Source organism: Rhinolophus hipposideros (genome assembly GCF_964194185.1).
Source record: "Rhinolophus hipposideros genome assembly, chromosome: 26".
Classification (NCBI taxonomy): domain Eukaryota; kingdom Metazoa; phylum Chordata; class Mammalia; order Chiroptera; family Rhinolophidae; genus Rhinolophus; species Rhinolophus hipposideros.
In genome coordinates this window covers 14143763-14246373 of record NC_138072.1, presented here as the reverse complement: position 1 = coordinate 14246373, position 102611 = coordinate 14143763, and the positions used below count along the sequence as shown (strand labels likewise).

Below are 102611 nucleotides of genomic sequence, written 5' to 3'. Positions count from 1 at the left end.
GATTTCGCACTGGCAGTTCGCTTGCTGCGCTTGTGGTGTGGTCCTTTTTCAGAGGTGGAAAGCAGCTCCTTCATCCCAGAGCATTCTGTGAAGCTGCCGCAGAGAGATTTGTCTGCAACTTCCCCTTGGGGTGCACCTCAGAACACTGCTTTTAGACAGGCCCCCGAATGGAGTCCAGCGGCAGCCTGGCCCCTGGTACGTGCGTAGTGTGTGCTCTATGTGTCGGGTAGTCACACCGAAAGCCTACGAGATGCATTGTCTCGCCCTCCAGAAACCGTGTCTTCTCACTGCTGAGATCTGAATATCAGAAATGGCGTGTCTTCCCCTATTGGGCTGGTTTTATTACACTCCAATGTCAGCAGGTAGCTTAAGGATTTCATGTTTCCTAAAGTGCTGTCATTGCCCTTTAAATTCTGTTTCAACTCAAAAGATTTGGAATTGGGCTTGTTTTGTTAAGGAATGGTGTTCCCCCCACTTCTTCAGGCAGGGCCTTTCCCATTGTGATTCATTTGGTGGTAATAGCTGGTGTAGTGTGAGGTCTGGCCCAGGGATAGCACCCCACTCGCCCCCTCACTTCTACCATTTAACCACTGCCTGGAAGATTAGACAGCTGCCTCTATTTGCCCATTTTTCTGGCTTAAAGAGAGCAGGGTGTTTTCTCATTGTTTACTAGTCTCTAATCTAGGTTATAAGAAGAGATTACTCATTTGGAAAAGTTAACCAGGAAGTGTGGCCTGTCAGCATTTTCCTCTTTGGTGACTTGGCCCTTGTGCAGAAAAGGTTGCCCCCCTCACCAGACTAGTGGGCAGTGCTAGTAATGGGGACCCCTGGATGTCAGCCTTGTGTGCCAGGGGGCCTCAGTGCCACCGTCATGGCCTGCACAGCCCTACTTCTGATCAAAGGACTAATTTCCCAGCAAAGGAAGTCAGCAGTGGGCTCATCCCTGTGAATTAAGTGGTTTTGCCACACCTACCACCCAGATGTGACCTAATTGAAAGGTGGAGTGGCTGCTAATGGCTCATACCTTGCAGGGATGCCATTTGATCTTACAGGGTCCAGCATATGCCTTAAATCAGTGTAGGTATGTCACCCTCCCCAGAGCCCCAGTGTGTGTAGGGAGCCCCTTTCTCTCCCACCACATCTACTACCCACTCAGAACCTTTGCTGCCCATCCCCGAGCTCTGCTGGTTTGGGGGTCTGAGGCCCTGAGGGAGAAATGTTTCCCCTAGGGGACAACGGTTCCACTGCATCGGAAGATGAGGCCACTACCTTCCTTAAAGGCCACCCACTCTGTCCCCCACAAGCAGAGGTGGTTACTGTACCAGCCAGAGGGACGTTACCGAGGGGGAGATTGGAGCGCTGCCAGGGAGGCGAGGACGAGGTCGGCGACCAGGGGAGTCTCAGGAGCACCTCACATCCACAGCAGAGGTTAGTGGGTATCCGCAGCCAAAGCAGGGCGAGGACTGGTGAGGATTCAGACCCTCAGGAAGGAAGGCTCGCAGTGTTTCACCAGTGAAGGACCACAGCCGCTCAAGTTCTAAGCACAGGAGAAATACGGAGAGGAGGTGAAGAAGGCAGTTAAGGCAACGACTGGTTTTGTAACCATCTGTGGAAACAGGACTGAAACAACCAGTTAGCGGGTCATAGACACCGTGGCCTAACTTGGGCCCGAGTCTAGGGTTTGTGGTGATGGGTTAGAAAGGTTATAAACATAAAACTAGACTCTTGTTATGGAGTGTCTATAAATATGTAGATTACATTTGAACCCCAAATTCCTCACTGCATATAGTACAATGAATTCTGAACGCAGGGATACTGTTGCACCCCTCTGGAGAACCAGTGATGGGCTCAGCTTGGCGGAAGCTGAGGTCAGGCCCTGTATTCCCGGGGTATTTGACCTGGGGCTCCCACCTGGCCGGCCCTCTCATCCAAGCCTCTTTGACTGCAGAAAGATGAATGAAGCCACATAAATCCCTGAAATCTTGGTACTTAACCTCTAAGTTCTGAGAATGAGTGCTCGTCCCTGAAAAGTACTTAGCACGGTTCCTGACCTTGATGTGTGCTCGTTATTCAGCCATTGCTGAAATCCCAGAGAATGGTTTTGCTGGGGGAGGAGTCCAAACAGGAAGCCCCAGGTAACAGGAGAAACCAGGTACCAGGAAAAAGAAAACCCTGTGCTTAGGGAGCTGTTGGACAGTCGGGAGGAAGAGTCCATGGCCATACAGGTGACCTTCGGCCTTTTCACCCTGTGAAACCTGACCACGACACTGGCCTTCCCGCTGTGTGGCCTCACCCTCGCATTCTTCCCCGACATCCTTAACTGGATGAGAATCCTTAGCCTTCACGGAAGGGACCAGACTCTCCCAATACTATTGCCCCCCCCCCAAGGCCCAGCCCCACTTCCAAGCAGGCCTGCTGAGGCTTAGAATAGCCCAGCTGCTGTCTCAGCAGATGGCCAGGCTAATTTTAGCCATGTGGTGCTCACCCAGGGACCAGGCTGGGCTTTTTCCTTTTGAATAAGCCAGTGTGCAGTTTGGGTTTGGAGCCAATAACAAAGCTTTTGTGTTGTGATCTAAGTGTCTGCCTAGCCCTTCACGGGCATTCCAGAAATACAATTTTTAAAGAATTCTGTTGGAACCAACAAGACCCCACACTGTAGGGCCAGCAGGCAGTAAGGCCAGTGGGGTCCTGGGAAGGAGCCAGGAGACAATGTTGATAGAGGGCCATGAGAAGCAGGTGGTGACACTAGCTCCTTTCTTGCTCTCCCTGATAACAGGCAGGTGGCCGGTCCTCAGGATTCTGGGTACTCTAACCTCTCATTGCCCTTTGTCAACATGAATGAAGAGAGCCAGCCCCTTCGCTTCCCACTTCACCCTCTGACCACTTCTGGTGGGTGGGCTGCCACTTGATCCTGTGAAGGGACCCATCAGGAAGGACTTCACCACAGGTGCCGGCAAGAAGTTCCTGACATCCTGGTATGAAGTAGGCAGATGTGGAAACTGAGGCGCAGACAAGTACGAGACGGTCCCAACACAAGTTGGAATCGGGCAGGTTGATCACCTGTGTTTTCCAGCAGGATGTTGCTTACTCATCACCCTGCTCCATGTGGGAAGATTGCCCTTCATCCAAATGATCTCAAAGTGGAGAAGCAGCCTATTAGGGCTGGGAGACCTGTGTTCCAGCCTGCTTTTCCCCCTCTCTTTAAGCTGAGGATGAGTCACTGAAGGAGGTGGAGAACCAGAGAAGACTGAGGAGATCAGACTCTCGTTCCCGGCTTTCTAAGCTGGGTCCTTGACCTCTTAGAAGACGCTTGATGGTTCTCAAAGAATCTTTCAGCTACAAGAAAAGGAAACCCCAATTAGTAACAGCTCCAACAATAAGGACACGTGTGATCTCTTGTCAAGTAGTGGACAGTGGAGGATTGGTTAATTCAGCTCGATATTTCTCTTGGCCTTCCCTTCAAGTTGGGAGCTGGACTCCTAGAGTCAACATCGTAAGGCAAGAAAGAAGGAGAGACTTGCCCCCTCATCCTTCTCTTTGTACCAGAAAGAAACACTTTTCTCCATTGCTCCTGGTAGACCAATCTCATTGGCCAGGGGACACATGCTGGTGCCCCAGCTGCAAGGTTGGACATGGAATATCTGGTATTTTAGCCTGTTTAGGGAGAGGTGGGCTCTACCAAGGACCGAGGGTGGTGGCTGCATGCATAGCACTCCCTGGGAAGCATATGCAGAAGTTCAGGCACAGGCACACTGTTTTCTGGCCAGTGGGTCCACAGAAGCCATCAGATTCCCGGCGGTCCCTCAGTGCAAAGACTTTCAGAACCACAGTTGTAGAGAATCACTAAAGTTCCCTCAGCCCCTCTATCACTGTGATTTTTGTGAATACCATGTTTCTCCAAAAATAAGACCTAGCCATACAATCAGCTGTAATGCGACTTTTGGAGCAAAAATTAATATAAGACCCAATATTATGTTATATAAGGCCTGGTCTTACAGTAAAATAAGACCGGGTCTTATATTAATCTTTGCTCCAAAAGATGCATTACAGGGCCGGCCCGGTGGCGCAGGCGGTTAGAGCTCTGTGCTCCTAACTCCAAAGGCTGCCGGTTCGATTCCCACATGGGCCAGTGGGCTCAAAAAAAAAAAAAAAAAAAAAAAAACCAAAAGATGCATTACAGCTTGTCCAGGTAGGTCTTATTTTTGGGGAAACACGATAAAGAAAGATATGAATCATCACAGAAATAGAAACAATTCCCAGAATAGTTTCGATGGTGGTGCTTAGTGCGAATGTCGCACAGGCTTCAATGACACCCCTCAGGTCATTGTCAGACAGCCCTGGAACAGCCAAGCTCTTCCTCCTCAGCTTGGCTTTTGCTGTGAACCCCAGTGTCCTTGCCCTGCTTGTCTGGAGTTGAAATCCTTTGCCCGATTGGTTACCGCATTCCAGTCATACTGGTGGTGCTTCCATTCCTTCTTGGGGTGGTGCCCAGAACAGCTCCAGCTGGCTGTGACAATCTCTAAGGAGATCTCCCAGCGCTACAGCCTGGTCTCAGGCACCTCCCACATTATCCCCCGTGCAGGGACCATCTCCAGACAAGCCCTGGCTTGTGGTAACAACTGAAGAGACACATCTAACATCCCCGCCAAACGAATGTATGCTTGACAAAACACCTCTTGATGACATTATGTTAAACAAGCACAACTTGTGATCAAAACCATTTATGTTTCTTCCCCCTGCCCTTTTAAGATTGTTCAGTGAGGGCATCTGTCTCCTGCCACTGGAAGAAAATTCTGCAGGCAGGCCCTGTGATTCCTCCTCTATAAAAGACACTCATGGTCGCACCCTACAGTGACGAAGATTCGAACAGAGTTTCAACTCAGCAATTGGAATGCCCCGTGCAAGATAACAGTCAAATCTCTGAACCTGATTTACTATTACCACATCTCCCTGCCTGCCTGCTTCCCGCCCTCCCTCGGCTCAGTTGGGCCTGCTTTAGGCTGGAGACCTGCAGTGGGAAAGGGACACAGTTGCTATTTCTCAACCTCTCCTCTTCCTGAGTTTCTAGCCAATTTCAGGGCCCCAGAGAGGTGAAGGGGGGCAAAGGCTGGAGAATGGGAAGGGTCTCCCTTGCTCTCGCACCTGATTAATCTGGCTCTGGCCAGTATGTGTCACTGGCTCTTTCTTAGGGTGCTTTCTTCAGCTTTTCAGGGTGTCCCTAGTAGACCCTTCAAACATGGCAGGTGTATGTCTGTTTTGATCACCTGTGCAGGTCTTAGCACTCAGGCATTCACTTCCAATTTGCTGCCGCCAAACTTCCCCACCCCACGGGCAATACCCTGCACAGGACCCAAGATAACCCCTCGCTGCACACCCCCTGGTCACCCACCTATCCCTTGCCCTGACCTTTCTAAAAGCATGGCCATTCCCAGTGCAGTCTCCTGCCAAGCGGTCAGTCCTGTGTCTTTCCCAGGTGCGGGACAGACCTTGGCCCTCCATGCCCCCAGCTGAGGGGTTACAAAGAAATCCTTCAAGGAGACAAGCCGTCCACTGCCCCTTCGTAGCTGAAGGGGATGGGCTCCTGGCACAGCTGTTTTCTGAGATAACCTCACAAAACACCCTCTTTCCACACACTCACCCCCTTTTCCACCCCCGAGCTGGCTGAGGGTTCTAAGGGTCAGAGAACATGTCTCAGACTGTTTCCTTTCCGCACACTATTTTGAACTGTCCATCAGACCCCGGGTACCCTCAGCCCAAAACAGAAGGCACTGTCACCAGGCACATGGGCACCTATGGATGGCTTTTTGCTGCCGCCTCCTCCCCAAGACCGTCATCTGCTGCCCACTCAGCCATTTTAGCACAGGCAAAGGCTGGTCCTCTCCCTCAGAGGGAAGAAGGCTGCACGGCAGGCCTGACCAAGGGGCTCGGCCAGCACAGTGGGAAGCCCAGGATGGAGACCCCAGCAAAACCCCCTTTCACACTATAAATCCCAGGTCCTAAGTGAAGTCTGAGAAGGCTGACTTAACCTCCAGGACCGCCCCCTTTAGGGTGCTGCCTGTCCAGTTAACCGACCGGCCCTTTTCTGTGCTTTCACGCTTGGTCACGAATGGTGTCCGCTGTTCAGGAGCAGTGGGTGACCCCCACTGTAAGGACACCGAGGTTTGATTTCCCATGTGTGAGAGACCAGTGAGTGGTGTGTGGTATCTGCTCCCTGAGGAGCTGGCTCATTGTTTGTTTTCCACAGTGCGTCCATGCCACAAACTCTGCCCACTTCCATCCTGAGAGGGCCTGAGAAGGGAGGCCCCACTGCCAGACAGATGCCATTTGGCCAGAACCTCCCATTAAAACCCAGATCTTTGAGGAAGTGGACGGCGGTTCCTGAGCCTGACTGCTTGTTCCAAAGGTGATCAAAGGGGCAGCAAGGAGTAAAATCGGCAGCATTTCCAGGCCAGGAAAAAAACCTGGACCCTGTTTTAAACACCCTTCGCTGCGTTGGTATTTTGCCCCAAGTGCTCAGAGGAAGCATTCCAAGGGCAGCTAACCAAGTATATTAATTTTTTCCCTTTGGTCCATCAAAGCACTGGATTGAGAAAGCCATTTTATATCCAGATGCCTGTAAACACTTCCCACTCCGGTTTGAAAACAAAATCATTATCAAGAAATGATTTTGTAGAAAGTCTTGAAAAATGTCCAGGTGAAAAGTTTAAATACATTCTGTTCTTTCTTATTCCAAGCAACCCTCTTGGAACCACCATCTTGGAAATTATTCATATTTACTAGAAAGCAAATAAATTAATGGACTGAACTAATTAAGGTGGCAGGGAATCGGTGAATGAATCTGAGTGCCTCTCTTACCCGGGCTGTCCTTTGTGTTCTCTGTCTAGACACTAAGAACGAACTTGACTTGCAAGATCAACTGTCCTACTTGGATTATGTCTCCCAGGGAGAGAGGTCTCGAAACTGCAGCCAGTCTTCCTCTTGAAATGGAGTCTCAAACCCCCAATCCGTAAATGACAGTGGCACAGCACCTCCCTGTTGCTTGAGGATGAAATACAGTAACACAGTAAGTTGCAAAGACTTTGGGTTGAAAACCCAGAAGGAGGTAAGGAACGATAGAGTGTGCAAGCAGGGGCTTGAACTATGACAGGGGTGGAATCCTGAGGGTTTGGTTTTGTTGTTTTGTCAGTTTTTCCGTGTCCTTGCAGATTTCCTTATCATAGTTTATTAGATTATACCTGTTGGAGCAGGAAGGGACTTTCGGCGTATTTAACATAGAGGTTGCATGGAGGGGCTCTGGAATCTGAAACCTCAACGTTTTTTATTATTAAATGTATTGGGGTGACATTGGTTAATACTGTATTTCCCTGAAAATAAGACCTAGCCGGACCATCAGCTCTAATGCGTCTTTTGGAGCAAAAATTAACATAAGACCCGGTATTACATTACATTATTTTATCTTATATTTCATTGTTATGTTATAAAGACCCAGTCTTATATTAAAATAAGACTGGGTCTTATATTAATTTTTGCTCCAAAAGACACATTAGAGCTGATGGTCTGGCTAGGTCTTATTTTTGGGGAAACATGGTACGTTATATAAGTTTCAAGTGTACAATTCTGTAATACATATTCCGTGTATTGTATTGTGTGTTCACCACCCAAAGTCTAGTCTTCTTTGGTCACCATATATTTGACCCCTTTTATCCTCTTCATCTTCCTCCACCTTCCCCTCTGGTAACCACCCTTCTGTTGTCGGTGTCTATGTGATTGTTTGTCTTGTTTGTTCATTTGTTGTTTTACATCCCACATATGAGTGAAATCATATGGCTCTTGTCCTTTTTCATGTGACTTATTTCACTTAGCATGATACTCTCAAGATCCATCCACATTGTTACAAATACAAATGATAGTATTTTATCTTACGCCTGAGTAGTATTCCATTGTGTATACATACCATATCTTCTTTATTCAATCATCCATCGAAGGCCGCTTAGGTTGTTTCCATGTCTTGACTACTGTGAATAATGCTGCGATGAACATTGGGGTACACATATCTTTACAAATAAATGTTTTCAAATTTTTCTTCTGGGTAGCTACCTAGAAGAGGGATTGTTGGGTCATGTGGTCGTTTTATTCTTAATTTTTTGAGGAACCTCCATACTGTTTTCCTTAGTGGCTGTACCAATTTATATTCCTACCAGGAGTGTACATGTGAAACCTCAACTTTGAATGTGTAAAATTGTGTTGTGTGTGGATGTGGTGGTTTTGAAACGTGTCTGCAAATTCTTTGCTAATTTTCCCCTTGAATAGTGGAAGCTGGTTCCTCTCCCATTCAGTGTCGGCTGTATTTTAGCAAAAAGGTCATCAAAAGCATTGTGTTTCCTCCTTGCCCTCTTTCTTAGACTGTTCACTCTGGAAGAAATGTGAGGATATGAACAGCCCTCACCAAATACATGAGCGAGCCACCTCCGGAGGGGCTCCTCCAAACGCGCTCAGGCCTTGGGATCAGGGGTTCTCACCCTCGCACGAGTAACATTTGGGGCTGGATGATTTTTGTTGTGGGGGGGTCTATCTGCCCTATGCACTGTAGGAGATTTAACAGCATCTCTGGCCTCTGCTCACTAGATGCCAATATCACATACATCCCTTAAATGACAATCAAAAATGACTCCAGACATTGCTAAATGTCCCTGGGGGGCAGAGTCACCCCCAGTTGCATTAGATGACTGAAGCCCTGGTCGACATCTTGACTTTAACTTCATGAAGCAGAACCACCCAGCTAAACTGCTTCTAAATTCCTGACCCACAGAAACTGTGAGATACACTAAGCTCTTTGGGGGCATGGGGGTGGGGTTATTATGTAGCAATACATAATCAATTCAATGGGTATGTGAACTTTTCAGAGGAAAAGAGGGGTCCTTACCTTTCTTCAAGGTCTCAGGGGACACCCCACCCTAAAAGGTTGGATCTAGTCCAACCTCCCGACCAATGTAAAAATCCTTTCCACAGCATCCATGAGTGTTGGTCAGTTACTGGCAATATTCAGGAAGTGTTGGTTTGGCCATTTCCAGTAATTCTACTTTGTAAGGTCACTGCTAAACAGAACAATTTGACATATACGGGGCCAAAATCTGCCTGAGCTCCACTTATGTGGCTGGTGGCCTGTGTTTTTTTCAGATTTCCTTCCTAGCTCCTCAATCCCTGTCAAAGTTTATGAGTGGTCTCTGCTGGTGGATCCCGTGTGTGTGCAAGGTGTCAGATACTGCCAATTTCTCATCCTTCCTCTCCAGATCCTCTGAGGTTATGGATGTGCTTCATCCATAATTTCTTCCTGTCCCTCCGTTCCCTTGACTGCAGTGATGTTTATGATTTCCTTCATCAAGTCAGAAGACTCCCATTAATCCTTACCTCCCTGTTTATCTTCCTTTTCTGGACTGCTTGCTTCCTTGAAGGCCCCTTTAGTCTGTTGCAATCCAACATGATACTTTTCCTTTGCAACCTTGAGACAAGTCTAGCCCTATTACTTCTAAAGCAGGCCATTGTGGGTTAGAACTACTTGCCAGAAACTAAATAGAGGCAGAAAGTAAGGCTGTAGAGGAATGAACCTCACCCTTGGCAGAACTTATTCAACCAAGGAGCATGCAAAGGATATTCACTGGCTGAGAGCTTATGCAGTAGAAGACTCGTGCTCATTGGCCAAGGGTACACAGCAGTCTGCCTCACTAGCTCTCATTGGCTGAGAGCTTATGCAGTAGCAGGCCCTTGCTTATGGCCTTAGTCCCCTGTAGGCTCAGGCTCCACAGCATGGCCTGCTCTCATAGGTTAAAAATGCATACATAGGCCGGCCTGGTGGCTCAGGTGGTTAGAGCTCCATGCTCCTAACTCCGAAGGCTGCCGGTTCGATTCCCACATGGGCCAGTGGGCTCTCAAAAAAAAAAAAAAAAAAAAAATGCATACATAGTACTCTTAGAACAGAGGAAAGAAAGTTATTAATAAAGTACTGTGAAGAATTGTGTTGGTTCTGTTTTTAAAGAAAAAGGTTTCTAAGGATAAATAATTTTATCACTGAATGAGTGCTATGCAGGATGGCATATAAGGGTATGCATGTGTATTCACCCTCCTAGTTAGAAAATGGACTAACTGAATTAAAAGCATTTGTCTCCTCAAAAGGCATAAAAATTTATTCGAATAATAGAACTTTTATTTCTGTTTTAAAATATTTCTATTAAAATATAGCCAATATACACTATTATATTAGTTTCAGGTGTACACCATAGTTATTCAACATTTATATACCTAAAGAAGTGATCACCGTAAGTCCAGCCACCATCTGACACCGTACCACGCTATCACAATATTATTGATTATATTCCCCATGCTTTGTTTTATACCTGGAAATTTAGACCTTTTATTCCCCTTCCCCTTTCCCTTTCCCCCCATTTTTAAATTTATCAATTACAGTTAACATTCAATATTATTTTATATTAATTTCAGGTGTACAGCACAGTGGTTAGACATTTATCGAATTTAAGAAGTGACCCCCCGCCACACTAGTCTAATACCCACCTGGCACTATACATAGTTATTACCATATTATTGACTATATTCCCTATGCTTTACTTTACATCCCCATGACTATTTTGTAACTACCAATTTGTAGTTTTTTTAACTTTTATTTATTTTAAGTGTGTTTTTCCAGGACCCATCAGCTCTAAGTCAAGTGGCTGTTTCAATCTAGTTGTGGAGGGCACAGCTCACAGTGGCCCATGTGGGGATCAAACCAGCAACCTTGTTGTTAAGAGCACCATGCTCTAACCAACTGAGCTAACCAATGGCGCCCCTACCCCCAATTTGTACTTTTTAATCCCTTCACCTTTTCCACCCTGCCCCCAAGCCCCCTCCATCACCCCAACAAATCTAGTGCCCATCTCACACCATACAGCTATTATAATATGATCGACTGTATTCCTTATGCTATACCCTACATCCCCATGACTACTTTGCAACAACAAATATGTACTTCTTAATCCCTTCCTCTTTTTTCACCCACACCCCCAACACCCCTCCCATCTGGCAACCTTCAAAATGTTTTCAAAATGTTTGGCCATCCTGGATAATCTTGATAAACTATCAAAGGCAGTTGGTATGGTTACCTGTGTGTTTCCCTCTTTTAAACGGAGGTCCTATTTATCATTGTATTCGTCAGGCCTCCTCGTACAATTAGTGAGATTGTATTAACACACTGTCCAAGGATGTCCACCACCGGGGTCAATGAGGGCTGAAGTCCAGCCCACTCTTCCCCAGTCCAGCTCTGTGCCTTGGGGTCATAGCCTCCCAATGGAGGTGTATTTTTTCTGTTTTATCTGACCTGTAACTTTTTCTCATTCCCTAGCAGTGTCCTTTGAGTTCTCATTTCCTGAGCATTATGGGAGCCCAATAAATGTTGGTTGGAAGAGGAAAGGAATCAATGAAAGAATGAATGGATATACTTTGCTTTCAATGGCAATGAATGGGTGAGGTAGACGCTATTTTTTTGCCAGACCAACAATCATTCCCCTGCTTCCTGGCCCCTTTTTTTTTCTGGTATCCACCACTCCCCTACTTCTCCCCACCCCTACCCCCACTCAGGGTAAATCCTGCAGAGTCTAAGTCAGTAGTTCTCAATATTGGCTACACATTAGAATCACCTATAGAGACTTAAACAAAAAATCCCTATGCCCAGCACACATCCCAGACCAATTCCCCAGGTGATTCCATATGCATGTGGCACCTGATTGGTAACCTGATACCGCCGGTCTAACTGCCGGTGGTCCCATTCCCCTTGCTGGCACATATGTTAGGAAAGAGCCCGAGAAACATGAGGAAAAGTCTGCTGAGGGCTTTTGGAAAAGAAGTCTTCACTGATAAGAAGTAGAAGAGGTGGTTCCTTCCACTGGGCATCGTGGTGTCTGGCTGTGTAGACAAGCTGTGACCTTCAGACACCATAAGAGGAGCTCTTTCAAGGACAGGTTGATGTGCTGAGGAAGGCAGGTGAGGAGAGAGAAGGGACCCAGGTTCCTGATCACCTCCCCAAACTCCACAAACACCTGCCTGAAGCCACCTTCTTCCAAGAGTCTCATTACCTGGGACAATACCATTTCTTTATTGTTCCAGGCCATTTCTTTATTGTTTCAAGTCATTCCTGTTACTTAGAAAGATATCATAAGGACTTGTAAAAGATTTTCCTTATTGGAGGGAAATTTCAGTGACTCTGTGTGTGTGTGTGTGTGTGTGTGTGTGTGTGTGTGTTCCCGCAAAGAAACAGCAACATGTAGAGTACATACAATAGAATCTGAGGGCAAAGGAGAAGAGGTGCATAAAAAGCCAAGAGTTAAATATAGACAAAAATCCATATACATAGTTTGGGAGGAAATTATGCTTTATAAGAGGAATTATAATGATACAGGAAGGAATTAAGAGGAAGTGCTAAAGAACTTGGAGAAGTTAAAACTGCTGATGACTAATAGAGATGTAATATGGCTTGCTGAGCACAAAGGCCCAGGGGAAGGATTAGAATTAAATAACTGAGGTCGTAGGAGAAAGAACAAGTTCCAGGACTGTGCGCGTGGCAGCCTGGGAATGCACAAATAGTAGCTGTCAGATACCTGCTCTGTTTGCTGAGGCAGGTGACACAATAAGTCCAAGAACATTTGCAACCAAAGTACAAGGTTTGCTCTCAAAAAACAATTGGAGAGCACTCTGTCCTGCATATCAGATGCACATAATGAATATTCAACTAGCAAATTAGCTGAATGGGGAAGCCAATTGTTGGGTTAGGACTATTGTGTCTTTGGAGCATGGAGAATGGAAAATCGGCCCAGTTGCTTGAGTGATTCTGGAAGGGACCATGAAATACAGGAGTTGGGTCTTGAAATTTACAGAGGATTTATTTGTGCACAGAAAGTGTAAGAGACTTAATGACATCATGGTGGGTGAATTCTCAGTGATAAATCCCCAGCAGTTGATTCAGGCCAACTAATTCCTGTTAGTGTTCCAGAGACAAGTACGTTATCGACCATCAATGCAATAGAATTTGGTATATGACTAAGTGTGTTTAATTTGAAAAATGCAAAGTGTTCTACTCAAACCAAATCACGTATGAGCTTGAGAGTGACTAATATAATCCCTGTGCCATCTTTTCCATGTTAGCAGTTTTCATATTTTTTAATTAATAAGTGGGCACCATGTAGGAGCTTAACTGAAGACCTCTGTGAGAAATTGGAGTTGTCACAATCACTCTGTAATGAGCAGAAACTGCCTGACAGCCACTGGCTAGCTGTGTGACCCAGGGAAGTTTCTTAAACTCTTGTAACATCAGCAAAGTGAGGAAAATAATGTGTCTCATTCAAAAAGTGTGAGGATTAACTGAGAAAAATGTAGGTAGTATTAACAAATGACTGCTTTGTAGTTGGTATTGTGTAAATCTGTTAACTACTCATTATTAGATAAATGCAAAATAACAATTGCCACAGGCTTGTAAAACAGTCTAAGTCCTAAATTCAAGCAGGCCAGAAAAAAAACCACAAATAATAATCTAATAACCAAAGGTAACTACTATTAACATTTTTGGTATATTTCTTTCTAATCTTTTTTCTATTTAAGATGTTTTGGTTGTAAACCTACTATATGTACAATTTTGCAATTTACTTTTCTGGAAGGAATGTGTTAAAATCCACTACCTTTAAATTATAATATCCTTTCAGGTTTATCCAGGTACGGTCTCCTGAGCTCTTTCTTGTTTATAATGCTTTTGGTTTCATGGAAATGCCCATGTTTTGGGGACTCTGAAGTGTCGGTCTGCCTCGGGCACAGATGCCCTTTATCCTGTTCTCTGATTCTTAAGAGCAGCAGGTATCATGTGACCCAACTTTATACTGTCAGCTCCCAGCAAGTAAGTGCCTGACATCAGGACAGGACTGAGGAAATGGTGACTGACTGACTGAATGAATGAATGAATGAATGAATGAGTTAATAGGGATGTAGGTTGCTTGAAGCTCATTAAAAACTAAGGAGACCATTTTAAAATCAGCCAGCTTTGCTCTGAAATAGGTTCTCTCTCTCTCCCCCCACCATTGTTGCTTATGCATATGTGGCAAAACAGAATCATGTCCAGATGATGACATTCATTTTTACACAACTTTGACTCTTTTTCCCAAAATTGGACATTTTGGGTACTAACCAGGTAAAAACTAGAGATCAAAAGGCCTGATTTGGCCTCTTCGGCTCAGCACTGACGAGCCGTGGCATTTCGTATCCCTTTCCCTGAGGCTGCAGTGCACGTCCCACCTGCACCGATTAGCTAAATCATCCTTTAAAACCCAGCTCAGGCATCATTCCATCCAGAAGCTTTTCCGGATCCCAGGTACACCCCCTCCCCTGCACAGTCCCCGTTGCCTCTGACGTTTGTCACATTCTGCCTGTTTGCTTATATCTCCGTCACTGGACTGAAAACCTCTGGCAGGCAGGGACTTTTCCACTGTCAGTGCCTTGTACTTAGTTGACGCTCAACAAATGTCCCGTGAATGAAAATGGATGTGATCTTTCTGAGCCTCCCTTGCTTCATCTGTGCAGTGGTGAGAATAATGAGAATAATGAGGTGATGGATGGAAGTGTACTTAATGTAAAGTGTGAATTGGCTCGTGAAATATGAAAGCTGTTACATATTGCCAGCATCCCCGGGATCCAAAATGACTGTCCTCCCCTCAGTAGTATTTATTGAGTGGGCAAGAGTGGCAGGCAGTTACCTGAAACAGATGAGACCACAGACGAGGCTTGTATGTTGAATAATACAATCAGCCACCATTCACAGTAGGTAGAAGGCAGGTACTGTGTGAAATGCCTTAAGTATCTTATTTTTCTACTTTCATTATGATCCAGTGAGGTGGGTTAAATTATAATTATGATTTAGCGTAAGGAAACTAGGCACGTAGAGGTACAGTCACATGTCCAAGGTGACTGGTATTTTGTTCCATTGATGGCCCCCAATGAACCATGCTTCCCGATACGTATGGTCCCTTCATCCTGCAGCTAAGTTGACCTGTAGCTCAATTTAACCAGTAGAATGTGGCAGAAGTGATCACTGGGCCGTTTGCAGGCCTGAACCTCAAGAAGCCAGGTAGCTTCTGCTTTTGTGTTCTTGGAAGCCCTGAGGCACCACGTGAGAAATTTGGCTCCTCTGCTGGAGAGGTCAGGTGGGAGGTTACCTGGAGGAGCAGAGCCCCTAAGCCTGCATGGAGAAAGAGAGAAGGGGGTCTCATAATTTGAGAATCAAATGTGTCCCAATTTTACTTATTTCTACTGGAAAGATCCACGTAAAAGCCTCAGCACTGAATTACAAAGAAACACTCATGGAAGATCATCTTTTTACTATGTCAATAAACTGAGACTGACTGGCTTATCTGCTGCTCTGAAAGCAGGGGTATCTACCTTGGCTACATTGAATAATGGATATGGTCACTATTTATTCAAGGATGAATATGATTACCGAAAAGTAAAATAGAGATCTGACACATTTTGAAAAAGGTAATCTCAAAGAAAACCAGGTTGTGTTTACATGAGTTGTCTTTTTTGTTTTATTCACTAATCAAGTGTTTAAAAAAGATGAGTACTAAAAAGCCCAAGGAAGGAAGGCCGATATCAACAGAGCATGTTAAGATCTGAAATGTTAAGATTTTAATTATTGAGCGGACTTCTGTTTCCAGCCATGACAGTAACAGCCGTCAGGCATGCTGTCTGGCTATAAGGAAATTGAGCAAAACATAGGACACAAATGTTCTTAGACTTTGTAAAACTGTGATCCTTGAGAAAAGAAAGGGATTAAATGAGCACCAGGACACCTAGGCTTTCTGCCTGGAGATACTTCCCAGATAACGATGGTGAGCCAAGAGAGAACCTAAGCAGAGTGGCAGTTTCACTGAGCTGATTTCACTGAGCTGACTGGTGTCAGGAGGTATGGGAGGCTGGAGTTGGTAAGGCAGAGTAACAGAGAGAAAGGAGCCCAGAGAAACAGCACAAGAAATTGACATAGGGATCCCTTTGACTCATGCTGAAGACTAAGGTGTGTGAATCTGCACACCGCAGGTGAAACTCTACAAAGCGAGGCAAAAAATAGCCATGGGGAAATGTAAGATGGACAATGCCCAGAGCTCACCCTGTGTGGAAAGATGTTTGAGTTCTGTAGTTAGTCCATCCATGCTGCTGTAACAAAATACCATAGACCCGTGGCTTACAAAGAGCAGAAATTAAGTTTTCACAGTTCTGGAAGCTGAGAAGTCCAACATCAAGGTGCCAGCAGATTTGGTGTCTGGCGAAGGCCTGCTTCCTGGTTCATAGATGGCTGTCTCCTCTCTGTATTCTCACATGGTGGAACGGGCAAAGGAGCTCTCGGGTCTCCTTTATTAGAGCAGCAATCCCATTCATGATGGCTCCACCTCCAAACACCATCACACTGCGGATTCATTTCAACATTAGAATCTGGGGCAGACAAACATTCAGACTATGGTAAGTTCTAACCAATCAGAGAAAACGAAATAACAAAGAGGTATAGAATAAGCAGCAGAGAAGGAAAAAATGGAATCCTAAAAAAGTAATCAAAAGAAGGTAACAAAAAAGAAAACAAAAACAAATAGAATAGATGAGACCAATAGAAAACAACAAACAAATGGCAGACTAAAATTCAACCATGCTGGCAATTATGTTAAATATAAATGATTTAAACATTTCAGCGAAAGGCAAAGATTGTCAGGTGGATTAAAAAAGCAAGACCAAACTATATGCTGTCTAAAGAAATGTACTTTAAAGACACAGACAGATTAAGAATAAATGGATGAGAAGATGATATACAATAGTCTCCCCCTATCCACAGCTCTGTTTTCTGCAGTTTCAGTTACCTGTGGTCAATCGTGGTCTGAAAATATTAAATGGAAAATTCTAGAAATAAACAATTTAAAAGTTTTAAGTTATCCGTTGTTCTGAGTAGCATAAAATCTTGTGCCGTCCTGCCCCATCCTTCCTGGGATGTGAATCATCCCTTTGTCCAGTGTAAGACTCTCAGTAACCATGTGGGTTGTTACCTGATCAACTCATTTTACTTCAGAATGACCCCAAAGGGCAAGAGTAGTGATGCTGGCAGTGTGGGTATTCCACAGAGAAGCCATAAAGTGCTTTATTTTACTTTAAGTGAAAATGTATGTCTGTATAGGGAATAAAAAAACATAGTATGTATAGGGTTTAATACTATCTGCAGTTTCAGGCCTCCACTGGGGGTCTTCAAATGTATCTTGAAAAAAAAACAGATAAGAGGGGGCTGCTACTGTACTATGCAAACACTAATAATAAGCAATCTAAATTAATATCAGACAAAGTAAACTTCAGAAGGAGGAATAGTACCAGAGATACCGAAAAAAACATTTCATCGTCAGAAAGGGGGCAATTCATCAAAAAGAGTCCTAAGAATGTGCATACCTAATAATAGAGTCAACTTACAGGAAGCAAAAACTGACAGAACTGAAAAGAGAAATAGGCATATCCACAATTACAAGTGCAAATTTCAACAATCCTCTCTCAGTAATTGGTAGAACAGGTAGAAAGAAAATCAACAGACAGAGATTTGAACATTATCAATCATGTTGACCTAGTTGATATTACAGGGCACTGCATCCAACAATTGCAAAATACACATTCATTTCAAGTGCAAAAGTAACACACACCAAGATAATCCATATCCTGGGTATAAAGTAAGTCTCACATTTAAAAGGACTAAAACATTATAAGACTATGTTCTTTGACCACAAAAGAATCCAAAAATCAATACCACTCCACACTTATCGGAATGGCAAAAAAAAAAAAGCCATGAAACTGATAATACCATAATACCACGTACTGACAAAGATTCTGAGCAACTGGAAATCTCATTCATTGCTGGTAGGAATGTCAAATGTCACAATCAGGTTGGAAAATGATTTGGGAGGTTATTATAAAGTTAAAAATGCACTTACCGTATGACCCAGACATTTCACTCCTAGGTATTTAACCAAGAGAAATGAACGTGCATGACCCCAAAAAGACTTGTACACACATGTTCATGGTAGCTTTATTCATAATACCCCCAAGCTGGAAACAATCCACATGTGCCTCTACCAGCAAGTAGATAAGCAAACTGTGGTATGTTCACACATTGACATACTACTCAACAGTAAAAAGGAGCAAACTACTGATATATGCAACACGGGGATGAATTCCAAAAACATTGCTAAGCTAAAGAATCCAGACCCCCAAAAAGTACATATACTTATATATGAATCTTTCTGTACAAAGTTCTAGAACACATAGAACTACTACAAAGTGACAGAAAGCAGATCAGTGGTTGCCTAGCACTGAGAGAGGGTGGGACGGATTGCAGAGAACGACAGAAACTTTTTGGTGATGAAAATGTTGTGTATCTTGAATGTGGTGACGTATACACAGAGGTCAAAATTCATCCAACTGTACGCTTAAAATGGTGCCTTTTACTATGTATAACTTTGACCTCATAAAGTTGATTTTTTTTAAGTGTCAAGATGTTATATATTTAACACTTGTGCACTTTACTAAATATATGTTATGTTTCAACTGAAAAGATCTTGAAATTGATTGTGGTACAACTATTTGTAGAAATTAAAGGCCAACATTCATCCACGATCCCACCCCCTAAGTAAACTAAAGGTGTTCTCACTTTCCTCTTTGCCTCCCAGCCTTGGCACATACGTAGCTGAGTTTAACTACAGCAGGAAATATAGGTTAGTGAGGCCTCATGTTGCAAATGACCCCAGGGCAGGAATGCAGCCAGGCCTCAAGAAGGGGAGAAATGGAAGAGACCTGGGAACACTGCTGGGGCTTTCTCCCTCTCCTCTGTCCAAGCCTCCTGTGTGTCCACCCCTTTCTCTTCTTGTGGACTGGGTTTTTTCCTGCTTTTGCTAACCACAGGACAGAAAACAGGCAGAGGAAAAAGACAATTTTTTACCTGATTGTGCAGCCACTTGAAAAGTGACTAAATCCAGTCGTTTGGATCCCATTCCACAATCTCTACAGGAGAGACTCATTGATGTAGCTTCCTATCCTTGAACCCATCAACTGTGGCAAAGTGTGAGAAAGAAAATCTTGGGTAGGCTCCAGAGGAGACACGTCTGAAGCACCGCAGCCGTTGTTTGGTTCTCGGTGTCTAATACAGACGTGGAACCCTGGGCTGCAGCCGGGCCAAGAATATTTAGGACAGGACAGACTCATGTTAACATGCCTGAAATGAATACTGACAACTTTGATGAACAATGGATTTAGTTTCTGGCGGGGAAGTGTATGCTTATTGATGAAAATAACAATAAAATTGGACCTAGAACCAAAACGAATTATCAGTTGAATGACAACATTGAGAAAAAGACTATTGCATCGAACCTTAAGTGTCATCTTACTCAGCAAATAAGCTACTACTACAGCAGAGGTGAGAGGCTAAAATTTCCTTTCTGGGTTGTTTGACCAATACTTGTAGTTATCCATTCGGTCTTCTAGAAGAACTTGCAGAACATAATGCAACTGGCGTAGGAAGGGCAGCACAGAGGCTTTTAAAATCTGAGTTAGAAATTCCCATGGAACAGGTTTCCCCAAAAGACGTTATTTAACATAAATTGACTACAAGGCTCAGTCTGATGATATTTGGGGTGAACATGAAATTGACTACATTGCGTTTGTAAGGAAGACTGTAACTTCAGACCCAGATCCGGGTGACATGAAGAACTATTGTTGACACGGCAAAGGAAAAACTAGAACTGAGAAAAGCGGGCAGTGATGAAAACAAGATAATGTCATGGTTTAAAATGACTGCACAGACTTTTCCCTTTACATGGTGAGGTAACTTTATTTTAATCAAGTTGTTGAACATGAAAAAACACAAATGTTGAAGGGATGGCTGAATGATTTTACAAGTACTGAAAAACTTGTCCATGTTTGTGAAAAGCAAATCCGAGATGTAACATACTTTTGATCTTCAGTGATGGTACTAATCTTCACCATCACCGGCCCCCGACCTCCAGGATTTGACTCTGTTTGTTATTTGTGTTTTGTGGGAGGAGGCAAAGGGAAGTTTCACAGGCTTCTACTTACTCTTTTAAGCTTCCCCACGACACTAGCTTTCATCCCACAGGCCAAGAACCAAAGAGGGACCTTACTCCAACTGCCAAGTTCTACCCTCAGAGCCTGGAGAGATGCCCACCAAGTCCGTCGTCCAACTGTACCAACTATAAGCCAGACTTCAATCAGAAATCCATTTATTACGTCTTACCTCCACCCCTACACCCCAACTTTAGAGGGTTTTTTTGATGACTTCAGGCCTATGACTATAAATGTTAACTCAGATCGTGTGTTCAATAGTCCTTAAAATGTCTAGATGTTACCCTTTCTTCAGTGTACAGTCACCTGAATAAATAGCTCCCTTGGAGGAATGACTAGGATCTTTACCGTGTACAATTGTCACAGTGTTGCAACCTTCCTCCTTGGGGCCCGGCCATCTCCTTAATCAATGTATGCCACATGGATACATTTGTTACCATTGATGAACCTACAGTGACACATCATTGTCACTCTGAATCCATAGTTTACATTAGGGTCCACTCAGCACAGAACAGTGTTTTACGGGCAAAGGACACATAGTAGTAACAACAGGAGCAACAAAGGGGGTTAGAGACCTCAGGCACAGGCTTCTTTGTCCTCTCACTGCTGGATTGCACAGGATGGATGCACTTTGTCTCCAGGTTTCAAACAATCACTGGCCTCTGTACCAAGAAGTTCAAAATTGACTTATGGTGGGGATCTCTTCGAGTGAGCTGATCATGTCGGCATATTGCAGCTCCATGACAAGCCTTAATTGTTGAAATCCCCAAGCGTCCACCAAAGCAATAATTATTCAACAATGCTGACAAGCTGGTATATTCTGCCCTCCAAACAATCCACAGACCAAATGGTCACAGAACATCATTTACTATCTTCTATAGCATTGGCTGAGGGTCACCTCCATGCTCCAGGCAGCTCTGTAGGTAAGAATGCAGCCCATCCAGATCGTGTCATGCAGGCGCCTCAGAGCAAGATTGTCCTTCATAGGAGACTCATGCTGGGTGGGAATGGCCTGGCTCTCGCAGCTCTGCCATGCTCAGGTATTATCTAGAAGCATCTTGGGGAGAGCATGGTGTGGACATGAATGCTATGGCAGATTTTAGGGTGTGGCAGTTGGAGGCCGTCAGCCATCTATGCTCCCCACAGCTGGAGACCTGAGAGGCATATATTCCTCCATAGCTACCCAAACCCATGTCAGGAAAAGTTTTCAAAAGCTGCCCCCAACTCTTGTGTGGCCCCCATTTATCGCTCTAGTCTTAACTCTTGCCATATCTTAAACTCTTCAGCCAACCTGAACTAATTCCAGTTCCTGGAATAAAAGTCATATTCTTTCTTACCTCCGGGCCTTTGCACATGACCCTCTGCCAATCACACTACTTTCTTCTTCCACTTCATCTGCCTCATTTCTACTCATTCTTCAGGTCTCAGTTCAGAAACTATTTCCCTGAGAAAACTGTCTTGATCTCTGCCCTCCACCCAAACACACACACACACACACACACACACACACACACACACACACACTCTACACCCCTACAGCATCCTGTCCTCAACCCTGTCTATGGTAGCTCTCATCACACTACTGTAATTGCCTACAGACTTTTTCTATCTTCCTTTAGACCATAAAATCGGTAGGGATATGCACTATGTCACATTGAATTTTGCTGAATGCCTGCCATAGAGTAGGTAAATATTTGCTGACCAACTAGTGGATAATTGCCTATTAAATTGCTTAAAATACTGAAGGTTAAGACAAAGCAAAATCAATGCTTATCCAACCTTACATCTCATGGACACATGCATGTCCCCCATCTTTCTGGGGCCACAAATCCACTGTGTGAAGCCATTGAACTTTCTGGTTTGGGCAGCTCTAATGACAAGGCGTCCTCCTTGGGTAGTTCCCCTAGTTGATGCCTCCAATTCATTTGGGAAATTCTGGAAAATTATTGAGTGTGTTCATGTGTATGGAGAGTATCTCTCTCTCTTTCTCCCTCATATAGGATAATCTATCATCAAACTTTTTCACAGTTTATTACACAAGATATCTGGTGAAAGAGGTTGCTATTATTCCTTAAAAGAAGTGGTGTTCTTCCTTAATTTTGGCTCCGTTTTGCAGACTGACAAAGAGACCTCCATAAATAACCTGGGATACACCAGTAAGTTTTGCCAACATAATGTCTTTAGAGGTCGTGGTTTGGAAATACAACATTTAGTTCCTTCTGGGTACAATTTAGGGAAACAGAATATAGAAAAGAGTGGCAGGGAGCTGGAGTTTCTGTGCACGGATGTGGGCCAGATATTTTACATAAGTGCCCTCATTTAATTCTCAGTACAGCCCTAGGAAATAGGTTTAACGATCCCCTCCTCTGTTTTTTAACCAAATGATAACTTTTACCTGGGTCTCAGGAGAAACAGGTATTTGATTGTTCTCCTAGGGGTTCATCTAAAGAAACAAGATCTGTCAAGAATTCAATTTGCATCTTCCAGTAGCCACTTGGGTCCACAGGAAAAGCAGCTTCTCTTTCTAGCATAGTTTGCAGAATAGTAAGTAGAATGTTTGGCAGAAAAGAGAGTGGAAAGGAAAGCAGTTTGATACTGGTCTTTTGTTTGTAGCTATCCTTTAAAATGACCCAGAAGAGCACTTTGATTTTGCTCTTCATTAGATAAGGATTCTATAAAAAGTGAATAACAAAGATTTTAGATCAAGACAAAAACCCAAAAAGTCTGAAAATAAGATTTTTCTTGTAACTGCTTTATTGAGATATAATTCACACACCATACAGGTCGCCGTTTAAAGTGTACAATTCAATGTTTTTTAATATATGTGCAAAGTTGTGCAGCCATCACCACAATCAGTCAATTTTAGAACATTTCCTTCACTTCAGAAAGAAACCCTGTACACTTTAGCAGTTACTCTCATTTCCTCCCTGCCTCCACCCCACCCACCACCACCAGCCTTAGACTAATCTACTTTCGGACTGTCTGGATAGTCCACTCTGTAAAATGTCCTCAAATTTCATTCGTGTTGTAGCATGTGTCAGAATTTTTCTTTTCTAAGGCTGAATGATATTCCATTGTATGTATGTATATGCCACATTTTGTACATCCATTCACTTTGTTATTTCCACCTCATGATTTTTGTGAATAATCCTGCTATGAACATGAGCATACAAATACCTCACGGCCCTGCTTCTTTTGTATATATACAGGCATACCTCATTTTATCGTGCTTTGCTTATCGTGCTTATTATTTGTGAACATGTATATTCCAAAGGACGTTATCCAGAATGCTAAAAGACAACCTTCAAAATGGGAGAAAATATTTGCAAATCCTATATCTGATAAGGGACTTATATCCAAAATATATAAAGAAGTCTTACAACTTGATAGTAAAAAGGTAAATAATCTAATTCAAAAGTGGGCAAAGTCTCCAAAAAAAGGATATAATAAACTAACAACCACATGAAAAGATGCTCTTATACAATCATGTCATTTTCGATTTGCATCCACAATTCAAGATTTAACAGCCCTGTCATGCGTGTTACCCTTCCATCACAGAGGGAGAAATGGACGCACACAGTGGGCCAGAGTCCTGATTCTATCACCTGGCCAATGTTGTCCCGGAACAAGTTACCAGGTGGTTGGAAGAACCAAGTAAGACAATGATTATAAAACCTCTCTCATAAATATCCAGTAAAGAACCTCACTGAAAATAAGTGCTTTGTAGTCACAGATCTACTAGGATCTGTGCTTTAGGCTTCAGAGTGTGAGAAGATTCATTTAGGTTTTTTGTAGTTTTTTTTTGTTTGTTTTTTTAATTAAAGTTTATTGGGGTGACAATGTTTAATAAAGTTACATAGATTTCAGGTGTACAATTCTGTAATACATCATCTATATGTCACATTGTGTGTTCACCAGCCAGAGTCAGTTCTCTTTCCATCACCATATATTTGGACTCATTTAGGGTTTTTGTTTAAAATGCACATTATCAAGAGGGGCCTAAAAATACTTCTAACAGCAGACCTGCTGTTGAGTGTATGACAACTGCCTTAGGATAAAACTGGGCCTGCTGTGGCCTAATGATGGTGACCATAGGTTACATTCACAACTTTTACTTCTCACTCCCCTAACATACCTTGTGTTTATGTCTATGCTTTCATTTTCAGAGGACTGACCTTTTGTTGAATTTCTCTCCAAATTGATAGTGTCCTACCCTCCATGCTGACAACAGGGATCCGCTTTTTTCATGTTAAGAGGCAGATCAGAATGTGTTCAGATGGCACGGGAGGGGTTAAGTTACCTATGAAAGACGGATTACTTCCTATAACTGAATGTTTAAACCTTTGCCGCTCACATCCTGCTGCACCTCCCATCTCAGCAAATGGCAACACTCATATAACCAAGGCACAATGTTAATGTTACCAGTGGTATTTTCTATTCTTGTAGTAGTGGTAGCAATGGCTAACATTTGAGCCAAAATGTGCGCTAGAAACTACTGTAAGGAGTTTACATCCATCAACTTATTTAATCCTCCAGACAACCCTGTTATTATCTGCATTTTATATGATAAACTGAGGCACATTGAACTAAGAAACAAACTTGCCTGAGATTACCGTGTTTCCCCGAAAATAAGACCTCGCCAGACAATCAGCTCTAATGTGTCTTTTGGAACAAAAATTAATATAAGACCTGGTATTATATAAGACCCGGTCTTATAGTAAAATAAGACTGGGTCTTAAATTAATTTTTGCTCCAAAAAAGGCATTAGAGCCGATTGTCCAGCTAGGTCTTATTTTCGGGAAAACAGGGTATATAACTAGCACCAGAACCCCTACCAAGCCTTGGGGCTCCAGAGACCCCTCCCTTCGCAAGTGTAGACGTCTCCCTCCTCCCCTTGGTCTGCCTCCCCCAACAAGCTTGCTCCTGACCGGTTTCCAGGACTCTCATCTTGTCTCCCAACAATTCATTTCCCACATTTTCCTTCTCCCACACAAATGGAAACGTGCCACCCCCATTATTTCAAACCCAACTGCACTGCTCCTTAGCCTGCGCTGGTCCGTGTACTGCTGCCCTCGTCCCAGTCGGCCACCTTTTCAACTTTTTATTTCTTGGAACTCACCCTCGCTGTGTTTGCATTGCTTCACCATCCCACCTCCCATAAACTCCTGCAGCTCAGAAAAGGGCTGGAGCCCGGAACAGGACATTTGTTAAACGCATCGTCGAAAAGCAACAGTGGTTTCATCCTGGACGGTGCTCCAGACAGGACACGGTGCGACCTTTCCCCAGCCGGTGGTTTCCCGCAGCTTCAGCAAACCTGTTACAGGCTCTGCCATTCTCTCCCAGCGCACGACACGGTCTAGTGCCCGATGGATGCAATCGCGGAGCAAAGCAGCGCAGCTGCCGACCTACATGACTAACTTCATGACCTCTCAAGGTCTCTCCTCCACGGGCCACGCAGCTCCGGTTCTGGCATCGGGGACGGGGGTGTCCTCGACCGGAGCCCCAAGTCCTGGACGGACGAGCGGAGGGGCTGCGGCCTGCGCCCTCCTCCCCGCTCCCTGCGTTCGCGTTCCCGAGAGGGGCGGGATGGCGGCGCCCGGGAAACGTGGGTGGTGGGCCCCGTGAAACGTCAACTTCGAGGAGAGCCGCCCGGGGGACGCGGCCCCGCACCAAGGGCTCGTCTCCCGGCGCCGGGCCCACAGGTGCCAGCTCCCTGCCCCGCCTCGGCCCGCCCGGGCTTCCCTGCCACCCGCCCTCCCTCTCCCCACTGGGAACAAACAGCCTGCAGTGGCCGCAGCTGCAGCGCGAGACGCGCACCGCGCGCCGGGAGCGAGCCCCGGAGGGGCGGGCGGCGCGGGCCGGAGCGGGGCCGGCGGGACTCGGGAGCTCGCGCGCCTCCCCCCGCGCTCCGGCGCCGGGCCTCTCGGAGGGAGCGGCCTTCCCGCGTCCTCCCTCCGGCCGCGCTGGGGGCGGACGGGCGCGGCGCGGCCCCGCGCGGGCCCCCTCCCCGGGCCGGCCGCGGCGGGCGCGGGGCGGCGCGGCGGGCGGCGAGCTCCGCATTCGAACCTCCCTCGCAAAGACGGTCTCCGCCCCACAATGCACCGCGGCGGGCAGCCTTTGAAAAAGCGGCGCGGCTCGTTCAAGATGGCGGAGCTCGACCAGTTGCCTGACGAGAGTGAGTAGCACCTCCAAGCACCCCCCGCCTCTTCCCGCCGGCCGCCTGCGCCCGGGCGGCCCCGACCGGGCCGGGCGGCCGTGCCCTCCGCTCGGCAAGGGGGCGGACTGCCAGCCCCGCCGTGGGCCCCCGGTGCTCCCAGCCCGGGGTCGCCGCCGCGTCGCCGCCTTTGTTATGGTGTCGGTGTGTTGGGTTCTGGGGCTGTGGGAGCGCCGGGGCCGGAAACCGAAAGCGCGGGGGCCCTCCCGGCCGATCCGGGCCGGGCCGAGGCAGCGCCGGAGGGGCCCGCCCGCCACGCTCGCCGCGCGGCTTATGTAACTCGCGCGTCCGGCCGGGGCACCCGCGCTGGGGGGCCACGGGGGTCGCGGCGCCGCGGGCCGCCCCCGCCTCCGGTCTCGGTCTTCGCGGTTCCTGCCCCCCCGGGTGTCCGCCCCTGGAAGTGTTTCCGTGTCACAGCGTGGCCCCTTCCCCCGGGACCACAGGTGGCCGTGGCCCTTCCCGGGGACAGTCCAGGCGTGGGGACCCAGCTGGCCCCGGCCCACCGCTGTCCTTCTGTGCGAATGCGTCGTGAGACCCCCGGGGGCCCGGCCCGGCTGCGACAGTCCCCGCAGGCTCGCGCGGGGCTCGGCCCGGGGTGCTCGCCCCCCACCCCCGTGCATTGGCCCTGGAACCGCGTGTCCTCGCCCCGCCATCCACGACCCGCGTGTTTCCCTGGACGGCGGCGGGAGCGCGGCGGGACTCAGTGCTGCCGTGGGGACAGCGTTGTCCCGCGCGCGTGAAAAGGCACGTTGCGCCCAGGTCCCGAGCCGCACTCGCCGTCCGTGTCCCGCTGTGTCGTTCCTGAGAGTTCAGGGTGACAGGAACGAGGGGCTCCATCATCACCGTCACACCGATGGGTCCAAGAGGCAGACGGACACTGGCAGAACTGACGGCCAAGAGGCAAAGGGACACTTTCCAAAACGACGGCCACCTCTGTTTTCTCCGTGGGGTTCTAGACTGTCCCTGTGCCAGTCAAGTTACAAGGACAGCGCGAGCGGCCGGGCTGCCGCGAAGGGTGTTGGAAGAGCTGGCCTTTCAGCTTCGCCCCAGGCCGGCGAGCGCCCGGCTCCAGCAGGACTTTCCCCGGGAGGGAAATGGTCCAGTCCGCCTCCTCCACTTGGGTAGGAGTAGCCTCCGGGCGGCTGTGGACCTCGTCCCAGGGGCCACAGTGGCTGAGACACTGCATTTTCAATTTTATTTCATTTGCGTTCATTTAAATTTAAATAGTCACGTGTGTGGCCAGTGGCTCTTGGTTTGGACAGGGCACATCTGTCCGTACCCTCTCCGGGCATCTTACTGTTCCCTGCCTGCAGAATACAGTTGAGTGGGGTTTACAGTGCTCTCCCATAAGGGTGGACCTACGAAGCACGATGCGCTTGTCGTCTGAAAATCCTTGCTATCGTTACCACGAAGATGGTCTCATCCCCTCTTAGAAGTCACAACCACTGGAACTGTTCCTTTGCTTACGGCGGTCGCTCTGTTGTCATGAGAGGGGTTCCACGTGTCTTTCTTGCAGCTGTCATTGGGAACATTTGCTCGCCATCATTAAACATTTATGGAGGACTTACTAGGGATCTTTGTAGACTTGGGACTCATACGAGGGTTCAAACTGCAGCTACACTCTCAGACTGGGTAACATCGTTCATGGCACTTTGTGACACCTCTGGGATGCGGAGTGGCGTCTCAGCGTGTGGAGGTGTGCGTGTGTGTTTCTGTGGCGTGCGTCTTGTTTAGGTAGATCACAGCTTGTGGAAAGCAGGGATTACCTTACCTGGCTTGTCACAGAATGCCACACATCAGATACACATTGATACATATGGATTTGAATGGAAAGTAAGAGGCATTTTTCACGAAACGGGTACAGTCTTGAAAAGGGAAAGTAATTCCAATTTGATATTGGAAATAACAGTTTGTTTCTTTGCCGATTTTAGTTAAGGGGCTAGCTAATAAATTAGCCAATAGCCAGTATAACGTTATCAATAAGAAAAGCTAACGTTTATTGAGTACTTCAGGTGTGCAGGCTGAAATGCAGGAAGGTTGTGGTTTCGTTGGGGCTACAGTCAGAGAGGCCCCTCGCTATTACAGTAGAAAATTTTACAAAGATATTAGTTTCTCATTCTCCCCGGTGGTGCCCCAGGAGGAGAAGAACTAAAATGACTAAAATCATACAGATAACTGAGTATGGTTATGAAAGAAACAACACTCTACAGAGAGCTAAAATAAGGCTCAAGAGAAAGGCAATAATTAGCAAATCCAGAAGTCTGGAGTTACTCATCAGTACTTATCAGTCTTGGGAGATTGACTCGCTTGTCTGTTTGAAGAGGAGCTTAAGGTCTTCACTGGCTCACAGGAATAGGAAGGTATCTCGGTGTTTTCTGAATGACAGTCTTCCTCTCTGGGGGAGTTCTTTGGGGGAGTCCTGTGGAGACTTAAATGAACAGGTTTGATTAGAGAGAGTCCTAATTGGACGCAGCTATTGACTCCTTGTAGCGTGACAGTGGTTGGAGTGCTCAGAACTGTATATGGTCCCTTCCATTTAGGAGTTACCTGGTCTGCTGGGGACCCCTCTTTCCAGGTGCTTTTTTGTTGTTAAGGAGGGCACAGCTCACAGTGACCCATTGCGGGGATGGAACAGGCAACCTTGGTGTTATTAGCTCCATGCTCTAACCAACTGAGCTAATCAGCCACGCCTAGGTTTTTAATAATACTAGGTTACCTGGTTCTATGGAGCTGTAATGGGTAGAGTGGTCAGCCTGGGGGACGAGCTGATCCCCATATTCCCTGAGTGCCTGTTGAACCTCTCCCAAGTTAATGATATAAGAAATAACAGAATTGAGGTCAGAGTCTACAGGCAGGCGCTCTCTAAATCCCGGGGGCAGTGCAGTCCAGGTAAGCTGCTGGGACAGAGCAGAGTCAGGGTCTCTCCATTCAGAAGCGAATAGGGATTGAGAGTCTGGGTGTAAGGCGATAAAAAAGAATGCATCTTTGAGGTCCAAGGCAGAAAACCAGCTGGAGTCCCCCTGGCACCTGAGTTAGTATGCAATATGGGTTTGGGACCAGCGGGTGAATAGGAACAGTGGCCTCATTAATAATTTTCAAGCCCTGGACTAGACGGCATTCTTCATGTAGCTTCAAAACTGGCAGGATAGGGGCATTAAAAGGGGATTGAAATATATGGTGATGGAAGGAGAACTGACTCTGGGTGGTGAACACACAATGGGATTTATAGACGATGTAATACAGAATTGTACACCTGAAATCTATGTAAATTTACTAACAATTGTCACCCCAATAAATTTAATTAAAAAAAAGGGGGATTGACGGTACTGAAAGTCCATAAGTTATACTTTTTTTTTTTTAATTAATTTTATTGGGGTGACAATTGTTAGTAAATTTACATAGATTTCAGGTGTACAATTCTGTATTACATCGTCTATAAATCCCATTGTGTGCTCACCACCCAGAGTCAGTTCTCCTTCCATCACCATATATTTGATCCCCTTTACCCTCATCACCCACCCCCCACCCCCTTACCTTCTGGTAACCACTAAATTATTGTCTGTGTCTATGAGTTTTTGTTTCTCATTTGTTTGTCTTGTTCTTTTTGGTTTATATACCACATATCAGTGAAATCATAGGGTTCTCTGCTTTTTCTGTCTGACTTATTTCACTTAGCATTATTCTCTCAAGATCCATCCATGTTGTCACAAATGCTCCTATATCATCTTTCCTTAACGCCGAATAGTATTCCATTGTGTATATGTACCACAACTTCTTTATCCATTCATCTATCGAAGGACATTTTGGTTGTTTCCATGTCTTGGCCACCGTAAACAAAGCTGCAATGAACATTGGCGTACACGTGTCTCTATAGAGAAATGCTTTTATATTTTTGGGGTAGATACCCAGGAGAGCGATTGCTGGGTCATATGGTAATTCTATTCGTAATTTCTTGAGGAACCTCCACACTGCCTTCCATAGCGGCTGCACCAGTCTGCATAAGTTATACATTTTTGTATCAGAGGTTGGAGCCCCTTACGAGCTTTAGCCTTGGGGGTACTTACTGTCTCTTGTGGAGGATGTGATGGGATCCTTCAGAAAGACCTCAATGGATTCTGCCTTAAGGGCTCTTCCTGGGATTCCCTGATCCCAAACCTCAGGATTGACGCTGCTTCAGATGTCCTGGGGTACCCCTGAGGGGGTTTCTGAGACAGGAGAACTTCAGAGGGCTAGGAAGGAACTCCGGAAGACCTAACGCAGCCCCTGAAGCCGAGAGTAGATCTCTTCCCAGCAATGGAGTGGGGCAGTTAGACATAACTAAGAATTTATGAGTTACTAAATGTTCACCCCATTGGCAAGAGACAGGCTGAGTAAGAGCCCGGAACCGAGGGGTTTCAGCAGTTCTTCTAACTGAGTGGGTTTCAGAGGAAATAGGTCCAGAGTGAGCAGTCAAGACAGAGTAGGTGGCTCCTGTATCAATCAGAAAATTAACAGGCTTACCTGCCATGTCCAGGGTCACTGCGGTTCCTCCCCTCTGATGATGATGGTCTTCTTGGGAGCCACTGGGAACCTCAGGCCTTGTCAGTCAATCACAGCCATTTGTGGGGAAGGAGTTGGTCCCCTGCTCCTTTCAAAGCAGGGGACAATCTCTCTTCCAGGGCCCTTTTTGTTTGCACAGAGGCACAGCTGTTTTGGAGGATTAGGGCACCCCTTGCTCCAGTGGTCTGGGCTTCCACATTTAAAGCAGGCTCCCTTACCTGGGGTTCCTCTTCTGGGGTTGCCGGGGTGGCCCAGAGGTGGCTTCGGCCTTGGTCCATCTGTAACTGTGGCCAAAAGCCTGGCCTGTCTCTGATCTCGTCTCCGGTCTTGCTGTGCCTCTCTTTCCTCGTTTTCCCTGTTTGAGTTATTAAGGACGTTGAAAGCAATGTCTGTGAGTTAACTAGTAGGGGCTTGGGGTCCCATAGCTGCGGATGTCAGGTGCACACTGGCTAACAAAATGCATCCCTGCTACCCCTGGGTGGTGGGATCTACATTACCGCGTTTCCCCGAAAATAAGACCCAGCCCGACCAGCAGCTCTAATGCGTCTTTTGGAGCAAAAATTAATATAAGACCGGGTCTTAGATAAGACATTAACTTTTGCTCCAAAAGACACATTAGAGCTGCTGGTCCGGCTAGGTCTTATTTTCGGGGAAGCACAGTAGTGTATTTGCGTAGGGCATCCACTAAGCGAGCATGAAAAAGGGCTGGGTTTTCATATGGCTCCTGTGTAACTTCTTTAATCTTATTAAAAGCCTGCTTTAAATGTGGAAGCCCAGACCATTGGAGCAAGGGGTGCCCTAATCCTCCAAAACAGGCTTGTTTGTGCATCTCTTCATCCCCTTCAGGAGGCACAGATCCATGTGGTCTCTGTGATTAGTTCCCTCCTGCCTGATAATTCCAGTTGGGATCTTGAGTGGAAACAGCCATCATTCCCACCAGGTATTGGTTAGGTTGAAATACATATAGGGAGGTGGCACTTGTCCCCAAATACGAGTGTTTTTTCCTCGGGGGTACAGCAATGAGAGAGAATAATATATAAGTCCCTCCAGGTGAAATCAAAACACAGAGCCAAACCTTTAAACTCATCATTGAACTTGCCTGGATCCTTCAAGAACTTTTCTAAATGGTGTTTGCATTGATTAAAGTCTGACATAGAAAAGGGACATGGACCTGGGTGGTTCCGTGATGTCCCTCTGCCACCTCCTAGAGAAGGCACAGAAATTCTCCCAGCGGTTTAGAACTGGGTAGCAGGGGGTAGATGGGCTGGTATGGGGGTGGGGTGGGTGCAGTCTCTGGTGGACTCTCTGGGAGAGAGACCGGTGACTCCAGTGGGTCCGTGGGGTGTTTAGGGCCTGAACTGGGAGTCAGGGCAGAGGAAATCTCTTTCTCTTGATTACTGTCAAGTGGAGGACCAAGGCTTCCATGGCAGTGATCCAGAGTGCAGGCCCCAGTGCTGGGGGTTGTTTCTTAAGCAGATGAGTGCCTGGACACAGAGGACCTCCATCCGCTTTTCCTGTCATCCACAGAGACCCAACTGCAGGCTGGTGTTATAATTTAGGCTTCCATTTCCCATCTTCTAGTTTATACTGGGGCCACTCAGTGTTACAAAAGAAAATAAGCGTTTTCTTTCTAATACTGTTTCGTTTTAAGGTGGCCCAGTTCTGTAGAAGAAACCAAGAGAGGTGTCTCTAGGAACTGAAGAAGTATTACCCATTTCAAGTCCTTGGGAGGTAGCCTGAAAAGGGGTAAAAGAAGGGATTAGGGGTCTCCCGCAGAGCCCGCAAAGTCTGTGACTCTCCTGAAGAGGCTGGCCAAAGTGGGGGAGGTTGGAGTATCTTTGGCTTCTCCCTGCCAGCCTCTGGTTGCCATGGTTATGGCCCGTTGCCGTGGGCCCCTGACTGCCTCTGGCGTCCCAGAGCTTATAGTCCCATCCCAGTGGTTGCTGCCCCAGGAGTTCGGATCCCTGCCTCGGCCTCTGCAAACCAGAGGACAGGGCTACTGTAAAGTTCCCGGGAGCTCCGTAGATTTCATGCCCTAGGATGGGGCATCCAACACAGGGGCAGGCCCCTGTGACCTGGTGTCATTATAGTTCCAGGACCTCTGTGGATCCCATTCCCCTCTGGCCAGAATGGTATTTATGAGTTTCAAATAGGCCAAAGTGGCTAGTGGGGGAAAGGAGACCTCCCGCCCCGTCTTGTGAAGAAAAGCCTCCCTGGTCCAGGAAAGACAATTTCATTGATTCCTTAGGAAACTGAAAGGTGTGGACCTTATGACAGTTAAATGAATGACGGATTAAACAAACCCGTCGTCCAGATTCTCTTTCTTTGGGGTCCCTGGCCTGATGGTGGAAAGGTTGGTACCCTGTCTTAAATATGACCCCGACAGAGACAGCATGAAGGGCAGGTCCTTTCAGAAAGTCGGCAGAAAAGTGAGACAGATTTAATCCTTCACCAGTCGGAGAGAAGAGTAGCAAAGTAAGTGTGATTTTCAGCTACAGAGGCAAAGCGAGGAATCGGTTGGTCGTTCATGACTTACCTGAGATTTACTTGCCTGCCAATAGCGGGATAGGTGCAGGAAAACCAAAACCAATTTGGACAAGAAGCTAAAAGCGCCTGCGCTCAGAAGTGAAGGCAGAGATAAAGTCGCAAGCCCTGGCTCCCTGGATGCCGTACTAATCCTAATACTGAAAGTTACCATAGGAGGGGGTATTGTGTGATTATGGAACCGGGTACCTTGTAGCACGGATATTGTCTTGAGGTTGGCTATTGTCTTGAGGTTGGCGTAGGCACCTCCTGCCAGTCTGCCCCCATCTGTGACCCGCTCATCCTGTCAGGGGAGTCTTCAAGCGGCGAGCGCCCTCCCAGCTCTTAAGCGCTTGACCCATGCCTGCCTGTGCGACTGAAGCCTCCCCGGAGTGGTCTCAGAAACAGAAAGCAAGCAGAGAGCAAAAGTGGCTTGCAGCTTTCTTCGTACTGTGGGAATTCAGTCTAGATGTCGGCGAAGAAGAATCCCTTCCTTCGTGGTTGCCACACATGTTGCTAGAAAACGGTTCTTGGTGTACACAACAGGAAAGAATTCAAGGACATACCGGATAAGCCAAGCAAGCAGATTTAGTAAAAGGATAGGACATTCTTAAGATGGCGAGGGCAGGCAAGCCTGGAGAGGAGCAGCTGCTCCGAAGAACAATGAGACTTGGGAATTCAGTAAAAATGAAGGCACAAAATATTCAAGACTTAGGTAGGGGTGGCATTATACAAGGTTGGACAATTGTTATAAGTTCACGAATTCAACCTGGAAAATGTGCTACACACCTCATTGCAGAATATCCTATGGTCACCTTCGAAGTTCTCCCCTTGGGAAGCTGTGCACCGATGTCAGAGCCTAGGCCACCCTTCAAAGCAACTTTGGAACTCTTTTTCTGGAATGGCCATCAGAGCTGTCATATTACCCTTGATGTCCTGAATGTCATCAAAATGTCTTCTTTTCAATATTTCCTTTATCTTCGGGTAAAGAAAGAAATCACTGGGGGTCAGATCAGGTGAATAGGGAGGGTGTTCCAATATAGTTATTTGTTTCCTGGCTAAAAACTCCCTCGCAGACAGTGCCGTGTGAGCTGGTGCATTGTCGTGATGCAAGAGCCATGGATTGTTGGCGAAAAGTTCAGGTTGTCTAACTTTTTCACGCAACCTCTTCTGCACTTCCAAATAGTAAACTTGGTTAACTATTTGTCCAGTTGAAACGAATTCACAATGAATAATCCTTCTGATATCAAAAAAGGTTAGTGACATCATTGCAACAAGTTCCCGAACTTAATTGTTAGACCTTGTAGGCGGTCCTGGGTGAGTCCTCTCTGACCATTCCTTCCTGTCTGAAGGAGGGATTTTTGTCCTTATTTGGCTCAGTCAGAGCTGTCATGGCGATATAGGGGGTGGAGATTTTCCCTAACTGCAATGCTAATAATCCATTATAATTAGCTAAAATTCACCTGGAGGGGCAAGATGGCGTCCTGGATCTGCCCTCTGCCACCGACATCTACCACTGAAATCTAGTTCTGGCTGGTCTCGTGGCTGCATTTTTTCTTTTCTTTTCTGTTCTTTCTTTCTTTCTTTTTTTTTTTTTTAAATTTTTATTGGGCAACATTGTGTTTTTTCTAGGACCCATCAGCTCTCACGTCAAGTCGTTGTCCTTCAATCCAGTTGCAGGGGGTGCAACCCACCATCCCATGTGGGAATTGAACTGGCAACCTTGTTGTTAAAAGCTAATTGAACTGGCAACCTTGTTGTTAAAAGCTAATTGAACTGGCAACCTTGTTGTTAAAAGCTCGAAGCACACTAACCAACTGAGCCATCCCGCCACCCCACCAGTAGCTCAGAGACAGCTTGTTATCTTCAATCTAGTTGTGGAGGGCGCAGCTCACTGGCCCATGTGGGAATCAAACCGGCAACCCTGTTGTTCAGAGCTGGCGCTCTAACCAACTGAGCCATCAGGCCATCTTGTACTTTTTCTTAAGGACGATTTCATCTCCTCCCTCCTTTGTCTCCCTTTACCTCCTCCTTCCCTTCCTCCCCCTTTCTCCCCATGGCCCTATTCTTTGTGCCTATGGTAACACTATGAGTATAGTTACCATTTTATGTACTTGTTTATTGTGTGTCACCTCCCACTAGGGAGGTCTAGAATAGTGCTATGTCAGGCATTCTGTGAATATTTGTTGAATGAATGAATGAACATACCCAGTTAGAACAGGATTCTAACAATCAAATTCACATGCCTGTAAAATTCATGTTCTTAATTTAATGTTTTTTTTTTGACTGATCAGAGTAATACTGACAGCATGATATAAAATTATCCATGTGCTATGTGCCTTGTACGTATATTAACGCATTTAATCCCCATTTTACAAATGAAGAACCCAGCGGCACAGAGAGGGTAAGTAATTTACTTAAGGTAACACAGCCAGAACATGGCAGAACCAAGATTTAAACACAGCTAGTCTAGACCTGTGCTCTCAACCACCATGCTATACTGTCTTTCAAAAAACATAAAAGGTTAAAAGTGGCAGGTCAGAATCCTCAAGATATAGTTCCTGCCTTCATGGAGCAGGAAAGAATGTCCTTGCTGCTCACACCTCTTCCTTCCGATCTCTGCTCAAATATCACCTTTCAGAGAAGCTAATCATGAACACCTTATAGAAAAGTCATCTTCCCAGCCCCACGCCACATTCCCTACCATTATCCTTTTTTTTTCAGGTAGTGCTTACCATTTGGGGGAGGGGTGTCCTCTCACTAGAATATAAATTCCATGAGAGCAGAGACTTTGGCTGTTTTGCATGCTGTCCTATCCCAAATGCCAAGATCAGGGCCTGGGATGCAGTCGGCATCCCATACGAATGAATGAATGAGTGAGTGAGTGAGTGAGTGAGTGAATGAATGAATGATTACTACTTTTTCTCAGATGAACCATATTTCTCATGGTAGCTGCATGGGTATGTGCCCTGTCTACTACTGCTACTTCCCACTTGTGTTGTATTGTTTGAGGTTTTTTTAGCAAGACTGTAAAGCATCTCTCCCCGACTTCTTCCCCCACAAATTTACTGCCTTTGGTCGTTAAGCTTCAATTTGCCATACAAGAAACTCATAAAGTGTCCTGTTAACCATTCTCCACATCTAGGCAAGCGGGTAGAGTGAAAGCAAGAGTGGCTTTGATGTTGATGGGTTGTCTGTTCTGTAAGCCTCTCTCACTGCCCTGTGGAGGAAAAGTCAATTGAGGTTTAAGTATCTGAGATGCATAGAAATATTTCATAGCTAGAATCGCAGTCCTTTATTTGTTGCTTCTCGTATAAAGTCTCTTGTCCATTTATATGAGTTGTAGATCATTGCTGCTTTTATTAAACACCAAGGAGAATTCATCTTTCTTCACTGACTTTTGTACTAAGTTCATGTTCTTCTTTCTTTATCCCTGAGATCATTCTTTATTTATTGCCTTTTGTGTTTTATGTGATGATATAATGGACTGGCTCCTTGAAGTGCCACACATTTAAAACATGCCACTTAAAAATTTGTCTTTTTTCAGTGCAAGTAACTGACCAACATTAAAACATAAATGGATGTCACAGTAACTGAGATGAGAAGTAGCTGGTTATAAAATAAAACACATTTGAAAATGAGGAATGATAAATAAGAATTTGACAAAAGGAAAAGGAAAAAAGGTGTTCTAAACAGTTTTAAATTTTAAAGAGGGAGATTTGCTCATCTATAATTCTATGAATAATTTCTACTTTGGAGCATAAGAAGGGTTTTTTTCCCTGTTAATTTATTTTATTTTATTGAGATGTAATTGACATACCATTGTATTAGTTTTAGGCGTACAACATAATGATTTGATGTTTGTATATATTGCAAAATTATTACCATGGTAAATCTAGCTAATACCCATCACACAGTTACATTTTTTTCTTATGATGAGAACTTTTTAAGATCTGCTATTTTAGCAACTTTCAGATGTTTAATACAGTATCATTCACAGTAGTCACCATGCTGTACATTACATCCCCAGTATGTTTTTGTCTTATAACTGGATGTTTGTACCTTTTCACCTATTTCCCCCTACCTCAACCCCCCACCTCTGGCAACCACTAATCTGTTCTTTATATCTCAGGGTTTTTTTGGTTTTCTTTTTTTTTTAGATACCACAGATAAGTGAGGGAGCATCCTTATTATTTTTCAAGTGACTTGGACTTCTTTGCAATATACATATGCAATTCAGAAATGTCCAATGTAGTGCTCTCCCTTTCTAATAAAAGTTCTTTTTCTGCTGATTCTCCTACTTCCCTCACCCATAGATCCTATGCTTTATTCACTCCAGGAGCCCAGTGTTTCTCAAAGTGAGCCTTTGGCTTACCTGCAACAGAATTCCCCGAGGATCCTTATTAATCATACAGACTGTGTGTGTATGAGGAGCTTCGTGGTTGTTGCAATATACACCTGAGTTTGTTTTAGTCAATGAACCCCTCCAGCGTCGTGCCCTTCTTGGCTGTTCTGAACTCCCTTTTGCAGCTTGGATCTTTTAAGTGTTGCACATAACCTGCCTGCATTTCAGGCTTTCAAGGGACTTATTGCCTGCTATGACAGTCCCTGGATCATTTCCATTTTCTGTTTTCTCCAAAATTGCTTCTGTTCCTCCTCTTGCTCTTTCCCCCCACATTTTTTTTCTCTTGGAAAGGTCTCCAATTCTCACAAGTTCAGTAAGACTCCCAAATGTCTCTTTCCAGTTCTTCCTTATCTGAATTCTTTTCTATAGCTTGAATTGTCTGCTAGTTATTTCTAATTGCACATCCCACCGTCACTTCAAACTCAACATTGCTAAAACCAAATGGATCACGGGTACTCCCAAACCAAGTTCTTTATCTCTCACTTTGATTATGCAATAATATTGATTTGTTTTATTGCAGGTTCTTCAGCAAAAGCCCTTGTCAGTTTGAAAGGTAAGAATCATAGCATCATTCTTTAGGTATGGCATAAGCTAGAAGTTTAATTTTTTAAATTAATTTGGGTATAGTAGTTTTTTCTCTTTCTAAGTTAAGATTTATTATTGGTTTTCACTGATAATAACTTTAATTAAATATGCTGTTATAGGAGAATTGGTCCTTGGTCTTAGAAATTATTAAATTTTTTCCCTACAATTATTGATTAAAGAGCTTTCTAACTATAACATTCCAGGCAGATCTTACTAGATTTAAAACATTTATGAAACAATTGTGCTAAGCTGTATTTTTGCATAATAGTTTATTTTTATTAACCTTGCCTTTTAAGTAATAAGTCTCTTAAAATAAAAGAATGATAGTAATTTTCTTTCTCTGAGAAAAAAGTTAGACATGTTTCTTGGTCTTGCTATTTCTTTCTGTAAGTACATGAGACCAACCCTCTTAATATAATTTATTTTGAAATTTTACCTCTTCAGCAAGATTCTACTGGGTAAGTAAATTTGGAACCAAGCTAGATTGTCTCAAAGGTTCATTAGTACTTCTAGTTTTTAAAACTACTATATTGTGCTTTGGGTTAGTGATTTACCAAATTAAGTCCTTCTGGCTTGGAAACACTCATCTTCCAGAATTATTCTAATTTCTTTGCCTGCCAAGATCAACCCTATCCCACCTCTTTTCTTTTTTCTTCTCTTCTCTTCTCTTCTCTTTTCTTTTCTTTTCTTTTTTTAAGATTTTATTGGGGAACAGTGTGTTTTTCCAAGGCCCATGAGCTCCAAGTCAAGTCGTTGTCCTTCAATCTAGTTGTGGAGGGCGCAGCTCAGCTCTAAGTCCAGTCGCCGTTTTCAATCTTAGTTGCAGGTGGCACAGCCCACCATCCCATGTGGGAATTGAACCGGCAACCTTGTTGTTAAGAGCTCGCGCTCTAACCAACTGAGCCATCCAGCTGCCCCCCAGCCTCTTATCTTTTGTACGTATTAAAATATATGTCTGAAAAAGCATTTCATTATTTTTTCCCAATATTAAAATAATTTTTCTTTAAAAAAAACATATATAAGTAATGAAATTTCATATGGAAAAAATTAGAAAATACTGATAAGCAACTAGAAAGAAATGAAAATAACTATGTTGGGTATACTCATCCCAGTGTTCTATGTCTCTCGCTATATATAAACATATCCTTTACATAAAAATTAAACTCACCCTTTATTTTCATAATATGTCTAATCACTTGATTGGATCTTTTCTGGTTGCATACAACTCTGAAGATGTTTCTTTGAGTTAAGGAAAACAGAAACTCCACACATTTCACTTTTAGATATCAGGAGTTTTGTATACTGAAGCAGAAAACATTTAGAAATATGCTCTAAATTCAAAGTTAAAAGGAGCTTTTTCCATTGCCCTTCTCTCAATTACATTGTTCTTATGAGCTAGTTCTTGGCAAATTAGAATAGAGGAATCATTAAAAACCAAAAAGAAGGAAGCCACCGTTTTAACAAGAACATTTAATACTTTCAAGATGCATTGCCTTGTCAAATTATGTAGAGTTTGAAAAATAATACAGAAGAGATTTTTTTATTTGTAGTAACCTAAAATTATTATGGTTAAGTGTGTTTTCCATATTGTTAAATATTTCAGGTATATTACTATTATTAAAAAGGCAATGTTCATAGTATGAAATCCTTTGAACTAAGCTTAAATCTCATTAGTAATAATTATTTATTACAGAGGGAAGCTTATCTAACACATGGAATGAAAAGTTCAGTTCTTTACAAAAAACACCTGTTTGGAAAGGCAGGAATACAGCCTCTGCTGTGGAAATGGTAAGGAATTAGTTTTCTTACACTTTAGAATATAGCTATGTTGTCTGTATTGTTGTCATGTGCAGATTCTTAAAGCACAGTAAAAATTTTCCAAGGTTTTTCCCCAATTCCAAACATTTGAGTCCTCAAGTGTCACTGAGCAGTATTTGATCACATTTAGATAAATAATCTGTAGCCTGTGATAATCTGGTCATCGTTAAGCATTTTTAAGTCATTGTAGTTTGTTTAAATAGGCAAAAACAAAACAAACTTCCACAACCCTAAATCGTACTTTTTTTTAGAATGTAAAAAATGTTACATGGCTCTAATTCCCTACGAAAAGATACATAAATAAATGGTAAGATATTAAAATCTTGTGTAGGTCACGGTTACCCTTGCGCATTTAGGGCTGGGAAGTAGAGATGAGCGTGTAGTTGGGATGGCTAATGATTTGGGGGCCTCGGCTCCTCCCATGCCTAGCCAGGTCGCCAGGAGGGTTTAGGGGTCAGTCATGAAACAAGCCTGGATCTGGGAAGACAACAGCGGTCACAGTAGCTTGGGCAGCTGGCATGTGCAGGACTTTCCCCACTCGGGCAGTTCTATCACCATCATTTTCTTCCTCCTCTCTACCAATTGTCAGGGGAGAAAGGACTTCCTGTCGGGACTATGGAGTGTTGAGACTCGCAGTGGGTTTAATTTTAAGGATCCATACCTCTAGCCTTGACTCAGTTGGATGCTGCTCATATGTTGCTAGCCCTCTACACCTACCTCCATTCCAACTAGGCAGGGAGCTCTGTCTTAAATGATGGGAGAAGGATTTGAAAAAGGATGCTATTGAGTACTACTGGGATATTATTTCTGTTATTCTATTAATATTAATGAAGCATCTGAACCTCAGATGGATTGTAAAATTTTTCACATTATAGACACTTTAGTGTGTGATGTACTTTGGGTACTTAAAAATGTTAATTATACGCACATTTATCAAGTATCTTGTATTTTTATTTACAAAAGGAAATTCAGTTAACAATTTCTGACAGCAGATATAGTATAATTGTATATACATTTAGATTTACCCTCCAGAGTGATCTAGGAACTTTGTCCCAGCCCAGCCCTGTGCAACAGATGTATCATGTGTTACACCCACTGGTATTAATTCAAACACCAACATAATGAGAACTGGAATTTCCAGAATTTATTTTCCTGTCCTCACCATTCTAGACTGCCAGTGTAGTAAGGAGACTTGGATTCTAGTTTTAATCATCAGCTAGGTGTTTCATTTATAAATACATCGCGTAAATATGTCTTACTACCTTCTAAATCTGAGATTATTTATACTTGACTTTATGCACTTTGTATTCCCCAAACTTCATCCTTCTATACTGCTGATAATCCAGAGTTAGCTATATTATCTAAGGATAGAATTATATTTTGGAACAGAAATGGGAAGTGTTCAATCTTTTCATTATTTAAAAACTTCTATCATAGCCTTTCAGAAATTCAAAACGAAGTCGACTCTTTTCTGATGAAGATGACAGACAAATAAATACAAGATCACCTAAAAGAAACCAGAGGGTTGCAATGGTTCCACAGGTATGTGTGTGCTAAAATTTTGTTTCATGTGGTAGGAAGTGAGCAGTTGCTCAGAGTAATACAGTTTATTCTGTTACATTTTGAGTAACAAATTCTTTTCTTGAAATCAGTGCTCCAGCTCAGCTTTTATTTTAGTCACCTAGAAAAGGCCATTATTTTATTGATGGACTTTAAACCGGAGTAGAAAGCCAGTCCTCAGTCTTACAAATGCACACTTTTCTTTTAAGCATGAAGATAGTGGACATGAAGCAAATGGATTTGGCAATATGGAATCAGTTTGGAGTTTTGCATGGAAATGAGAGAGGATTCTATTTTATCACTGAGGGAAAGGTGTTGAAGACTTCTTTATCCAGAAGAGGAACATATATAGCCTGAAATCTTATCTCCTCTTTCATTTTTGGCATTTGTTGTTTTTTAAAAAAAAAGTGATAGCAGACATGTAAGAATCAAAGGAATGAGTGAAAAATTGGATAAGGAAACATTAACTTCATGAATAGTGTAATTTTTCTATCAAATTTACTAATTTTGATACAGTTATTACCTACTTTCTTTTCTTTTTTTTCCCAGAAGTGTAATAAGGTTTTCAAGTAAGATGGGACGTGGTAGAAGTGATTTTCTCAACCAGGAATTGGCAACATCAAATAGATTAAAGGCATGATCAGCAATGTGCCCTACCAAGAAAAAAACCCCAAAACCCAAAACTCTTACATTACTGTATGATAATTTCAAATAGTAAAATATGTTCATGTTCTATAAAATAAATAAAAATGTATTTTGAATTTTTTAACATCAAGGATAAATGCACATAAGCATCAAAAATTCAATTTTATAAAATTGGCACAAATACATAATGTGTATTTCTTGACTCCGTAGGTATTGGATACAAAGTTGAATGAATCTAAGAAATAGTTAAGTAACAACTATTTCTTGCATTGACTTTAGAAGAGCTATGATAATTAGGATGATTTGAACGACTTAACTCGGTTTAGATTTTTTAAATTTCCAAGTTTGTATTTTTCTTTTTTTTCAGTTCTTTTTTTCCTCCAACTAATTTTTAGGGAAATTTTCAAATGTGCAGAAAACTCTGATCTTTATGACTATAAAACCATCCAGCCCCAACTCTATCCACCGCCTTCCTCCCCAGACACCTCATCCCTTCTAGGACTATTTGACAAAGTCCTTTCTACTTCTAAGCAATGCAGAGAAAATACAAGACAAACATGTTCTAAAACTTCTTCTGAGTTTTCTATTTTTTAGCCTTAAGATGCCTAGTTCTTTTGATCTCATTTACATGACATGGCTCATTCCCTTACCCTCCTAGTCACAGCCTCTAAATCTGTTGTATTATGTCTGTGTGTTTCTTTAAACAGCACTGTCCAGTAGTGAAATTATAAAAACCGACTTTTATTGAATTCTTAGTATATAGTAGGTCCTTTTCTAAACACTTCGTATGTATTACTTTGATTTAATCTTCAGCAATCCCAGTGAGATAGGTTACTATTATATTATAATATTTCCCGTTTTTCAGATGGTAAAACAGACGTACAGAAAAGTATCTTGCTCAAGATCACAAAGCTGAGAAGCTGATGCTAAAATGGCAGGCATCCTGTTTCCAGAGCCTTGCTTTTTTTGTTTCTTGGTTTTAATAGCTTTATTAAGATATAATTTTAAAAAAGGATATAATTCACATATTATACAGTTGATCTATTTAAAGTGCACAAGTCAATGATTTTAATGTATGCACAGAGTTGAGCGACCACCACCACAACCAATTTTAGAACATTTTTCTCACCACAAAAGAAACTATGTGGCCAGTAGCAGTCACTCCTTTTTCCATGCGTTGAATAAACCCTTAGAAGTGTAATTGCTACAACAAGGGTATTAACATTTAAACTTTGGAAGATACTACCAAAAAAATCTATTCATAAAAGTTAGTAGTTTATATTTCACTAACATTTTGAATATATTTCGCCACACTCTACAAGGAATTTTTAATACAGTTTTATATCCAATGAGCTACCAATACCTTATGTAAAAATCTGGGTCAATTAACTCATTGGAAAGAAAAGTAGCACTTTTTCTGACAATAGTATTTTATAGTAATTTGTTATTTATGCTTAACTCATGGCATACAAAAAAGTGTTTTTACCTTAGAAAGTTAATTTTCTAAGTACAGTGTGGTATCTTAAATGGGATGCTGGGACAGAAAATAACATTAGTGGAAAAACTGATGAAATCCAAATAAAGCCTGTACTTTAGTTAATAGTATTGTACCATGTTAATTTTTTATTTTTGACAAGCGATGGTTATATAAGATGTTAACATTAGGGAAAGCTAGGTGAAGGGCATATGAGAACTCGACTATCTTTACAACTTTTCTATAAATCTACAATTTTTCCAAAGTAAAAAGTGTGTAATAAAAATAAAAAGTTAATCTGACCTCTACTTACCTTCCAGATCTAGTTTCCTCATCTACTGGTAACCACTGTAATTAGCTTGATTATTTTTTTTGACCTTTTTAATACTTCTAAAACTTCATGCATTGATATAAAATATCAGGTATTGTTTAAAATATGTGGTTTTCTTGTTTGTTTTTTGTTTTTTGTTTTTTATTGGGAATACTGCGAGCAGTGTGCCCTTCCAAGACCCATCAGCTCCATGTCAAGCCGTTGTTTTTCAATCTAGTTATGGGGGGTATAGTTCAGCTCCAAGCCAAGCCATTGTTTTCAATCTAGTTATGGAGGGCGCAGCTCACTGGTCCTTGTGGGAATGGAACCGTGGATCTTGGTGTTATGAGCACAGTGCTCCCTAATCACTGAACAAACTGGCTGCCCACCGCTGGCCCAGCTCCGAGCTCAAGCTACTGCTGCTCACTGGGCCATGGGGGACCCAAACCGGCAGCAACCTTCGTGTTAAGAGCTTGCACTCTAACCAACTGAGCCATCCGGCTGCCCCAAAATATGTAGTCTTAAAATTACATTTTTAGTATCATTTTCATGGTATTGTATCATGCATCATTCTGTAATTTGTTTTTTTCACTCAAAAGTCTGTTTTTGAGATCTGGCTGTGCTGATTGATTTAGAGGGTGGGAAGGAGGGAAGGAGGGAGGGAGGGAAGGAAGGAAGATCAGGCTTTAATATTTTGTTTTTTTACTGTTATATAGTATTCAATCTTATTTATAAATAATTTATAATTATAAATTCTCCCACTTATGGGTATTTAAGTGGTTTCTAAGTTTTTACTATTATAAACAATGCTGTAGTGAACATCCCAAGCATGTTCATATAAATTTGCAAATGTCTTTCTAGGATAGATGCCTAAAATGTGGATATGCACATTAAAAATTTTTTAAGTAGTGCCGAATTATTCTCTAAAGAAATTATACTGGTTTATACTCTCTGCCAACAATATATCATACCTATTTTTCCAAATGCTTTCCAACTCAGTATATAACCAAACTTCCAGATTTTTGCTGAATTCATAATAGCATCTGACTTATTTAGTTGACATTTTATCTATGAGTGACTGAGAAATTTTTCATATATGTTTAGAAACTATTTCTTTCCTGTAAACTGTCATTTCCCCATATTCTATTAGTTTGTTGGCCATTTTCTTATTAGTTTGTCAGAAGTTTGTATATATTAAGAATATTTGGGGGCGGCCGGGTGGCTCAGTTGGTTATAGCACAAGCTCTAAACAGCAGGGTTGCCAGTTCGATTCCCACATGGGCCAGTGAGTTGCGCCCTCCACAACTAGATTGAAGAACAACAACTTGGAGCTGATGGGCCTGGAGAAACACACTGTTCTCCAATTAAAAAAAAAAAAAGAATATTATTAGCCTTTTCACTGTTTATGTTGGTTGTGATTTTTTTTTCAGAGTTCATAGTTTGTCTTTTGACTTTGTTTCTGTATTTTTCACCATGGAGGACTGAAAAAATTTTTGAGTCACATGTAACTCTTTTCTTTTTATGGCTTCTTGAACTTATGCTCAGAAAGACCTTCCCTAGTCTAAAGTTTATAGTTTTAGAATTCTCTCGTATTTCCTATTTTGTTTTTTTCAATGTTTAAATCTTTAATCCATCTGGAATTTATTTTGGAGTAAAGAATGAGGTAAGGCTGCAACCTAATTTTTTTCCAGAGGACTACTTTGTTGTCCTGGTAACATTTACTGAGTAATCCATCATTTATACATTGATTTAAAATGCTACCTGCAGCACAAGCTAAATTCCTGTATATATTTGAGTTTATTTCTAGGCCTTTTATCTCTTTATGTCTACTATGTCTCTGTATGTCCTAGTATCAAATTATTTTAATGTGGCTTTATATTGTATTTTAATGTCTGGTAAGACAGTATTCTTTTTTTAGACTTTCCTAAGTATTCTTGCACATTTTTTTCCCCATGTAAACTTCAGATTCAACCTGCCTAGGAAAAAAATCTGGATGGAAGTTTTATTGGTATTTCACTAATATTATAAATTGATTTATGAGGTCAGACATATGTAACATTGAAACTACCTATCCAAGAACTGGTTGCAGTTCCACCTATTCAAGCCTTAGTGTACCTAAGTAGAGTTTGAAATTTTTTTCCATGTCAGTCTTGCACATTTAAGTGTATTCCTAGGTATTTAATACTTAGTTCTTGTCATTTTAGCTGTCATAAACAGGATATTTCTTCAGTTTTATTATATAACCAATTCTCATTTACATACAGAAAAGATAGTGACTTTTAAAAGATACTCATTTTTGTATATCAACTTTGTATTCATCCGCTTTATTAAATTATCTTACTATTTTTAATGGTGATGGTTGACTTCTTGAGTTTTCTGGGGCAGTCATAATGGTAATGCAAATTGTGGCAGTTTTGTCTTCCCCTTAAAAATTTTATTCCTGTTATCTAATTGAATTGGCTAATTCCATCAAAACAATGTTAATAAATAAATAGGGAAAAAATTGTTACAAAATAGTGGTGATAATCAACATCTTTGTCATATTTCTCACTTTAATGAGAATGTTTTTAATATTTTAACATTGAATATGATACTGACTTTTGGATTAGAATAGGGAGAAATGTGTTTTATATATTAAGAAAGTATCCATCTATTTTTATTTTCTTGGCCAGTCTAACTAAAAGTTTGTCAATTTTGTTAATTTTTTCAAAGAACTTGTTTTCATTGATTTTTCTCTATTGTTTTTCTATTTCATTTATTTCTGCTGTTTATTATTTTCTTCTTTCTATTTGCTTTGGGTTTTCTTTGCTTTTTTTTTTTTCTAGTTTTTTAAAGTGGAAGGGTAGGTTATTTATTTGTGATCTTTCTTCTTTTCCAATATAAGCATTCACCCTATAAATTAAGTTTCCCTCCAAGCATTACATTAGCTGTCTCATTTAATTTTTGGCGTGTTGCATTTTCAGGGATTTCCTCTGTTTCTTTTATATTAAGAGTTGTTTTAATGGATATTGAATTTTATCAAATGTCTTTAGCATCAGTGGAAATGATTATATTATTTGTATTGTTTTGATTTATTGATAATGGCAAGTTACATTAATAGTTTTTTAATACTGGACCATCCTTGCATTTTTGACATAAATTCCACTTGGTTGTATTGTATTCTTTTGGTGTTCTGATGGTGTTCATCTGGTAGCTTTCTTTTTTTTAAGCTTTTTAACAATTGAAATATAACACTATATTACTTTTAGGTATACACTATAATTATTTCATATTTGTATATGTTGCAAAATGATCACCACAGTAATTCTAGGTAACATTCGTCACCACAATTACAAAAATATTTTTTCTTATAATGAGAACTTTAAAAAATCTCTCTTAGTAACTTTTAAATATGCAATACAGTATTATTAACTATAGTCACTATGCTGTATATTGCATCCTCATGACTTATTTGTTTTGTAACTGGTTGTTTCTACGTTTTGATCCATGTTGTCCATTCTCCCACCTCCCACCTGTGGCAACCACCAATCGTTCTCTGTATCTGTAAGTTAGGGGTTTTTTGTTTTTTTGTTTTAGATTATATAATACATACTAGTGAGATCATATATAGTATTTGTCTTTCTCTGTCTCATTTATTTCACTTAGCATAATACCTTCAAGGCCCATCCATGTTGTTGTAAGTAGCAAGATTTCATTCTTTTCTATGGCTGAATAATATTGCATTATAAATATATACCATGTTTTCTTTTATTCTTTCATCCATTGATGGACACTTAGGTAGCTTCCATGTCTTGGCTATTGTAAATAATGCTGCAGTGAACATGGGGGAGCAGATATCTTTTTGAGATCCTGATTTTGTTTCTTTCAGATAAATACCAAGAAGTGGAATTACTGGATCATATGGTAGTTCTATTTTTAATTTTATGAGGAACCTCCATAAGTTTTCCATAGTAGCTGTACCAGTTTACCTTCCCACCAATAGTACATAAGGGTTCCCTTTTCTCCACATCCTTCCCAACACTTTACTATTTCTTGTCTTTTTGATAATGGCCATTCCAACAGGTGATCTGATATCTCACTGTGGTTTTGATTTGCATTTCTTTGGAAATTAGTGATGTCAGCATCTTTTCATGTACCTGCTGGCCTTCTGTATGTCTTCTTTGGAAAAATGATTCTCTGCTCATATTTTAATCAGATTGTTTGAGTTTTGCTATTGAGTTGTATGAGTTCTTTATATATTTTGGTTATTAATTCTTTATCAGATATACGATTTGCACGTTTCTTCCATTCTGTAAATCGCCTTTTCATTTTGTTGATGGTTTCCTTTACTGTACAGAAGCTTTTTAGTTTGCTGTAGCCTGACTTGCTAATTTTTGCTTTTGATGATTATGCTTTTGGTGTCAAATCCAAAAAATCATCACCAAGAGCGATGTCAAGGAGCTTACTGCTTATGTTTTCTTCTAGTTTTATGGTTTCAGGTTTTATGGTAAGTCTTAAATCCGTTTTGTTAGTTTTTATGTTTGGTGTAAGACAGTGATCCAGTTTCATTCTTTATATCCTTTTTTGCATTCTTTGTGTCTGTCCAGTTTTCCCAACACCATGTATTGAAGAGACTGTGCTTTCTTCATTGTATATTCTTGGCTCTTTTGTCATAAGTTAATTGACCACATGTGTGGGTTTATATTTGGGATCTCTGTTCCATTCCATTGATCTATGTGTCTGTTTTTGTGCCAGTACCATACTGTTTTTGATTACTACAGCTTTGTAATATATGAGTAATATACATAGTTTGAAATCAGGGAACATGATGCCTCCAGCCTTCTTTATCAGGATTGTTTTGGGTATTTGGGGTCTTTTGTGGTTCCATACAAATTTTAGGATTGTTTGTTCTATTTCTATGAAAAATGCCATTTGAATTTTAATAGGGATTCAATTAAATCTTAGATCAGTTTGGGTAATACGGACATTTTAATAATATTAATTCTTGCAATTTGTGAACACAGAGTATCTTTCCAAGCATTATTAAAATTATTAGAAATGAATGATATTTACTGAGGATTTCTTTTCTTAGGTTGGTGCAAAAGTAATTGCGGTTTTTGCAATTATTTTTAACCTTTTAGACCAATTACTGTTGCACCAACCTAATATTATACTTGGGCAGATTTTATTGTCTATGTTATGTTGTCTTTATAAAAACAGTTGAGAAACCTTTTCTTCTTCTTCAGTGATTTTGGAACATTGTAACAGCATTGGAGCTCTGGTTTGATACAGAATTTACAGGTGAAACCTGGACCTTGCTCACATGTTTTCTCTCGCTCTCTCTGTAACAGCAGAGTTTTTACTGGTCTTTTCTGGCCCAAGAATCCTAGGACTATTTCTCACAAGTATCTTCTTCCTTCCTACCTTAATTGAAATTGTATGTACTGCAGTGGTAGAGGCCAATATTTCACCTCCCTTGTCAGAATGTGTTATGAAACTGGAGACTTTAACTTTGTAAGAATTAATCAGAATGTTTATTTGTCAAATAATAACAAAAAATTCCATGTTGAATATTGTTGAATCTTTTTGAGTACTTAACCATAATCTACCTTTTGACAAGTGTATTCAGGGTTATAGATGCTCATTTTCACTTACTGGAACTAATTAATCTCTGTGTTGTTTTTTTTTATTGTATAGAAATTTACAGCAACAATGTCAACACCAGATAAGAAAGCTTCACAGAAGATTGGTTTTCGATTACGTAACCTACTCAAGCTTCCCAAAGCACATAAATGGTGCATATATGAGTGGTTTTACTCAAATATAGATAAGTATGTATCATGGCTTATGTCACAAATATTACTTGAACCAAAATTTAAGTTTTTCAAATGTTACAAGTTACAACCTTTTCTGTAGGTGTATTTGATCCTATTTTTTCCTAAATTCCTTTTTCTATTCCTCATTCTGGTTTGACCCATTCCCATTTCTCATAGTTTTCTTCCCCTTTCCCTCTTTTGGAGAAGAAATTATTATACATTTTTGTGAATAATGAAAGATAATTTCTGTATTATAATTTACAAAGACTATGGAATGGAGATCTCTAAAACAAGGCACTATTATTTGCAATGAATGAGACTTGTTTTATAAATCTTGAGATTTTTTAAGTGCTGTATAATAATAGAAACAATTGATTCAATAAACTTTAGGAGGGTAGGCTTTCTCTTTGGTGGATACTATTTACACACTTTACTTATACATAAATATTTAAATAGAACATTAAGAGATTTGGATAAGAACTAATTGTTCAACTGAAGTTACTAAGGAAAAATTCCGATTTCTAATCCATCTTAATCTAATTTAATCCATGCCAGTCATTGGTGCTTGCTTTGCTGGCTACTTATCTTTACTTCTGTTCTCTGCTTTCCAAAGCAGTTGCCTACTCTGAAGCTTGTGAATCTCATTAACATTCATAGTTAAGCCCAAGATATTCATGATCATTTATTGCTAAGACTGGTTCCTGGTTGCCCAAACACATGAATAGAATTGTTTTATTTTTGTCCACAGATTTTCCATTGATTTAAGAGAGCTCTAATGTGATCTGAGTTCTTCTGGAATTCCTAAGAATTAACCTAACCCTCTAGAGTCCTCCACTTTTCTTTTTTCAGCTCACAGTGGCCCATACAGGGATCGAACCGGCAACCTTGGTGTTATTAGCACCACGCTTTAACCAACTGAGCTAACCAGCCACCCCTCCACTTTTTCTAAAACTGATTTACTCTCGAAGAGGATTCCTTGTTGATGGATTACCTGTGGGACAGATACTTTGTAGCTAACATTATTTATCCTAACCAGATAACATACCAGTGCCAGGAAAGCCTCCCAGAGGACATACTCCTGGTAGGAGATTTAACAAAAATCAGTGTCTCCTGGACATCTCAAGCACAGACAGTGTTTCCTGAGCAACTTTTGTACATTATTTGTTTCACAAATGCCAAGGATTTAGTTTTAGCACTTTGAATATGTAACTATTGTGTATATGTTTTGGGTAGAAGTGAAAGTTTGGCATTTTGTAATTAGTTTGATATTGAAAATTGGAATGTGTATCTTGAATTTTAGTTTCTTAAGTAACACATTATATATTAACCATTAAAATACCATTTCTATTTTATAGACCACTCTTTGAAGGTGACAATGACTTCTGTGTATGTCTAAAGGAATCTTTTCCTAATTTGAAAACGAGAAAGTTAACAAGAGTAGAATGGGGGAAAATCAGGCGGCTTATGGGAAAACCACGGAGGTAAAAATAATGTTTTTGTTTAAAATAAAATCAGTATAAGTTGGTAGGATCATTACTATATTGATTTTTTTTTATCTTCAAAAGGACTAGCACCAAAACATAACTTTTCAGAATAATTAATTGTGTGTTAAATATATCCTATTAACCAACTTTAATGACTTTTTGATACTTATGCATCTTATAATTAAATGTGCAATTTAATTTTTGTTTACATCAAATGAAGCTTTTGAATATAATTTTGTGTATATATATATACATATATACATATATATATCCCACTATGTTCCAAAAATTATTTAAGAATGCACTAAAAAGTATTTAATGATGCTGTAAGATTATATATACATTCTTATCATCTTTTGTGAAACTTTTTGTCACCTCAGGAGCCTTTCCACAAGTGCATTTCACTTTATTATATAAATAAAGAAATCAAGTGAACCTAGTGTGTTGCTTCCTGAGAATTACTTTTCATGTGAAATGACTTTTCCTCATCCAGTGTTATCCTGCTTTCTAACACATTGCAAACCCTTATATTACTTTTGAGTGGAATCTTGAAATATATTCAAAGAATTAGATCATTAGTTCTCATAATATGTCGGCCTTCCTAGTAAAAGCATGTACAAGATTTTTTTTATTTTAAATGTTGGAAAAATTCAAGGAAGGCCTAGACATATAAAGTGACTTGGATAAGTAGAAATGAAATTTAGTTTTAATGATTTCTGAAGATAGTGATGAAATGTAAGAATAAATTTTAATTGAACTGGTGATATTGTGTTTTATCCCTTGTATTTAAAGGTAAACTTGCTGATGATGTTTTTAATATTTTCTTCATTTACAAGAACAAAATTAAAATGTGATGTGTTAGTGTGTTTCGTACGGGTAATTTATGGTCTTTGGTAATTACTTTGGGTAGTCTGGGGAGTTTTTGCTGTGACTACATGTTAGAGCAAATTGAGCTACACTATTTCTAATTATTTTCCATCACAATGGATATTAGTCACTATTTATTTTACTGTTGTGTTGTAATTCTGCAGTTTGTTTAAGAGTGTCATATTTCTCTCATTAATTTATCCTCGATTATCTTACCATGACATCGCTTAATCTTGTAGTCCTTTACTTCATCAAGGCTAATTAACAGTTCACACCTTTATTTTTAACAAAAGTTTGTATTTTTTCTTTTCTCTGAGGAAGTCCAGGTACAGTACCGATTATTGATATAATAAACTTCTTAAAATATCCTTAAAAAGAAGGATGAAACACCAGGAAGGAACTTAGCAGGAAATGTGCACGATGCAGATGAGAAAGTGCAAAGACAGCATGATCTTGGATAAGAAGACTCAAAATCCTAAATTAATCTGTAAATTAAAATAGTCTTCATAAAAATATCAGTAGGCCTTTTCTTAACTAGATGAACCAATTCTAAAATTCACATTGAAAAGAGGAGAAATCAAGCAAGAAAATCTGAAGAAGCAAAGTAGTGAAGGGAGACTACGTTTATCAGATATTAAAATAGATTATAAAGTGATCATAATTAAAACACTGTGGTCGTGATGCATGAATAGAACGATGAATTAAAAGGGCAAGAAACTCCAGATAGAATCACAGATACCTGTGGGAATTTCGTACGTGATAACAGTGGTTGTATCTCAAATACGTATGAGAGAGGAGGGTTAAATTATTTATGTAGTGGATATGGAGATCACTGTGTAGCAATGTAGAGAAGATAGAAATGATAATGACAGAAAGCAACTTAGTGATTGCTTGGGAAAGGAGAGTGTAGAAGTGGGAGGATTGCAAAGTAGGGCACAGGAAATTTGGGGGGTAATTAATGTCTTCATATGTTCATTATCTTGACTGATGGTTATATGAATATATATTTTGTGGCATGAAACCTATGTTTAAATATCTTTGGTTTGTTGTAGAATTTGAAAATAAAAGTAAGACAGGCCCTAAAGATAAGAGTAGATTCGGTATTCATACTTCAAGGCAAGAAGAATAATTAAAAGTTTATACAGTGGCACGTCTCATCTTTAATATCTCTATTAGTATGCTCCTTGGGTGACAGGGAAAATGTCATGTTCTTCTGAATAGAATATTAAAATTGAACTTTGTCTCTAAGAGAAAACCTGGGATCCAGATGCACTTTTGTCAAAGGATGGTGTCCAAATCCTTCCGCTTTATAGAAAGGAATAATCTAGACTTGCTTGTATATCTTTGAGTCTTGCAATGCCCTGTTTTTAAAAAGCTGTGAAGGTACCTTTGAAAGGACACTTCTAAGAACTCGTTTTTAAATACAGTACTCGAAAGAAGGAGAGGAAAAAAGGGAATAATGAGATAGCTGGTCTGACTTGAAGTGTTTGTGTAGGATAGTTATCAGTTTATATGATTTTTATAATTTATTCTAGATGTTCTTCTGCATTTTTTGAGGAAGAGAGATCAGCATTAAAACAGAAACGGCAGAAAATAAGGCTCTTACAACAAAGGAAAGTTGCGGATCTTACACAATTCAAAGATCTCCCAGATGAAATTCCTTTGCCCCTGGTTATTGGAACCAAAGTTACAGGTAAGTGAAGATGAGCTTGTTAATGTTTTGACTTGTGTTTTTCCACCAAGATAATGTCTATTAGAAAAATGGCTTTTAAATTTAAAAAGCTTAAACTATAGTTCTATAGCAATATACTGTAGAGGTTACTGTTGCTTCATCTCTGAAATCTGGTTTTTAAAGTAATTGAAAAAAAGTGTACTGGTTCAACTCAATGCCTACTACAAACTGCCTCAAGATGAAATTTTCAATTCACTGGAATGAGTATAGCTTTAAATTTAATTTTTTTATTTAACATTATTTAAATTTAAATTTTTTTAAAGTTATTCTTTTGCTTCCTCATCATTTATTTTCCTTTTCTCACCAGTCTTATCTAGGTAGTCTACAGACACCATTATTCTTGTGATCTTTGGGTCTAGAAATAGTCCATTTCTAATGACTCAATAAAACTAAATGATTCACTAGGTTGTTTGCTCAAAATTTTGTAAGGGTGTAAATTTTGTCATTTTATAGATGTGATTCTATGTATTCACTTCAGTTATAACATGGAAGGAAAGTACCACCAAATCCTCAGGTTGAAGTTAATCTTATTCAGTAATTTGGTAAACTAAAATGACAACTTATGTGGTACAAGAAGTTGCAAGGTGTTACATGAGTAGGTACATTAGTAAGTATACTGAAAGAGTTTGAGAAATGGCCAGATTAATCGGAATGTTTTTTGGAGGAAAGGGAGCCTTAGCTTGTGCCTTTTATGACTCTCTTTGGTATCACCCCACTCATTCACATAGTTTTCCAGTTAGCCAGGGATTTGTGGAGAGCTTATTTCTGCCCTTTTATGGCTCTCTAGTTTCCAGGATCTCCCTGTTAAATTTCTGGCTATTCTGCCGCTCACCTCAGTCAGGGCTATACCTTGGGCTTACAAAGCTGGGTTTTTCTTATTCTTTTCTGATCAAGTTCACCACTTTTAACTAGCAGAGTCACGGAGTTTTACCCACTAGTCCACATTTAATCTACCCTCTCTTGCAGCAAGTGGTTTTCATGACCAGCCATAACTAGTAAAACTGTTCTCACCAACCAAGTTGGTGGTGATGGTGGGGGTATGAATAGCTTTATGCTAAAAGGCCACTGACTTCTTCCCCTGTTCTTACCCGAAGTTCTAGCAGTTTTCTACACTACACATTTTTTAATTATTTTCTGCATTTTGTCCATTTCCACTACCCTGAAATGGTTGTCTGTGACAATCTTGTACAGATTTATACTTATCTTTTGCAGAGAAGAATCACTAATCTCTTTACACAGCCATAACTGGAAGTCCTTTTCTATATTTATGTTTATTTATTCAACTTTACTTATTTACATCTTCTACATACCTGTTTACTTTTTCCTTAATTGATCTGTCGAAGACTGAGAATATTTTAGTCTCCTACAATTGTGTATTTTTAACGAATTGATTCTTGTAAATCATTTTGCATTGAATATTTGTGTTCTGTTAAAATGATACTGTGTATTGTACCTTTTTTTTGGTGCATATAAAATGTGTCACATTGCTTAGTTTAATGCCTTAAACACTATTGTTCTTACATTTTTCACTCCTGCTGGGTGTTTGCTGATGTTATTTCAGTCTGGATTTGAATAATAGTGACACAAGACTTCATCCATGTGAGGGGCCCCCAACATGACCCCCATTTGGTAATTCACTAGAATGATTCATGGCATTCAGCACTCACAGCCTTGGCTTATTAGTATAGAAGGAAGCAAACAAAATTAGCAAAGGGGAAAGGTGCACAGGGCGAAAGTCCAGAGGAAACCAGGTGCAAGCTTCCAAGAGTCCCCTCCCTCTAGTGTTACACAAAACTTAATTCCTCCAGCAACAAGGTGTAAGAACACTTGTGAAATGTTGTCTACCAAAGTAACTCATTAGAGACTCAGTCCCCAAGGTATTTATTGGGGGCTGGTCACCCTTGCCTAGCACATTTTGGAATTCCAGACTTCCTGAAGGAAAGCAGGTATCAACCATAAATGACATTGTTTTCACAAACAGTCTAGGCACCTTTATTAGTATGGGAACAGTGGGAACACTGAAAGTTCAAGTTCCCAGATGCCAGCCTTGCAGGCAGGCCTTAACTAAGGATACGTAGCGGTCTCGGGCTCATTCTGTTCTGCTCAGCATCCTTGTCTTTTTCCCCCCTTTTTTCAGAAAATTAAATTTATTGGGGTGACATTGGTTATTAAAATGATATAGGTTTCGAGTACACAGTTTTATAATACATCATCTGTGTAGTTCTTTGTGTGTTCACCACCCAAACTCAAGTCTCCTTCCGTCACCATGTGTTTGACCTCCTGCACTCTCTTCTACCTCTCCCCCGCTCTTTCCCTCTGGTAACCACCATACTGTTGTCTGTATCTATGAGTTTTTGTTTGTTTGTTTGTCTTATTTGTTCATTTGTTGCTTTTAGTTTTATATCCCACATATGAGTTAAATCATATGGTTCTTGACTTTTTTCACCTGACTTTTATTTCACGTAGCATGATATTCTCAAGATCCATTCATGTTGTCGCAAATGGCGGTATTTCATCTTTCTTCATGGCTGAATAGTATTCTGTTGCATCTATATACACCACATCTTCTTTACCCAATCATCTGCTGAAGGACACTTTAGTTCTTTCCATGTCTTGGCCACTGTGAGGAACGCTGCAATGTACATTGGAGCACATATGTTTTTATGAATAAATTTTTTCAAATTTTTTGGGTAAATACCCAGAAGAAGGATTGCTGGGTCATATAGTAATTCTATTCTTAATGTTTTTGAGGAACCTCCATACTGTTTTCCATAGTGGCTGTACCAATTTACATTTCTACTGGCAGTGTATGAGGGTTCCTTTTTCTCTAGAATCTTTCCAACATTTGTTATTAGTTGTTGATAATAGCTATTCTTACTGGAGTAAGGTGGTATCTCATTGTGGTTTTTTCTTTTTTAAGTTGAACTGTACCCGTTGTTTCACTCATGAGTAATATAATGACCAAAGTTCTTTCGTTGACTTTTTTTTTTTTTGCAATTCAGGGTTTAAAGGATTGGTTTAAAAATATTTTCCTTTTATATGATTTCATTCATGTATCAAAATAAGGATCATCATTTATAGTTTTGTTTTTTGTTTCAAAACTTCTTTCTCTAAACCAAAAACTATAATAGACAACACTGTACTTTCTATGTTTTAAATTACATGCTTGGAGCATTTTATGTTTGACAGTTCTTTGTATCTTCCAAACGTCATAATGCCTTTTTGTTTCTTTTCTCAGCACGGTTACGTGGTGTTCATGACGGTTTGTTCACTGGACAAATAGATGCTGTGGATACTCTTAATGCTACTTACAGGGTAACTTTTGATAGAGCAGGCCTTGGAACGCATACCATCCCTGACTATGAAGTTCTTGTAAGTATTTCATAATATATTTGTATATTATGCCTATTAAATGTGTCATGTAGAACTTTCTTAGAGATTGTGCTTTATGATAGAATCAAGATTTCAAATCACACTGGAGCAGAACTGTACTTAAGTCTTCCACATTTTTCAGAATCAGCATTCCTTGATGGTACCTGACCCACATAGTGCTTTATTGTGACAGAACTCATCACTCCTGACTAGATAATCTTGGGGAATAAGTTATACAACACTTTCATTCCAGCTGTTTTGTCAAAGTATGATCCTTTTGCAAAATGATTTTAAAAGTATGAAGTAATATCTTGCACTTTAAAATTTGTTTTCTGATTTTATCCTCAGAATTAGGCAGGGTAGATGTTAATTATCCCCACTTTTTGCATGATGAAACTGAGACATAAATAATTACAGATTAATTAATATATTCAAGACTCTAGAGCTGGTTTTTTGCCAGGCTGAGACTAGAATTCAGATCTTTTGTATTTCTGATATAGTCCATTAAACTACTGGACTATTATTTCATGATCGTGCTTGATTTGGCAATGTCATGGAAATTATATACCTTTCTAATAAGTTAAAACAAATTTAAGAACTAATACAACTCTGCAATCTACCAGTCTTTAAAAAGTGAATAATGAACTCTTTAATAAAATCATTTGCCTCCAAGCAAATGGAAATTAAATTGTTCACTTTTAGCCTCCCTTTTTTCATTTCTTTGTTACAAACTTGATTCTTAAGGTTTATGAACTTATAATTAAAAATCAATATTTCTTTATTTCCTTAGTGCAAAAATAGAAGAATCTTCCTTTTCTGATATGTACTTTTTTAAAACGATGATTCTCTGTTTATTGTAAGGGTTTCCTTATCAAAAATAATTTTTAGAGAGGAGAAATAATAGAGAAAGAAAATTTCGACTAAATAAAGAGCAAAAACCTTAAGTTTTTTCATTAAAGGATGAAATCTTTCAACCCCCCCTTTCAAAAAAGGAAAATTGTTTGTCTGTTTCATCAATGTAATTTCCTTTATGAGATTACCCAAATATTTCTCTCTGGCGAGATAAGAGCTGAGTTATTTTTTGTTTTGTTTTGTTTTTCATTTATTGGGGTGACAATGGTTAGTAAAATTACATAGGTTTCAAGTGTACAATTCTGTAATACATCATCTGTATATCACATTGTGTTTGCCACCCAAAGTCAGTTCTTCCATCACCATGTATTTGACCCCTTTTACCCTCTTCTACCATTCCCATTCAGACAGTCTTTAACACAGAGACAACCAAGAGTGGCCATAGAATACTTTTAATATTAATCTTTGATCCTCTAACTGTTTTGATTCTTTGGTCTTGTTCTTAATTCTTCTGTTTTGTGTGTTTAGCCTTTTGGTAGCAAAGTATTAATAGTATTTTCAATAGTATTTAAGATCTAGCCCTTTGATAATATATTCTATGATACATCATAGCATATGAGCTACTGTATAGCTCATGCTGAAATATAATGTTTATGAGGCTAAAAATGATTGGTAAAGTTCTACAAGTCTTGTTGACTTTTCTGTTTTCCCAAAGAGTAATGAGCCTCACGAGACAATGCCAATTGCTGCCTTTGGACAAAAACAGCGGCCTTCTCGATTTCTTATGACTCCACCACGGTCACATTATACTCCGCCTCTCCAGTCTCCGATTACGGTAACATTTTTCAAATATCATCAGTAATTTAAATGATGATCAATGTGTATATTCTTATGAAATACACATCTATTACAGAAGTTTCAGGAGGTGCCCACATTATTTTGAGTTGTTAGATTTTATATAAAATAAGTAGTTACTTCAACTCTGGAAATATTTTCCTTTTTGTAGGATGTTTAATATAATATTAATTATAATAGAATTTGCTCTTTATCTAAATATAAGATACTTCCTTTTGAACAGTCAGTAGTTAAATGATACCCTTTTATTCCCATAGGATAATGATCCTTTATTAGGACAGTCACCTTGGAGAAGTAAAATTTCTGGCTCTGACACTGAAACATTAGGTGGTTTCCCAGTAGAATTCCTTATCCAAGTGGTAAGAATTTCTCTGAATGTCTTGGCTGTTTGTTTAAAAACTCAATGTTTTCTGTGTTGTGAAAGTCTTCCTAGGATCAAATGTTGTGTGTTTTTTTTTAATTTTAATCATTTTATTGGTTTTAAGAACGCTGTTATTTCCAACAAAGCTTGAATATACATGTTAGAAAATACTTACAAGTCTTTTTTCTTGGGCTTTTCTTGGGTTTGGGTCTTATTATTTTGCTGTGGTAAGGACTCACATTCTAGTCTATGCTCTGTGAAACCGAATGACTAGCTGTTAATAACTTGCATAAGTATAAAGCTTTTATTTAATAACCTCAGTGCGTCCCGCCATTATCAGTCTACTTAACAGTTAGGATGTGTTGCCTAGCTCTTTAGTTAGGAAGAACTTTTCTTTTATGAGAGTAGAAATAGCTATTCACATGTTAGGTACTTAGTGATTAAATACCAGAAATCCAAGCCTAAATTGAAATAAGTATAGAACTAATATATAGAACAGTTTTCCTAAATAGCCTGACTTTTAATGTAATGAGCCATTTGTTTTGAAAATTAGATTAAATAAATTATTTAGTTTGAATCATAGTCTAATAATGTTAGATTTGTTTCTTATCCTTTTCTGAAAAGAAGAACTACTTTGGCTTAAGAAACAGTCTATAAATAAAAAAAGTTTACGTATTACGTAAAGAAGAACTACTTTGGCTTAAGAAACAGTCTATAAATAAAAAAGTGTACGTATTACGTTGTGTAGCATAATTCATTAAAATATTCACAGTGTTACCTTTTGCAATTGATGTTATGTTGAGAAAAAGTCTTGTCATTTGTGTACATGTGTATAGCATTTTGTATTCTTTAATCATATGTTGTTAAATTTCCTTGCAGTGTAGAATTTTATTATGCCTTTTGGCTTCCCAAAGTAGATATTTTTATATAAAAAGTTGAAACTATGGAAAGAGCCAAAGCTTATGCTTTTCACAAATAGGACACTTGTGTTTTTTTGTTTTTTTTAAGAAATGCTTTCTTTAAATAGTGAAAGTAAAAACAAAGCTAATGTCATATTTGGACGAGACAGAGACAGAGACATACCTGCAGAAGGAGCCAGAAACTTAGTACTACCACACTGCTTCTAAAATACTGATATTTTTATTGATGCTTAGATGTTTGATTTCAGTGCTTAATTTTAACTTCAAAATCTATGTGTAAAGAAAGCCTAGTTAAAACCCTACTTTCATTATTATTCTAAGCTAAGAGGTAAAAAATAAAAGTCCTCTTACACATTTGTCTTTTGTAGTATGTAAGATTTTATGAAACTCAGGTTTGCTCTTGTTAATCTTAAGCTGTGAGGTAAATGGATATGTAGATGGATATTTTTATCTGTTTCTGTTCCTAATATTTTTTCTTATTAAAAATAAACAGCATTAAAATATTTTGCAAGTTTCATAATTCATAGTTTGCAGTGAATTTTCTTTTTGAGGGAACTTTTCATTCCTGGGGTTAGGGATTTTGAGGAATCTAAAAAGACTGATACACTTTCTTAGAGATGTCTCAGTTTTGAAAAAAATTAAAAGAAACAGAATGGTTTTCTATCAAAAACAAATAAGCAACACAAAACTGAAACAGAAACAAAAAAGGGGAAACTGTTGCTTTCATTTTACCTTTTACTGTTTCCAACTCTTAAAAATCACACAAATTTCTATAAAACCTCAGCAACTTAGAGGAGAAGTGAGATCAGTCCAGAGCTCTGGACCTAGCGAACACTAAATAAAGGTCTGTGTGAAGAAGTAGTAACATACCTTACCAGGCCCTCTGCCTGTACCAACTTAGGCCAAGTTTTTAGAATTTTTATATCAAAAATTTAAAACATGTAAAAGCAGACAGAATTGTATAATACACTTCTGTGTACCTATCATCCAGCTGTAATAATTACCAACACCTCCTAGCCAGTCCTTTTTCATCTTTACTTCCACCGACTTTCTCCCTTTTGTATTATTTGGAAGCAAATACCGGATAAATATCACTTATCTGTAAATACTTTATTATGTATCTCTAAGAGAGAAGGGCTCTTTTTTCTTTTAAAGAAACATAACTATAATACCGTTATTACATCTAAAAAGTTAATTAAAATGCCTTAATATTATCAAATATTCAGTCAGCATTTAAATTTTTCAGTTGTCTCTTAAATGCTAAATGCTCTTTTCCTCCATACAACTTATTTGTTGAAGAAACTTGATTGTCCATAGAGTCTGCCAGTCTGGATTTTGCAGACTGATTCCTTGTGGTATCATTCAATATGTTCTTCTGTCTTTTGTATTTCATGTAAATTGCTCATTGGATAGAAAGGTTTGATTAGACTTGGGTTTTTTATTTGGTTGGTTTACTTGTTTTTATGTATCTACTTTTATAGGTGGTTATGTGTCCTGATAGGAGACTCACACTATTTTATCTTTTTTTATGTAATGTTAGCTGCCGCTGATTATCAATGGCTAGAAATTGATGCTATTCTCATCCTCAGTCCTTCTTTATTTCTTCTTCATTTCTTAGCTGAAGTAGTTCTATAAAGAAAAATTTCCCCTAATCTATTATTTGATAACCTAATGGTATAGTATGTATAGGAAAGGCAAGATAAATGCTTGGCTCTTTGTTTTCCAATTTATAAAATAATGAGTTTGTGGTCACTAGATTCTCTAACAATGGTTCATTTTTTTAATACAGATTTTAACATAGTTGTGCTTCAATCCATTGTAGTTATTCTTATTGGTCCACGAATTGTCCCAGTGAAAGCTTTTTCAGGTTGACTCCGTAGTCCTTTTGACATGTCCTGGTTGCAGTGGACTTTAACGTTTTCCTGTCAGCTGATCAGATTTATAAAATAAAAAAACCTGTGCTATATTTACATTGAAACACTAAAATCTGCTAAAATATCTTAGTGAAAAATTGGAAATTTGATGTCTAACTGATATACTTAAATACCTCTATTGTTCCCAAACATCTCTTCTTCTTTCTCTACAGACCAGATTATCAAAAATTCTCATGATTAAAAAGGAACATATCAAGAAATTAAGGGAAATGAACACAGATGCAGAAAAATTGGTAAGGCTATTTTTCTTTTTTCTTTGTCTAATTTTAAAATGGTGCGGACTTCTGTTTCTAAGGATTTTAAAATATTTTATGCAGGAACACCTTGAGATAAATATGCTGTTTAAATACTCATATGTTATCACTATCTCTTATTACACTGAACACATGCTACGTGAATTAGCAGTGCAGTACAGTTCATTATCCCACACCTCATTATGCCGTTGACTGTACAGTTGAATAGGATTAATGGATATATTAGGTTCTTTGACAGTTGGCATGAGTGTAGAATCCCTAGCATTGGTGCTTCTGACTAAGGAACTCATATTAACAGAGGTTATTAAAAGTGATTCAGAATAAATAAAGTATTTAAGATGCCATAAGTTGGCATCTTTAGGTTATCTTGACAGTTTATATCCTGTTTTATTAGTCTAATGAGTCCAAAATGGGGATCCAGTTTCATTCATAAGAGAGAAGTATCAGAGTTTTTTTTTCAAATGTAGAAAATATTCACTAAGAAAGTTTTTGAACTGTATTGAAAGTCATAACTTGTTTATAGGTTGATAGGCTGGCGAATAGATTTTATCTCAAGCACCATCTCCAACTGATTGAAAATGGCTGCATGGAAGTAGAAAAGTGAGGGAGTGCTCAGTGACTGGATTTTGGGGGACAAAGTGCTGTAGCCGATTACCAATATCTGCCATAAGTATAGGAATAGGGAGTCACGACATTGGTCCTCTCTGGTATGAAATGGTGTAAGGGGTAGGTGTGGGTAAACAACTGGACAAGTGGATACCTACCTGAATGAGGAACTGTCCTCTTTTAGAGGTAGAGTTTTTGGGTTTATTTTTTTTTAATCTGAACATGAGTTTGAATTATCTATTTTGAACCCATCATTCTATGGAATTGGAAACTGAAAACCAAAAATGTCAAGGGATTTCAGTCTTAAGATCATACTGCAGTTTAACAGTACAGATACCAAAACAGGCTTCTTGGTCCCTATTTAACCCATTTAGGCATGATATGAAATTAGTATAATCAGATACACAGGCTGTCAAAGATTGAAAAAATTAGCCATAACATATTGCCATTATAAATCCTAAACTTTAAAATGTATGTGTTTGCTTCTTTCCTACTGGACTTTAATTCTTATCTTGGCTTCCATCAGTTCTATTTCTAACCTTTATTCTATGCCTTTTCAATGGTCCTCCATTACCTTTCCTCTGATTATTTGATCATTTCTCCCATTTTATGCATAATAAATTATTTCACTTTCATATTACTAGCCATGATATTTCCCTGTGGCTAGGATCCGCACCTTAAAAGTATTGGGCTTGCCTTAGCTTGGTTAGTGTTACCTACTTTCAAATAGAGACCTGTTTTGATGTTGGCTTGGCTTCTTGGCATGTGAGAACTTTGTTAACATGATATGTTCTAATATTTGAGAATTGTTAACATGATATGTTCTAATATTTGTTTTGCCTTATTTATGATTAAAAATAATTCCCATTATAAAAATTCAAATATTGTAAAACTAATGAGGAAAACAGTTCTTTATAATGCTTCCCACATAGATAAATGCTATTTAGTTTAGCATGTGCTATAAATATGTTTATATATTTAGCATATGGATTTCTTCCTCTATACATATACTGTCATATGTGGTTTTAAAAATTACTTTTTAGCAAAAATGGAATTATGTCATTATGTTTTGACTTAGCCTTTTAAATTTTTGTATTGTACCATCAATTAATGGATATTTGGGTTATTTTCATTATTTTACTAAAATAGTGTTACAGCAAGTACCCCTGTCCATGTAGTTTTGTATATGTATTCGTATCTATCTGTAAGGTAAATTGTTAGAAAATAGAATGGCTGGGTCAAAGTATGTGAACCTTTTAAAGATTTAATGAGACTTCTAGTTTAAGATGGTAGGCTGAAGACATGTTTTCCTCCTATCCTTTACGATTCCACACAAAATAAGTACAAAAGAAATAAATAGTAATAAATTGAAGCAGACTTCTTAACAACATATGAAAGATTTAAAAAAATTTTCTGACATATGGTTGGATGAAACAAAAACCATGGCTAAAGGCTGCATGGTGGAACCTAAAGAGGCTCCAGGCCCAAATTTGCAAATATGATGGAGTGCAGAAGTGAGATGCAATATTTAAAAAGGAATTGATTCAGTGTCTGTTTCCTCATTTCCTGTCTTCATCCCAGCGACAGAGCTTAAGTATCACATTTACCCAAGTTAAAAGTGGAAAATGAAACAGACACTTCTCTAAAGCATTTGAACATACCATTTGGGAAAAGTAAGGCTTCTTCTGCTTTTGGTAATGGTAGACTAGATAATTTGGATTAACCTTCCTGATTCAAATAGTTGAGGACAACTGTTTCCTTTGGAATAAAATGTGAAGATAACCTGCTTGAAGACACTGGAGCATTAGCAAGGCATTAAAGAATTACATGGATAGGATCTGAAAAGAAGTAATCTCAAAAGGGGAACTGGTATTTAGTGTTGCTTTTTCCTCAGGGGCTTTGGCAAATTTCAGAAAAGGTGGCTTATAAATGGAATGGCCTTCTTGAAAGGCTTACAAGGGTGGGGAGGACCAAAATTAGAGCTCAGAGACCCAGCAGGGGTTGGAGGAAGCTGGCAGACCTTCCATTTTCTGGATTGCAACCCCAAAAGGCTACATTGGTCCAGCTTCAAATTGTCTCATCTCTAAAATTGAGTTAAGATGATTATGAACTCTGTAGCCTTAAATCCCACCAGAAGTAAGTGTATATTCGTCCTCTTAGACGAATATAGCATCATACTAGGCCTCTGATTATTTCTACACTTTTTAACATACAGTGTCTAACACTCAATTGTAAATCCTAGACACAGTAGGAGACAAAATAATCCTAACAAAAACTAAAAGGAAGTATAGACAATTGGCAAATTCCAGGTAATGGAATAGATTTTAGGCATAGATTTTCAATGCTTAATTCATTTGACGAGATTAGAAAAAAATGAGAATTTTAGAAGAGAAATGGAAACAACAAAAAAGGACCAAATGAAAACTCTAGAAATAAACCATAGCAATCAAAATTAAGAACTCAGTTGGTAGATACAACCACAGAAGATTAGGAACAGCTGAAGAGAGAGCTAGTAATTGAAAATAGATGGAAAGAAAATATCCAGAATGAAGCATGGAGAGAGAAAAATGGATGCAAGCTACAGAAGAGAGGATAAGATAAATAGGGGATATAGTGAGGAGTATGACATGTCTAATGGAGTAACAGAAGGAGAAAAAGAAACTGGGACAGAAGGAATATTTTAAAAGATAATGACGTTGACAACATTCCAAAACTGTCAAAAGACAACAGGCCACAGATTCAAGAAGCCCTATGAATCCCGGTGGGATAAACAAAAAGATAATGTCTCCTAAACACATCGTAGATTCCTCATATGTAAAATGGGGATAATTAGAGTATCTTTCTCATGAAACCCCATTAAACACTGAGAATAGTGCCTGGTCCTTCGCTCCAGTCAATACATGTTAGCCATCTTCATTACCACCACGATTAAGTCATTAACACATTATTAAATAGCGTGTGCTATTAAGTAAGACACTTAACTTTTCTCGGCCTCAGTTTTCTCATCTGTAAAGTGACATGGCTATATTAGATGATCTCAAGGGTTTCTCTTAGCTCTGTGACTAGGTGCTCATATAAGTAGTTTATCCCCATACAGTTTAGTAATTCTTTCCTTCCTTAACTGTACTACCTGGAAGGAGCAGTTGGGCTGACCTAGTACACGATGATCTGCTGTCTCAGAAATCCTCTGAAAAAAGAAATGTGGTTAACTTGGGCTTGACTGGAGAAGTCTCACTGCATTGGAATGGAGAGTGATTTATTAGAAGTATTGTGATGAGAGGAAAGGAAATGGAATCAAAGTCCATTTACACTTACTGGTAGGAAGCAAAATGGCAATGATAGTAACAGTTAATATTTATTGAGGATTTTCTATGTGGGAGGCAGTATGCTAGCATGTATTATTTCATTTCGTCTTTGCCATAATCCCATTAGGTATATATACTTACTATCCCCAGTTTGCAGTTGAAGAAACTGAAGCACAGAGAGATTAAGGAACTTGCTTAAGGTCACACAGCTAGTAGGCGATAGAATTGAGATTTGAACATACATAATTTGATTCTTGCACCCATGCTCTTAACATAAACACTACACTGAATCCATTCCACATGCAAAATCAATTGAGTTTAAGTAACTAGAACACTTCACATGAATACATACAAGTTTTTACCAACTTTTTATTTTGAAAAATGACAAATTTATGAAAAAATTGAAAGACTAATATAAGGAACATGTATATAGAATCCATAATTTTGCTTCATTTGATTTCTCTATATGAGATCTTATTTTAAAAAGTAAATGGCAGACATCAGGACGCTCCTAAGAACAAAGACAGTCTCCTAAGGAACAAATACATAGTATCGTTATCACACACAAGAAGTATAACATCGAGTATAGACAATTTTAATAACCTTTAGTTTGTTTTGCATAAGTCAGATCTCCTATTAGATTATTGAAATTTCACTGCTCAAAAAACCCTTATCAAAATCTGATTTTCTTTTTCTGCCCAGAAATCATATTCCATGCCCATCGGCATTGACTTTCAGCGGAGATACGCAACAATTGTGCTAGAGCTTGAACAGCTGAACAAGGACCTAAACAAAGTTTTACATAAAGTTCAACAGTACTGCTATGAGGTAGGTAATTTTCATGAATTTCCCTTGAGGGGCTTAACACCGTTACCTTCATATTTTAGAAAATCCAAACTAAGCGAATATCTTTCTAAGGGCCTTTAGCAAAACCATATTTTATATATGTTTTACTCTTTACAGCATCAGTATTGAAAGGTGCTTTATACCCAGTGATCTATCAGTTCTGTTGATGTTGTTTGTATTACAAATGATATAGAGCTCCCAAAATTTTTTAAAAATCCAGAAAAATAATTACTCTTAATTCCACTACCACAAAGACTGTATTTTGGTTTATTTCCCTTTGGTCTTTTTTTTATATACATATCTCACAAAGTTCCAATCATGCTGTGTACACAATTTTGTTTCCTTCCTCTTTAAACTTTACATTAAAACTTTGGATTCTTGAACTTCAAACATAGACCATAAGGTTATTTGTGAATTATTATCATGCACAGAAAATTGCATATATTTATTTATAAAGGTGATTCAACAGTTTCACCTAGTTTGAATTTCTTATTACAAGGTAAACATGAAATGATTAAGATGAGGTTAGAATTTGCAGTAAGCCACCTCTATTTGTGATAGGAGATTCTTAAACAGTTAGCTTTTTATGATACTAGCCTCATGAGTAAGTCCCAAAGATCTGCCATTGGTGATCTTGTCAATCCACCTGAATTGAACTGAAGGAAATGAATTGTGATTGCCTGCTAAACTCCGAGCATGTTTGCATATTCCTCTAGCCATCAGTTATCATTTATTTTTATTTTCCTGGTAGTTGTCACTTATCTACACAGCAATGTGACTAAGCAGTTCTACTCCTAAGTACATACGTACCCAACAGGTATGTGAACAGTATTTACTGAAAGATATATCCTAGAATATTCATAGCATCACTGTTCCTCAAGCCAAAAATTAGAATTTGTCCAAATACCCATCAATACTAGAATGAATCGATCAGCTGTCATAAAATTATACAATGGAATATTACTTAGCATTGAGAATGAATGAACTCAACTACATGCAACACCATGGATGAACTCACAAATATAATAAACACTAACACACGTAACTTGGACATAGCTTTTTGACTATATATCCTTAGTCTAAAGGTAAACCAAACTTGAAACAAATATTGAACTTTAGTTGGTAGGGTTTTTTCTCATAGTGGTAAGGATTAGCAATTCTGAAACTGTGTATTCTAGGATTGAGCAAATGAGTAAATAGGTATATTGAGAATAATGGGAGTCAGGTGTCTCATTGCTGGAGAAAGGAGTTAGGAAGAAAGGGAAAACTAGAACGACCATTGGTGTTGGGTTAGAATAGGAAGAAGTATGAATTCGTGGTTCGTTTTATTTCTGATATGGACATGAGTGAGCGTGTATGTGCTGCGAGAGCTCAGAGCAGTGGCACCCTGATGGCAGTGAACACAGCTAGCGCCCAGATCTGGATTTCTAAACTCTATTCTCCAATGAAAGGAATCAGGGCTCCTTGAAAAAGAGGCTGATTCCAGATCTAAGGCAGAGAAAGTAGAAAATGAGCCTGGACCATCTTACTGTGTCAGGGAAGTAAGATGTGCCCCCAAATATATGGGACATGTCAAAAAGAGCCAACATAACAAGGTCCCCACTGGCCAAATCTGGGACAATTTGACCTTCAGCATAAGTCACTATAAGAAAAGATTATAACCCATTGAATAACTAAGATCCATGAGACCATAGTAATATTAACAAACTAATTTTTTAATTAATTTTTAATGAAAAGTTCTTATAGTAAAATGCCAACTAATAAATGTAGAAGGAATGATAAAAGTAAGAAAAACACCAATTTGGCAACCATCGTAGTAATGATTGGTAAAAGCAAGAATCATCAATAGATGCTAAAATTGGTGGGTAAAAAAGTTTGATGAGGTACAGAATCTTTACATGCCTCAAAATACCTCTTCACAAATACTTACTAAAAAAATTAATTACACAAATCTTTACTGTGAGGAAGTCTGGCAGACACTTAACTACCTTAAGCAAGTGATCAAAGATAACATCACCAGTAATGGGACAGATCAATGTCACGTGCCTCCTATTCATGAAACTGAGAAGAACTCAGCATCACTTTTGTGGCGTTCCTGCCAAAACTCATAACCTCAGTCTAATCATGAGGAAACAGACAAACCCACATTGAAGGATATTACACAAAATAATTGACTGGTACTCTTCAAAAATATCAAGGTCATGAAAGACTGTGGAACTATTCCAGAAGAAAGGAATCGAAAGAGACATGACAACCAAATGTATTCAGGGGGACAATAGCAATGTGTAGGACATTATTGAGTCAATTGGTGAGATTTAGATATGGACTGTTAGAAAATGGTATTGTGTCAATGTTAAATTTCCTGGTTGTGATTGCACTTTTCTTATGTAAGAGAATATCCTTGTACTTAGGAAATACAAACTGGAGTATTTAGGGATAAAGAGTGTAAAGGGGAAAGAATTATATGTACACAAACAGAGAGAGATCAAATGTTAAATCAAGTAAACTAAGCCATAAACAGTGAATCTGGATAAAAGGTTATCTGGAGTTTTTCTATTTTTTTTTAGAAGTTTGAAATCATATCAAAATTAAAAGTTACCAAAAATATAAAACAATAAAAAAAAAAACTCTTATAGGAAAAAAAAAAACTTCTGAGGGAAGAGTGAGCATCATTTTTGTTATAAATGCTAGTTTTGTAAAAATCCAAATCTGAAAACGAGACACAAACACACAGAAATGATCGTGGCCTTACGAATGTTCAGCTTCCGTTTCCATCACCCACATTCAGCTTGCGCCTGACCAGGGCCTCCAGCCTGCAGATCAGCCCACAGATATGAGACGGAGGTGTGAGGAAGAGGCCCAGGAAATTGTCCGGCATGCAAATTCCTCAACAGGACAGCCTTGTGTTGAAAATGAAAACCTGACAGACTTAATCTCCAGGCTGACCGCTATTTTATTACAAATTAAGGTACATTTCTGAGAAAATACTTTCATTTTTACACCTAAACGAACTATGCTAATTTGTTGCAAAAAATGTATGATCCATAGGTTATATCAGGTATTTTTTTGTCTGTATCTGAACTATAATTCGATTAAGTTTTGAAATATTTTTTCCTTTAGTGTCTAGCAGAAGGAGGAGACTTGAATTCCTTTGAGTTCAAATCACTTACAGATTCATTAAATGATATCAAGAGTACAATAGATGCTTCTAATATCAGGTAATTCATTAGATGTACCTTAATCTTCTTATGTTAAATTCATAATGATTTCCAGGACATATTTGTGAACTATTTACATAATTTGTATCCTTTAAATAAATTATAAAAGAACTTTTCAGTTATATCCAGTCTGTTGGTAGAATAGGCACTTCATATGTATTTTTTTATATAAAGGAATCAGAAGACATATAATATTAAGTTTCAGGTTAGCCTGGAGGGTCAACTTAGAAATAAAGCTTCCCCAAAGAGAGATTCATCCTCTCTTTCCAGCACTCCGTGACTCCTGGCTTCTTTTGAGCATACTTTTTCAGTTACTACTGACGTAGAATTAGGGCTAATGTAAAGGGGACATTTATTCCTTCCCTGGGGTCATTATGTTAGCTCTTTCTTTACTAAAATTCAGCTCTTCCTTTAAAAAAATTTTTTTTTTAATTTATAAACTCAAGCAATTAACTATGTTTCTCCTTTCTTTAGTTGCTTTCAGAATAATGTAGAAATCCACGTTGCACATATTCAGAGCGGCCTGAGCCAGATGGGAAACTTACATGCCTTTGCAGCAAATAACACCAACAGAGACTAGTAGGTTTAATTATTCCAACCGCATAGGACATTGTTTTTGAGAAGTTCTTTTCCTTTATATAGGCTTCCAACACCAAATAACCTAACTGCTGGAAAACAAGGGAAATTTAAATCTCCAAATAAGGCATTTTAATATACTGTACTGCTTCTTAAACCAACACTGCTGGCCAGCATTATATTTATTTTTCTTGTATTATTCAGCTGCAGTAGCAATGCTTGTGTTACATATGTTTATTAGCAAGTATTTTTAAACTGAAAATGTCTAAACATAATATAACTTCATGGAAGAATACATTGACCACTTTTTTAATGTGCATGAATTCAACCCAACACATGCAGACCACTGCAGAAGAGAACATGAAGAAACATGGTCTTTTTGTACATATGCGTGGCAATGTGGAAATTCCATCTCGAAAATGACAACTCCGGTTCATTTGTAATCACCATCTCAGTCTTCAAAAGATAACATTGTGAGATATGGGAAGTCCTAGTTTGAAGGAAGGCACTGGAAAGTAGATGGAAAATATGGACTTTACAAGTATACATGATATATACTTGCAATGTGACATGGTTCTGTAGATCATTTTATAATAATATTTTAATTTATCATAATTTATAAAAGAAATCTTCGTTGAAAGAAAAATGAAGGAGCAGGAAAAAAACATTACTTGCAAAATGCTAAATTTCAGCAAGTGGATTGGGCATGTCTTTTCCCATCAATTCAGGGCAAAAAGTGCTATTGTTATGAGATTTATTTTAAAAAAAAAGACTGATAACACACTATTTTCATATTTTTTTGTTTATTTGCACAACTTTTGAACCAGATTACTGGTTCAAATCCAACAGTACACAATTTATAAAGTAAAAAGATTTTATAAGGAAAACAAATATAATAACCAGTGCTGTGAAATGCAGAAAAATGGTTTGTATTTGATTGTGGTTTTGTTTTAAGTTTTGGGGGGGGGAGGGGTTAAAGGAAAACCCTACCTAAAATGTTAACCTTGTAAAAAGTGTGTACTTGGAATTTTCTTTGTTTTAATATAGAATATTATAAAGTCAAAATATAATAAATTGTTTTCAGATTTGGAGTTTAAGTCATAGCTGTAGAAGTGGCTTTGATTCTTTTAGATGTCTCATAAAATGAGGCTTTTATATGTTAACGTATAATAAAACTGAAACAAGATTATTTTCCATTTGAAATTTTTGTATAGTTTAAAAATGCTTCCATATTCTTTGTTGGTATTGTGCCACTGCAAAACTTTAGTGCAGAGTTTATATTTAGCTAAACTGTTATGTTAATTAAGAAATGCATAAATCTTTTATTCTTAATATTTGTAATTCTAAATAAATTGATCTATGAAAATTAATCTTGTCTACATTTTCATTCCATTAATATAAGTTGATAAATATTCCTTCTATTTAAGAAATTTTAAAGAATTGTAAATTTTATTTTTAGGGGAAACAGTACAGATTAATTATCAAGTCATTCTGAATTGCAGTATCATCCAATATTTTAAGAGGAGGTTATTTTCCATCTCTGAGTAAATTACTGTGGAAAACACTAAGCAAGTAAGTTACTTGGCTTACTATAGACATCGTGAAAGGTTGATTTTAATATATTCTGCCTAGAATTAGGTAAGCGTTTTTTAAACTTTTTTTTACACTTTATGTTTCCTAAGGCTTACTTGTTACACTGAAATTACACCTCAGTTTGCACATATTTAATTAAGCTCTGTCCATGTCTTTCAATGCCATCATGTGGTGATGGCAGGAACTGTGCCTAAAGATATATTTGAATTTCATTTGTTTCTGGAAGAAGAAATCAATGTAATTCAAAGTAGTCATTTTGGGTCAGCTGTCCATTAATTTGAATGATGCTGCCACTACTTAACACATTTTTAGAGCTCTAAAGAAAGCTATCAAAGCCAGATTGAGCAAACAAGTAAGCTCATCATGTGTTAGGTAGATTTGATTCTGAATTACTTTAAGTTAGTTAAAAAATCACATTTGCTTGCTACCACTGAAAATCTACCAAAACATTTGCCTATTACATTTTTTCACTTGAATTCAGGCATCTTTCTCCATCTTCACTGTTAACTATTCTCAGCCCAGCTGCCATCATCACTAGCCTGGCACACTGCAGTCATCTACTGACTTATCTCCCAGTATCCACTCAGCCATTTTCAAATGCAGCCATCATTAAGTGACATTTTTAAAATGCAGAAGTTACCATGTTATCCCCATCTAAAGTCAGGTGGCTCTTCGGACAAATTCAGAACTCTTTTATGAGACCTACAAAGCCATGCGAGCTCTCCCCGACCCATTTCTCCATCCTGCTCCTCATTCCACAGGACCTTTACACATGCAGTATTCTCTATGTTCCCTTCTCGTCATTCTACAGTCTTACCTTCAGCATCGCTATCTCAGAAGCTTCCCTGACCACAACACATCATCTCCAAGTCCTCACCTCTCCTTCCAGCACTCGTCACATTTGCAATTTTATGTTTCTTTTGTCTCCGTGCTTGCTGCCCTCTGCTCAATGAGGGGAAGGACTATTTCTGGTTCTCTCACCATTTTATTTCCAGGCCCTGATAAATTGTTTGTCGGCACCAAATGTTTGTGGGATGAATGAACAAATAGTTTCAGAAGAGCTCTTGAGCGACATTAGTGCCACTGGAATAAAAGTATGGTCTTCCATGATGATTGCTTTGAAAGATGAGACAGCACTCACTCGTACGTAGAAATTCTGTGTAGGGGGGTGCTTTTAAACCTATCACGTTAGCATTAGTCCAGGCTGAGCTGGCCAGGCCAGGCCAGGCAGCAGCATATGGCAGTGGATAAATGGGTGGACGGGGTTAGCCCTAGGTTTGAGTCCTGGCTGTCATTGACTAGCTGTGTGATTGTGAACCACTGCTTAAGTTTTTTGATCTTTAAAACAATAATAGGTTTTTGATCTATCAAAAAAACAATAAGTTTTTTGATCTTTTGAAACAATAATAGAGGACTAAACATATAGTGCCTGTAACCCATTTAGCAGTTACGGTCTCTTAAGAGTTTGAAAGAGGTACAGACTACTATTCTTAGAAGATCCCACAGTTTTTTAAAATGAAAAATGTGACAAGATTTAAGTGTTGGATATTTAAATTGTTCCCTGGGAAAAACAGAACAACACAATATAAATGCAATCAGACAATTAAAAAGCTAATCACAAGATTTAGTGGACTGTAAGTTTAAGGTGTTACATGTCTTTCAGTCTTACGAATGTATTTGTGTCATCTTTGGGCACGCTGCAGTCTAAATGCGAAGGAAGCTCTCAGTGAGACCTGGCCACCCCCACAACAGACCCCTGGGCACAATGTTTGGCATGTAGTAAGTATATTATTAAAATAATAATAGCTAATCTTTATCTCATTTTTGGTTTCAGACAGCTTTTAAGGGTTCAGAAGTCAAGTCTGCTACTAAAGCCTGAACATGTCCTGTTGCTTTTAATAGTGGATTTGCTACTCTGAAAAGTGCAAGCAATTTGAATAACACCTTTATGAAAGTCAGGGCAACTGGTATGTACAATCTCTGGCATTCCTTGTAGCTCAGACTTCTGGCAAGCATTAAACATGAGTCCTGGCCCTAGCCCTGGCTTTTCATGAGCGTTCTCCAAAAGCACAGTGTACAAAGAAACCTCACCCCTGGTTACCTCATACACAAACAGTTTCCTTTGGCCCTCAGGAATTTGAAAACCCTCAAAATATCAAAATAATTTATCCCAGGCTAAGTTAGAAACAGTAATTTACATACATTCTTAAAGTATAAATTGGGAAAGAGAAATCTCCTAAAGCCAAAAGACTCATGTGACTAAACTTTGAACAAGCCAAAGATGTTTTTAAGCAAGTTAAATTTCTCAACACAGTGGCCTGCTGATAAAAGATTACTGGCTCTAAACGACATTTCCGCAAACTTTTTTCTCTTAGAAATGTTTTTCATGGCCACATGTGTACCAAGCAGCTGTGGAGCAAATCACTGTATTAAGTGCTGTTGAAAGGACAGAATTCATTTAAATAGAATTGCAATGAAACATTGGTGGAAAACATTTAATAACCCACTAAAGTTGGATAGAAGTACAGTAAACAAGTGCTAAGGGTAATGTCAGAGTGATTGAAGTAACAGGTACAAAATCAGGGTCAGAGAAAGTTTCAGACTTCAGAAAGAAGGGGTTCTCCAGTGTTTTGAAAGAGAGAGGTATTTGTTTGGTTCCAGAACTGAAAGGAGTGGCTTTGAGACAGAGGCATAACTTGTGGATGGGTGACCTTAAGGAGATCTGCATAACTGCCCTTTAGGCTACAGATGTCTGTTAGTTACCTGGGCGGGTAACCGAAAGGTTTTTATAATTTGGTAGCAATTGGAGGCTACTACAGATTTTCTAAACAGAGTAATTTTTTAAAAGTTGAGAAGCTGGGCCGTCCTGGTGGCTCAGGTGGTTAGAGCGCCATGATCCTAATGCCCAGGTCGCAGGTTCAATTCCCACATGGGCCAGTGAGCTGCGCCCTCTACAGCTAAGATTGTGAACAACAGCTCTCCCTGGAGTTGGGCTTCTGACAGCAGCTAGAGATCAGCGTGAGCTGCCACCACCGGCAACAGCCAACCGCCAGGGGGAACAAGGCTCCTAATGCCAGCATGGGCCAGGGAGCTGTGTCCTACACAACTAGGCTGAGAAAAAACGGAGAAACAACAGCTTGAACCGGAGTGGGGGGGGGCGAAAGAAGGGGGGGAAAACAAAAATAGTTGAGAAGCTACCTGCTCAGAGAGTTCTTCAAATACTCGGGATGCAGCATCATTGGAGCTACTACCGAGGGTAAGATGACAGACCAAATTTAAAAAGTAGTAAGTCTTGATGACAGGATAAGCATTGAAGGAGTTGGGTTAGAGTTTAAGGTTATTATAAGCCTTGGAGGAAGACGGCAGCTATCAAGCACAAGGGGAAACTGAGTCAAGCTGAGGCGTTCTTGTGAAGAAGGTAAACGAGTTCCAAAAACCCAGTCCAAAAAAGAAGAACAGGACTGGCAAGGAGCAGGGATAAGAGACCAAATCGTGCAGATTTCGAGATGCACAGAAATGAATGCCAGAACTACTGTGTGTGCTACAGAGAAAGAACTCGGCCTGCGAAAAGGTTCATAGTGGGAGGAGCTTCACGGGTGAGAGATGACTGTCGAAACCATCACCAGCGTTCACAGGGATGTGTCCTTAACATGGAAGCCACAAAGGACAATATTCTGATGTGTGTCCCTGGCTGTCAGTCATGGCTCCTCTGAGATCTGGAGTTCTAGAATCCTCAGGAGTTACCAAAGGTGGAAAAGATGTGTTCCTCCCATGAGTCCAGCTTTGAACCAATGTCTTCAGCAAGAGAATAGGTTTCAAAATGTTGACTTTGGGAGCTAGGGTCAGAGCTGCCCCTGCCAACCCTGTTGGGGTCAGGCAGGCTGTTCACATCTAAGCATTTCGCTTCGGGTCCATGAGCAGGGTGGTGGAGGAATGGCTCCGGCCTGGCAGAAGGTTGAAAGGATTTCCCGCTCTGACGCCGTGACTTGGCACGCCTGTTCTGGAACCACACCTGGAAGAGGGGATGGAAAAACTGCTTTGGGTTGGAGTCCTTACGCTACTATTACCTTCATACCACTATTACCTTCATACCGTGTTTCCCTGAAAATAAGACCTAACCGGAAAATAAACCCCAGCATGATTTTTCAGGATGACATCCCCTGAACATAAGCCGTAATGCATCTTTCGGAGCAAAACTATATAAGACCCAGTCTTATTTTCGGGGAAACACAGTAGTTCAGAAGTTTCAGTTTAACATTTCCTGGCTCCTGACTCCAGACAGAACCTTCTGGTTTTCAGAAAACACTTGGGCCTTTGGTTGGAAGTTCAGAGCACCTGGCTTTCTCCGCCTCACCATTCCAGTTGCAAAATTGGAATAATGCCTAGTTCTGCGTATTATATAGGGGCTTTTGCAATAAAAACTGGAGTCACAGAAATAGAAACACTTCAAATTTGAGGGGGAAGTGCCACCACGCTTAAAGATGATAATTAAAATATTTTAGAAAATGTATCTTTAAAATATACATATATTTATCTAAAATATACATATACTCCTTTGTCAAATTCATCCAGGTGGTACTTTGCTCAATGGACGTCACGCCTATTCAATTTTTTTTGCTCTGTTTCCCAACGAATACTGACGGTGGGCGTCCTGCTTAGGAAGCCTCTGTAGCCACCATTGAAGCTGACAGATGGATTCCACCAGGGATACAGAAAAACAAGCCCACGCTCTCCCAGGGTTCAAATGAGGGCTCCTGCTTACAACTGCATTTGGACCCAGACGGAAGTTGTACAGACTAACAGGCATAAAGGCAGGCTTCTCCTCGCCACCTCGCTCCAGGATTCTGAGCTCAGTTACTTTAGCCAATAAACGTACCTTGCACTAGGTTTTTCAAACTGACGAGAAGTTCATTTGCTTCCAGCTTTGCCTCAAGATGCTACACCCTTTCCAAGCACAATTCCACACCCAATGCCAGCCAAGAAAGTGGCCTAGGGGCCCGGGGGTAACGTAGCCAGCCAGCCCTGCCCTCTCCGCTACCGTTCTCCTCCCGGGGGAAGGCCCAACTGTGCCTCGTGTGTCTCTTCGTGGTGGGTAAGACGAGGTGTGAAAATACACCCACAACCTTCCGGCTGGCGGTTTGCTTTCTGACCATTGCAAGGGGCCGGCTAGCCTGGGAGGGGCCCTTATCATCGGTACAAGTCATTGAGTGCGCGCCTGAGTTAATTCGTTTAAAAACTCTCTATGCGGTAGGTGCTGATATTGTCCCTATTTTACCGTCTAGGACACCGAGGCCAACGGGAAGTCACTGGCCGAGGGCCAGGTAAGACACGCTGGGATCCTGGCTGCTCCCCCCCCCGGGCCCCCCCCGCCCCCCCCCGCCGCCCCCCGGACCCCCCCGGCCCCCTCGCCCCCCCCCGGACCCCTCCGGCCCCCCCCCGGACCCCCCCCTGGCCCCCCCTGGCCCCCCCCCCCCCCCCGGCCCCTCCGGCCTCGCCGGCCCGGCCGCCGCCCACCTGGATCCTGGCCTCGGGCAGCAGCGTGAGCGCGGCCAGGCGCTCGCGCAGGTGGATGTCGGGGTACATGGTCCTGCGGAAGACGAGCTCCAGGAGCTGCAGCTGCTCGGGGCTGAAGGACGTGCGCTTGCGGCGCTGCGACGCCGACGGGGTGGCCGCCCCTTTGGGGGCCGCGGGGGGGCCCAGGGCGGCGCGGGGCGGCGCGGCGGGACCCGGGCCTCTCCCGAGGAAAGCGGGGAAGGCGGCCGGGGCGCCAGGCTCCGCGCCGGGGCCCGAGGGATTCGCGGGGAGCGGGGCGGCCGCGGCGCTCGGGGGCCGGTAGGACAGGAACGCGGTGCTGTCCCCGCGCTGGAGCTGGCGCGCCCCTGCCGTGGCCATGGCTGCGACCCCAGTGACCGCAGGCAGGGGCACCGCCTCCAGTTATACGGCCGGGCCTGGAGGGGGCCCGCGCTGGCGGCGCCATCAAAGGGCTGGGCGCGGGAGGCCCGTGGCTCCTTGGGGTGCGAGCCCGCCCCCGGCCCCGCCAGACGCCGGTGGGGACTAATCGCTTCCGCGGAGCGTGGGGAGCGGGCACGGAGGCGTGAGCTTGGGCCCGGGTCCCATCCCGCCCCTTCCCCCGTCCGTCCGCCCGCGCCGCCAGCTCCGCCGCCGCAATCCACATCCCGAGACGGAAGCTTTGCTGGGGAGGGGCGGCGGGGGGCGGGGGGGGCACCGCCGTCTTCCCCCGTCGGGTCACCCACTCGCCGCGGCGACCCTTGGGCCGGCCTGTCTCTGGGCGGCGAGCGCTGCCCGCTGTCCCGCCTGCTGTCATCAAAGGTGTTGACTTACCCCCCTGCAATGTGCTAGACCCTGTACCAGGCTGGTCAAACAGCCCGGCCCGACCGCCAAGCCTCCCTGACATCCTGAATCAAAAGGAGGGGCTGCAGATAAAGGGGCCTCAAAGGAAGGCGGCAAATTCACCCCGAGGAAGGGGGGCGGAGGGCCACGCTGGACCCTCTGGCTGGAATGTGGGGTGGGCCTGGAAATCAGGGTGCCCTCGGCACGCAGGGCTGGACACGTGCCCACATTTAGCAAACGCGTGAGTTAGCCTTTCTGTAGCTGCCTGATGACGCTCAGGACCAGTCCAGCCGGAAGGGAGGAGAGGAAAGGGGCTCCATGAAGTTTCCGCTCCCTCTTGCCTCTAAACTTCGGGCCTTGTCTCAGGGTCCTATTTTGTCCTGATGTGTCCTGTGGCCTCCTGGATTATAAAGTCTCAAGAGAGCAGAAGCCCATTTTCCTCATTCAAGTCCATGGAGTGTACCTCTGTGCTTCAGGAACCCTGATGGGCCCTCCACCAACACCTGTGGAACTGGCTGTCGCTGAATTCACTTGCTAGAAAGAGAAATGAGAGGTCCAGTGTGGGCACTGCTTTACCATGGAGTGGGTGGGTCCTCAAGAGATGAGCCTGGAGGCCCAGCTCTTCTTGCTTCCAGAACGGGAGCCCTCATTCCACCAGGACCATTCACTGGCCATACCTCAAAGGGGCTCTCTGTTGGGAGGGTCTTTCAGGGTCGCTGTCCTGTTGCCATTCACTCTAGAACGCTACAAAACAACCTAAGGAAGAGCTGGGATATTTTCATCCTGAGTGGACTTTCCAGCTGTCAAAGTGGGAAGGATTCTTGGGGCTGCTGAAGAAGTTCTATGCTGGATTCTCTCCTGGTGGGGTGGGGGTGTCAGGGACGGTGTCCCAGACCTCTGCACAACCCCAGGACCTCTTATGGCAGCCTGGCTAGTCACTGCCTGCTCCTCCATCTACCCCCACCCCCAACCCTCTTTCTCTTTCTCCCTCCCTCTTTCTTCCCTCCCTTATTTCTATGCCTGGTGATTGGGATTTTCAGGCAGAGGGTATATGGGATGGGAGGGCAGATCCTCTATTTTCCTATGCTCATTCATTCTTTCATTAAGTCAAAAGCCGTTTCTCAGTGTCCCTGTCCTAGGTCGTGCGTTACGCACGTTCCTATGAAGTAGGTAGTCCTGTCCCAATTGTACAGAGCAGGAAATACTCTACCATCCTAGATGGGTCCACATGACTCCATAACCACTGTGCCAAGCTGGCCTCCAGACTGGACTCTGCTCACTGCTGAGTTCCCTGCCACCTCAGGAGAAAGGTGAAGCCCCTCTGCAGTCCAAGAGGGTGTTTGTTGTCTTTCAGGCTGGTCGGGCTCATTGGGTCCCCAGTCAAAGGCAGTGGAGACGCAGCCAGAGCTAGGCGAAACATTGTTTAGCTCTGGGGACCAGGAAGCCAACGCCGGGAGGAAACTAGAGGTTCGCTTGCTGCTGGCTGCCAGCTGAGGTTTAAGGGCCAGAGATGGCCCAGCAACCCAGAAAGTCTGCCAAGGGTAAGGGTCAGTCATGGGGGTTCTCCGGCGTGTGGAATTCCCCCCCCCCTTCCCCCAGTCCTCTGGCTGGGCCTCATTTCTCTGCTGCTCTCTGCTCAGTGGTGAGGCCCCCGAGCCTGCCTGTTTGGTAGTGTGCCCAGAAAATGGACCTGCATCATAAGTGGAAATGCCTGATCATAAATGGAAACCGGGTGGTGGTGGCACAAAGCAATCTAACCATGTACGACCATCCTTTTTCTGTCTTTTAAACTGGTGGGAGGAAATTCCAGCATTCAGTTTGCAGCTCGACAATCCTGCAAGCCAACTGAAAAACCGTTCTCTGCTTATGAGTTTTCCCCAGAGTTGGTGCGGCAATATAATCTTCTATATTGCAATAAGATTTCAGCCCTTCCCCTTCTTTCCTCTTTCGCCTAAAATGAAGCTTTAATTGTGTGTGCTTGTATATACCTAAAAAGTAAAATTGGTGAGGCTACAGTAGAAACCCACGAATGGCATTGGGAGTGAAGGGTTGGAAAGGGACACTTTATTGTATTCCCTTTGGTGCTGCTTTAATACTTTTTTAAATCATGTGCATATATTATTGTTATAAGTGCATTTTTAAAACCTAGTTTTTTGATAACTAAATGTGAAATGGTATTCTGGGTTGGATCCTTAGAAAAGGAAAAAGGACATTCGTGGGAAAACTGGTGAAAACTGAATTTTTTTAAAAAAATAATTTAAAAAAAAACTGAAGCAGAGGATGCAATGTAATGAATCTGAAAAGAGAGAGTACTTCACCATGGGAATGGATTTCCCAGTTCTCTTGGGATTTTCATTGAGTAGGGTTAGCAAGATGTAAGCTTCTACAGGGTCTGTGCAGAAGCTCTCGCTCAAAATCAAGTAATTTTCCACTTCTCCTTGGTTTGACAGACACCTATACAATCATAGATGATTTTCATTAACTCCAATATCTAGATTCCTTACTCAATCACCCTGCCACAAACATACAATGAATATTTGTTAATTCTTCTATACCTGAGTCCTCGGTTGGAAAATGGAAAGAGCCTGATCCTTGGTAATATCTTAAAAAAAAAAATTATTGCAAGTTAATTTCCCAAAATAGGTAATCTGTGAAATTGAAGTGCATTTTTAATAGGCGCCCTAAAGTACTTTCTCCTACCAAAACAAGTCAGTGGGCCGCCTCCCGAATAGCAAAGTGAAGTTCAGGGCTAGCTGAAGACACCATCGCTGAGATCGCGGGTGGGGGGCCCTTTCCCAATACCTGGGCTCGCTCTCTTGATTTGCTTTTGGCCATTATTTATATTTCATCTGCAGTAACATCTGGTGAAATAGATACAAGGGGCGTGCAAGGTGAAATAGAAGACAATCCTCAGAGACACTTCCTGTATAAGACTGATACGTATAAGGAAAGATGCAATAGAAAAGCAGTAAGCTAAAAACAAAGCAAAACAAAAACCAAATAAAAAACATATGATCTGCAGCAGCCCCGGATGGGAAGGATGGAGCCATCTGAGGCCACCATCCTGTTCTGCATCCTCAGTATTTCCCACCGCGGTTCCTGTCCCTGACTCCCCCAAATCTCACAGAGGCCTGCCTTTCCTCTCTAAGTGCTAAGTACTCTCTTCCCCGGCTCTCTTTGTTGTTCAAGCCAGGCCCTCCGTGCTGCCGTAAGACCTGGCTTGGGAGCCCTGGGTGTTTATTAAAGAGTGAATCAGGAAAAGGCAGCCGAGGGGAGTCGATGGCTCCACTTCCACCTGGAGATCCCAGGGCTGTTGGCTCCTTTGATCCTGGCTTCACTTTGATTTCTTCTCCTCTCCTGCCCAGGCCTCTTCAGTTCCCAAAGTTTATTTCAGGACCAGTGCTTACAAGAGATTGAAAGACAACACCCCACCCAAAAGGTATTAATGTACCAGGAACGTGATAAATGTTAAGACGGTTTTTTCCGTTGTTTAGTCAGCACTATATAAATTCAAATAACAAACGCAAAACAGATTTTGAACCCAACATGTTGAGTTTTTTAAGATGATTCCTTTTCTTCTTTCAATGATTTCTTCCCAAATCCTCTGAGTAGGAAAGACCCCTCTGTGTGATTTTTTTCATGGTCCCTATTCACATAGTGAATCAATAAAGTTAAAAGAGCTTTTCAACCTTGGAGAAAGGAAACCATACATTTTCCAAGCTGGTGTCTACGCACTGGAAATGAAGGACTGAAACAGCTAGCAGAATATTTGGTCCTCAAATCTAATGTTTGTTTGACTTCTGGAACGTGCCTATTGAGCACTTTAAATAGTGGACTAGTGTGACTGAGGAGCTGAATTTTTTACTTTATTTCAGTGTAATTGATTTAAATTTAAATAGCCACACATGGCTAGCGGCTACCGTATTTAACAATATAGCTCTATAGCACATTTGGCAAATCAATCTTTTTTTTGATAATTTTTCATATGTAGATGCAAAGAGGTATTTTGTTGGTACAAAATTATACACTAGATTTGAATTCTAGATACTCGTTTTTATTGTTTAAACAGAACTCTGGTTCATCAAAATGATTACCTCATTTTCATCCCAGACAGTCTCATATAGATTTGGCTGAACAGTGTATTAAACATTACCGTAGCATTCATAAATGGTCTTTCTTCAAAAGCGACAGGGTGAGAGCACTTGCAGGTAAATAGTTTATGATACTGTACGTTTCTTTAACGTTGTCATTTGATGTAAGCCCCATTTCGTTTTGATCATTTTCTTCTTTTCTAGCCACGTAATGAAACTTTGCTTCGGAAGTTCTCTGATTTTCTCATTGGGATGTGACACGATATTGAATTAGCATATATCATATATCTTGCATGAGGTCTCACTGAACAAGGACAAGTAAAGGGAGAGGTGTCAGGAGAACACAGAATCTGCCAATACCGGTCTTTTCTGCCCCCAAATAATTTATTAATGTGTTAGCAGATACCCAGAGTAATCTAAGGTCAATTCTGGACGCTGTGTCCTAGCCAGCATGTATTGGGTGTGTATTTCCAAAATAATTGCCTTTTGCTGGATGTGATAAGTCTCTAAGAGCTGAGGGACATCTGTACAGGTAAAATACCGCCTGACCTGGTCCAAGCAAATACAGATTCTTGGTGGATATAGGATATAACAAGGAACTTTCAAATAGATTCTAATCCATTTTAGTGTACACTGAGAAACATGGTTTTAAATAAACAGTTCCACTTTCTCAGGCAATTGGCCCTTTAGCTTTCATAGTAACTTGAACTTCCAGCAACGCTTTGGATAGAAGAAGTAACATTGGCCTTCTCTTTCAGATCACGCTCACGCGCTCCGAGTGCCAACTACACACCACACACCATTTCTGGCCTGGAATATTTAGTCGCATCTGAAAGTGACAAAACTATTAAACACTCCTGAGGTAGCCCTCTAAGAAATAGTTTCAAGAGGCTAGACAGTACGATTTGAGGATCAATAAGAATAATAATAGCAATAGATTGAAACACATCAAATATGTTAAAATCTGTTATTTCGTAATGATCATAAAAAACAAAAATTGGTCATCTTTGGAGGGTTCTAGGGAACAAATCCTTTGTTCTGAAAAATGGTAAATAAAGAGAAGGAAGCAAGTATTTATCCTGCTTTTCTCTATGACTATAACTCAGGGTAAACAAACTGTTGATAGAGAAAAGATTCTCCTTATAGAAGTATTCTGCTGATAAATGAAAAAGGAATGATAGAATGTCCCCATTTTGCAACCTAATGAAATCATGAACCTAAGCCATAATCATCATTACTGCCTTGTAGAATTCCATCACCACCTATGAATCATTCTTGCCAAAATATAGAACCAGAATCCAATCCAGCACAACAATCCTTCATCTGGAAGGTCCCCTTTCTTCTCCCTCAGTGTCCTGTGCAAGTTTCTGGTGGCTCTGGGCTGAGTTCTGGGGTATCTTTAAGAACTGTCTTATCTATTTTTAAGTCTCCTTGAGAAGAAGAAGTGCTAGAAGTCATGTCAGCCAAGGTGACAAAGAGCCCAACTATCAGAGGGGCAGCTTAGAATTGTTCCTTTGTATGTCTGGGATAAGAGGCTCCCTGGTTTCAACCACAGAACCTAAGTGGGGTTTAAGAAACCTGCTCCCTATGGGGCCGGCCCCACTCCTGCCTCAGACACGGGGTACATTCCCTGGGGCAGCCCTATTGGGTTTGGGGTGCGCTTTGGGCATACACATCTTTTCATATGTCTCTTGGCCATCTGTATGTCCTCTTTGGAGAAATGTCTATTCAGGTCCTCTGCCCATTTTTAATTTGGATTGTTTGTTTTTTTGTTGTTGAGTTGTATGAGTTTCTTATATATTTTGGATGTTAGCTCCTTGGTCCTGGGCCCCTGAGCAGGAGCAGGGTGGGGGCGACAGGGGTCCTCTCCCGGTAGAGCAGAGCTGAGGAGCCCACCCTAGGAACTTTCACAGCAGCCGAAGAACCTGCTGCAAGTTCTCCATGTTGCCTCCTGTAGACCTAATGGAGGATTTACCAGGCCCAGCCCAGCCTGGAGGTCCGGTGTGACCCTCTGAGGCACCGATGGCTTTTGCTCAAGTGGTTTCAAGGAGCCTTTCCTCCCCGCGGCTCCAGGGTGTGAGGGGTGACTGGAGGAGGAAACAGGTCCGGAGGCCCTCGGACCAAATCGAGGGCTTATACCACCTGCTCCACCTTTAGGCAACCCTGCTCACCTCTCAAATCCCACTCGTCTACCACTGCTCCTGCTCCAGGGTAACCTGGTCCCTCCTCCTGATATTCTGTCCCAATCTCATCTTGCAAGACCTGGTTCAAGCCCTCCATCTGCCTGCAAACCACACTTTCTCTCTCAGGCCTGCCCTTAGCTGCCCACCTGAGTTCTGTGGTTCCCCAGTCATTCCATGTGCGTCCTACTTTCTGTAGAAATCAAATATAAACCACAGGGGAAAAAAAAGACCCATAAAATAATCTATCTGAAGGCAGGCCCTATCGACCCTTTCATGTAAAACCTTTTCTCTGTGTACATGTATGTATGTATGTACACACATGTATGTACATGTGTGGGGGACCACACACATACATGTACACATGTGTGGGTGTGTGTACACAGGTATATAAATTTCATGTATAGTTTTTGTGTAGACTAATCTTGTTTCCATAACCTGAATATAATTTTTTGTGGGCATGAATGTGTAATATTATTTTCTTCCCCAGCTGCCTAACTTACTATGAAATCTGTAATAGGCTCTCAAGGCATTAGATTGATTCATTGGAAGAAATCTCACAGCTGACAATCCAAACTCTGTGAGTGCCCAGGTGTGGGAAGAAAGGGGCTGGCTGCATGGAGGAAAGGGACTTGGACACTTTCCCCTTATAGGCTTTCAAAGTATCTGTATTTATTGTACAGCAGTGTTCTAGGTTTGGAAGGACTCAGGATACGCCCAGGATACGGCAGGGGACGTCTCGGAGCTCCAGTTCTGGAAAGACCCTGCTTTTTTGAGTCCAGCCCTGCTTAGAAAGAGTCTGATGCTGGCTTGGGAGTGGGAGAAGAATGCAATTTATTTCACTCCAAGAAGGGCCTTTGTGACATGTGGTCTGAGCTGGGGCCTTGGAGACAGCTTTTGTCTTGACCCGAAGATGTTTTGAAAGCCTTTAGGTCAGGAGAGGATCAGAAACTTGAGCCCACCGCTGCCCCCTGGCACATCCAGAAAAGAATGAAGTAGAGTGGAGAGTGTGGTTGGAGGATGAGTGACTTGGGGGTCCCTGAGGCACCTTGAGTCTGAGGGCTGAAGAGGTGGGGTCTGCCAGGGGAGGATGAGGAGGGGCTGGCTGAGGCTGTTGTTTGGGGAGCATTCATCTCAGACTCTAAAAAGCCTCTCCCTGTTTTAGCCCCACAACTCTTCCTCACAGCAGGTGTAATATTGAACTGTGCCTGGCTGTCGTTCAGCAGCCTAGATCCAGACAGGGCAATCCTCCCCACACATGGTCCTGTCCAAGTGACCCCCCTTCCTCCCACGCCATAGCCAGAGTTCCTGACCTCACGTAAATGACCTGGGCTTCTATCTCATGCAGACGTGTACACACCCAAAAGGAGCCATGACCCCAAGACCAGGTCAGGGTCTTCTGCGGGCACTCGCAGCCCTCCTGTCTAACCTCCTAGCTTGCTTGACTGGATGCCTGTGTCATTGTCTCCTTCCGTGGGAGACATAAGAAGCTACATCTGACTTGTTCTCCACTCCCCCACCCCCCGCCCAGTATCTGGTATGTAATAGAGGCTCAATGAACATTTCATTATGAATAAACATAGGGTTCCGCGTGCCTCGTGCTACATGAGCTTAGGCAGTCCCGGGTTTCTCTGGGTCAAGACTCCAACACCAGGCAGGGTGCAGATTTGAATTTATCTTCACTTTAGTACCTTATCAGTTGTTGGACCTCGGACAAGCCCCTTAACCTCTCTGAGCTTTGGTTTTCTCATCTGCAGAATACGCCTTCAAGGAAGAGATGAGCTTACCTACGAAAGGGCTTTTAGAGCTGGCTAGCCCAGGCCAAGTGGAAGGCTAACATGCAGTGGTAATGACATGCTACCGTGTTTCCCCGAAAATAAGTCCCAGCTGGACAATCAGCTCTGCTGTGTCTTTTGGAGCAAAAATTAAATAAGATCCAGTATTATGTTTGTTATGTTATGTTATGTTATGTTATGTTTGTTATGTTATGTTATATTATCCTATACCCGGTCTTGTCAGACCGGGTATAATATAATATAATATAATATAATATAATATAATATAATATAATTTAACATAATATAATTTAATATAATATAATAATATAACATTATATTATGTAATATAAGACCGGGTCGTATATTAATTTTTGCTCCAAAAGACACATTGGAGCTGATTGTCCGGCTGGGACTTATTTTCAGAGCATCTCATTGACCCCCACTATTGTGCATTATTGGTGGTCCTGCAGCTTGCGTGAAGTGGAGGGACTGTGTGCACTCCCTTTGGACCTGCTGCTGAGTGCCCGCAGTGGCCTCCAGCTGGCCAGGCTCCCGGCAGGCACCCAGACCACCGGTCTGTCACATCTCACGCACTGCTTTGCAAAGTCAGTGTTGTGTCAGGTGTGCTCATCTTGGCTCCCATCTGGCCTGTGGGCTCCTGGTGGGCAGGGTCCCAGGTGGACGCTGAACTCTGGGACCAGCTCAAATGGTGGCTGCGCAGGCAGTGGCTATAGGAAAAGCCAGGCATGAGCTCTGGAGAGTGTAGAGGTGAGGAGTGTGGCACCCACGCAAGGTGCTCAGACCCAAGAGGACCCTGGAAGACACTCATGCGAGAGCAAGGGTCTGGTTCAGCGTCTCTTTCAGGAAGACTCTCAGTGGGGTTTCTTTCATTCGTTGCAATTTTCTGTCAACTGATTTATCCAGTTGGGATTTATCCACTGCTGGAGCCACTGACACCAGCTCCCAGAAACCTCAGTTTTGCCAGCAGTGAAATGGGGAAAGTGGTACCTGCCTCCTACCTTCTTCCTGGGCCTTCTTTGATAGTTGAAACTTTTCTCAGCACTTTAAAAGGTTCAGATGAAAGGCACTGATAGGATGAAAGGGTCTTAGGGCCATTTTAAGTTTCTCCCAGTTTTTGAAGCCTTGGAGAAGCGGCTGGAGGAAGTGGTCAGCTCTCAGGTACTTGTGAAGTCGCTCAGAGGGTGATGTCGCTGGATAATTAGCATGCCAATGAGCCACACCTAGGGAGTGAAGGCAGTAGGGGACCTGGGGACCCTTATCAGGGACTAAAATCGGTCATTTCCCTGAGGTGAGGGGCATAGAAAAATGGTCCCAGAGGATGGAGGCCAGAGAGGCAAAACCTTGGGCAATGCCTCCACTTTGTCCGGGACTCAGTTTCCTGGTGTTAGAGGAGAAAGCTAAGTACAGGAGTGTTTCCCAAACTTGGCTGCATATCATGGTCGCCTAGGGAGATTTTTCAAGTCCTGCACCTCGGATGGAATCAATCTGAGCCAGTGGGGGGGTGGGGGGGCACTGGCATCAGAAGTTTTAAAAACTCCCCAAGTGATTCCAATGTGCAGCTTAGTTTGAGGACTGGAATAGAGGGTTTCTAGCATTGTGTGATTCACTAATGAGAACGTACTTTCCCACACTGAAGGGTCTCTGGGGGATAAGGGGGGTCGCGGGGGTCCACTTAACCCATACATCAACTTAACCCATATATCTGAGTATTTTGGAACACCTGTGTACAGAACTGTTGTTAATTTATTTCCAACCACTTCTCAGTTGTACACTAGAAGGCAGAATATGGCAGCACTGAAATCCATATTAAATCTTCCCAGGACTCATTTTGGTCAGATTTTAGTCTCCTTGACCAATTCTTTTTAAAAAAAACAGAGTTGCCAGTAGGTAACCCCATCAGGCTATGCTGAGTTTTCGATCTCTTCATTTCTGCTGACCCTCTTTGGTGGAAATCTGGATGAACAACAGTGAGATGATGTGAAAGCTGCCAGGAGACAGGAGGGGCAGGAAGGAGCAAAGTCTCAAGTCATCGGAAGTGGGAGGGTTTTAAGCCTGATGTCTGGCTCCTCTCCCTCTCTCCGCCTCTGAGGCTCCAAGTCAACACTTAAAAAAAAAAAAAAAAAAAGATTTTTATTGGGGAAAGGGAACAAGACTTTATTGGGGAACAGTGTGTACTTCCAGGTCTTTTTTGAAGTCAAGTTGTTGTCCTTTCAGTCTTAGTTGTGGAGGGCGCAGCTCAGCTCCAGTTGCCGTTGTTAGTTGCAGGGGGCGCAGCCCACCATCCCTTGAGGGAGTCGAACCGGCAACCTTGTGGTTGAGAGGACGTGCTCCAACCAACTGAGCTATCCAGGAACTCAAGTCAACACTCTTGTACCACCACGGTAGACTTGGAGGGGCACTGGTTGTGATTCTCACCAGCTGCCACGACGGGGCTCTGGACATGCCCCAGGTCCCTGGGTGCAGAGAGGGAAATTGTGCTGCCTGAGGGTGACCAGGATTCTTTGCTTGATCCAACTTTAGTCAGGCTACTGAAACTTCTCAGAGCCGTCTGTGCATTTCCTTGCAAAATTCAGAAGTTCTGCTCGGAGGAGGGTCTTTGTCACTATAGCTGACACTAATTGAGTTTTTCCTCTGAGCTGAGTTCTGCATTCAATGCTTCTATACTTTCTCTCATTTAACCCTTACGGCAACCCTGTGTGGTAAGTATTGTCACAATTATTGTCGCCGTTTATTTTATTTTATTTATTTTATGGAGACGAAATTGCATAACATAAAATGAACTATTTCAAAGTGTACAATACAGTTGCATTTCGTACATTAACAGTGTTGTGTAACTGTCTTGTCTATCTAGTTCCAGACACTAGCATCACCCCCAAAGCAGACCTTGGGCCTATTAAACAGTGATCCTTCCTTCCAGCTCCCCCAGGCCCTAACAAACACCAATCTATTTTCTTTCTCTAGGAATTTGCCTATTCTCAAAATTTCATAAAAAAGGAATCATCCATCATGTGACCTTACGTGCCTGGCTTCTCTCACTTGGTGTAATATCTTCAAGGTTCATTTAATGTGGCAAGTAGGTATTAGTACTTTATTCCTTTTTTATGGCTGGAAAATATCCCATTATTTTTATGGCTACCCTCCCCTCAACATATGCTGGACACAGAAGAGGTGTAAGGAAAAAAGTGCTGGTTGATAACTTGAACCCTCTACAGCTGATCTGATTATAAACCAGCACTAATTGAAGGTTGGTTGGGGGGATTATGGTACATTCGTAGGATAGAATATTATGTAGCCATTACAAATTGTGTTGTGAAATAATATTTACTGTTGTGAGAAAATGATATATTGCTGAGGGGGAAAGCCAGGTACACGAATAAACAATATGGAAAAGATGCCATTTTCTAAAAAATACACATATATATTCACAGAAAAACTTCTGGAGGGGTATCAAAATATTAACTCTGCTCCCTTTTAGATAATGAGATTATGGGTTGTACTCATTTAATTGGGGAGAAATAATACAATAAACATTATTTTAAAAATCTGTTAGATCTATTTACTCCCCAAAGAAGCTACCTCAAAGGCCACTTCTGTCCCAACCCCCAATTCTTGGCAAGGCACAAGAGGAGGCCCTCAGCGGTTTTCCAAGCTATTCCCAGACCAGGAGAATCCATGTTTCTCTGGAAGGCCAGATGGTGGGGCGTGAGGTGGGAAGGGACTGATATCACAGGGGGGATATCACAGTCAGCTGGGCCGAGGGAACTGTGAGTCAAGTATAGCTTCTTCCACCAGCTGGCAGGGCCAACGTTAACCACTCAGTTTTCTCATCCCTTGCCATTTCATGGCTCAAAACCCTTACCTAGCTAGCACCGGGAGAAGGGCTAATTACACAGTACAACCGGGAATGTGGCCCCCGGCCCTTCCCCAGGTGTCTGAGAGACTCCTGTACGGGTGGGCTCATCGTGTCGGGTTAGCTGTGTCCTCTACTCCCCAAAGTTCCAGAGGGTTCCGAGTTTCTGCTTAGATAAACTGGGGTACATCAGTTCAAAGGAAACCTAGACCCAACCAAAAAGAATTGGTCACTCTAAATGTACTATCATGGAAAGAGGTCACCCATAAAATTGGAAATGGAAAAAGCAAATGACCAAGCAAGATATATATTGTAAGTACATTTGTATGTTTTAAAAGGCTTTGTACTATATATATGTGTGTGTGTGTGTGTGTGTGTGTGTGTGTGTGTGTGTATATATGTATATATTCGCATATTCATAGAAGAAACTTCAGGAAAGGATACATGAGAAACCCTTACCTTGGTTAGTGGGGTTGGGAAGTTCAGAGGTGGGAGAGGGGCATTTTACTTCTCACCTCGTACCCCTTAATGCTGTGCGAATATTTTTTATCACAAATATGTGGTTTTCAGATTAACTAAAAAGTAAATATATTAGAAAGAAGTTAATAAAGAATAAAGGATATTCCTTTATCGAGAATGTATATGAATTATTAGTGATATTTATAAATAATAGTAAGGATTATATTAAAAGATATACTTATGTTTTACATGAATTAAAATATATCGTATATTGAAATGTATTAACTATGATTAACATTAGTAAAAATTAATACATAAAATTCATAACGAATAAAAATAATTGGAATATTGCCCGGTCCCACCGCCTGGCTTCTGACTCGGGGCATGCTCTCTGGGGCTCCAGCCCTGTTCCACACGCTGACACAAGAGCTGCCGTAACCCTGCTTCCTGGACAGCTTAAAAATGGTTGGTTTTTAAAAAAAATAAAATAAATAGATATAACCTGGTACACTTTCCTGTGCCATTGGGGAGGTCATAGCTGGCACACTCTTGGAACTTACTTTCAGGCCTTCTGCAATGAGGGTTTTATTTGATTATCACCTTTCTATCTGCCTCAGCTGGAATCCTGCTGTCTGACACCTGGAAAGCCAACACCCTGGTCCCTGCTCTGGGGTCTGTACACCACCTTTTTCCTGGGTGTCAGGACTTCCTACTGTTTGAAGATATGCAGTGTGACTGGGCTGGTTCTGACTCTTTAGAATTAAGGCCTCTGAGACCTCCCACTCTGCTCCACCCACCCCCCTGACCACCTCCTTTTCCTTCTAGGGCCACATCTGCCCTTGAGGCATTTCTACTTTCCTCTGCTTTTGGGGAGAAGAGCCTGGTGATCTGTGGGTGAGGCCTGGGGCACACAATGTTCTGCAACGCATGGGTCAGTACCCAACCTCCCATCCAACCTCCCACGTCCTGCTGGATGGTAACAGAGACAAAAAGCCTGTCTGCAATTATCTGAGCACAGGCCTGTTTATTTTACAAATAAACACAGTGAATTTTTGCACAGTTTTATTATAACATACACTAAAGTTTTCAGGGAACTATCTACATATAAATTAATTTTTTCTTAAGAGTTTCATATTCTTCCTCTGGTGCATTTCTCCCAGGAATTTTCTTTTCAATGAGATCATCTTCAAGGCAAAAAAATGTTTATCAGACTCCAAGTAGTACATAATTTATTCACTTATATACATATATGAAAAGTTCCAAGTAGTACATAATTTATTCACTTATATACATATGTGAACCCTCACCCTTTAACCTTCTTACTACCTTTCTGTTGTTATCAGTCATTTATTATCCCTCAGCCCCCAAGCTGCATTTACAGTTAAGGAGAGTTGGTCCATCATACAAATCAGCTATTGGTACACAGAAGTCACATAGTCCTCACCGTGCTGAAATACTTTTCTCCGGCTTTGGGGAAATTATTAGATGTTAATTTAAACAGACACAGAGAATGTTTCAGAGACAAACATAATGCCTGAGCCTCATCTGGTAAGATATATTGCCTTATACTTCTTAGCACAATAAAATATATCTTTGGGAACTGAGAAGAATCAAAAATATTTAAAACAAAAACCGAAAATCACACATACTAATCACACAACAGATTGAATGATACAGTAACAGTTTGTCAAAATAGATTTTCAGGGAAGCTTGTCATTTCAAACAGGCCAGGAAAAAAAATCCTAAAAGGTGTATTTTATACACGTGACTCTTTGTCCTCTCAAGAGTCACTTTCTCATTTAAAGTTTATAAATAATATTTAGAAAAAGAGTATTTATTAGAAGACAGATTGTCTATATCAGTCAATTTATTGTGAGAGGTTATCGACAACTGCTTTTAATGTTCAAATGTCGAGAAGTTGGAAGGCAGAAATATATTTTGCAATTAAATATGTGGCACTGTATTTCCCTAAGTGGAAATCATTTATTTCCCCTCTACCCTAATTTTTAAAAATGAATCCCTTTAAAAACTCATGGAACTAGTTAAACATTGATTATTTTTTCTACTTCTCTTTCAAATTTTTCCTCAAATTTTCACCAAGTTTCTGCTTAGTGTTTGGATAGCTTTTGCCCTGACTTGCTATAGAAGAATTTTCCTCAGCCATCATAGAAAGGCTGGACATAGTTCACTCCAAATCTTTCAATCCTAAAGAAAGCTCCACAGATGCCTTAAATTTGGGGGATAGGAAACGGTAGCAGGGGGGCGGTATTAAGAAATTACCAACATGAAATGCTCAAAGAGTCCGGGAGACAGTTGTCAGAATAATAAGAAACCTGATCAGTTCCATCTATAGCCTTTCCTTTGGGCCATTTAAACATGAAGCTTTTTTGTTTTGTTTTGTTGTTTTAACTCGACATCGTTTCTAGAGTTTACTGACATCTCAAACACAGGAGAATAACTAGAGAAGCTGTCATTTTGGGATAACATATAACTTCTTACATCAATTTTCTAGTAGAAAAAGGGTACTTTTAGGATTGGATTTTGTCTTATGGTACTTACTACAGTTTGCTTTCTATAAATGACATTTCATTTCTGTAAATGAAATATGCAGTTAATTAAATGAAACCAACTAAAATAGAAATGCTAGATTAAATTCTGAGTTGAAGTCTTTGGTGGAAATTATAATAGAGCTCACATTCAGGACCACCCACAAACCACTAAAGGAGTCCTATATGTCCTCCCTTACACTTAAAACTATGTTCCTTTGTCATTATAGAGCTTTACTTTTCATGTACTTCATTTGGTATAACGAAACCATCCTATATACTCCATACAATCATCTTTGAAATGAAGCACGAGCCTTTGTTTTAGAGAATTAAGTTTCTTTATTAAAAAGGTACACTAAAAGAGAAAGTCATATTTATGAATAAAAAGTCCTTTGTGTTACTTCTTGCAAACGATCATTCAATGAATTTTGCAATGTAACTATTTTCTTCTTTGAAAGTAACTTGCACACTTAACACTTTTTATCGTCTTGGGGTGACTTTCTTTTTTCCACAAAAACCCAAATAAGGACATCGTACTGATTTACTCTCCCTTCCTTCCTGTTTACTGAGTTTAAAGTACGTATAGGGGAGAATGCCAAATAATGTATATAACACGCCAAGACCCTGTTGCCAACGGATCCTTAAATAAAACATATCCTCCCAATAAAGTAATGCAGAACTTGAAGTGTCCAAACAGGTTATAGGTGACGGGTGAAGTGTTCATAATGATCCAATATATTGATAAGTTCACCATGAAAGCTATTACTCCATGTAGCAGCACCATAAACAAAGCAGAAACTGACCGGGGACCAAAATATCCTCTTTCTTCAAACACTGGCTCAAAGAAGGGTGCGGTGACCAGCAATGTGACAGTGACATCGGAGTCTGGTTGTACAGCAGCTGCATCGAGTTCACTTGCAATTCATGCTGTTTGCGTGGTACCCGAAACATGTACGAGTCGGTAGGTTACTGTATTTGGTGAACATCATATGAGTACACCCACATTTCTCCGTCTCCTTACTTCTCTTCACTTTGAGTCAGACAATATGCAATTGTGCTTTCTTCCCAACAGTCTATTGTCTCTATACTGTATTTTCTAAGCCTTAGATACAGCTTCAAAAGTTATAAAATCTGCAATGTGCTGTACTTTGATAGAGAAGATTTTCTGACAGCACAGTGTCTGGCTGACTTTCATCACTGGCTGGGTCGTGGCTGATGGGGTTGTTCAGGGAGCCATGGAGAATTTATCATGCCAGTTTCCATTCTAAGGGTGCTTATGTGTGTTAACACATATTCTGATAAAGTATTGTTTTTATCATCTCATTGTGTAGCTGGAGAAACTGAGGGATGGAGTGGTTATGTAACATGCTCAAGATCATGCAGCTAGGATGGTTGTCACACTGGCTCCACAATTATGCAGACCGGCTCTAGAGTCTAGTGTGCTTAGAATTGTACTTACCTCTCTGTTAAATAATGTACTACTATGGTAGAGCTCCTGGACCCTCTGTTTCCTCTTCTGTGAAATGGGTTCATGAGATGTTTGTGAAATAAACGAGATAAAGCATGTGAAGTGCTTGAGGCACGGTATGTGTGAAATTAATTCACTGACCATTATTAATATCCTGGACACTCCCCCTCCCCCTGTTTATCAGGATGGCAGTTCCAAAGGGGCATTGTTGGTGGCCCCTGGTCTTGTAAGGACACGCCGCCTTGAGGAACACTTTTTTTTTTTTAAATTGGGAAAGGGGAACAGGACTTTATAGGGGAACAGTATGTACTTCCAGGCCTTTTTTCCAAGGAAAGTTGTTGTCCTTTTAATCTTAGTTGTGGAGGGTGCAGCTCAGCTCCAGGTCCAGTTGCCGTTTTCTAGTTGCCGTTTTCTAGTTGCAGGGGGCGCAGCCCACCATCCCTTGTGGGAGTCGAACCGGCAACCTTGTGGTTGAGAGGACGCGCTCCAACCAACTGAGCCATCTGGGAGCTCAGCGGCAGCTCAGCTCAAGGTGCTGTGTTCAATCTTAGTTGCAGGGGGCAGAGCCCACCATCCCTTGCAGGACTCGAGGAATTGAACTGGCAACCTTGTTGTTGAGAGCCCACTGGCCCATGTGGGATTCCAACCGGCAGCCTTCGGAGTTAGGAGCATGGAGCTCTAACTGCCTGGGCCACCGGGCCGGCCCTTGAGGAACACTCTTGATCTGCTCTGAGGAGAGAAAGTGATGTCTTCTGGTGGCATAGGCTCCTAGCAGCAATGTGCAGAGCACAAAGAAGCTGTGTTTGTGTCGTCCAACTGCCCATCAGCAACTCAAGCTGACTTTACTTGGCAGGGCCTCCTCTGGGGAAAAGCTGTGAATATACTGTCTATGAAATGCAAGGGCCCCACAGGTCAGAAAAACTCCTGAGATACAAGCAGACCGGAGCTGGAGGCACTGCCCAGGCGTCAGGGTGGGGTCTGATGCGGTTTGGGAGGTAGACACGGTGTCTCCTCCACTGGCTCTGGGAAGGGTGTGACATCGCTTAACCTGGGACGGCATGTCCTCATTTTTAAATGGGGACAAGAATGCTTATTTCCAACGGCTATTGTGAGGCTTAAATACGACAATGTATGTAAAAAGTTTAGTTTAGTCCCTGGCACATACTACAACGTGTTCAGTAGCTATAATTGGTGATCTTTAATGGTCGGTTCTAATTCTTAAACAGTTCTTCCTCTTATTGAGCTGAAATTGGTCTCCTGTAACTTCCTCACTTTGCTATGATATCTGCATGCTCTTAGAATTATTCAGCAAACATGCATTCGACATTTCCTGTGTGCCAGGCCTATGAACACAGCTGAAGATCAGGACCAGTTCCTGTATATGGAAAAAGTACCTGTCCTCCGCATGAGAATCATTGGATATGCAAAGAGAGCCATCACTGATTCTGACAGCCCCCTTTCCCAGTACAACCTCCCTCTCCCCTGCCCATTTAGCTGCACTTCTTGTTCTTGTTGCGCATTGATTTTACTTAAGGCTCAAAAATATCCCTCCTCCAGGAAGTCTTCCCAAACTGTATTCAGTAACAGTATCTCCCCTTTTAGTCATTCTGTCAGCACTTGGGGACCCAATTTCCATGCTTCCTATTTGTTTGCACTTGTCAATTTTCTGGTGTGTTCCCACCTTTCTGGAGAGCAACTCAAGGCTCCCGGGCACTGGGTAAGGAAATGGAAGATAACACTCCTAAGCCACAGCCAGGATCCTTCAGGAAACCTTGGTCAATCTTCAACTTGGCCACCAGGGAGCTCAAGCCGAGCGGAAGTATAGAAACGCTGCACTGTCTGAATGTGCGCTGGAACTGGAAGGAAGCACAGCCTGGTTCCCAGGTACAGGACCAGTGAGTGACCAAGCTATGCTGGAAGTTGGATGTTTTGTTTTAGTTCTGTGCTCTTTTAGGAACAGCCCCTAAGTATGCCCAAGCGAGAGCACATCAGAATTCGTGGGGCCTGAAGCTTATTGAATTATGGGGGAAAGGGGAGTGCTTTAAGAAAAATAATAGAAAATTAAGTACAAAAATGAATATTTGTTTAGGATGAGAAATGAAACTGTAGTGAATAAAAAATGTTAAAAAAACTAACTGGTATGACAAAATTCAAAAAACACAGTAATAATAATAACAGTAATTATTATTATTATTATTATTATTACATTATTATTATTATTATTTGACTTCCTGACATGTCTTGATGCTTATTTTTCTTGCTATATTTTTTTGGCTGCATAGTCCTTGGTCTCCATATGATAACAATTTCATAATTTAATTTTCTATTAAGAGAATGGATATATAATTCAGTCTTTCCTCTAGCATGTCTAATTGAATTTTGGTTTTTATATCCATCATTTAGAAAAGTTTCATCATCCCGTGTCTTGCCTAAGGCAGACCCGCCCAGAGCCCCAGCCTTTGTCCTGTCTCTGCAGCTTCCAGGCGGGGTCACAGCGGCTACTCCCCGCAACTGCGCCTGTCACGCTTCTCCCACCCAGGAGACAGCCACAGGGCCGCGGATGCAGAGAGGAGTCTGGCAGTCGCCGGAGCACCGGGCGTGGCGAATGAGCCCGTGTGGGGCAGCGCTACCATTTCCGGCCAGCAGGTGGGGCTGGGGGCCCTGAAGCTTAAGCATTAGTGTCAGAGCATCTTCTGAACAAATCCTTGGAATCAAGGCCCTCCTTTCCCAAACCTTTCACCTCTTTTTACTGTAAGTGGAGGATATTACTTAATAATGATCAGTATTATTATCACATGAATATTCGTATTTGCAAGACACAGGGAAGAATGTACCCCACATCGCTAATGCTGATTAGATCTCAGCATTGTTTTTTTTTAACACAAATTTCTGTAAGTCTTCGATTTCTTTCATTAGACTCATTTTCACTTATGAACCTGAAAAAAATATACATAATTTTGTAATGGACAGGGGTCCTTAGGAGTGTTTTGGATGTGAAGGCCAGAGAGGAATGGTAATAGCAGCAATACAAATCATATCTTATCTGTTCAGGTATTTTATAGTCTCTGTAGCACTTTCACAGACATCAGTTAATTTAGGCCTATCAACATCTGGGAATGGAACCACGGCAGGAACAATATCTACTTTTTACAGATAAAGAGACAGAGGTCCAGAAAATGGACCTAAGTTCACGCCAGCTAAAAAGTGACAGATTCCGTCCCTTTTCCTTACCTACTCTGGCTGGCTCTGTCAGCTTTATTGCACATTTCTTTGGAATCCATCTCTTCCTTTTCATCTCCCTACGATGCTCCTCTTCAGAATCTCGTTGGCTTCACCTGGGCTGACAGCAGCTTCCATTCTGAGCCCCCTACTACCAGCTCTCACCACCACCACCTCTGGGACAATCACTGGCCTCCCTTCCAGACCCTGCACATCTGACCCCTGCTTATCTCTTCAGGCTCATCTCCTGTCACTTCTCCCTAACAGGATTCATTGGGGCCAAGGCTCACTAAACATGCCAGGCTCTTAACCCTCAAGGCAAGGCTCACTAAACATGCCAGGCTCTTAACCCTCAAGGCAATAGCAAATGAATGGGATTCCTTCTGCCTACAATGGGTTTCCACATTCTTCCAATGTAAAGATGCACCGTGATCAAGCACAACGATCTCCTCTCTGATCTGAAGCTATTCCCAAACCTTCCAGGTAGTACGCCATTCTCTTTCGTCTATATTAGAGAGTTACAAACGTCCATACCTCCAATGGCCAGGCAGGTAACACTATAAATAGACAGAATTTGGTGTAAACTGATCAATGGCCCGTGATAAATAGCAAGGACAGTGCTATAGGCTGGGGATTTGTTGCAAACTTGAGAGCGCATGTCTGTCCTCAAGGAAGCCTCTATATAGCTCTAGCTCACTGTTGTCTAGACCACTGCCAGGCCCAGTGTCACCAAATTTCTTAATTTTTAACGTAAGTCAGAAATCTGGATTTTTTTTTTTACATTAAAATTCCAGATTTTAAAATGCTAGCAACCAATCGAGATTTAAAGTACTGTAAGCCAAGTAAAAGACACTGGTGGGCAGGCTTTATCCTGTGAGCATCCAGTGTGCAAACTTTCTTCTACATTTTAGTGGAACTTTGTCTATGAACAGTGGCCAACGTTTATTAAGAGCTCACTGTGTGCCAGGCAGTCCTTTTCAAAGTGCTTTCCATGTATTTCCACATCCAGTCTTCTCAACAGCCTAAGGGGAGATACTTTATTATCCCTATTTTACAAAGGAGGAAACGGAAGTTAAGTAACCCGCTCAAAGCAAGTGCATTCCAATTCTGGCAGCCTGGCCCTAATACAGTGCTTCTCACATAGTCTCACCTACTGGACCGTGATTCCTGCATTTTAGACACCACAGACACCCACCTTTGGGTTTCCTACAGTGTCTGGCATACGAGGCACTCCTTACATTGAGCTGAAATTATACTGCATGTTATAGATGTAAATATACCTTCATTCATTCACTCAGTAAAACATTCAGAATGCCTACCATGTTTTCTGTCCTGTGTTAGGGACTGTGGGAGTCCAGAGACATGGCCTTTGCCCTAGGAGCACAAAACAATTATCACTACTAGAGTGTATTGCATTACTAAATAAGACTAACTGAAACATTTTACTAAGTACCAATTATTAATTCACCACATAAAGCAGGAAATGTATAATTAAGCCCAGTCTCTGGTGATCTAACAGTATTTCACAAAGATAAAATGTGTGGAGAGAATGAAGGGAAAGGTTGATTTTAGGGAAGAAACTTCAGAGAGCATTTCAGAAATGGTAACACTTCATCTGAAAAATGATTGAATGGAAAGAAGCTTAACTGAAATTTACACAACAAAGATGGTTGGTTGAAAAGTACTCTCTTTTGTATAGGAACAGACTTGAGGAAGATATTTGAAAGGTTTCAGAAAATACTTCTTACTAACTCTGTACTTCCTCACATAGAAAAGATAGCAGTATGGAAATACAGGTTGTTTCTCTGAACTGGTTATAGAAGTCAGATTCTATTGTGACAGCAAATTATAACAAATGTCTATTGAAAGTCTTGGGAGAGGGAGGGATTACAGAAGGGTTGATGGATGTGTTTGCTATCTTGATTGTGATAATGGTTTTACAGGTATAAGCATTTGTCAAAACCTATCAAATTGTAAACTTTGAGTATTTGCAGTTTATTGGATATCAATTGTATCTCAATAAAGTTGTCAAAAAGGTTTCTCAGACTCTTGCTATTCAAAATGTGTTCTGTAAGCGTGGCCGGTTAGCTCAGTTTGTTAGAGTGAGGTGCTCTTAACAAGGTTGCCAGTTCGATCCCAGCATGGGCCTTGTTAGCTGCGCCCTCTGCAACTAGATTGAAACAACTACTTGACTTAGAGCTCGTGTCCAGTCCCTAACACAGGACAGAAAACATGGAAAAACACACTTAAAAAAAAAAAAGTGTTCTGTAGACAACAGCTGCCACCCAGAATGCTTATTAGAAATGCAGACTCTTGGGCCTCCCTCCTGAGTCAGAATCTGCAGTTTAATAAGATCGTCAGGTGAGTCTCACGCACACTGAAGTTTGGACCTCTTATTTTCATGACTGTCTGGAACTCATTTCCTACAATGATTTGTTAAAGGAAAGTTATATTCACTAATCTTTTTTAGGTCACCGAGAACAATTAACTACCTACAGGACATTCCTTGATAGTTCTGTTAGGAAGAAGTTTAAATGTTTGATCTAGAAGATGTTTAGATTTTTCAAGAATATTCAATGTGTTAAATTCCAAAACAATACAAAATGTCAGTAATGATTACTTTATCATATTTTATCTGTCCGTCTTCCCAGGTGTAGTCTATAGGTTTTAATATTTATACTGTTTTTAAAAATGTCTTTTTCTGCTGACAAAAGAAATGCTTTTTGTAGAAAACTTTTTGTAAGATATTTATGACTTCCTAGAGATTAGGCCTTGTAATATGCATATTTTTAAAGTAATTAAAGCTAAATCTAAAGATCCCAGCTAAGTAGAAAAAAAGAAACCACTTGGCTTGGAATAATAGAATTAGTTTTGAGTCCCCTACAACTATAGAAGTCAGTTTACCATAAATTAAGAAACTTAAGCTTCCGGGTCCCTCACTTACCTAGGCCCTTTCCAAGGCCCTTGAATGAGCACAAGCAGTATTTTCACCTGGTCAAATGTTTCTGTAAAAGTTTCTAAAGTAAGATGTTTAAGACCACTGTCTCTTTGCATTCTGACTTCCTTCCATCGTTCCTCCTCTGTGTTAGGTGGTATAGGAATGGCCATGGGCATTTTTAGGATCTGGCTAAGGGGACAATGATTGAATTAGGGATGCATTTAATTTGGGGTTGGAGGCATGCATTTATGTGGTTTGCAGTCATTTCCGCATACTGCTAAATTATTGCTCACCGTGGGTGTGGGAATGGCTTTCTGGAATACACCTACTGCCCATTATGCCAACTCAGCTAGTACCATGTCACAAAGGTGCAGGGCCAGATGGCAAAGACACTCTGTGATGCCTGACACAGGAACTATATGAGTGGTAGAGAAGAAACACTATTTGAAAGAAAAGGAGAAATTAGTCCCTAGAAAATCCTTCCATCAGAAGTAAAATATTGTAAGTGGAGGGAATCAGTTACCTCAATGCCTACTCTAAAATGCCTCACCTAAAATGGAGGTTCTCACTCATCAGGAATCTAGTAATGTCATACTCGTATCTATAATTATAAATGCGCCATACTTATTTTTGTTTTTATGTGAATCATGCTAAATGAAATATATTAGAATTCCCGAGTTTATGTATTTGAACCACAGTGAGTCTATAAGTGAAGTCACATTTTTTTTCCCATCTTAATGGATCAGATCTCCTCTTAACGTAGCAGATAAATCTTGTCCCGAAAAACACAAGGGAGCTGGAAAAACCATATACGAAATTGCCATTGAAGCAGCAAAAGAGCCCTGAAATATTACAGCTCACGTGTGAGAGAAACTTGATACGGTTTCCC

The 102611-nt window shown here is 41.1% G+C and overlaps 1 protein-coding gene across 1 annotated transcript; it reads left to right on the top strand.

Annotated features, from left to right (window-relative positions):
- Positions 1 to 26197: 26197 nt before the first annotated feature.
- Positions 26198 to 72590, top strand: LIN9 (lin-9 DREAM MuvB core complex component). The gene is made up of 15 exons (XM_081039104.1): positions 26198 to 26353; positions 38380 to 38412; positions 40138 to 40232; positions 41700 to 41804; positions 49928 to 50061; positions 51402 to 51527; positions 53933 to 54090; positions 57368 to 57501; positions 59069 to 59188; positions 59466 to 59567; positions 62576 to 62656; positions 67291 to 67416; positions 70223 to 70402; positions 70555 to 70652; positions 71127 to 72590. Exons 1-15 carry the CDS (start codon positions 26275 to 26277, stop codon positions 71230 to 71232), a joined length of 1677 nt encoding a protein of 558 aa, XP_080895230.1. The 5' UTR covers positions 26198 to 26274; the 3' UTR covers positions 71233 to 72590.
- Positions 72591 to 102611: the final 30021 nt, after the last annotated feature.

Coding starts and splice junctions, on each gene's coding strand:
- LIN9 (XM_081039104.1), top strand. CDS start 26,275: ATGCACCGCGGCGGGCAGCCTTTGAAAAAGCGGCGCGGCTCGTTCAAG. Junction 38,413..40,137: donor AGCCCTTGTCAGTTTGAAAG/GTAAGAATCATA, acceptor TATTTATTACAG/AGGGAAGCTTATCTAACACA. Junction 57,502..59,068: donor TCCCTGACTATGAAGTTCTT/GTAAGTATTTCA, acceptor GTTTTCCCAAAG/AGTAATGAGCCTCACGAGAC.